General features: G+C 42.3%; 3 protein-coding genes across 4 annotated transcripts in view; all 3 read right to left on the bottom strand.

Annotated features, from left to right (window-relative positions):
• carmil2 (capping protein regulator and myosin 1 linker 2) overlaps window positions 1-10,934 on the bottom strand; it is a gene marked incomplete at its 5' end in the record, with an annotated part of 72,405 nt that extends 61,471 nt beyond the window's left edge. The window contains 5 exon segments of the mRNA XM_080002336.1: window positions 9,469-9,511; window positions 9,589-9,662; window positions 10,323-10,393; window positions 10,482-10,576; window positions 10,864-10,934. Of these exon segments, the coding sequence (XP_079858462.1) occupies window positions 9,469-9,511; window positions 9,589-9,662; window positions 10,323-10,393; window positions 10,482-10,576; window positions 10,864-10,934 (354 nt within the window).
• Window positions 10,935-16,508: 5,574 nt separating this feature from the next.
• ctcf (CCCTC-binding factor (zinc finger protein)) lies at window positions 16,509-25,698 on the bottom strand. Its single transcript, XM_080002477.1, has 16 exons — window positions 25,571-25,698; window positions 25,232-25,409; window positions 24,990-25,072; window positions 24,783-24,887; window positions 24,505-24,684; window positions 24,120-24,338; window positions 22,787-22,949; window positions 22,535-22,705; window positions 22,303-22,436; window positions 21,750-21,870; window positions 21,487-21,636; window positions 21,229-21,389; window positions 20,750-20,932; window positions 20,485-20,614; window positions 20,024-20,281; window positions 16,509-19,378 (listed from the first exon to the last, which is right to left on the bottom strand). The coding sequence occupies exons 1-16, from the start codon at window positions 25,601-25,603 to the stop codon at window positions 19,134-19,136; spliced, it is 2,514 nt and encodes an 837-aa protein (XP_079858603.1). The 5' UTR covers window positions 25,604-25,698; the 3' UTR covers window positions 16,509-19,133.
• Window positions 25,699-28,969: 3,271 nt separating this feature from the next.
• ripor1 (RHO family interacting cell polarization regulator 1) lies at window positions 28,970-91,127 on the bottom strand. Of its 2 annotated transcripts, none has more exons than XM_080003055.1 (24): window positions 90,827-91,127; window positions 76,171-76,294; window positions 74,860-75,012; window positions 74,365-74,443; window positions 73,012-73,035; window positions 71,931-71,984; window positions 67,929-68,078; window positions 67,334-67,397; window positions 66,752-66,795; window positions 65,873-65,998; window positions 64,543-64,691; window positions 63,686-63,818; window positions 54,509-54,634; window positions 54,100-54,266; window positions 52,813-53,473; window positions 50,591-50,730; window positions 49,040-49,148; window positions 48,588-48,723; window positions 41,325-41,483; window positions 39,405-39,563; window positions 38,790-38,986; window positions 35,039-35,122; window positions 32,307-32,397; window positions 28,970-31,826 (listed from the first exon to the last, which is right to left on the bottom strand). In XM_080003055.1, the coding sequence occupies exons 1-24, from the start codon at window positions 90,843-90,845 to the stop codon at window positions 31,729-31,731; spliced, it is 3,246 nt and encodes a 1,081-aa protein (XP_079859181.1). In that variant the 5' UTR covers window positions 90,846-91,127; the 3' UTR covers window positions 28,970-31,728. The 2 variants fall into 2 exon arrangements, with proteins under 2 accessions (XP_079859181.1, XP_079859182.1); XM_080003056.1 differs by having other exon boundaries at window positions 65,933-65,998.
• Between the last annotated feature and the right edge of the window lie 53,052 nt (window positions 91,128-144,179).

The following is a 144,179-nucleotide window of genomic DNA, read 5'->3' as shown; positions in this document are numbered from 1 at the left end:
CACTGTGCTAAGGAATATGACTGGGCTGGTTGCCTGGGTTTAGGTTCATATTCTGCAGGCAGCTTGCTGCATTCTAAAACTAGCACTGAGCAATCTGAGGAAAATATTGAACCACAGAAGTTTATTAGCGGCAGATAAAATATGACACATATTTTGAACAATCTGTGTTGCTTGTTTGTGTGGGGTGTTTGTGTATATATGTGTGTGTGTGTGTGTGTGTGTGTGTGTGTGTGTGTGTGTGTGTGTGTGTGCGCGCGTGTACCTCTCAAAGACATAGACACTCTGGACAGAGACAGGCATCTTAAACCCACAGCCCGACTTCTTAACACTTGGCTTAGAGCTATCACACCTGATTGGAACACACAAACATAATATATAAGATCCATAGATCCACAGATAATATATTGGCTTCATAATTTTTCTTCTGAAGTGGCTAAAAATTCTTCTAGTGGAGATAAACTCAGAATTTCCAGTGAAAATGCTTCAGATTATGAAGGGAACGAATGATAAAAATTCTGTATATACAGTATATTTATTGGAATGGATTATGGATCGATTATTGGTTTGAATCGATTTGTTCCCTTTGGTCAACCAATGGGTATCATTTAACCTTCAGAGAGCGCATTTTCTCAACTGTTCATTGTGTACTGACACTACCCAGATGCATAATGGTTAAGAACAAAACAAAAACAACACCTTTGTCCTCAATGTGATTGGCAGAGAGGTTGATTACATTTCATTACATTTAGCAGACGCTTTTATCCAAAGCGACTTACAAATATTCAAACACCGATGGACGCAGCCATCAGGAGCAATTAGGGGTTGCGGTTAAGGGGGGTTAAGTGGTTTTCTCAAGGAGACTACAGCATGCTAGCAGGAGGAGCCTGGGATCGAACCAGCAAAGTTTAGATTACTAGATGACCAGCTCTACCTCCTGAGCGACCATCCCCGCAGTGCAGTGATGGAGTGCAGAGGAGAGAAAACATGTTCTCCAAGGGCGGCCGCAATTTTGACTGTAAAATCCCTACAGTGGGATTGTAAAGCAAGAACATATTAACACCGCGTTCAGCAAAGTAAAATAATACTGAATTAGATTCTAAGGCTTTTGGATGCTTGATTTGCTCATTTTAATTATATGAAGTCCAAATCAGTTCCTTTAGGAGGTCTTTCCCCCCAATTTGCATGCAAAGTGGTCAGAAAAAAATGGCCAAATCAAAACCCTTATGTCACTATACATACAGATGCCAAAACACACACACACACACACACACACACACACACACACACACACACACACACACACACACACACACACACACACACACACACACACACACACACACACACACACACACACACACACACACACACACACACACACACACACACACACACACATTCTGAGTCCGCCAGCCTCCAGTGTGAGTTCCTCTAGACCAGATGATCTGGAGAACAGGAAGATCAGATGTTGTTGAACCTCTAGTGGCTGGACACAGAGGGGGGGGGGGGGGGTGTTAAGTTTCTCAATCATAAAGTCTTTAGCAAGATTCCACTATGAGCAGTTATAAATGAAGGGAAAAAACACTTTGATAATTGGATTCTGTCTGTATTTGTTAACTACTGGAATTGTTTCCATTGCTCCAATACAGATCCGTGTAGCCGTTTCGCCCACCACACACCACCCAAGTGCCGTTTTCAGGGAACTCCGGCACAGATACACAGACGACAGGGTTTCAAAAACATAGGTTATTGTAGAGAGTGGGCTAGGTGGAATAAGCCCCGGAGCAGATGGACATGTGTCGTGACAAGGGCTCCTATCCTGATTGTGTGTGGGGATGGGCATTTTACCTGTTGCTCATTAGACCAACCAACGAGCAACAGGTATGCAGCCACTCTGATCATGGGCCCCAATTACCTTGACCATGGACAGATGTGTCCCAGCACCGTAGAGCATTGAAAAAAGCTTGATGTCTCCAGTGATTCTACAGTATAAGCTCGATATGCACAGCATGTACGCTTAGGCATGTGAAGTGCACTGCCCACCTTCTATTGTTCGCTGGGACCTCCTCAGGTAGGGTGAGTGGAGATGTTCCAGTGGCCGAACATATCCAGACCCATGTTTGGGGTTCGTTGCTGAGATGATCAGATGGAAGATCTGTCATCTTCTGATCCGCTGTCTGTTCAATGTGACACACTTACGCAGATTGCTGGAGATGCATTTATTTGCCCCCACGATCCAGATGCTCTCTTTGCAGATATCTCCCTCAATGACACCTCTGCCTTGATGTTTAACTCTCTCATGGTAGTGGTTTATGAGTAGATTAGCAACATGGCTGCAGCCAGACATGATGAGAGGGTGTTTCTCCTCTATCTCAAGCGGAGCATGTTGGAGTCGATCACCTATTCTTAGGAGTCGATTGCCATCAAGGATAGGGTTGAGCTTCCTCGGGGAACTGCCTTTTGGAATGACTTCCCATTTCTTCACACAGGACATCTCAGCTTGGTATGCTTCCTTTTGTACACATCTGATGATGATAGCCTTGTGCTTGTGACAGCATATCAGCTGTGTGAGCCTTTGAACAGTGATGCCAACCATTGCAATCTTGTTTGTTGCTGTCCTTCTCAGACCTAAAGGACTGAACAATGTGAATGAGGCCATAGCTCTGACAAAGGATTGCCATGTGGAAAACCTTTCAAAGCTGTGTCTGTCTCAACAGAATGTGCCAGGAAATCTGGACCGGTAAGCCAGTTGGTGTCTGAGTGTCGAGCTGCAGGCACTAGCTTGGTGGAAACATCTACACTGTTCTGATTGGTGTGGACATAATGCCACTGTTCAGGATGTGTGGATTTCCTTATCCGTTCACCCTGTTGCTGACGTACACATAAAACCTCCTGGTTTCATTATGAATGTACCCCAGCATCACCTTGCTGCCGGTATAGAACTTCAGACTGTTGGGGTTGAAGTCCAGCTCACTCACAACCAGTTCAGCAATTTCCACTGCAAGGACAGCAGTACCTCAATCAAGTCCGGGAACAGTATGTGCCGACACGGGGGCTAACTAGGCTTTCCCAATGATGAAACCAACATGGCATTTTCCTTCAACATCCATTACCTTGAGGGATGCCACAGCTGCAATGGCCTTTATGGAAGTGTCTGAAAAGATGTGGATCTCTGTATGTTGGGCAGTGGAGAGGGAGGCTGCGATGTAGGCTTGAGGGTTTTCGAACTGTTCTAGATATCGAGGCGAACCTCAATTGCCAAATACATGGACTTTTATCCTGTATTCCACAACTTCCTTGGTGGTCATTGTCTTTGAACCACAGGAAAATAAGGAAGTTCCTCTGTTCCTCGCTGACAATGAAGCTATGGAACATTTGTTCAAATTCTGCTGTGATGGCTACCTGCTCACCTAAACCGCATCAGTACTTCCAGCAAGCTGTTGTTTAAGTCTGGTGCTGTCAGCAGCACATCGTCAATGAGGTGCTGAGATGTAAAATGCTGGAGTAAAACACAAGTCGAATTTCACCAGGCTTCAGGCTTTCTTTCGAGAGTACGGCAGAGGCTGGTGAAGTGGGTCAGATCTTGTCACCTGTTGTCTGGGATTGTCGCTTTAGCATGCAAAACGGAAGGGAGGCCACCCATCTGTCACATCATCAATGAACATCTTCTTGTCCATCAACTGAATAGACCGTCTGTCCTCAATGGACGGGCGACCTTGTTGTCATCCTCTGTTCTTTCGCATATCTAAATTCCCATTGAACGATCACCAGCATTATGAAGTGGGCTGTCAGAGAAATGAGAGCACTGCAGGTTTTGAGAGCTGAGAGGCTTTGTGCCTGTTCTTATTGTGAGCTTCTCTTTAAAGACACGGTGGTTGGGACATGGGCTGCCAAGAGTGGCAGCCATTCTCCAGAACATTAGTCTGGTATGCGTTGAGTCCGGTATGCTGGGTGCAGCTTGTGAGCTGCACGCAGACAGACTTCTCCAACTACAACCCAATCAAGGTCAAGTCTTTGGGCATAGGGAGCATTGCTTGGCCTATAACGCTGGTCTCTTATCTTATAGACTTGTAAGATATGCCAGCTTAGGAGAAGGAGAATCTGTGCATCAGGGTCAAGTTCAGGAATGAGGTGAACAATATACTTAAGTTGAGAGTGGCGCTTGCCAGCCTCAGAAGTAGGTATTTCTAACCTATCATCCAGCATCGGCTGCACTCTATGAGTGTGGGAAGAAGCACACCGGACTTCCATCTAAGGGCTGAGCGATGAAGCAGGTTCCTCTTCTCCCAGACCAGATCTTTGTGACTCTAGCACATGTGCGCAGAGTGTAGTGAGAATCTGCACCCTTGAGGTCGAACAAGCCAAGGAACTCGGACCAAGCGAGTACCTATTAATTTGGTCCGTTTTTTTAGAGCATATTTTAGAGAGGGCAGATTTTACAGCAGGAACAGGAGCGATTGGCTTCACCAAACACTTCTGTGAATTTGGAGATTGTCAGGAGAAGCCTCTTCCCTTTCCTCCCCGCCTTGCTCTAAGTCAGGGTCTTTGATGGTCCATGGAGCTGGTCCTGGATGAAAAACTGTGACATGTGTATTGCTGTCACACTCTTTGCACTGAATGGCCATTTTGCAGTCTGTAGCTACATGATCAGTTGAAGAGCAGCTCTGAAACAAGTCCCACTCTTCTTGAGAAATGCTTTTGTAACCTAGGTAAATACAACCTTAACCAAATAAAAGGTTAAATAATATTAATAATTAATAATTATTAATTCACTTTCTGTTTACCTCACTGGATTGTGTTTTTGTTGACTTTTGAACACGGATTTGGTGAGTTAAAAACTATATTTCAATGTTTCAGTTGGCACGCTATTTCCTTGTTTTTCAAGCTGAATGTGCAGCCGAAACTGCCAGTAACTAAGCTAAGACAGTGTGAGTACGTTTATGTTGTGCATCTTGTGTTTTTTTCTATGTGTAAAGCGACTTGAGAAGATACATGCAACAGGCCTGGTCAAGTTGGTTAGTAAAGTGAGGTGAAGGGCGCTGCCATTTTAGAGTGCAGTTCAGGTTCAATTAACAATTACCTGTGTTAGTTGCTAGTCTTCCTCAAGTACTAAATTTTGTAAAAAAAAAACATAATAAAATATTTTGATGTATATTGCACTGTTGTACAACAGGCCAGGTGTGCACACTGAAGCTGGGGAATAAAGATGGCGAGCCACCCATAGGAGAAATCACGTTGGATGGGCATCTGCTTCTGCACGACCAACCTACATTCCCAATGATGAAGACACTGATTCATACACCTGAATTGTGGTTGGACTAAACCTTTAGTATTCTTGTTGCAACATGCGGTGGGACTCACTTGGATTCGTGAAGGACTTTTCAAAAGGACTGATTACCCACAAGTTGTAAAAATTGAGTTTATTAATCTTATGGTCACTTTTGAGTTTTATGTTTTGATTTTGAGTTTGATTGTATTTTATTTTACGGTTAATTTCTGCCGAATTGGTAATACAAAAAGGGTTGTGCTACTGTAAATTCTAAACCTATGTACTGGTGAAGTAAATTAATAAGAAGACAAAAACTAACCTCTTAAATAGAACTAACATAAAACTAGAACATATAACGGAGTCAGAAAGAAACTAGAAAACTAACAATTTGAAGGAGCTTAAGTTTAAATTATCTCTTGAACTAAAATAGGTTTAAATCAAACCAAAGTGAAGTAAAATAGGGAGGAAAACTCATTTATCTCAGGTTTGGAACTTATTTTGGATGGTTTCAAGGGACTTCAATGCAGAATCTCTCAGTGTGTGATTTTGTACCCATGTATGTGTATGTCTATTACTAATTGTTTTATATATATAAGCCGGCAATTAAAACATATCCTCTGATCTGTGGTCTATTATTCCTTGAGTTCTAGTTATAAACTGCTCCTCCGAACCTAGACTCTGAATTTGCTTGAGGCTCAGGAACGTTAGCGCTCCCTACGATCAGCTCTAAATTACTCTAAGGGGGTGAAAGTACATGTAAGTCATGCAGGCAGAATTGAAGGCAATGCTGGACATGGGTATGATAGAGGAGTCTACAAGGGACTGGTGTAGTCCCATTGTGCTGGTACGTAAGTCTGATGGGTTGGTCCGCTTCTGTGTAGACTACAGAAAGATGAACGCGGTCTTGAAATTTGATGCGTATTCGATGCCACGGGTCTACAAACTCTGTGACCGGTTAGGTACAGCTCGGTTTTTTACAACACTAGATTTAACCAAGGTGCTACTGGAGAATTCCCAGGTCACCAGAGTCCAAGAAAACTCATCTCTCTCAACTCCGCAGGGCTTGTACCAATTTGTAAGACTTCTGTTCGGGCTGTTCGGGGCCACATCTAATTTTCAGAGACTCATGAACCAGTTCCTGCGTCCGCACATGGCATACGCATGGTGGAGGGGTTTGTGTGCCCCATTGAACCTGGGGGCTAGGCTGACTTACCTCTGCAACTGATAGGGCCACCCATGGCAGATTGGCCCTAGGTCAGTGGCCAGACAAATAATGATTCAGAAGACCCTTATGAAACAATTGGAAACAGCTAGAAGAACCTCGCCTGGGCTTGGGGGACCAGGGCCCACTCCTCAAGCAAGTTCTGGGAGTGGAAACCACAGCGCCTGGTGACGCACAGTATCGGCTCTGGAATCGAACTTCTCAATTGGGGTTGGACTCTCTCCTACTCTTGAGTCACACAGGGGGAGAGGCGCTGGGTGGGGGTGCCGACACTCACCAGCCCTCGGCTCGGAGCCACTCAGTTGGAGCTTGTTCCAGTGGACGAGGGTGGCTGCAGTTTGACTTTGGGTCACAGGGAGGAGTTGGGTGCTCATTCACGCCCAACAGCAGTTCAGAGTACACCACCTTCTTGGAGTCAGTGGGAGGTTGCTGGAAAACAATCCACCTGGTGACTCCATAGTTCTACTGGGGGACTTCAACACCCATGTTGGTAATGATGGAAAAACCTTTAAGGGTGTGGTTGGGAGACATGGCCTGCCCGATCTGAACCTGGCTGGTGTTATTTTTTTTTCTATTGGACTTCTGTGCTAGTCATGGACTGTCCATAACAAACACCATGTTCGACACAAGGAGGCTCATTAGTGTACCTGGTACAGGAGAATCTTGGGCCGAAGGTCAATGATCGACTTTGTAGTCATATCATCGGAGCTGATGCTGTATGTTCTGGACACTTGGTAAAGAATCGAGCATAGCTGTCTATTGATCACCACATGGTGATGAAATGATTAGATGGCGGGGAAGACCACCAGACAGACCTGGGAAGTCTAAACAGGTAGTAAGGATTTTCTGAAAACGACTGGTAGAGGATCCTGTCCAGAGTGATTTCAAGTCCCACATGGAGTAGCTTCTGCCACATCCCAAGGGAGGCTGATGACGTGGCGTCCGAATTGACCCTGTTCAAAGCCACCATCGTGGAAGCAGCTGCTAAGAGCTGTGACCAGAAGGTGTTTATACCAGTTATGACGGAAACCCAAGAACCAGGTAGACACCAGCGGGTGATGGTGATCCTCAGTCGTTATCGACTGAGGATTTTGTTGGGAGGTAGAAGGAACACCTAAACCCGGGGTGAGAGTGTTCTGGGAGATCAGTACCCAACTCCTTGCAGGGAGTCACCGAGGTAGTCAGGTAACTATGCAGTGGCAAAGTGGCGGGAGTGGACGACATCCGCCCAGAAATACTGAAGGCCCGGGATGTTTTGGGTTGTCCTGGCTGACGCGCCTTTTCAACATAGTGTGGATATCGGAAACAGTAGAAGGGGATTGGGAGACAAGGGTGGTAGCCCCCCTTTTTAAAAAGGGGGACCGGAGGGTGTGTTCCAACTATCGAGGGATCACACTGCTCAGCCTCCCTGGTAAAGCCTATGCTAGAGTACTGGAATGGAGGATCATCCAGCTAATAGTCAAATCTCGGATACGGGAAGAACAATGCAAATTGTGTCCTGGCCGTGGAACAACGGCCCAACTCTTTACCCTCTCATGGATCCTCAAGGGGTCATGGGAATTAACCACATCAGTCTACATGTGTTTTGTAGCCTTCGAAAAAGCCTTTGACTGAGTGCCCACAAGGGGTTCTCTGGGAGGTACTACGGGAGTATGTGCTACTGGGGCCGCTGCTGCCCGACATTCAGTCCCTATACAACCAGAGTGAGAGTTGTGTTAGATTCTTCTGCATTCATTCAAATCCATTCCTGAGGGTGTTGGGCTCTGGCAGGGGTGCACCTTGTCTCTTATTTATTCTCTTTGTGATTTTCATGGACAGGATATCAAGGCATAGCCGAGGGCTGGAGTGTATCCTGTTTGGGGGGGATAAGAGTGGCATCTCTGATTTTTGCAGATTATGTTGTCCTGTTTGCCTCATCAGACTGATCTCCAGCACTTACTAGAACGATTGGGGATGGGAATAAGAGTCAGCACCTTCAAATCTGAGGCCATGGCTCTCTCCTGGAAAAAGGTGGCTTGTACCTTCTGGGTGGAGAGAGAGCAGCTGACCCAAGTGGAGGAATTTAGGTATCTGGGGGTCTTATTCACAAGTCAAGATAAGAGGGAGTGTGAGATTGACAGATGGGTGGATGCAGCGTCTTTACGAATGCAGGCACTGTAACAGACCATTGTGATGAAGAGAGCTTGTTCCAATGCTCACCTATGGTCATGAGCTCTGGCTCAGTTTTAGAGATAGGCGGAAAAGGATGTCTTATTAAGTTTCCTGCCTTTGCGACCTGGACCCGGATAAGCGGCCTGAAAACTGATGGATGGATGGATGGATAGGATGTAACTATGGAGCCCCTGGTTTCCCTCCAAGAAAATAAATTGCATTTCCCTGAGAAAACATTTCCAAAACCAGAGATTGATTTTATAATTACAGTATTGATGTTCAAAACCTGTTTGAGTATGTTCTTCGTATGTATACTCTATTGATTTAAAATAGAGGGACAAAATCAAATCAATAAAACAAAAACTGGAAAAAAGTGATTAATTTCCTGATTGTTCCTTTAGGGGCTCCACAGCAGGGGCGTTGCTAGGATGCAAAGACATCAGGGGCATAGCCCAAGCAGGCTCTAGTCATTTTTCCGCTTTAGGCAAACTGTTGACAGGGGAAGAGAGAGAGTAAGAGAGTGATGGAGAAAGTGCCTCCATTACGCATGGTGCTTGTTTCGTTCCATAGGGAAACAGAATAAAATAGAATAAACTGCATCTAAAATAAAAACAGTTTTGGCACACAGATCATGGGCCCAATGGCCACCTTTGTACTGCCAAAGAAGGAGTGATCTAAGTGCAGAGCCGGCCCTGTGGGACTATTTTATATCGGGGGCTATTGATACCCCTGAAGATGCCACTGCTCCACAGTAAACGCTGCGCTTGGAAAGCACGATATAGAGAAGGTTTACCAATTTGAGTTCCTGGCTGTAGATCTAGGTAAACCACCGGTTGAATGATAGAGCTGCCACTGCCAATGCCAAGTCCCTGAAAAAGATGAGAGGCGAGAGGTGAGAGGAGTGGAGAAATTCAGCAAGCTTTAAAGGAAGAATGTCAAAACTCACCTGCTGTCCAAGTGACTGAAGTGCAGGAGATTGAACTCTTGACATTTGTGGACATGATAAATGTTGTCGACGTCCTGCTAGACCAAAGAAAAGGTGCTTTATTTGACTTACCTATATATATTTTTAAAAATAACTCCTCGCTGTAGGCTACAAAGCTTGTGGTGACAACTTTTCTAATGTGTTCTTAAAATTGAATATGCAAATGGATGTGGTCAGAATAGGGGGCTGGCCATTTGCACAAAGTTAATCAGTACTACTCCCAGCTTCCACGTCCTAATTAGTTTGTTTGTGAACAATTTCCTCTGCAAGGTTAAAGTAGATTGAATGTGGAAGAAAACCTGTTTAGTCATAAGTGAACATCTTAACATGTTAATTACACATTCATTTGAAAGGAGAATGTGTTAAAATACTAAGCATTATGTGGTAATTAACTGGTCATCACATAGTAATATTTTTATATTGAGTATTTGTTAGGGGGTGAAATGCTGTGTTAATTTAACGCAGATATGATCAATTACATAGTAATGTATCGCTAAATCAGATCAGTTATATCTGATTTCACAGTTACAAACCCCTACAAATACTTAATGATTAGGTAATAAGAACACATAGGTCAAATTCTGGGTGATGACCCCTTAATTACTACACAATATAAAGTAGAAATAGTGAGTGGTTTTCTCGCTAATATCTGGTGTTATATTGTATATTGGTGTATTAATGTAATATGTACAAACCCATTGAATTTCCTCTTTGCAGGGAATGTCATTAAAGACGCACAGAGCTGAATATGCATCAGAAAACCCACCTAGGGAATGCACATACATTGTTATTACATGTTCTTATAGAATAGCTTTTCAAGCATATCTGAGGGTGGATGCGTGAAGCAGCGACACAGTAGCAGGGCTGTGATTCTAGTGTCCCTTCTACCATACTCCCAAGAGAGAAGAGCCTTTCCTTGAGGTCTGGGGGAATCCTCTTTAAAAGCTTCCTGGGGACACAAAGAACAAGTCACATATAAGTCATAAGTAGACATCTATGTATGCTCACCAGGGGGGAATGCATGCCTGCATTGAGAAATAATCATAGTGGTATGATAGTGATTATATTGTGTATGTTGAAGGAACAGAAGAATCACCTGTAATGAGAGGAAGATTCTTATTGTGTATATATGGGTCTGGTTTTGGCAAAATCCTAGAAACTACAGCAACAGTGTTTCATAGAGAAGAGTTATGTTTAACAAAGGTGATGTGACTGACCTGGGTATTTTCCACTCACCTGAGTGATGAATCAGGGAAGATCTTCTTGAGTGAAGAGGTCACATGATTGACTATTGCCTCAAGATCCATGACTTCTGTTAGGCCGAAAGAAAAAGTCTGTCTATCGGTCTCGAGCACCACCTAGCATTCAAACACACAGACCCACACAGACCCACACACACACGTCATACATACGATCACAAATCCCTGTCACACATACAATAACTTTCATTGCAACTAAAGGTAACTCTATCAATTTTTTCTTGCGTATAGAAAATTCTAATACCATACCTGGCTGTGCCCCCGGAGGAAGAACAAGCCAGGATGGGTTAAATGCAGAGGCCTCATTTCACTGGCCACCATCCAAAGCATGTGCATGTGTGTGTGTGCGTGCATGTGTTGTAGTGTGGTGTGTTGCGTGATAATTAAAGATTCTTCTTCTTCTTCTTCATTATTCTTCTGCATAAATAGAGGACAAGATCATATATGACCTTGAGGAACGTGCAAACCAACGTATGTTGGTCCCAGCAGGGAGAAAAATGTATGCCAAAAACAGCTCTCAATGTAGCTGCATTTAAAAAAAGTCTTATTTTTACAAGTCGCAAAAAACACAAGTTGTATCGAACTCAGCTTTGGACATGCCGGAAGGTGTCTTTCCCTAATTTCACAGGAGCAAGGCTAGTTGATTCCCTCTGCAGTTAGCATGCAGCCTGTCGCTATCTCAGTACTGGACACACAGGGAGGAAATTGGTCTTGACCTCGTCTGAATCCATTTCACTCATTTAGGTAATGGGATCCTGAAGGAACTATCTCCGATGATGAAAAATAAATTATAATAAAGCAAAATAAATGCACAAAAGAAATACTACAGGAAAATGCGTTTTAATCTGATTACATATCCCATTATTTTAGGTTGCTTGATTATTGTCTCTTCCTCTTGTTTTTTTTTTTGCCTTTATTGACGTTGCCAGAGGTCTTAAATTGCCGGAGCGCAATAAGACAAGCATATGACAATTGTATTACACATAACATATACTAAAGTAACGACAATAAAATGATAATGAAATAAATAAATAAATAAATAAGCAAACAAACAAACAAACAAACAAATAAATAAATAAATGAAAAACAATAATAATATCAGAGGCATTGAAATCCGTATATATGGAATCACCACCCCGCAGGCTGAAAAAATGACCACCTTTTGTTAAAAATGTTCACTTAAAAATGATCAAAATTCATCCAAATATTTACTTTTCATATCTTCGTCGTCTTTGATAAAGACTACAAACTTGGAAGAAGGAATTTTGTGAGTGTAAGATTCCTCTGAAAGAAGGAAGATCATCGGAATAGAGCCCCAAGCAGCGACAGTGATAAAAACTGATAAAGATGATGAACGAGGGATTCTCTCACCTTCCAGCTGTGTCAGGTCAATGGGCGGAAGGACGAAGAACGACGCAGCTGTTTAACAGAGGCGGCAAAATGGAGCCACGTATGTGGTCGTGTGCCTGTGTAGCTCTGCGAGACTGCAAATGTTAATGGAGCAAATCTCAAGGTAGCTTAACAACCTCTCCGCTTGGAACTGTGTAAATACCCACACAGCGCAGACACAGGCACAGTCAACAATGTTGCACTTGCACACACACAATGTCAAACAACATCCAACCACACTGACAGGTAAAAAGGAAGCAGAACAAACGAACGAATGAAGGAAAACACTATTGAATGAAAGAAAGAACTCCTACAAAATTGTGAGAACAAAATAGAGTAAGAGATTAAGAGGAAAAAAGGCAAGGAGGGAGGGAAAAGGAGAAAGGAAATTTACATTGTGTGTGGGGCAGGGTTATTGCTACTGAAAAAAAACAAAACAGGTCATGCCATGCTACACACACACACACACACACACACACACACATCCTATTTGTTTGTCTGGAGCACTAGTTTTAGCCTGACTCTTTACAGCATGATGCACACCGCAACCTGTTTGAAATTTTTTTTAATTTATAATTTTATTATTAATATTTTTTTTATTTATAATTAATTTTCTCTTTTTTCAAGTCATTCCTCGTTTCACTATGTTTTAAACCTCAACCTCATAATAAAGGCTCAATTTGGAGTCCCTTAGTGAATTTGGAGTCAGTTTTCTCACTGATGCGTGTATTCACATCAGGAGAAGCCATATAGCTACATATAGCTATATAACTAGATATAGCTTGACAGGACCCTTGGTATTTGGCTTTTGAATTGTGGACGGATGCAGTGATATTGGCGCATACCTAGTTTCGGTGTCATGTCATTTCACTGCATATATGTATGACCGTATGTATGTGTATGTGACAAATAATCTCTTGAACTTGAACTTGATTAAGCTTGGCAGGTGATCGGCTAACCATAGACTCTCCGGCGCCTGTAAGGAATGTGAAGCTGACGTCACATTGCTGGAGCAAGCCGCCATATTTGGGGGATGGCACTGATTGTGAATGTTGGTCGGTATCTTTCAATCAAAAGATGGCTTGGAAGACTTGTCAGGTGAAAAATTGCCACAGAAAATCTTGCAACCATCTTGTGTGAAACCCTGACCCTTCTTTTTCCTCCCTTCCTCCACTTTTTCTATTTCGTAGATTTTGTATACAGTGGGGCAAAAAAGTATTTAGTCAGCCACCAGTTGTGCAAGTTCTCCCACTTAAAAAGATGAGAGGCCTGTTATTTTCATCATAGGTTCACCTCAACTATGAGAGACAAAATGAGAAAAAAAAAAATCCAGAAAATCACATTGTCTGATTTTTAAAGAATTTATTTACAAATTATGGTGGAAAATAAGTATTTGGTCAATAACAAACGTTCATCTCAATACTTTGTTATATACCCTTTGTTTGCAATGACAGAGGTCAAACGTTTTCTGTAAGTCTTCACAAGGTTTTCACACACTGTTGCTGGTATTTTGGCCCATTCCTCCATGCAGATCTCCTCTAGAGCAGTGATGTTTTGGGGCTGTCGCTGGGCAACACGGACTTTCAACTCCCTCCAAAGATTTTCTATGGGGTTGAGATCTGGGGACTGGCTAGGCCACTCCAGGACCTTGAAATGCTTCTTACGAAGCCACTCCCTCGTTGCCCGGGCGGGGTGTTTGGGATCATTGTCATGCTGAAAGACCCAGTCACGTTTCATCTTCAATGCCCTTGCTGATGGAAGGAGGTTTTCACTCAAAATCTCACGATACATGGCCCCATTCATTCTTTCCTTTACACAGATCAGTCGTCCTGGTCCCTTTGCAGAAAAACAGCCCCAAAGCATGATGTTTCCACCCCCATGCTTCACAGTAGGTATGGTGTTCTTTGGATGCAACTCAGCTTTCTTTCTCCTCCAAACACGACAATTTGAGTTTTTACCAAAAAGTTCTATTTTGGTTTCATCTGACTATATGACATTCTCCCAATCCTCTTCTGGATCATCCAAATGCTCTCTAGCAAACTTCAGACGGGCCTGGACATGTACTGGCTTAAGCAGGGGGACACGTCTGGCACTGCAGGATTTGAGTCCCTGGCAGCGTAGTGTGTTACTGATGGTAGCCTTTGTTACTTTGGTCCCAGCTCTCTGCAGGTCATTCACTAGGTCCCCCCGTGTGATTCTAGGATGTTTGCTCACCGTTCTTGTGATCATTTTGACCCCACGGGTGAGATCTTGCGTGGAGCCCCAGATCGAGGGAGATTATCAGTGGTCTTGTATGTCTTCCATTTTCTAATAATTGCTCCCACAGTTGATTTCTTCACAACAAGCTGCTTACCTATTGCAGATTCAGTCTTCCCAGCCTGGTGCAGGTCTACAATTTTGTTTCTGGTGTCCTTTGACAGCTCTTTGGTCTTGGCCATAGTGGAGTTTGGAGTGTGACTGTTTGAGGTTGTGGACAGGTGTCTTTTACACTGATAAGGAGTTCAAACAGGTGCCATTAATACAGGTAATGAGTGGAGGACAGAGGAGCCTCTTAAAGAAAAAGTTACAGGTCTGTGAAAGCCAGAAATCTTGCTTGTTTGTAGGTGACAAAATACTTATTTTACCGAGGAATTTACCAATTAATTCATAAAAAATCCTACAATGTGATTTCCTGGATTCTTTCCCCCCATTCTGTCTCTCATAGTCGAAGTGATGAAAATTACAGGCCTCTCATCTTTTTAAGTGGGACAATTGGTGGCTGACTAAATACTTTTTTGCCCCACTGTATTTCTCCAATTGAGTGGAAGTGATCCTTCAAAAATGGCAACCGGAGTTCATAGCAACCGTCAAACTTCCCTAACCCTATAAGAGCGGGGTGTTGACATGCATTAAGAGCCAGAGCGCCCCCTAGAGGGTGTGACTAACTCTATTCAATTCTATTTAAGAGGGCTTTATCGACATGGGAAACATACGTTTACGTTCCAAGAAAAATCTAACATAAAACTAAAACAGAAAAATTTAAATATTGCAGTCAAAATATGTATATACAAAAAAGAGACAAAAAAAAAAAAGACTATTTTAAGCGTTGCTGTTAGAAAAAAAAATATATATGGAGACAATGGATTTGGACACGAGCGCAGCATAAAAATGTTTAGTGCTAGAGCTCCCCCTACATATGACATTGAGAAGAGGAGAAAATATTCAATCACAAAAAATCACAACATACTTTTCTAGGCTGTGTTCGTGGAATTCAAACCTCTTTTTTTGCCAGATCTTTTTTTACAGCAGGCATGTTGACATCCCATGGGAGAGTAAAACGACAGTTAAGAACGTCAGCTGTGTTTTCAACCCTGTACTGAATTCCCTGTCCCTCCCCTTGAACTGCACACTCTATACATTATAATCTATAAAGATCTGAAAATGACCAACAAGTGTTAGATAGGCCTGTAGATTAGATAGGCCTGTTTTAAATCACAACACAATAACCTCAAAGTGTATTATTTGTTTCAGTTTTATTTAACGCTGTATGCCATGAGCTATACAAATAAGCGTGAAAAATGCTCACCTTGTTATTCTTTCAGTTCCATTCCATACTTTTTCCATAGCAGAATTGTGTTGCATCTTAATTAGAACGTTGGCGGAGAACAGTCATCCCGGAAACGCATGAAAAACATTAGCGGAATTCCCCCGGTAGCTGCAGCAACTGGGGGTGCAGTCATTGTGACGTCACAAAGCAACGTGTTTGGAGGAAATGCTATCAGTTTGCACCATTATTTTCTATACAGTAGTCTTTCGATGCAGACAGTGGTTAGATTGTACAGACAAAATGTACTTGTGTGGTTGCGTTGGAGTCTGCTAAATTACGCAATGTAATGAAAGGCACCCCTCCATACGGGTCCAAATGCATCCATGGGTACTCACTGCAGAGACGGCAACGAGTCGTGTAAGCGATTACACCTCATTCTTCATCACAAGTAAAAATGTATTGAATATAAACAGTTACACTATCATGTTAAATTATCTTCAATGTTTGTGTAAATAAAATTAACGTTCAATAGATAATTGATCAGGTAGTTGCCTAAAATTGTATATTCCTTATTCTCTAATATACAAATGTTTCTTGAGATTGGTGGACATCACCCTTTGACTGCAATTCATTTAGTACTTGCTTATAAAAACCTCTAGTGTGTGTGGATGTAAAACAAACTGAAAGAAAGGGCACAGCAGCAGACATAGGTCTGTAGGCATGTTTATTTATTATTTTTTTTTTTACGGTTTACTCATCAGCTGTACAGTGTTACATTCTCATGATTACTCCTGCAACATGTTTGACCTCAAGGCAGACATCACCAGGACCCTTCCTTTCCTTTGGGTGTGTTAAAATCACCTTAAACGCCACGCTGTCAATTCTCTCCATGCAAAAAAAAAAAGTGGACATGGAGCTGAGGTGGAGGGAGGAGAGAGGGTTGGCTTTAAGTCAGACACAACAGTGGACCAAACTTCCCTGTCACTCGCATTCAGTCCACTTAAAAATGTCTGTCTGGGTATAGTCCAAATTCCATGTGGCTCTTCCTGAATACGCTGCATGACAATGATTTGTTTGTTTGTTTGTTTGTTTGTTTTGGAGGAGGGAAACCAATCTGAGTGAAGGGGGAGACCGGGATCTGGGATTCGCCCAGGCGGCACAATAGGAAGACAGCTTTCCAATGAAAGTTACTTCCTGTGTGTGCTTAAACCCTGAAATTGCTGTGAAAACAGACATTGAGAAGGAAACAATCGTGCATACGCTCAAGTTTACTTTTCGGAGAGCTGGTCCCAAACCTGCCCGATTCCCATCAAACTTGCACTGTGCGGCTGCCGGGACATACAAAACACCTGCCCACCCTACAGCACTGCATTAAGAGCTCAAACAACACCAAAAATTGAATATAAAGTCATTTCAAATGGAATAATTTCTTGCGAACGAAGAACGGGTCGAGACGTCGGCCGAGTAGCTGGGATCGGTCTATGTACTCAAAAACACAAATATCCTTTCCTCTAGCTGGAAATAATCGATGGGAGCGTAGCAGGCCTCATCCTTCCCCTTGGGTGTCTGTGATGAAAAAATAAAAAAGATATACAAAAAAAAAACAAAAAAAAAAAAAAAAAAACCTAGAGACATATGCTACTGAACTGACCCCGGGCCATGCTGAGACACCAGAAGAATACAGCAGTCTACAAAAATATAGAATGCCAAGAGCGAGTGAGCGTCATTCCAACGAGTTCAGTTAGTTCGATTAAAAAAAAAAAAAAAAAATCAAGAAACAGCAGTAGATAAAAACTAGTCTGTCGCAAAGCATTCTGTGGTAATGAAAATCTGTCATTTACAGCTAAAAAAATAAGGACGTTATCCACGAGCCAGATATACCAGGTGACGACTGCGCAACAAAAGCATGCAGAGTTTTCCCTGCAAAACAACACCGCGACAGGTCGCTTAAGGTGTCATAAGTGGGACTTTACTCGCAACACCACCTGGAATAGTGCGGCACTGGGTTTCCTGGCGTTAATCCATAATTCCCGCCCTGCGGCCAATCGGCCAGTAGGGTCAGCACATTGGCGGCATTGACTTGGGAGGAAGGAATCCGACGGCAGGGTCACCTTAAACCCAGACAAAAAACGGGAATGGAATTCAGACTTCATATCCACAATTAAAACAAGGTTAAAATGTTCACAATTTAATAAAGAAAAAAAAAAAACAGAAGATATTTAAAACAACGTTGTCAGAAACTTTGCCAAAGGGCTTGAAACGGTAGCGCCGTACCAATCAGAATCAGCTTTATAATATTACTATTTCAAAACTTGCAGACATCTGTCGAAGGGGAGAAAGAAGAAACAAAATATAAAAAAATAAACTGACGTCCATAAAACTCTCTTAAGCACTCCCTTTTTTTAAAGCCAATTTCAACTTTAGAGGTTAGAACTGGCTCCGGATGATTGATTTCCACACTGAGCAGACTTAAGAGAACAAGGCAAAGGCTTGGCACAGAGACTAAAGTACAAGTTAGACAATGATGAAAGAGAAAAAATAAAAATAAAATGTGTTTGTCTGCACCCACCTGGCCCAGAAAAACGACTGACAATGGACGGCAAACTTTGATCTCAAGTCTGACACAGTCTTAACCGATTTTCATCAGGATTATCTCACTCCAACTATACAGAATACACAATAAAGGGCTATGTTAACAAAGAAAAAACCTAACCTGTAATACACTATATATTTTAGGAAAGAACATAATAACATGAGGAATTCAAAACCTTCTTAAAAAAAATAATAATAATTGCCTTTGAATCCAAGGATTACAAGATTTAAATAAGTGACCTTAAATCAAAACAAAAACAAAGGACTTCGGAGCCGAGAAGGACTTTTTGCCCGTTGAGTGTCTGTGGGTCGAGATTCAGAACAAGAAGTGGCGTGCGGTGAAGGAAAGGCGAAAAGGATGTGATAGATGCAAGCTGTATGAAGAAAGTTGGCGTACACTAATGGATGCACCTAGTGGGGGACTTAATCTGGTCGGTCGCGCCCCCCCCCCCCCAACCGTTGGGGAAGGGTGTTATAGACAAAAAAAAAAAAAAAAAAAATAGTATGCATGTTAGGTATGTTACTAAGTATTTACAAGTTTGTCAGTATCTAGCTTCTATGTGTAGTTGTTTTTAAAAGCCGTTTTCGCCCAGAAAAGTTTGAGGGTCAACTTGAAGGGAAACAAAAATGTCCCTGTTAAAATGTCCACAAGTGGGAGCTTTGACGCCCCCCACCCCCTCGAACGGCATGGGTGTGTGTATGTGTGTGTATGTGCCCAATGTACACCCGGTGGCACTTGTTCACCGGTCCATCATGCTGAGGATCATCTCTGGGGTTAGATCTCCATTGGCGGCAGCAGCCGCCGCCTCGCTCACAGGGAGCTCCACGGTCTCCACAGCCTCACCGTCCAGCCCCACGCCCTCCACCGTCAGCTCAACTCCTTGCTGGATGGCGGTGGCCCCGCCCGCGTCGGCATCCTCCTTCTTCACGATGATGTTCTCCACCGCGCCGGTGCTCTCATCCTCCACCTGGATGATGGCCGCCGCTACAGGGGGGTGGGAATAAGCAGTCATTTTTTGTTCTCATCTGATGGACAGTTGACTTGAGGGATAATAATAATAATAATAATTATTATTATTAAATAATAATCATAATAATATATTCACCATTAGGAAACCCAATCCAGGGCTCAACACTAACTTTAAAAGGTGGTTGCCAGACATCAGCTTTTGGTTGCCATACACTAGGAACCTTAGGTAGGTTCCTAGTACCTCAGGAAATGTACCTCAGTGAACCCGTGCCCGTAACAGTGTATGTATATTTTTGTCTGTTTAACAAGTATACAATATAGCCAGCCAATATAACCCAGTTTGGACGAAGTCACTCAAATTGCCATAACAAAAGCGACATTCCCTGAAAAGTGAGTTGTCTGCATCCCTGACTATAATAACCTTGCTTTATTGCTGGCAGGAGGGATGCCCCGCAGTGTGCTGAACTATGAGCAGGACTCACACTTTCTGTCTATGTGGAAATCTGATGTTTTCACATTCACAAACGTTAACTCCTGCATGCCTGATCCGCCCTGTAGCTTGTCAGTCGCACAAAATCCGATTGGCTTCACAGACTTCACAAATTTGTTTTTCGTTCAGGTTCATCTTCAGCAAACAAACCAAACAGCAGGGAGTCTTACCGGAGGCGGCGGCCTTTGCAGCCACCCGCGGGGACTTGCTGGGGGTTGGCGGCGGCTTGGGCGCATTCTTGGGCGGACGTCCTCGTTTCCTCTTGACGGGCGGCTCCTCGGGGGCCGGCATGGGGACGGTTGGCGGAGCCTGGTCAAGCTCTAGGGCCTCCACCTCCTCTTCCTCCTGCAGCAGAGCGTCCTCCTCCGCGTCAGCCTCCTCATCGTCATCATCATCATCGTCCAAGTCGGGATCTGCATGATCGTCGTCTAGAAAAAGAGGGAACTTTCAGGGATATGCAGTGGTTTTCTATCTGAAAGCACAGAAAATCGTATGGCTCAATTTAATGTACATCAACTTTGTAATGGATGGGTGGCACAAACATCCACTTATAAAAAACAAACAAACTGAAGGCATACAACAGGAGGAATCGAAAGGCGGAGGGAGAGCATCCACCAGAAACCCAACTCACCACTGTCTTCGTCTCTCCTGCTGCGCATCTTCCTCTTCCTCCCCCTCCTGCCCTTCTTGGGCGTGGGTGTTCCGTTCTCAGCATCCTCCACCTCGCCGTTACAGTTCTCGGCATGGCGGGCCATGGTGTTCTAGGACAGAAAGGAGGGCGGTGGCGGATGGTTTCATTTCTCAAAAGACAACAGGAATAACTGAGAATGGTCCTGTGTATGTGTATGTGTCTGCGCAGACTGGGCAGCAAACGGGACCACCAGGGAGGCACTTACTCGGCGAGTGAAAGTCTTGCTACATTTCGGGCAGACGAAGGCAGTGGGCACAAAGTTGGGGTCGTGGTAGCGCTTAAAGTGCATGTCCAGGAGCTGCTTCTGCCGGAAGGTCTTCTCACACTGGCTGCAGGCATATGGCTTCTCCCCCGTGTGCGTGCGACGGTGCATCACCATGTGGCGCTCCTGCACGCAGACGCCCAATCAACTCGACAATGCATCCTCAACCACCAATTAGGTGTTCAAGCTCTTAAGCCATTCTCCTACACTTTACGACATCTTCAGTAGTGCAGTAGTTTCCGACACACACACACACACACACACACACACACACACACACACACACACACACACACACACACACACACACACACACACACACACACACACACACACACACACACACACACACACACACACACACACACGTTTCTGTTCTCGTGGCGTCCGTTTTTTAGCCTCGGTGCGTTTCCTTCCCTCACCTGTCGGCAGCAGTAGTCGCACATGTCGCACTTGAAGCGCTTCTCGTTCTTGTGGGACTTCTGATGTTGGATTAGGGCGTAACGCTCGTGGAACACGGCATCGCAGTATCGACACTTCTTCCCTGTCTCGATGAAGGAGTGCTGCTTACGCAGGTGAACACCTGGAGCAGAAGACAGAACAAAAAACAAGAAACAGACAGATCAGAGGGGGGCCACAGGGACTCGCTAGTATAGTGCGGATGCAGTGTGTGGTCGTACCCAGGTCACTCTTGCGGGCGATGACGGTGTCACAGTGAGGGCAGTGGAACTTGGCCACATTCTCTGTGTGCTTCTGCAGAATGTGCATCTTCATGGTCCCACTCTGTGTGAAGCGAGCATGGCAGATGTAGCACTCGTACGGTTTCTCTCCTGAGAGGAGAAATAAGATAGTTAGCCGCCACAAAGGAATATGGTTTAAAACCCATCATAGATCAGAGATCGTTCACAGAAAACTGAGCTGCAAATGTTAACACTATACACACCAGAGTGTGTCCTCATGTGTCTCTTCAGTTTGTAGGTGTCCCTGCTGGCGTAGCTGCACAGGCTGCACTGGAACGGACGCTCGCCAGTGTGGGAACGGATGTGACGCTTTAGCTTGCTCACCTGAGGGGGGATGAGGGAGTGAGTGTAAAATAACCCTGATAAAAATAGAACCCTAATAAAAAGTAGGGATGTACCCATCCACTTTTTCCCCAGGAACGTTGTATAGTGTAGTTTTTCATCCTCATCCAGTGAGTCCTTTCAGTGTGGCACTGCACCAATAGAACTACAACTCCCACTAGCTGGCGCGCGTATTATATATTCCGGAATCGTGACGTCGTATTTTGAGAACCAACACAGCTGAATGGCTGCTTCAATCAGTGACTGTTTGCCCAACTGCCATCAGCACATGGATCGGTGACGTCAGCCCAATATCCAATGAGTAAATTACGTCATATCAGCACCTGATACAGATATTGGATTGGAACCATGTCTAATAAAAACGTGAGATTTAAAGCTTAACAACCACAGAATTGAAATAAAATCCATTTTTACCTCCACGCTGGCATAGTCGCACATGGAGCATTTGAAGGGCTTCTCGTGCGTGTGTTTGTAGCGGCGATGGCGAACCAGCTCACCGCTGGTCACAAAGGCCATGTCGCAGTCTGTACACTTGTGGGGGCGGGTTCCTGCACAAGATTCAACAGTTAAACTTAATTTGTTTGTTCAGTTGTTTGTCCGTTCCTGCTAAACCTCGAACATGGAAACTTGAGCCCCCATACCATACCGGTGTGTGTGTTGAGGTGGTTCCGCAACAGTGTGACCGTTCTAAAAGCCCTCCCGCACAGGTGGCATTTGTGTGGCCGTTCATCTGTGTGGCTCTTCATGTGTCGGTCCAGGTTGGAGCGCCGGGGGCAGGTGTAGCTGCACAGCTCGCACTGGAAGGTCTTCTTCACACCTGCAGGAGGAGACAGATGTTGGGTACCTCGTCCCCTTACCCATGAACAACCACCCCTCATAACTTAGCATAGCCTCCCACCTTTCTTCTTAATTTTGGTGGGTTTGGGCGGCTTCATGTTGCCCACCACCTTCTCTGCGTTGACCTCAGAGAGAAGTCCTTCCTGCTGCTCCTCCTCAAAGTCATAGACACTGACGTCCATGTCCTTGTCCCCCTCTGCATAGCGCAGGCGGCTCTTCTTACCCTGCACAGACAACACTAGAGGTGTCACAATTCTCCAAATCCACAATTCGATTTGTTAAGAAAAACACCCGTTTCTCAATAAGTAACTTATTTAAATAAAAACGATAACAAAAATATGAGAATATTTAAACAACAAACCTAAACTTTATCAACGCTATACTTTAGATTAAAAACAAGTTACTTATTACTAGGGCTGCCCGCGACTAATGAATTTCCTCAAAGACTATTAGTCATCAGTTCAAGCCATTTGCCGACTAAACTTTGCACGTTCATGATATTAATTTAATTATTTATATATATGTGTTTTTTGGGGCATCCAGTAGTTTGAGTTCCAGGACTGAGAAAGAATGTTATAACTAACATTGTTAACATTACAGACAAACACAAAACCTAAGAACCAGCCGGTAAAATATAAATGTCATTTAGAAGTGCTTCAGGATGTGTATGCATGAAACAAGCTGCCCATTAATTACAGCGGTAACATTACATTAGTTAGAATTATTAGGCCCTTTTATTAACGAATTCATTTAAATTATATATATAATTATATATATTATCATCTGCACTGAAATGTGTTTTACAGGAAGGCTGGTTTATAGGCGCCGCACCTTAGTGTGGTTTAGTGCATGCAGCTTTTATTTTAGTGCATGCAGCTTTTATTTATTTTTTAATAGGCCTTAATTTTCGATTTTGGAGAAGTAACTTGCCCAATAGCCATATTTAAACATCTTGGCCACTTGCCAAAGGCTTAAAAAGGCTAATGTCAATCCCTGCGTACGGCTTGAATGCGGCGACAATATTGGAGTGGTCGAGATCTGCCCATGGGCGGGTGCAGCGCGCGTTGAGGGATTAGGCACAGCGGACCCCCTCGGAGTCAACCACAGCTTGCTCAACTCTGAACCATTTCATGAAAGAAGGTTTGGAGCTGGGTGAGCCACAGTCGACTTCGTGGAGAGGACACCCCCCAGCTCACACTGCATTTGTTTACCGGCGGATCTTGAATTCACCAATATTGCGACATTATTACCCACAAAATAAGGGGAGAATCATGAACGTGCTTGTGAAATCACAAAATTTGATTGGAATCGTGACACTCCGTGCCAACACGTTAGTCAGTGCCTCTGCAGATAAGAGTTGACTGCGGGGTGAGTGCTTGAGCACAGTCAGTCACCTTCTTGCTTTTCTTGATCGCGCCGGAGGGTGGCTGGTAGTCTGGATCTTTAGACCAAGATGGGTCTTCGTTCTGGATCTGAGCGGGTTCGTCGTCTGCCTCCAGGGGCTGACTTTCCTCCACTTCCTCTTCTTCCTCCTGGTGAAGATGATGGGGCTCAATACCCTCTTCCTCCTGCTCCACAGTCTCCACCTCACCATTTGCCCCCACTTTTACCACCTAGGAGAAAACACACAGAAAAACAGCCCACAAAAAAAAAAAAAAAAAAAAAAATTTTCCCCTGACATTAGACAAAACATACAGCATTTCTTGCGAACCACCACCAGAAGAAAAGATCACGGCGTGCAAGCTACAGTTAAATGTCCAAGCATTAAGCGCCAAGTACCTGAAAGCCCTCGGGAAGCGGCAGGGTGTGGCAGATGACAGGGTCTCCATCCTTGGGCATAGCGGTGGCATCCACATAAGTCCCTTGCTGGAGGGCTTCTACAGTGGTGGCAGACACTGGCACCTGGACCAGCTGGAGCTCCCCAAGGCCCAGAGCCGCCTGCTCCTCCATGTTCACCACCTGTTGGACCAGAGCACGTGCATGTTTCTTATGCAAGTCCCAACCTCTGCTTGCTCTGGGGTCGCATATGAAAACACTTTACGTAAAATGCAACTGACCTGCAGTGTTATGATCTGAGTCTGGTCCACGGTGGTGACAGTAGCCTGGTGGGCAGCACCGGCGACACCCCCCACTGTGGCACCTCCGACCGTTGCCTCCATTACCTGAAGGCAAGGCGTGGTAGTGTAATAGACTTATTAATAATATATAAGCAATGGATATATTTGGCAGAGGTCAACGTGAAGAGCAAGTGCATGGGACTTTACCTCTGTCTTCATCTGCAACAGGGTCGGGTCCAACGAGTCCATCACCATCATCTCAACGCCCCCGCTTCCCTCCACTCCGCCATCTACCATTCCCCCCCCGGACCGCCCCAAAATAAGAGTGAATATAAAAAAAATCAAAATGAAAACTTCGATTTACTTTGATACTGTTACATGACAATGCAAATTAACACGCAACAATGCAAATTAACACACAACAGTGAATTCATCCAAAAACCAGGCACCTTGCTCCAGAACGATTCCAGCTTGTCCGTCCACTACGCCGCCGGCCTCCGCCGCCTGTTGGAGGAGGTCGGCCACCATGGCGTCCTGGCTGTGCACCGCCTGGATGGAAGGGAAGTCTTTAGTGGGGTCCTCCACCCCGATGCCCTCTGTCTGCCCACCGTCCATGCTGGGTGGGATCTGAGATCAAGAGATTTGAAAGCATTACGATAAATATTCCTCCGAGGTTCACAGTGAGTGGGTAGCTGTGACATCCTAACAAACGTTGCAAATCCAGTTGACATTGGCTTGGAATGGAATTGTGCCAGAAAGTGTTCGTCATTAACTCTACAGCTTGTTACCTGGATCGTCACGGAAAACCTGATTGCTTTCATGACTGTCTATCTTTTGACAGAAGCGGGGGGAGAGGGGTCTCTGTAGGCTCTCGTTGCGGCAATCCCTTTATTGCCGTTCAAAAACCTGTGCTTTGCTTACTCAACTGCCTGCTACCTGACTCTGCCTTCCCTCTCTCCCTGTGTCAGCCTGCCAGAGGGAAGGAAGTAAAAGTCAAAACACTTAATGAAACACATTCACGAGGATAAACCTGTACTGTAGTGGGGGGGGGGGGGATCCACTTCTTGTTACAAATGCATACCAACCAATCAGCAGGCTTTCAGGGATATTAAAAAAAATGGAAAATAAAGTATAAAACTTTACTAAAAATGTTTCAAAAACCGTTGGGCTCATTTTATTCCAATTACAATTGTAGTACAATAGTAGTACAATTGCCACCAAGACAAATTCATGGTATATGAAAAGGTAATCGGTTGAATGGACAAATTCGGATGCAGGCGCTAGAGCTTGACATCAAGACCCAGATGCCAAAGTGAGCAATAACTATAGATCCGGCACTTTACAGCCAGCGTATCTTCATATAGCAATAGGGTTGTAGCTGGGGCGGGGGGCACTGGCCTTGGGTGAGCAGTTTAAAATATTGTGGCCAACGATGCAATTTCAAACGCATCCGCTCATCCTTTACGCTGCACTTATGGCAGATATTTTTGTAGCTCTCCTAGCCGAGTTGTAGAGGGAGCTCTCCGCTGTTCCATCTCGGTTCTGGGTGGCTTTAGAACAAGAGGACAAGCGGGCAAACGGTGCAACAACAACCTCGGACCCAACCACGGCGCGACGAAGAAGAGAGCGCGCCGCGACGACCGAGGAGCGTGCGATCGGAGCTCCAACCGAAACGTCGAGGAGGAGAAAAGCGGCGGTTTGGACGCTTTGTTTGCTGCTTCGTCATCCTCATCCGTCTTGGCCCGTTTTTAGGGGGTGGGGGTGGGGCGATACGCTAATCGTCTAGCAAATTTAAAATCTACGCAGTTCCGCCGTCGGAGGTCACGGATGCCAGTTGAAACGGTACGACATTCGGTGGTTAAAACGTGTGGTTGGCTGGCGGGAAACGAGTATGAAACTACAGGATTGTGTCGTCTTCATAAAATGGGCGTGAGGGCCGCGCCGCGGCGGCCGCTTGCTCAAGCTAGCAGGAGAAGCGCTGTTTATTTTTTTGTCGTTTTGTTTTGTTTTTCTTTTTAAACTTGGAAACGTCTCTCTGTTTGGTTTCATTTATCGTCGTACGCAGGCAATTTGGGCTATTATGTTTGAGACTGCTTATCGGGAGACTTTGTTCACTTTCGACTCGCATCGCTACCGCGCGGCCGTGCTAACGGTAGCCGGGCCCGCCACTTTCAACCCGGTCTCGGCGGTTAAAAAGACAGGAAACAAAGAAGAGGGGGGAAAATGGACGCCTCGGCCTAAAACACCGCCAGATCCAACTCGTGGAAAGTATCCGCGGTCCCGTTTTTGACCATACCCCCCCAACCGATCCGCCTCGGAACAACACAATTGGTGGAACTTGTGCGATTTAAACCGTATTTCGACGGCTTTTTCAATAACGATAGAGGGAGACAAACACCCCCCGACCAAGCCGCCTAGACACCCGGAGCCCCATCGTGACACCTAGAGGCCGATTAAAGATCCTGCAAAACTCCCCCCTGCTCTGGGAAAAAGTAGTGTTACTTTACCTCTTTTCAATCCGTTTCTCCTCCCGTGGAACGCGGCGGAAGGCGCAGGGGCCGTGCTACAAAGTTACCGAGGCGGTTGGAGAGATCCAGCCTTCTGCGCCGCTTCTTTTAATCCCTCTCCCGCTTTTGCGGAGTAGGCTCTGCCACAAAATGGCAGTTACGACACTCAGTGCGCCTGTGCGGCCGCTGGGGGGTGGTGTCGAATCTGCTGCAGCCACGCTGATTGGCCAGGAGGGGCGCCCCGTTGGAACGCGTTCAAACCCCCCTTTATGACTGTGTTTACAGTGATGGGGTTCGACTCCATCTTTCAGACGCGCTTCTTGGCGAGTCACCCCCCAAGTGAAAGACTCGTTCGTTCCCGCAACGCACGGCGAATGGCAAAATGCAATGGCTTATTTCTGCCCTAGAGTTGACTCATTCGGGTGATTCGGCGTCGGAGATGCATTCGCTTGCTCGCCGGAGTGACTCCCGACTGCCGTGGCCTTTCGAAGATTCGTTCGCTGCGACGGAGTCGTTTATGAGTCTTGCGTCACTGTTTTTTTTCTCCAGTGTTTTCTCTGCTTACATGATATACAAAAGCACAGCGTCGTGTGTTTGGATCCGAGTTGACGCCTAGTTTTGGATGGAAATAGACCTTGGTTCACCGTTAACACTATGTGGCGTCATGTGGTTGTGACGTCGGGTCTGTTATCGTCGTAAAGTCGGACTCGATCGACCAGTCTTACTTTGCTCCCCAGAACGATTCACGGGGATCTAATCTAAAAAATATACATTATTAAACACAGTCAGCGCACTTTGAAGTTAGTGTTATTCACAGTTATTAAATTAAACACGGTTTTCTGGGAGGATAACGATTTCATGTATCGCCAAATAAAGGGAAAATCCTAACTTTTAGAAACCATTCAATGCGTCGACCGGTTGATTGCCTGACTTGTCTTTATTTTGCTGCATTTGTTGTGTTATTCTTAGTATCTCGACTGCACTACAACGTGGAACAATAATGTTTGAATGTCTGTCGGAGGTCCAACTTCCCCTTATTGGATTAAGAAGTGAAAACGTTTTAATATACTGTATATACTGATGGGTGTATTTGATGTGCCCGTTTTCCCTTTTATTTGAAGATCTCAAATTCATTGTAATAAAGCAATGCTTACACAAAAACAAAGTCGCTTCGAGCCTACTACACTTGTTTTTTTCTGGAATGTGTGAAATGCGAAGACCACATCGAAAGAACAAATCTTCAATATATTAAGCAGCACATTTATTTTTAAATTCATTTTTTATTAATACTAGGGCAATGTGTGCTGCAGAAAATAAAAGTAAACATTAAAACTGATCACATGACTTAAACAACACTAACAACACCAAGGCAAACTATAGTTTAAATAATGTGATGATAGAAATATATTTATATAATATACATATGTGTATATATGTGTGTATATATGATTTTATGTATATATATAATTAGATATATTTATATGTATATACATATATACACACACACACACACACATATATATGTGTTTGTGTGTTTTATTATCCATCCAGCTTGATTGATAATACGCTTCGGAATATTTTCTTTTTAATGTTTCGAGTTAGAAAATCAGTCATAATTGAAAAAACATACCACAGCCTCAATGAAAGACATAAGAACAACACAGCAGTCAATCTGTTCAGAGATATTTTTATTATCTGTATACATTTGACAGGCAATACGACTGCCAGGCAATATATTTTATAGAAATAAATTGTTTTCAATGTGGCACTATCTTCCAACCATATTGATGAGAAAAATATGTTGCACTTTTCTTCCACTCGTTCACTTTCTCTTCATCTTTTTTCTTTTTAAATAAAGTATTAACTCCCACAATATCCCAGAGCATCGCTTTCAACATCACACACCGAGGCACTTGTATACTATAAGCTCATTGATCTAGAGGTAGCTGAACATACTTCCGACCTATATGGCAAGCCATTTTAAAATGTAATATGTAGGACAAACTAGTCACTTTTTAAAGGTCAGCTAGTCACTGTTACTGTAATTGAGTACTAGTACTTATTCATTAGTGCCTTTTCTTAAAATATTTTGTTTTACCAGTAATAATGTAATTTTTACCTGTCAAGAGGAATGACTAGTCACAACAGCTTGTTGATTGTTTAATTTAAAAGTTACTAGTAAAAATATATTTTACAGTACTAGTCACTACAGGAAAACGCACTAGCTCCTATTGAATAAAAATATCAACAATTGTCCAAATTGTTACTAGTAACGTCGCAATAGTTACTAGTATCTAATAAATAAGTAAAAGTAAGTTTTAAACATGATTGAAAAGTAAAAAGGAAGCTTCTTATGGATTTAATGTTTAACGGCTTTCCATAGTTCTATGCATACTAATAAAAGTTGACAGAATTGGTAGCCATTGAAGAAGCCCCCCCCCTAGATTTAATCGACCCTTTACTTTACTTTACCAGTGCAGTCAATCTCCCTTCTCAATTGTTACAAAACTCAAAACGACATCCTGCAGACTTGCCCACAATAAACATGTCACCCCTCCAACATTTTGAAAATAAATAAATAAATCTCTTCCTGGATAAAACAAGAACACAGCAATCCATTAAATTTTTTTCTCGCAATAGACTAGGAGATGACTTCAGCAATGGCTACGATATTCTTAGAAATACGATAGTTTCTCGAATCTGACGTATTTCATATATAGGTCCTTTCTTGTTAATAAATACCGGCTTAATCTGTGGGAAATAGAAAGGTGTTGGCAACTTATCTCAACACAGAGAAAGAAATATATTTTCCCAGTTAACCCTAACCCTTTTAACCTGTTCAAATTGGGAAAAATAAAATAAATCACTTGGAGGGAAAACAATTGAGAAAGAAAATAAATAAAGTCGATAGTAATTATAAGGTTTGTTTTACTACGTGCACATCTATCTTGGGCTTGTTTTATTTTGAAACCTGTGAACGGATCCGAAGCCACCACTGGAGAATTGACCCAGTCTCATTTTCAGAGTTTCAGTCCCGTCCCAGTATTTTTAGTAGTTTTATGATAAGTGGCTTTGGGTCAGTCAGCCGAGCGAGAGCCCTTAAATCTACACCAAAACAGGGGAAAGTCCTTATTTCAGCTCTGTAACAATAATACAAAAAAGGTATATTTATACTCATAATAATAATAATAATAGTAATAATTGGTGAAGTACTTCAAAATATAACTCAATAAGCTTTACAGTGGATATACAGTTGGTACATTGTCCCGTCAGTGGCAAACGACCAGAGGGAGCGGATGTCGTTAGTCGCTGTTATTGAGTGAACAGGTCGGTTGTGAAGGAAAACTAAACAAAACTAAACATGGTGTCAGAATTTACACATTTTGATTGCTCTAAAAATAAAGACAAAATTTACAACACACTCACCTAGCATGTACAATTCCAGTGGAATATAGTATATATATATATATATATATATATATTTCAATACACAATAGGCTACATATAGTACAGAACAATGGCACTGAATTCAATCCAACCACTGATTCATCCGTCCATCCATCCATCCAACCATCCATCCATCTAGCATCCACCCATGCACTTATTGCCATACTTTTTGGAGTTGTTCAACCCAAATCACTCGAATAAGCTTGTGGGTACTTCGATTTCAAATTGACTGAGCGGGGAACTTTCAATGCTGCGCAGGCAAAAGCCAAAGTATTTGCGTGGTGAGCTGAAACGGGTCAATGCAGCCGTTGCCATGGTTTAAACATTGTTGATCAAGGTCATCTGCAAAAAGGTAAAGAGGATTTTCTTCTGCCTCGTATTCCCCACTTGGAGTGTGACGCAAAGTAACAGTATGAAGGCAGGGACGCATATCATCTCAAATTCTGAATTATTTTTTACATTTTTATTTAAAATGTACGTTGTATTGTACGTCCATTAGTCAGTCTGTCCATTTCACCTGTCCATTAGCCCAAACACTGAAACCCCACCCGCTCACTTATTAAAAGTAGCTCAAGATTTCTGCACCACGGTTGAGGGCAGAGAGGAGGACTTACTGCCATCTAGTGGCTAGTTTAATCTGCCCCTTAAAGTTTTATATCCCACACAAACAAGCCTCTCACAGTAAATATATATATATATATATATATATATTTAGATTTTTTTTCTGTTTTCTGTCCACCACCCCTGGCTTTTGTTTTTCGTTAACCCCCCGCCACCTCTCTCAATCGTTCCAGATAAGGCAGCTCGAATTCTAGAACCTTCCCCTAATGTTTGTCGACCTCTGTCCATTCCAACGGGTATGACAATGTATATTTTGCTTCACCCCCGCACGTCATAGCTATTGACATATCGATCTTTTTCTGGCATTTTTTTTCAGTATAAGCAGCATTTTGGGTGTTGGCGTTGGGGTGTTGCATATTTTAAGGCGTGTTTCAGAAGGCAGTGCTGGCCATGCTGCCAGGAGCAAACAGGCTGGGGATTCCATCCTGAGATGTCTCCACGTGCCTCAAGGCCATCTTCCCCTCCTCCCCTGCACCGTGTCCAGGTGTGTGTGGATGAAGCACAAACAAAGAAAACAACAAAAAAAGAGTGAATGAAACCCAGCGGATAAAGAAATTAATGGAGGGGCTTTCAGTCTAAGGGGGAGATCAGTCACCCCCCCCACACACACACCTGCCCGGTCTGGCAGACAATTATTTAGTTAATGTCCTTCTAATGACAACAAAATTAATAATAAATAAATTAGCCAACAAAAGGATGAAAATGTGAAAGAAAGAAAAATGAAAGAAAGAAAAAGAAAGAAAGAAAGAAAGAAAGAAATAATTTGTCATAAATTAGATCATTTTTTTTGTCCTACAGCCCATGGTATTGAATTTCCACCTTTCCATTATTTTTAAATTCTTCTCAATATAAATTATTATTATGGTTATGATTATGATTATGATTATTATTATGATTATGATTATTATTATTATTATTATTAATATTATAGTAGTAGTAGTACAATTACCCAGCACCAGCAGGGCTTGTTTGGCAGCGTCTCTGACTTCTTCCTTGTCTGTTCGACACAAATACACCAGCTGATGGATGCTTTCTTTGGCCTAGAAACACAAACAAGGACAAAGACAAAGCAAATCAATTCTGGCTGTTATGCCATGATAGGCGAAGAGTCACATGGCAAAAAATAAATGCAAATAAACAGATAAAATAAAAAAAATTGTAATTCGTACATACGTTGCTGTGCTTCTTACAGCTTTGTGATAAGGTAGTTACCACATCTATGGCATTGGGCCGCTAATGACAAATGCCGGTGTAGAGTTTTAGGAACTCGAAAGTAAATGTTCTATTTCGATTGGATTTTCCCATCTCCCACTGTGTCACTCTGAAAAGGTCAACCTAATTTTGTCATGAGTGGGCAGGAAGTCCATGGAGGTGCATAAAAATAGGTCAACATTATTTATTTATAGACATGCATATTTCAATATGTAATTGAAAAAAAAACCGTTGATTAAAATAAAGTTAAAATATATTTTTTATCAAAACATTTAAGGAATATTTAAAGTTGGTGTTTTCAGCCTAATTTGCTTTGCCTGTATACAGGCCTGATGACTGTTGCTATAAAACATGAGGCTCATACTGGGTTTTTATTTTCATAATAAGTCTTGTTTTTTCCTTTAATGTCAGAAACAACTTGTTTCTGCTACTTTTATGCATGTTTGATTAGAGATTAAGTAATTTTTACACTTTTTTTCACAAGGCCATGTTAGATTGACTCCCAAACTACCTACAGTATGTACTGTAGCTATTTTGTCCAATGATCACAGGACAACATCGACTGCCTATGGTCAGATAGCTGCATTTTGTTGGAAGTCACCCAAGGTAAGAACAGAGATTGTAAAAAAAAAGAAGCTTTTCAGTTCTCTGGCCCGTTAACTTCAGGAGTCTGTCTCCCTGAACAAGTGTCTTCTTCCTTGTTTTGGCTGCTCCCATTAGGGGTCGCCACAGCGGATCATCTGCCTCCAATACCTTCTGTTCTGTGCATCTTCCTCACTTACACCAACCGCCTGCATGTCCTCCCTCACCACATCCATAAACCTTCTCTTTGGCCTTCCTCTTTTTTTACATTATATTTAGCAGACACTTTTATCCAAAGCGACTTACAATTATTCAAACACTGACTGACGCAGCCATCAGGAGCAAATAGGGGTTAAGTGTCTTTCTCAAGGACACTACAGCATGCTAGCAGGAGGAGCCTGGGATCGATCGAATTTCCTCTTGCCTGGCAGCTCCATCCGCACCATACTTCTCCCAATGTAACTCTCAACTCTTTACCAAACTGTCCAACCTGAGCCGTTCCTCTAATGCACTCATTCTTAATCCTGTCCATCCTTGTCACTCCCAGTGAAAATCTCAACATCCTCAACTCTGCCACCTCCAGTTCAGCCACCTGCCTTTTTGTCAGTGCTACAGCCTCTAAACCGTACAACATAGCTGGTCTCACTACCGTCCTGTAGACCTTCCCCTTCACTCTTGCTGGAACCTTTCTGTCACAGATCACTCCGGACATTCTTCTCCACCCACTCCACCCTGCCTGTACTCTCTTCTTCACCTCTCTCCCGCACTCTCCACTGCTATGGATGGTCGACCCCAAGTACTTAAACTCATCCGCCTTCTCCACCTCCACTCCTTGCATTGTCAGCTTTTTGCCGCCCTCCCTCGCATTCAGGCACATGTACTGTATTCTGTCTTACTCCTGCTGATTTTCATTCCTCTTCTCTCTAATGCATGCCTCCACTTCTCCAGGCTCTCCTCAACCTGCTCCCTACTCTCACAATAGATCACAATGTCATTCGCGAATATCATAGTCAACGGAGACTCCTGCCTGATTTCATCTGTTAACCTGTCCATCACCACTGCAAACAAGGAAGGGCTCAGAGCTGATCCTTGATGCAATCCCACCTCCACTTTGAATGCCTTCGTCACGCCTACTGCACACCTTACTACTATCTGACTGCCCTCATACATATTCTGAACCACTCTTACGTACTTCTCTGCCACCACAAAGACGCAGTGCAACTCCCTCTGGCCTTCCCTGTACTTTTATATCAGCATTCTTAAAGCAAACATTGCATCTGTAGTACTCTTTCCTGGCATAAAATAATACTGCTGCTCGCTGATCCCCACCTCTCCCCTTAACCTAGCCTCCACTACCCTTTCCCATAGCTTCATGGAGTGGCTGATAAACTTTATTCCCCTGTAGTTACTACAGCTCTGTACGTCTCCCTTATTCTTGAAAATGGTACCAGTACACTTCTTCTCCACTCCTCCGGAATCCTCTCCCTTTCCAGGATGGTGTTAAACAGTCTCGGTTAGGAACGCCACTGCCATCTCACCAAAACATTTCCATGCTCTCTGAACAAGTGTAAAGAGAGGATTTCCACTCCTTTCAAGGTGTAAATAGTTTTATATCGTATCGCCCTGCCTTTTATGTGCTTATGTTTTTAGTATACTCTGTAACGTTGTCTGCTCCGTAAAAGAGATCTTGAATCTGCAACGAGACTAACTTGGTAAAACAAAGGGAAAGAAAATCAAACATTCAGCAGTTAAGCTTTCCAACAATAGCAGCACTACCTTGGTTGGAAGGAAGCGTTGACTCTTACATATGCACGTAGAGCCTATTCTCCTACAATCCCCCAGCAAAGACAGATGCACTGATGCATCGCTTGCTGGGGCGTGTCATACCTTGAGGCAGGCCAGGGCCTTGCAGCCACACACCCTGGTCATCACGTCCTCATCCTCCAGCAGCTCCAGGCAGGTCACCAACGCCTAAGGAAGTACAAGCCGTACCAGGTTGATACCATACTAGGCTCTTGCACCATCTGCAAGGTGATGCCAGGTTACACACCAATAAAAAGTCTCTTTTCCCATTGTTGGTTTTTAAGTTTTTTTAAATTGTTTTATTTTACTAAACATTGAACCAAGAAGCTATAAACTGTTGGTCCAGGGACTGTTATTGTTGTGGGACACATTGAATCCCACATATTTTTGTCTTTCCTGGTTTCGCATGACTTTGGTTGTATACATTTTGCAGCATGCTTTTAGGGTTAGGGTTATAAGGTAAACATAGTGTAAGGTAAATAGGGCATCATAGGGTAAACCTCATGCATGAAATAACACGAAATTGAAGATTAAAGATAAAAGTTAATACTAAATTTAAGTAAGACTACTTCCGGTGCGCCATAGTATGGACGCACCGGCAATGGCTCCACATTCAACTCGTAGTTTTGTGTTTATTATTATTTGTATTGTTCTTATTTTTGCATGCAGTGCACTGTCGCTCTAACAACATGAACGACAAGCACTCCAGGACGTCCATTCGACACTTAATACAGACTTTTTCGCAACTTACCGGAGTACATGCTGCGATCCCTTTGCCGCCTCTGTGTTTACCAATACGCCGGCGGAGGAGAAAGAGAAGAGGCAAACGTGACGGAATTCTATGCAGATCTCGGACGAGATACTGCAACCCGCTGCTACCGAGCATTTTACTGGCAAATGTTCAATCCCTGGACAATAAAATAGACGAATTACACGCAGTTCAGACCCCAGACGCATGTGGTGTGGACTGCGCACCATCACAGACTACAAAGGGAGAAACAGGAGTGATGCCCAGCCAGCCGCCTCTCTTCCCGATGAGCTTAACACCTTCTACGCACCGTTTGAGGCGAGCAACACCATCCCGGCTGCAAGGCTAGCGGAGGACCAGGATGACTGCACTCTGTTCCTGTCTACGGCTGACGTGAGGAGAGCTCTTAAAAGAGTAAACCCTCGGAAGTCTCCAGGGCCTGATGGCATTCCAGGCCATGTCCTCAGAGCGTGCGCTGACCAGCTGGCGGAGGTATTCACCTCCATATTCAACCTCTCCCTGATCCAGTCTACAGTCCCCACCTGCTTCAAACAGACAACCATTGTCCCGGTACCAAAGAAACAACCCATCACCTGCCTGAATGACTATCGCCTCGTAGCACTGACCTCTAACATCATGAAGTGCTTCGAGCGGCTAGTCAGAACCCACATCTGCTCCTCCCTTCCTGACACCCTGGACCCCCTTCAATTTGCATATCACCCGAACAGATCTATGGACGACACCATCGCCCTGGCAGTGCACACCACCATCTCCCACCTGGACAAGAGCAACACATAAGTGAGGATGCTGTTTGTAGATTACAGCTCAGCATTCAACACAATTGTGTCCGCTAAGCTTGTTCCCAAGCTCAGGATCCTGGGTCTTATCACCTCCCTCTGTAACTGGATCCTGGACTTCCTGACGGGCAGACCCCAGGTGGTGAGAATGGGAAATCTCTCCTTCTCTGCACTGACCCTGAGCACCGGAGCCCCGCAGGGCTGCGTACTCAGTCCCCTCCCGTATACCCTGTTCACACATGACTGTGTGGCCACGTGCAGCACCAACACCATCCTTAAGTTTGTGGACAAAACCACCATCCTAGGTCTCATCTCCAACAATGATGAGTCCTCCTACAGAGAGGAGGTCAGCGTCTTGGCAACATGGTGCCAGGATAACAACCTCTCTCAACGTCTGCAAGACTAAAGAGATGATCGTGGACTACAAGAAACGACAGTGGGGGGGGCACGCCCCCATCCACATCGACGGAGCTGAAGTGGAGAGAGTCTCTTGCTTCAAGTTCCTCAGTGTGTCCATCAGTGATGACCTCTCCTGGTCCAGACAATCGGACGCGGCAATATAAACTGCCCAAAAAGCGCCTATTCTTCCTGAGGAGACTCAAGAAGTTTGGCATGTCAGCACTCTCACCAGCTTCACCGCCTGGTACGGCAGCTGCTCCGCTGCTGATCGCAAGGCGCTCCAGAGGGTGGTGAAGACAGCGGAGCGCATCATTGGCTGCCACCTCCCCTCCGTGCAAGGCATCTACCGCACACGATGCCTTAGGAAAGCACGGAAAATCAGAAAGGACTGCAGCCACCCAGGCTACGGACTGTTCACGCTGCTGCCGTCTGGTAAATGTTACCGGAGCATCCGTGCACGGACTACCAGACTCACAAACAGTTTTTACCCTCAGGCCATCAGGCTTCTCAACCTGCAACATCTGTAGTCACCTATGTAAATTCAATGTACATCACCACAACTACATGTATATATCCACCGGCACTCCTTCACTTTATATTTATATCCATATCTTGTGCAATAGACTGACCAATTGCTGTTGGAACCGCTACAATGTTCCAATTATTTTAGCTTCCTTTATAGGATTATTTTTCTTATTTTCATTTTATGTACATACACTGTGACCTCTTGCCCGTATTTGTAACATCGACTCTTACTCTTTTTAAATTTTTTTTTATCTTTAAAAAAAAATATATATATATATATATATTTATCTTTTTATGCCCACTGCACAGTTGTTGCCTGTCATGCCCCAAAAATTTCATTGTACTGAATGACCTTGTGTTGTACTGTACACTTGACAAATAAAACACTTTGAAATTTGAACTTTGAACTTTAATATGAAATAAATAAGAAGTTTTAATTTAATAGCCTGGTAATAAGCAGACCAATGAGGTATGTTTCTGCATGTTAAATGTTATGCTATTGTCATGTGTGGTGGATAAACTTATTAGAAAATGTGGAATATTGTTTCCATTGAGTAAATATCTGTGGACATTTCTTAAATCTATTTAACAAATGTCCGAAATGACAGAATGTTTGATATGATCAATTAAATTTCATTGTTGAACTTCAGCCTTTCAGCATATTCCTACATTTTACTGTGTGTACTCTAAACTTTAAGTCATAACAAGGTTATGTTAAGAGTTATAACAAGACATGACAAGAAACAGTTGGCTCCCGTCATTTATAACCGTTCGTGGCACAACCTTGCTGAACACTTTATTGTTGAGAAACCTATCACTCTGCTGCAGCTTCTCACTGCACTTAAATACAATCCAAATGGGGGAAAACATTTCACTCTTGGATTTGAAAGATAGCGAACCCATCCCATGAATAATCACAATCAAATAAGACAAAAGTAGAGCATTATCCCCTTTTCTTATCCTGACGCCAGAGGAAAAAGCAAAAAAAAAAAAAACACCTAGCCTGCAGAAGTCCAGCAGGTAAAAACATACAATGCAAGTAAGTGATGAGACGGACTTGAGATTGTGAAGAAAGACCAGTTGAACGATTGGACATTGGGCAATGATAATTTCCGCTGTATGAAAATATCTCTACATTAATCGTTTCACAACGCCTAGTATACACCAAAGGACTTTGACTAGGAGACTGAAGTCTCTGCCATTCATTTTTGGTATCCAAACAGGCTTAACAGACTCCTAACCTATTTTGACTGGTCGTTACAACTTCTGAAACTCAAACATGGTGAGTATCAACATTTCACATGGCATTTCCAACACACACACTGATTTCCACAGGACAACAAAAACAAAAACACTGCCTTCTCACCCTCTCCCGGTCTGCAGGTTGCTCCGACAGGCCACGCAGCAGGGAGCTGGCGGAGGCAGACACTTTGCCTCGTGGGTCCCTCAGCAGCTTTGCCACGGCGCGGAGCCCGTCTTGCTTCAGGCTGCATTCGGGGGGGCGCCGCAGCACGCGCACCAACACATCCTGGTCACGTGACTCAAGGCTATGGACCAACCAGACTGGGAGAAGGAGAGAAAATAAGAAAACAAGACCTTTATTTGGTGGTAACTTTGTTCACTGAGCATACGATAAAGTATGATTAAATAATTGTTTTTTTCGGTGCATGGTGTGTTATTGATGTGTGTAGCACAGTAAATGTATTTATTCATTTGTTAGTTAAAAGTAAGTACAAATGTATTTGCCTGATAATATGGCTTGTGAATATGTTTTTCATTTTTTAACTTTAGTGTGTTGCTCTTCACATGTACAGTACTTTGTTTTTGTCCCTGTGTGTGTGTGTGTGTGTGTGTGTGTGTGTGTGTGTGTGTGTGTGTGTGTGTGTGTGTGTGTGTGTGTGTGTGTGTGTGTGTGTGTGTGTGTGTGTGTGTGTGTGTGTGTGTGTGTGTGCGTGCGTGCGTGCGTGTGTGTGTGGCCTACCCTCTTCTGCTAGTTCAGCGATGTGTGCATCCATGTCACTGATGCCTCCCACCTCCAGGTAAATCCAGAACTGGAATATCGTTACTGTGGCCATGTCCTTGTTTCCGCTTCTTCTGGGTAACCGTCTTTCCAGTATCCGCTCCATGAGACTCAGGAAGACTAGAGGAGGAAAGGCATTTGTAGATATAAGCAGGTGCACACACACTGTACCCTTGACAGATACAAAATCCAGGTATGCATCAGAATTCACATGCTTGTACAAAATCAAATTGTACCATTCAATTTTTTGCGGTCTTGTGAGAATATCGTGTAATATTCAAAGCTATTGAAACAAAATACTGTACTGTGAGACTGCCGCACCTTCAAGGTCCAGTGTAACCTCATTTTGGTTTTGAATGTGTCAAAATTGTAATCAATAAATGAAATATTGGATTCTGATAATGCTAAATAATTATAGTTAAAGTGACACCTCATTGAAGAAGAGATTATCTTTCACATGAAGTGAAAGATAAGAGTGAGATAAAGTGAAATCCACTAAAGGTTTATTTAGCAATCACTCCTTGACCCCAGATGAATCAATACTGTTGGCCACAGCGTTATTAAGTAATGTCTTTGTGTGAATTTATCAAGCTGGCCATTGGTCGGAGAAAATTTGTTTTAAATTTAGGAGATTTGTAAAATATTGGACGTTGCTTGTACTATCAACAAAGTGTAGCCTGATTGGCAGAAGATATTCCTAGTATGTGATTAAACACGATGATTCAGGGATTATCAATAGATCTTCCAACACATCCCTTAAGTCGTCGCTTTGAGACGACTTAAGCCTTCAGTGTGAAGGTTGAGGTATTAAACCTATTAAACGAAGAGCTGCCCAATAAGTGCTTGTTGTGTGCCAACATGTTGGTCATTGTCAGATGCTAAACAACAGCTAGGAACACACTGCTTACTGTCAAAGGGGTTACAGCCAATTCCTCTTTTGAGAAAGTTATTATTTTATTCTATGTTCAACTAACTGCCTTCAACCAGCCTTGATAGTTTCAATACCCTATTTTATAGCTGACACACACACACACACACACACACACACACACACACACACACACACACACACACACACACACACACACACACACACACACACACACACACACACGCACACACACACACACACACACACCAAGTTACTAATACTTATATTGTAGTTACTAGTTGCTATTCCAACAGTTACTAGCAATTATTTTAATTTTATTAGTCAAAATGTATTAGGTACTAGTACTAATTTATTAGATACTAGTAACTATTCCAATTGTTACTAGTAACTATTGCAATGTTACTAGTAACAATTTGGATGTTTGAAACATTAAATATTTGCCCCAGACTTGTATCGATATCATTAATATTTATCTAATTAAATATTAATAGTCACTATTAGTTGAGTACTAGTACTTATTCATTAGACTAGCAAGACAGCAAGAAAAGACACTAGATTGACTCATAGCTTTTCTTGCTGTTACTAGTAACATTTTTAGTTTTACCATTAACAATATATTTGACAAGAAATTACTAGACAAAACAAGCTTGTTGATAGTTTAATTTAAAATGTTACCAGTATAAAATTTCCAAATAAAAATGTTACTAGTAACAACAGGAAAATGTACTATCCCGAAAGAATAAGTACTCGTAAAATATTTTTAGACTAGTAACATTGAAATAGATGCTAGTAACTATCGGAATAGACACTAGTCGCAGGCAAATATTTGATATCTGAAACATGGAGCCCCATAGAATTCAATGACAAAATTGTCCAAATAGAAAGGAGCCAAGGAGCTGGAATTGATAGTGGAGATGCAAAAAGGCTGACATGTGTGTATGTAATATGTAGTACACCATTCCAGACACAGGGATTATTTTGCGGTGTACCTGCGTTAGCCATGTTGGCCGCCCTGTCAGGGAGTTGGGAATGGAACTTTGCTAGGCCTTCCTGGAGGGAGTCTGTGGAGACACTGTACAAGCTGCCCCTGCCAACACACTGCTCCCACAGTGGAACAGCCCCCCGGCACTGCTGCAGCTGCGGGATGACTGATAAGAGGGAACCAAATGACGGAGAGAAGGGGGAAGGTGAGAGAAATAGATGAAAAAAGAGGTTGGTGTTTTTTTTGACAAATAAAAGAAAAGATGTGCACGATGTCAAGAGACAAAATAAATATCTAACAACTTATTTGTAGAGCAGAACCTCGTTTATCCAAACTCTGAGAGAATGACGGGACTCGGGAGACTAAAATGTTCAAGTATTTATACATGACACCTGTTCCTCAATCAGTCCAAATGAAACAATGATACAAATAAGGTCATATTATGTACTCACAGTGTGATCCACGAATGAAACAAACAAATCTGGCCATGCCATAAAACGTAACATACGACATAAATTTGCCAAAGGACAATAGTTATTTTGCACATTGCACCTACACGATGACTGTGGTTCGGATAAACACGGTTCTACCATATCACATTCAGCACGGTTATATGCACTCCATATCCTGATTAAGCTCAATCGTCGGGTTAAGGTAATATGATTGTATGATTGCTTTTTTACACTCCTTGTAAAAAGAGTTTACATGGAGTGGCATACACTACTCACAAAAAGTTAGGGATATTCAGCTTTCGGGTGAAATTTCAGGATGAACCTAAAATGCACTATAATCTTTACAGGTGAACTTAATTTGACCTTCTCTAAACTTTTGAATGCACATGTCCAACTGTTCAATGTTTCAGTACTTTTTGCACAACTTGCTGTTCTCTAACAAGGAGCTGAACGACAAAATTCACAACAGGTGTTTGATCCATGAATCGACCAATACATTTCCTGGTTCAATAAGAATTGGTATTTAAACAGTCATCTTCATCATGCTGTTCACATTTTGACATCATGAGACCAAGACGACACCTAACAATTGATCGACAGTACCTCGCCATTGCGAGGCTTCAAACAGGATGTTCTCAGAGGGAAGTGGCCACTGAGCTTAGAGTGTCACAGAGTGTCATCAGCAGGTTGCAACAGAGATACAGAGACACTGGAAGAGTCACTGGATGTCCTTTGGCCACATCCCACACTGATGACCGCTTCATTGTGAACAGTGCCCTGAGGAACTGGATGATGAATGCCACTCAACTCCAGGCACATTTAAGGGAGGTGAGAGGCACCCAAGTGTCATGTCAGACCATTCGAAACCATTTACATCAGCGTGGTCTGTGTGCTAGACGACCTGCAAGGGTACCTGACCACACCACCAGGCACAGGCATCATCGTCTTGCACGGGCCAGGGAGCATTTACGCTGGAAGAGGGACCAGTGGGCCTCAGTGCTGTTCTCTGATGAAAGTCGATTCATCAGATGATGGCCTCCAACGATGTGGAGACGTCAAGGAGAGCGCTACACATCAGCCACTGTTGTCACCAGACGAGTCTTTGGTGGTGGTGGTGTTACAGTGTGGGCAGGTGTGTCTAGTCAATACAGAACTTCCCTACACTTTGTGAATGGTACAGTGACAAGCCCATACTACCTGAATAACATCATTAATCCAGTCATTGTGCCCCTGCATGAACAACACAGGCCTAAGTTCATCTTCATGGAAGACAATGCTCCAGCTCATCGAGGTCGCATCATTAGGGAACGGCTGCTGGAGACTGGGGTGCCTCAAATGGAGTGGCCTGCACTTTCTCCAGACCTGAATCCCATAGAAAACCTATGGGATCAGCTGAGTCGCCCTGTAGAGGCTCGTAACTCTGTACCCCAGAACCTCAATGACCTGAGGGCCACCCTTCAAGAAGAGTGGGGTGCCATGCCTCAGCAGACAATAAGTCGACTTGTGAACAGCATGAGACGTCGTTGTCAAGCTGTAATTGATGCTCAAGGGCACATGACAAGTTGAGACATTGACATTTTTTGTTGTGGTAAACCCACCACTGTTGTTGGCTTTTGTTTCAAAGTATTTGAGATGAGGAAATCACCATTGCATGCTTCTACTTAAATGCCCTACTTTCATGATATAATATCACTGTAGCGTGAACTTTTTACATTTTCCATAAATTTCACCCGAAAGTTGGGTTATTGACAGTGGAGTCCCACTTTGAGAGGCGTATTGGAACCCTGCAGGTGGCCGCCAGGCTCTCCTCCCGCTGATAAATTCACTCCAATCCGGCGCAACCCGGATTTTCTTGTTAAACAGACCAATAATCTCCAGGTCTTGTTTAAGACAAGTTATAACTCATCTGGCGCACATTTCTGAAAACAATTTGCTTATATCGGTATAATATTGGTGGTCACAGTTTCCTGCTATTCCTTCAATTACAGCAGTCTCTAAAAGTAAAAATCAAATCAACGACATACATACTTACATACTTACAACCACCTCCGATGATTGAACATCTTACTCATATAGGTCATTTATAATAATATAATATAATAATAATAATAATAAGATAATCTCACCATACCCCTATGGCTACATTTATTAATAGAATATATCTCAATGGAATAACTATTGGCAATATCCAAAAACAAGGTTGATAAATTTAATGAAATATGGGCTACTTTTATCACTGACATAACTCCATCAATTAATACTTGAGTCTTCTTAAGACTGAGCCTGTCCGGGTGTCCCCATGTGGTCTCCTTCGGTAGGGGGAGGACTCCTGTTGTTCCACCGGGCTGCCTGGGTACCTGTTCTCTGGCGCTCTCGGTGTGCGGGGTGCTTGTTGCTTGGGGCCCGTTGCCCTCTGTTCTGTGGTCTGCATGCACAACGGCCGGGGGCTGGTCATGGGCCTAAAGCTGCCCAGCATGGCAGAGACGCATGGCGGGCCGCTCTGCGCCATGGCTTGTCGCTGTGGGTTGGGGTCTCTGGGTATGGGGGTTGGGTGTGCTGAGGCACGGTCAGGTCCGGGAGTGGGGGTCCACATGGCCGCTGTCCGGCCTGCTGCACCCCTGCATTGATCTGGTTGTGCTTCGCCTATATCTCCCAGTGCCAAAACTCATACTCAGTTCATACACTGAACAATGGGTCTCGGGTTTGCGGGACAGGTGGGGTGCGAACTATGTGTGTAGGGATGTGGCGGAGGGCTGTGATCTTGCCCGTCACCCTCCTGCCCCGACATACTTCTCCTCCGTCCTGAAATTTTAATATCAATCAAATTAGCTTTGAACACATACACTCGCATACAAATCTTACTGCCTTCCGGGGCCCCTGGGGGGTCTGCTTGCTGTCATGGGTGTGGGTTGGGGTGCAGGGGGGGGTTGACATCTGGCCGGTTGTGAAGGGGCGGGCCTCGCCCTTGCGTGGGACGCACGTCGGTGTGGGGCTCGCACTGGCTCGCCTGCGGGGCAGGCAGTCTGGGCGGGGTGTCAGGCTGTTGCCGCGGGACCTGGCCTGCGGTCCGTGCCTGGCGTCCATGGCCCCGGTTCTGCGCCTGCGGCTGCGTCTTGTGGCCTGCACATGGGGGTGGGTTTTATGTGTGTGCCTCAGAGGTGCAGGCTCTCCTCGCATGCTGCGGCACTGGGTTTATGGGGCAGGCCTGGGTGTTGCACCGTGGGCTTCTGGCTTCTCTCGTGGCTGGAGGATCTTCTGTGGCTGCAGGGCAGGGTGCTCAGGGTTTTTCTGCAGCCATAGGGTGTCTGTAAGGACGCGGACCTAAGGGGTGGCTTCAGGGCCTTTTCTGCTGTTTGGAGCTGCTACGATATACATCGTGTTCCAAATTATTATGCAAATTATATTTTTCTCAGATTTTCCTAAATAGTTGATGCAAATGGCAGTCAGTATAATTTTCAAGTCATCAGCCGTTAGGGTATAATTCGAATGTTATTGAAAAAACCTCCCAATGATAACAGTATTTTTTTCAAAAATAAAAAACTCAAAATGCACTGTTCCAAATTATTATGCACAACAGAATTTCAAAACATTTTATAGGTTGTAATGAACTAAAAATGGTCATTTGTTGAATTTACAGCATTAGGTCACATTTACTGAAATCAAAAGCTATTTCAATCAAAAACATCTTAACAGGCCAAGTTACATGTTAACATAGGACCCTTCTTTGATAACACCTTCACAATTCTTCCATCCATTGAACTTGTGAGTTTTTGGAGAGATTCTGCTTGAATTTCTTTGCAGGATGTCAGAATAGCCTCCCAGAGCTGCTGTTTTGATGTGAACTGCCTCCCACCCTTATAGTTCCTTTGCTTTAGGATGCTCCACAGGTTCTCAATAGGGTTGAGGTCAGGGGAGGACGGGGGCCACACCATGAGCTTCTCTCCTTTTATGCCCATAGCAGCCAATGACACAGAGGTATTCTTTGCAGCATGAGATGGTGCATTGTTGTGCATGAAGATGATTTTGCTACCATGGAAGAAAGTGGTCAGTCAGAAACTCTATATACTTTGTCGAGGTCATTTTTTGTGTGTTATCACCGGGTGTGTTGCATTACATTTCACTGCATATATGTATCTATATGTATGTGATGAATAAACCTCTTGAATCTTGAATCTTTTCACACCTTCAGGGACCCTAAAGGGGCCTACCAGCTCTCTCCCCATGATTCCGGCCCAAAACATGACTCTGCCACCTCCTTGCTGATGTCGCAGCTTTGTTGGGACATGGTGGCCATCCACCAACCATCCACTACTCCATCCATCTGGACCATCCAGGTTTGCACTGCACTCATCAGTAAACAAGACTGTTTGAAAATTTGTCTTCATGTATTTTGCGTGCACGCATGCACACACACACACACACACACACACACACACACACACACACACACACACACACACACACACACACACACACACACACACACACACACACACACACACACACACACACACACACACACTTACAGACGGGCAGTCTCATCACAGGCACACACATCCCTCTCTTTTTTCTCCCTCATTTACTGCCATAACTATGACAGGAAGAGGCCACATGCCGAAGTGCTGTTCCACTTTTCCTGAACTCAATTAACTGTGTTGTCTATACATGTTGTCTTCTAATGTTTCTATGTTCATGTTTTTCCATGTACATGTTGTTTGGTTCTATGTTTATTTGTCTCACCCGTGGTGATTGTCCCCCTCTTGGAGTAGTGATTAGTTGTTTATAGACCGAAACATGGTAAGATAGTTCCCCAAGCAGGGGGATTGGTGGTGGTTCTGTGTAACAAAAAGCTGTGCCCTTGTCATCCTACAGGTCATCCACAGGACAGAGTTATTGCAACCTTTCCTGATGATTACAGAATGAATAAAGAGTTCCATTGCAGGTTGAGAAATTGAACTCTATTTGCAGATGAACTCTGTCCTATATGCAATGGCATACAAATACTCAGTGTAGTATGCCCAGCATGCTGACAGCACAGGTAAAACAAACAAAAAAAGATAATAATAATAATAATACTAATAAAAATAATAATAATACTAATAAAAATAATAATATAAATCGGGTTATTTTGATCATTCAATAATAATAAAGTAATTATAATAATATCTAACATATTGCAATTCTAATATTGTAATATAAAATATAATCTGATAGCTCTGAACATTGAGATATAGTGCCGGTTTCAGGCTGAAGAGTTTTAGAGAGAGATTTAGAGAGATTTATAGAAAGATTACAGAAGATTTTGATTTATTTTGTTTCCTTATTTAGGTACTTCTACGGAAAATGAAAAACACAAACATAACTAAAAGCATACTTGTACAAAGTCTGCGTAATGTCCAATTGAGTGGTACATGTGAACAGAGCAGATAATGGTCTGGATCATTCACAGAGAGTGAGTGGGCGTGTTTATGACGTCTCTATCATGCGGCAGTTATTTACCTTCGTGCGGATCTTCATGCACGGAGTGTAGCTGCTTCGTACATTTTTCTGCTTTCTTTATTATTCCTTTCCACTCTCTCACTTATGTTATGTCCAAATATGGAGTATCAACGGCGAAAAAAATAAATGTAGCCTCGTCCGCCCTCTTGGGTGTGCTGTAATACTCTGCAGCATCATTGCGTCATGTCCTGCCTCCTGCATGTTCTGCGCAGGCTCCGCCCCTCGTCTAAAGCCAACAGAATATTTCCAGGTTGTGTAAACGCATCTGACACAGACAATCTCCTGTTGTGTGCTACATGTGTGAAAGTTCTAGGACTTTATTCTGTAAAAACTGGAATTTTTGAGTAAATACTCTTTACTTCTAAATAATAAATCCTGCCCTTCTGTAAGAGGGTTGAAAAAATACACAGATCATATCCTGGTTAAGGTGTTTACATGCCACAAAAAATCAAATGATGAGCAGAAATCCAGGTTTGTTAATCGGGTCGTGTTTTCGCGTATTTTGAGTTTAACTTGATTAAGATAATCCGGGTAAGGTGTTCATATGGCTTTTCGGAATATTGCCATAACCTGATTGTGATCGGTTTATAAGTGCATGTAACGGCACTGAGTAACTAATCAATTATTAAAGGAGCAATAGACAACTCTTTTACTTATCATTATGAAGTTAATGTTGATTGCACAGTGTAATGGCTATAGAATAATGACCATCTGCATTTAGATTGGTTCCCTATAAGGCTCGATATCACTGCATTCATTTATGAACTCCTGGACAAATTATATATTTACGGCAGTGCGTCACAGGAAGTGCGTCAACCGATATGTAAGCCAATACCGGTGGAACAATCTATTCCAGGTAGATCATAAGCCCTTAAATATAAAAACAACTAATTGAAATTGGTTGAGAAATGTAAATGTTATAGTGCTTTTCATCCAGAAAAACTAAAAGCTATCCAGAAAAGCTCCCATGTTAACTTGTATTTGTTTACAGGCCAGTCTTGTCCGTTCCAATATGGCGGCAACGTTGACGTATCGCATCAAATAGCCAAAGTTGTCAATGCGGTGTCCATGTATATACAGTATGTCTATGATTGCCCAACCAACTAAACTAAACTTGCGAGAATTTCAATGCACCTCTTCAGTTAACAAGCTTCTTTCTTCTCACTTATTTCCAAACTGGTGTTGATCATTTCCACGGAGCGCTAAGAGGAAAATGTAAAGCGATCTAGTTGTCTTTGCCACAGCAACGACAAAAGTTGTCTATTGCACCTTTGATTTCAATGATTTTGTGCATGGCAAGTGAAGTCTCTTTAATCTACCTTGGGCAGGTTGCGTCAATGTCCCGGGGTTCTCCTTGGTGACACGGCGCACAATCTCCAGGACTCTTGCCTCTATAAGCAGTCTGTCTAAGGCGTACATCTCGCCACAACGCAGGGGACCAAATACTCCCAGTCGCTAGAGGGAGAAAAGATTCAGAACTAGACTGAATGAACAAGAATATAATGGGAAACTCCGGCCTTATTTAAGTAGAGTGTGTAATCAAATTTAAAGTTTAAGGTTTCTAAGAAATGCAAGTTACGCTCAGAGTAAACTCAATTGAACTCTAAGTCCCTTCTTTTAATTCTACAACTGACAGTTATCCCCAAACATTGTCAATATATAGCTATGAATGTTGATAAGGTAAAGCAGCTTGACTTTGAAAAACTAAAAAACATTTTATTTTATTGTTTTCATTTTTTTTTTTTTGCGCACACAAGTTCTGTTCCCTCACCAGGAGCTGTGAGCTGCAGTTTGTGAGATGGGCCACCAGGGCGCAGTCCAATATAGCACAGCCGGTGGTGAGAAAGGCAGGGGTGTCCCAGTCTCTTTCCTGCTGAGTTCTGGACACAAACGGAATGTTTCAGCAACAAACTGGAAGTTTTTTTATATTTTTATTAATTTAACCTTAATTGAACGAGCTGAGTCTCATTGAGATTAAAAACGCCCTTTTCAAAAGAGATTTGCCCAAGAAAGCAGCATAAAACAAGATTATGGAGACAACACAACACAAAAACGACAGTAAGCACTCATAAAAGCATACAGGAACCTCCAGTGAAAGCATTATACAACTACAACAAAATCAAACAAAGTCATAATTAAAAAAAAAACCCCAAAAAAACAATCAAACATCACGATGAGAGATTAACATAACACTCAAAAAAAAAAAAATAAAGTCCCCAAAAAAAAAAAAATATAAGCTTGACTTTACTGAAAGTAACTCGCACGTGACTCAATACGAACTATATTTAGTTATACTAAAATTATTTTTAATGTGAGTATAACTTTCCAGTACTCCTACCCACCCATGTCCTGACAGATATGTTACTAGTGCAGGTGATATAAGGGTGTGCAGTTTTCCGAGGCTATGCCGTGATGTGTTATGTCTTCTCAATGAACAAGATGACGAAATAAAGCACTTGTGTAAACAAAAAAACAGGTCACCTCCTTTCAAGTATTAGTTAAATGGTTCTGGTACAAACAGAACTTATGTGTTTTCACCAGTTGGTGGGAGCAAACAAAGTGCTGCTCATGGATTTGCCAAAATGACCGAGATGCACTGAAAAGCAAATCTGCCAGTTCCAGCCCTTGATTGGTCCTGAAGATTTTTCAGAGCTGACCATCAAATACATGCTAGTTACACTAGCCATCACCGTTTGAACATTGGCGGTGTTAGGAGGAAACGGATGGCGAGTGACTGTGGCCAAACAAAAGCTGATTTGCGAGGTGCAAATTCATAAAACTCTGAAACTTTTCACCCCATGTAATTTCAAACTCTGTTTCCTCGTCGAGATCTGTTTCCCACTTGTCTGTCAGGGCCCGTTCCCCCTGTTATAATGGGCAAGTTTAGGGATATCAGGCTGAAACTCACAGGGCTTACCAGTTGTGGGGAAACAAGTCTGCAGTAAGCATTTGACAGATGCGTTGTCAGATTGTAATTGAACACAGGGGGAACAGTATCTGACAGTAAAATTCCCTAGGGAGGTGGTTTTAAGATAAAGATAAATTAATCAGATATTTTTGTGAACACGCGCTTCCATCACCGTTTGAACATTGGCGGTGTTAGGAGGAAACGGATGGCGAGTGACTGTGGCCAAACAAAAGCTGATTTGCGAGGTGCAAATCCATAAAACTCTGAAACTTTTCACCCCATGTAATGTATCAAGATTGTCTGAGCTTTCTGTTTTTGAAAAGGAGACCTGTTTTTTAAAGACTTTTTAAGACAGTTAATGTTATTAACAACAATACATGGTTTCCTTTGGAATGTTATTTCTCCACTACTAACCTGCCATTCTTCATCTTCCTCAAACCATCTGCCTCTTCGTAATCCTCCTCTAAATCAGAAGTGTCGAGGAAGTCAAAGCTCCCCAGTGCTGTTTCCACGGTGAGGCTGACAACACTAGTGGAACGGCTGTGCCTACCGCCCTGCGCGCACATAGACATAACAATAGATCAGTAGTCAGACCACAAGCAGTCGGGAGTAATGCAGAAAGGCAGTCAGGTAGAAAGGCACAAATTTTCTCAGTACATACTAAAACAAAACTAAAAAACTAGTAACACTGATTTTCTTTATATTTTTGTGCATTTTAAACCAGAGAAAAAAAAATCAACCCAACCTGAAAATCAAACCAACTCAACCTTGGAGTGAGGGGCATCATGCCCATTCAAGCTGGGGGGGGCACGTGCCCCACCAGATTTTTGATATCTGGATTTTTTATTATTTTATTATATTTTATTACTATAATTTTTTTATAATATAAAGTCAAACGCATTGTTATAATTATGTAATAGATCATACCTCAAAAAGTCACATACCCCTTATAATAGTAATCAATAGCATATCCCTATGCTATTGATTTCTTCCAAAAGTTGCAGGATGAAATCGGTTGGCACACAGTTTGGAAAATTGCCAAGTTGCCTTACAAATACGTGACTTTAGGTTCTAAAAGTAGTTCAAAACCATGGTACATGTGATGAAATAAGTAATAATCTATACAAAAGGAATGTTGTTCACCGTTAATGGTACACACCACCATGTTGCAGACCGCTCAGACCCGTGGTCAACCAAACTTCTCCGTGCATAAAAGCTCAGTCAGATATGACAGAGAGGGAAAGTAGAATGTTTCCCCAGTTTCTAATTTGAAATACTGAAATGAAGAGAACTTATGGATTGAGAAATTGAGGAGACGTGCATCATGCTTGCACACGCTCCGGCTCCGCTGCCCATCGCTCCTAGTCACTCCCTCCCTCTGCAGAGCTTGGGTGTGCAAAATCGATGCACACTGAACTGTATTTTTTCCTGGTTCACTGTAGTTCAAAATCACATTATACGTGTTAAAATAAATAATAGTCTATACAAAGGGAAAGTTGTTCACTGTTAACGGTGTGCGCCACCATGTTGCCATGAAGTGGCAGAATTCGCATGACGCCCCTGCTCGGAGTCATACAGGGCTGAGTGACATTTCTATGACTGATATATTTATGTTTGATTTAAAAAAATGCAGTAAAATACATTTGAAATATATGTTCATTTCTATATAATACTTTTGGAGCTACATCCATGCTCTATGATATAATAAATGTAGCCAATATGGTACTCAATTTCACAGGAAAATGCGCCTGACATGTAATGTGGAATATCTGCACTTTGACCAATAATGCAGCCATCAGTTTTGAAATGACAGCAAGAAAGATTCTTTATTCTTCATTTAGTAGCTAAATGTGAAATATACTGTAAATTTGGTGGCTAAATTACTGGATCCACAATAATAATTAAAAGGAAAAAAAGGAAGAAGAGTTTGAACTTATGAAGAAGTTGTAGCCATCACATACAACTGAGCTACATTACTGGTTCTCAATCTTCTCATGATTTGGCTGGAAATAAAACTTTCTAACAAACAAACATTATCTTCAAAGGTGCAGCAGGACTCGTGGGCTTCCTCTTTGGTGCCACAGTTCCATAGCTCTCTGCATGATGCCGTTGACGAGAATAATTGTATTGTATGACGGCCAGGGTGGGACAGGAATGTCCGCACCCATCTCTGCCAAGAGGAAACAGCACGTTAAGATAAGAGGCCTCTGCGCATGCTGTTCCAGTAACTGTGATTGCGAGGGAGCCATCTTCACTGCATGTCAGTTTCATAAAAAGTTACGGGAAGGCCAGCTCATGCCACATCTGTGAGTTCACGTCATCTCGTTCAGTTTTCAATATTTGAAACTTAAAAATAAGAAAGCGCAGAAGTCATTCTTTCCAACAGACATGGAAGAGATAATACTAAATTCTAAAACGTTGCTCTAAAAAACAAACTTTGAGGAGGGGATATATTTTTGAAAAACCCCATAGATCACCATAGGAACTTTGCTCATCAATTTGCCAATATTTCCAAATGAAAATACAACAAATTCATTTGCGCACAAGAAATTAATTATTGGGGGTTTTGAAAACTTTTTGAGTGCCTACCGTGCAGCCAAGTACAACTCACTTGATACCCTCCTACAGTATCTCACCTTGAGTGTCACCTGCAGGAGCCTCAGCTCTTGCTCCAGGTGCTGCAGCTCAGGGAACTGCCCCCTGTAGTCATCCAACGAGGAGACCACTGCCTCCAGGGCCTCTTCCACACCTCTGTCCATGACCACAGGATGTTCTGCTCCCAACTCTGGCTTTTCCTCAACTTTCTCCTCTGGCTCCACCAGCACCCTGTGCGCCACGTAGGCCACGTCCTCTGTGCTTTGCGGGAGGGTGTCGGAATGCCACAACCCCAGCAGGTTGGGATCAACGGACATATCGGTGGAGTTACCGTCCATGGTCATACACTCATCCTCCTCTACGTGATTGGAGCTGTCACTCACTGTCGCGCGTTCTCCCTCGAAGACGGCAACCCCCCATGATGGTGCGGCGGTTTCCGGGGATGCAGCACTCAGGTGTGCTGGTTCAGGCGTCCTGACAGCGGGAAGCTCCATTAGAATGTCATTGACGGATATGCCCGACACCAAGGACATCACCTCTGCAGAGGTTACTCCGTCCGCGCTGCCCTCACTGATGTGGCTGAGGGAGCGCTCGTAGGAGCGAGAGCCCAGTCCGTTGGAGACCGAGTGCAGGGACTGTGCGCCGACCTCGTCTTCCTCACTTCCAACCGTAGATGTGATGGTTGGCCCGTCGTCTTCCTCCCTGTCAATAACCAACGATAAATGTAAAAAATAGGAATTAAAATGCGGACATTTTTCCTTCATTACACTTTTCCCTCGCTATTATTCAGAGAATAATAGCGAGGCAGATGAGCTGGTGGATTGTTCAGTCGCTCAGTGGACTTCAAAAGTCTTTCGAGAACGAGTCTGAAGAAATGGTTTTATTTCATTGTAGTGGACATGCCAGCTTGGACAGTCATATACCTCTCTTTTTTATAAATACCTGTTGAAAGGGACACTCTGGGAAATTCAGATTTGGAAAAGCTCAATATAAATTTCCTCCCAGTTCTTCGATAGCGACAGGCTGTATTCCACCAGTGTTAGCTAAATGCAAGGCTACAGAACAAAACAACTTATCTAGTGTTTAATACTTGTAAACGAGGGAGGTGTCCTTTGATCAACAGCGAAATTAATATTGCACATTTCACTTCAACACAAAAGGATTTCAAGAGCAAGACAGTAAACAAACAGCAAACAGTAAGCTGATGTAGAAGAACACATCTGGTTGCGTTTGCCTGACTATGGATCACAAGCAAGCACCCTATTGTATGTACAAAGACATGATGAAGAAATGAGAAACAAACAGACGGAAATAGAAAAGGAACTGACCTTTGGGCCTCTCCTTCATACTGTGTCATCGCTTCGTCGGTGGCAAGCGCATCGTGGGCGGATTTTGGAGTTGAAGAAGCGGAGCCTTTGGGGCAGAAGGTGACATCTATCTGTGGAGTACCACTTCCTGTCGCTACGGGGTGCTGCTCTGGAGTGACCACCGCTGGCTGGGGATAAAACCCAAGATGACACTGACTTACTAATTCAATTCACTCTCTATCTACTATATCCTTTTCAACACTAGATGTGGCTATGAGGCTAAGTTAATATATGATGAAACCTATGTGGATGGATTGAGGGATTTTGTGGTACTTTGGAAACCATTAACAGAACCAATGTTTGAGGGACAGAGAGAAAGAGGGAGCAGAGAGAGAGGGGAATCAATCTCAATCAGGGTCCACTAGGTCACCTTGTCGGATGTGGAGTTGCGTTGTCCTCCCACAGATAACTGAGGGCTGAAGGAATCATCCGACGATTCAGAGGAATTAGACCAAGCCGTTCCGTTTTCTAACTCGTCGTGGCGACGAAGCATGTTCTGTAAGATGGACATGAAAAGGAAGATTTACAAGCCTGGATTGAGGACATCTAAGTGATACCCATAGAACTCACAAGACAGGCAATCAAATGTGACATCAGCCTTGGCCAAATATGCCTTTAATGTTAAGTGTTTTCTGGACATTTCTAGAATTAATTTCCTTGAAATGAAAAAAGGCATTTCACATAATCAACGCTGTTACAATGCATGTTGATGTTTTTATCTTATTGGTTGCAAAATTAACACTTTACAGAAATGGATATACCAAGTTCCATTAAGGGAAAACATACGTAGGTAAAAACCTAGCTGAAAAAAAAAGCCTTTGACATTGATTATTTTATTAATATTCGGGAAATGACAACATCCAACTTACAAACTTGCAAAGAGTCAGGACACATTGAAAGTGAGGATTCAGGCTATACCACTTGGCAGAAGAGGAGGTCCAGTCTCTAATCCCCTAATCCCTTGATCTTTGTCTAATTGTCTAATGTTTATAATTTTGTTTTTTGGTAAATTTTTTGTAATACAGGTACTCCTCACTTAACAATCGAGTTCCGTTCCTAGGAGCAGGTCATTAAGCAAATTGGTCGATAAGTGAGGACCCGTGTTATTTCACAGAAAGGGGCCGTGGTGAATGCAAACACTAGTGTAGTGAATACTGACAGACTGCAGGAACGAGACTGAGACTGAGAATGGTGATGAGATGAGATGCTTGACGCTGAGATGCCGCGCATGCAGCACGCATGCCGCGGTATTCAAGATTCAAGATTAATTATTGTACGCAAGCGGTATTGTACAATACAGACTGGTCAGAGAGCTGATTCTAAGTCCGAATGGTCGTGAAACGGGTAGGTCGTTAAGTGAGGAGTACCTGTATATAGCTATGGGTTAAGTGCCAAAATAGGTTAGGTTAAAGAGGCATTCAATCAAAATGTAGCTAAAAATGCATTTTAAAAATCGAATTGGAAAAACTGAATTACTGAATTGACTTTTTGTACACTGATGAGTTGCTAGCGCCAGCTGCCAGGGCTGCAGCCCCCCCTAGTGCTGGCTGCAGCCCCTGCAACTTGTACTCTGCAATAATGCTTAAACTTAAAAAAAATTAAAAGAAAAATTAAAGATTTTCAACTGTTTTAGCATTAAGGGTAGAATGTGTTAAAATGGGCGTCCATGTGTGTAGGATCCAAAATCGGTGGATGAGTCCCTTGGATCTGATGCACGGACACATTCACAGATTATTGTTCTCCAAATAATGAAGATGAAAAGGGGGGAAAACAAGAAACTCCGCCATTGGAAAGAAAAGGGGAGGAGCGCTTTACATCCCACCGTCCCCTCTGTCCGAGACTTTGAATGTCCTGACTTGGTTCCTTGACAGGCTGTGAGGGATGCGATTGATGCAGAGATGCGGAGATGCATTGCACAGTGGATTTAAAACCTGTTGAGTTTGAAACGTGTGTTCGCCTTCCATCCAAACTGATGGGAATCTGGACCGGGGGATGGACAGCACTGGAGATCTGACTCCGGTCTGACTCTCTGCTGCCGCAAAGGTGCTGCATGTGAACACTAAAATGAGTAAAAAAAAAAAATTTCTTCTGCGTCTTGTACACCCGTTCACTAACGCTAACGTTAGCTAGCCAGAGTGCTTGGTGGATGAGTAGCTAGCTAAGCTACTAGAGACCATTTCATGGAATCCTGTTTGCCGCAACGAGAACACCGTCAAGTTAGTTAACGTTACCAACGGCGGTAGCTACATGGTAAAGAGATGAGATTTTTCTTTCAGTCCATAAGCTTGTGAGCTGTATGTAATATGTGGCATTCCCCTGCCAGGTGTGATGTACTGAATGTAGTCTGTAGAGATATGTCTGATGTAAATATCACATTTCCTTACACTTCATTAATTTGCTTTTACAGTATGAGAGCACCTCTACAAGCTGCCACAGAAAATCATCTTGCACCTAGCCCAGCAAGCAGGCCAGCAGACCGCATGCTCCTGCTCCTCTCTCTCTCTCTCTCTCTCTCTCTCTCTCTCTCTCTCTCTCTATATATATATATATTTATTTATTTATTTTTTGTTCATGAATTCAAATTTTAATTTGACTTATAACGTGATTGTTGGTTCTAGAGTTGCTCTTCTCACCAATCACCTAAAACCATTTTTTGGAGTTTTTGTATATAGTTTGTGTGACGTTTTCAATAAATCTTTCAAAACTAAAAACATTTCTGACATTTCTTGCATTGCTCACTGTCCCCACTCCCACTAGCCCACAGCCTCATTTCTCTGTCTGACAGTCTGACAGAGAGAGGGCCCAGCCTGCTGCAGATCGACACCTCTAATAGTCCCCACCAGAGGGTCATGAATTTTCAGATCATTAGCTAATGGCTCCTCTCACACCGTGGGTCAACTGAAACAAAGTTGTGAACAGTTTTTATAAAACCTTGTTTTTACCTATTCAGATTTGATAAACTATTTTGACTTCATTTTATACCCAAGACCTTGATGAACAACTTTTGGGTTGACAAAACAGTTTGTCAATATATTCTAGTGTGTGCTACGACAACATTTCTGGCATACATAAACATGCTCTTTATATCCTGTGTGTTTTAGATCTATCTAAAAGCTGCATAATGATACTGACCAACCTATTGATGGCATATCAATGTAGCTGTGATTTTCCTTCAAATAGATATATCAACCACTTTGGAGTAAGAGTGTGTTAAGTTGATTATATTTAGATAAATATCAGACTACACCAAAATCACAACGCTTCTCTGAATTCAGCTTGTACTTAAGAGGGTTAATATCAATACCCCAATACCTCCTTATCCATCACCACAAAGTGACGGGCTTCATAGAAATGCATCCATCAAGCGATGAAAGGCATCAACCAGTCTGGATCTCCTTGCCTAAATCTCCATTTGACAGTAATTGATGGATTGGTTGTGTAGCGGGTACAACCCGGTTTGTTTCTGAGCCACTAAGTGACTTTCCACAGACATTGGGATACCGCCAAACTGTCTCCAATTTGGCCCCTCTCCCTTGGAATCCCACAGGGGGTATGAACCCCTCACTGAGCTCACAGGATCTGTAACACTTTTCTGCATTACCAAACAATAAAGATGCCAATTGGGATGGAGCGAAGGCAGACGGATAGATGACCAAATGGCTCTGTTTTGTGTCTCAACCGAGAGTGAATAAACAAACCCCTTCTCTCTTCCCTTTCTTTCACATATAGCCTGCATAGCCCAGGTGAACCAATGTCAAATCAGTCAGTAATTGAAGTAACATTATCTCTACGGATGTTTCTATGAACAATGACCCAACTCCCATCGTTGTAAGATGCAAAACAACAAAGTTACAATACCATATAAATGTAATAATTCTCATATTGCCAGGCTGCCATCTAGTGGCCAACGGATAGAAATCACGGTAAGATAAGATAAGATAAGATAAGATAAACCTTTATTAGTCCCACACGGGGAAATTTACATCATTCCAGCAACAAAAGGGGGACAGCAGAAAATAAAGAGCATATCAAGTACACACTATAAACAATATAAAATATATGGATACATGCAAAAAAAATATCACCATAAATAGGAACCAGATAGTAATAAGTGTATTGCCCATATCTTGACACATTGCACATCAGGGATTGCACTTCCTTTTTTTTTAATATAAAAAAACTGCACTTGGATTCTTTCACAGTCTCCTCTCCACTTAGCCCTAGCCTGTGTCTTACAACCTTTTTGTCTTACTTATGGTAACAGTGACAAACACACCCCTGCTCGAAGTTGCCACACAACAGCCACGCAGTCTTCCTAGACAAAGGTATGTTTCCAATGAATTCCCATTATTGTATCGGCGGTGTGTGTGTGTGTGTGTGTGTGTGTGTGTGTGTGTGTGTGTGTGTGTGTGTGTGTGTGTGTGTGTGTGTGTGGATGTGTGTGTGTGTGTGGTCTACTGGCTGCACTGTTGGTTATACAGTCTGACAGCCGCAGGAAGGAAGGACCTGCGATAGCGCTCCTTCCCACACTTTGGGTGAAGTAGCCTATCGCTGAAGGAGCTCTCCAGTGCCTTCAGAGTCTCATGCATGGGGTGGGATTCATTCTCCATCATGGATGACAGCTTAGCCATCATCCTCCTTTCTACCACCACTGGGTCCAGGGGGCCCCCCAGGACAGAGCCGGCCTTCTTGATCAGGCCACCAAGATTACAATGTTCATTGTGTATTTTCAGGCTAGAGATGATGACTTTGTGCCATTTATTAGTAGGGTTGAAATTATGTTTTAATAGTGAGTAATTAGAAATCGTCTAAACAGTAAATTAGTCACAAATTTATGTTCCTGATGGAAAGGTTTTAAAAGATGACCAATGTCTGAATCATATGCTTTTTATTTCTTAATATTTTTGTATGTGAGACATTATCACAAGATTATATGTTTTAACACCATTAATTGGTTTGAGCCCAGCGATTTATGGAGTTATGTGACTTTTTTGTGTAAAGTTAAATTACATTTACTAGTCAGGGAATTATCAGCAGCCAGTTAAAAGAGGAAGCACACAAAAACTCAGCCTCCTCTGCCATTTTGAGAAGGGGAAGCAGGCAAACTCTTCCTCCCCTGTCGAGTGTTTAAAAGATGCCATCGGCCATGTAACCGCTAGGCTGGACCTCAGACCCAGAGCTTGAGGGAACTCTTATTTCTATTTTACATTTTTCCATGTCTTTTCTTTATGTCTTTGTTTTTCGTGAAAGTTTGTGGCAATTTAAATTTTAATTGAACAAGCCTGCTTAAGCTACCCAACTAAAGAATTGTGTTTTCTTATCTTCTTTTTTTTGTTTTGTATCACTTAACCTTACGCTTTTTGCAACATACATTTTTTTTTGCTTTCAACCTATCCAGCTACTCACGGGCGATACAGCCCCCTCGAAGTGAAGTCGCCACACCCCGCCGCAGGCTGCAGCCAGAACCTTGTCTGTGTGGTAACCATCCCGGTTCACCTGGGAAGCAACCACTGGACACACACACTGCGCAACCGGTAATTAGGCAAGCGGTTGCAGTGGACACAACGCTGCCTACACACTGTGTAGGCAGCGTTGTTTCAGTGGAAACTCTGTACCTCTGACTCGCCGAACAGTCAGACAAAGGCTTCCAACGTACTCCATGATAAGGGTTGATGTCAAATTGAATTAATTCCCCTTTTAGAGAAGTGAGAGAGAACTTTTAGAGAACTGCCCTTAGTGTGTGCCTCATTTTATTATTTTGATTTAAGAGTCACATAACTTCCTATCTCACTATTGTCGCTAAGTTTAATTTTTCATTTTAGTTTTAATTTTATTCAATTACTTAGCATGATAAAATAAATCTCATTTATTAGAAAGAAGTTTGTCTGTTCGTGTAGAAATTTAAGACAGAGGTCAATATATTGGACCAAGAACTCCAATCCTTAAGAGACTGATCAATTATAGTTCATTTGGTTTATTTACTGTTCTCCCAGCTGGGACTGGTGCCCCGTGAATAAAAGTCATTTAATATGATCATTTAATAGTTTAATAAATTATATAATGCCACATAAATTGATACCCTTTTTAACGAGTGCAATTTCAATTTCTAACGTAGCTAAACATGCTACAGTTGATTAGATTGATTGTCAGTCTTGTTGGTTTTGGGAAAACAAAAAACTTGAGTAACTTGAAACTCAAGTTGCTGAGTCAAAGACATTAAGCTTTTTTTATACAAATGATTTAGCGATGGATAATGCTTGGTTCCCATTTTCACCTTCGGTGCCAGATTGAACCCCTTTATTATCATATAAAAAGGGCCCCTTGAGTCATTCTTGGTTACTCACTCACACGATGAAAGACACAATTCTAGTAAAGAGCACACCAAGGATCAATGGGAGACGAGGGAAGGACAGGGGATTATCAGTAGAAATGGTCATGTTTCAACAATCTTGCATAATTGTTAGGCTTAAGCATAGGCTTAAATGTTTGCCCAGTCCCACTGGACTGCATTTAAAGATGATCTATTATGCTCCTTGAGTAATTAGCATTAAATGAACACAAGTTAATGTCGGTATTTTAGGTCCCTAAAACATGTTTGTTTGTTTTTTGCAAAAAAAAACAAAAAAACACTCAGATCACACATTCTAGTCATTCTAAAATGCCAGGGGAAAGATAAAATAAATCAAATAAATACATCTACCATAAAAACACAATTTTTATTGGTTTTGTTGGAGAAACGCACAGTGGATTGGGCGGCGCAGACTACAGTCAACCTACCACATACTTTTTTGGGGGGGAAAGAAACACACAACAGAATTGTTTTTTAAATACAGTGGTACCTTGAGTTACGAGTGCACTAACATACGAGTTTTCCGAGTTACGAGCCGTCGTTCCGTCGATTTTTTGTATTGATTTGCGAGCAAAAATTTCAGTTACGAGGAGTGAGCTCCAGGTGCTGCTGCTAGTTGGCGTGGCGAGCGAATGCGGCCAGCATCCCGCGTCTCACTCCTTCACTTCACTTGGTTACCTGAGCTTGGAACATCGCTTTTGTGTTTTGTGCTAGCGTTTTGTGCTTTTTGTGCAGTTATTTTGCCAATTTTTTGCCAAGTGCTGAGAAGAAGCGGATGATGTCCATTGACTTAAAGCACCAAATCATAGAAAAACATGAGCGAGGTGTGAGTGTGATGGAATTGGCGAGGCAGTACGAGCGTAGTACTTCTACGATAGGTACCATACTGAAGCAGAGGGAGATGATAAAGGGTATTACGCCAGCCAAGGGTGTTAAAATAATTTCTAAGCTGCGGACCGCTGTCCATGAAAAGATGGAGAATCTGCTGTTGGTGTGGTTGACAGAGAGCAGCTCGCAGGAGATAGCGTGACGGAGGGTATCATCTGCGAGAAGGCAAAAATGATCTACACATTCTCTTTTATTGTGTTTTATTATGTTTTTATACAATATTTGTTATTCATAATTACATTTTCCTTATTTAAAAACACGTAACAGAAAAAAAGTGGGGTGGTTTTTTGGGGGCTGGAACGGATTAATTGCATTTCAATTAATTTCAATGGGGAAAATTGATTTGCTATCCGAGCAGATTGAATTACGAGCTCTGTCACGGAACGAATTGAACTCGTAAGTCCAAGTACCACTGTACTTACATTTCCAAAGCCTGCAGTTTTTAGTCTTTCTTTTAAAAGATTTGTGCTGGTCTGTAAGCCAACAACAGAGCACTTTCCATGCTTAGTTCTTAGCTTTGACGCTAGCAGGCCCGATAGCGCTCCAGTCGTGGGTGTTGCTCAGATGGAGGGCGGTTCTAATTCTTCTGAAGCCCTGGATGATGTAAATCAGGGCTGCAAAGCTGAACGGCATGATTTATGATGTTTTCTGATGTTCACAAAAAACTCACTGGGTTGTCTTATTTTACAGTTTGTGTGTTAGTAGGCCCATCAGAGACCCAAATGTATGTGCACAAGCACTGAAAAAGTGACTTTTCATAATAGGTCCCCATTAAGCGCAGTGAGAAGTTGCAGCAGAGTCGTTTTTTTCTATGTTTCATTTCTGTGAAGCGAAGCGAAGTGAGGTTGTGCATGAACAGTTTGTGATGGTAACCAACATTTAAATTATGCTTGGGTTGAAGCTTGGTGATCCTGTTGTTAAATGCAACTTGTTCTTGAGAAAGGTTGAGAGACTGGCCAGACATTTTGTCATGAACATGAATTGCTTTAGGGATTTACTAGGGACACAGATGTGTATGGAAAAAATGTATTTTTCTTTGCAAAAACTAAAAACTCCAAATTATAAAGCAAACAATGTATGTGCATGTCTATTCAAGTGCACCTAAAAGTGATGGTTGGACAGATTGGACGGAAGGAAAAAGCACTTTCTGGTGGTTCTGACTGGCTGACTGGCTCGCACAAAGTTGCCCATTTATTTTGTGTCAATAATTGTCAGCACACATTAATAAACAATCTCTAGATTTGTGAGTCCACAGCTTTTGAACTTGACACCGATAGAGATATTCAATCTCACAGAATACCCACACAAGATTAAGTCTCTTAATGTGGCTTGCAGTTTTATTTTGTGCCATTCAAGTCAATTGACTGACCAGTCAATGTGAAGTACAAATTTCTCCAAGAATCACAAAATCACTATATTAGCTACTCGATAGTTGCCATGCAATAGTAGCTTTGACTGGATATGACTTTTCTAATGTTAGTTCTAAGTCATGTGACCTTAAGAGGTCTTGAGGGTTCTACTCAAACATACACTCTAACAGTAGGTGGTTCTAAGTAGGTTTTTGGAGTGTGCTCTATTGTTTCTAAGTGGTTCTATACAGTGGAGAGTTCCATACTACTACAACCTCTAGGGGAAAGGGTAGAGGGGATCTGTGTTCTGTTTTCCCTTTCCCTCATAACTTACTGCAGTGGATGGCCTCGCCGGGGAGTTGTCGCTACAGGAGCAACTATGGCCCAGAGTGTCTGTGAACACGTCCAGCAGAGCCCAGCGCTGCCTGCTAGGGAGGCTTCGCGGCAGGGACTGCTCATTAGCAGAGTCAGAGTGCATTAGGATGAAGGGGGCAAACACGACAGAGAAAGGAAGGGTTTGTGCTCGATAATAATGTCATTATGGTGTGCTTAATATCTATGCCATGTACAGGCCACTTCACCCCACTTACATGACAAACGGGGTCGATAACTGGTCATTTTACAGACAACCTAATACATAGTTTGCAAAAGCAATGCAAGTCTATGGATCCAGTCAAAAAACCAAAACGTCCTTATGGCTTTAAGAGGATTGAAGACGCATGTCTGCTTTTATCTACATGGTTTAGAAAGGAAGAAATATCAACAAAACTTCCAAAATGTAAGCAACAGGATGCTTGCTGAAAAAGATTATATCTCACTGCTCCTTCAAATGGCCTAGTATGATTTCATGGCATGTCTCAAAGCTACATCTAGACTGTTGGGTAGCTCTGCTGTAATAAAACGTATGTGCCGTATACTTTACATGTGGAAGGGCTTTTCTGTTGGTTGCACAAGGACTCACATAGAATGCCTGTTCCCGTAGTGATGGCGTGTCAGGCGGGCTCTGGTTGAAGACCGTGGAGAACCTCTTGTTGACAGTGGGGGCTTTGTTGACAGTACTTGCTGCAGAGGTCTGGTCGTCCTTATCAAATGGACTGTTGAAGGGACGTGATCAGAGGAGAGGACATTCAGAGAGGGAGCGGAGAATGGCGTTTAGTTCACAGTTAACTAAAAGGGTAGATGAGTAACTAAATATTAACTAATAGTTACTAGTAGTAACTCAATCAATCAACTGCATAAGCGAATAGCACGAGCAAAACAAGACCAACCTCTGTGTTGGCCTTGTAAAAACTATAAATCATTTTTGGTACATCAGATGTTAGATTCTCTTCACCAAAAAAGAACAAGATTCTCACACCCATGTAGAGTGACCCGTGCATAGAAGAACAAATGGAAGTTGTCAAAACATAAAAAAAACAACCTGAAATGAAGATATGCTTGTTTAATGAAGCAACTTTTCTGTCAAATGTCCTTTAATCGAATTGAATGTGTGCAGAAGTCTCTTCACCATCCACTCCTTTACTTACTCACAGGCTCTCCCCTATTTTGAGCTAAACGGGTAGCCGTACAATCTCAGTTAGCTCTGATGAACCGTCAAAACAGTTAGCCGAAAATCACGTCACAGTAGACTGAGGAGATTATTCTCGGGGCCATTGGCAGAATTTAGCAATCTTTCTCATTAGAGGAAGTCTTATGATTCAATTCACTAACAGAAATATTGCTTGATGCAGCTACAACACAGGAGATGTTCACCACTGTAGAAGGATATCATTTCAATGAAAGACCAACTGAACAAATGGCAGATGGGGCAGGACTCACCTCCATGTGACCTCGAGGCTGAGTTTGATCGTCCCCAGGTCGTTAATATCCACGGCCACGGTCTGGGGAAGTGCCGCAAACAAGTCTTTGGTCTCGCACGACACACTCCCTACCACCACATGATTGGCCAAGCTTTTCAGCTCTGTCACCTAGAGGACACCAGAAAAGCAGAACATTGAGAATGAGACCGTTTATCTGCGAATAAACTTCTATACTGTAAGTTGACACATTCTGCATTTAAAAAAGAGTCCCTGGGAGAACATATCCAAGTGCTCCCGCAAAGAAGTTCCTCAGTACGATTTGTACTGTTTAGATTTGCTCATTACCCTCTTACTGGGATTCCCCAAACCGTTTCAAACCAGTAACCGTAGAAACCCCCATCTCTCTCACCTCAACACACCTTAAACAACGTTTAAAAATGTAAAGCATGCAACCCTTCAAGTAAAGACCTGCATAATGAAATAGTAATTCCTTCAACTTCATGTAACAAGTTTAATATCGCCATTTAGGAAGGGAAACATCAAATTTGCTCTGATACTGATTCCTGTGTCCTAAACATCAAGTATTGTCCGATACAGAGCAGCAATCTGATGCTTTGTTGAATACGGAACAGTATAGATTTATAAATTTAGATTTAGACCCTCAAAAGAGCATGACTTGCATGTTATCCATGAAATCCATTTAATCCAAATAATAATATAGCGGTATCAGATTTTGTATTCGGGGTATTCTCTGATTTGGATACCCGGATTTAACCAGCTATCAGTACAAATACAAATTAAAGAAGTTTTAATCTGTACTGTTTGTGAATCTGAATTTTCCTTTTATTTTGAAACACCATTTCCAACTGCCGTGCATGGATATCATGACCTCATATCCCAAACGTCCCACACCATCCATCATACATCATGATGTACCCAGGTCAAATTTAATCAAAATATCAGATTGTCACTTCCTACATTCAACCTTTCTACATCTTAGCATATAACAAAATCATTGTGGACTACTTCACTACTAGTTTTGAGAAAAATGATTAGAATTAGAATAGTTAAAATCTCAAATTATGTTTGGGTCGTGACAAAGCTTAGACCAGTTGGGAACCACCATCGGCCCCCTGCCTTTTTGCAAATTTAACAGCGAATGAATTCTCCCAATAACCAGCCAATTGCAGGGGAGGGGAGAAGCTAAGGAACCCAAATTTCCTGTACCTTTGTCTAGAAACCCCTGCAGGCTCACAGCCATACCACGAGAACTCAAATTCTTTGTTTGGTGTAGAAAGTAGCCGAGCAGTCTTTGATAACAAAAAATGACACCAAAGAAAGAGAGTCACCTTAATAGAGAGGAACTCTGTAATGAGGGGTAAAAACACCATCTCTTCGCTGTCCCAGACCTGTTTGGCATTGATCTCCATCCTTCCCTTCAGTTTCCATCTCTGGCGACCGTACTTCATAAATATCTGAGAGAGACATGTGCACACGCAAACACATACACATGTTTCAAGGTCAAATTGCAAGGTAATGTATGTAATAATTCATCAGTTCCACACAGAATAGCAGCCCTTGTTCATCAGAAAAAGCTCACATTTCACCCTGAAAGTGAGAATTCAGTAAAGAGTTATTCAATATTCAGATTCTTGGTTTGTTTGATTCTGGTGTAATGCAGAACAATGGACTAGAGTCAGAAGAGTCAGTTGGCTCTGAGTTGTGAGGGGAATTCTCATTTGATTCTAATACATAATCATACATTTTGGTGAAATGCAAACTGTGAATCAGTTGCATTCAATATGAATTATGCCAAATCCCTTTGCCTATTTTGCCTTGGACTTTCATTTGGATCAAGCAGGCATAAGCGCCATCTAGTGGATTTGATTCCCTGCTGTTGGACAGGGACATCTTTTGCTGCAAATCAATGCAAAAACTTTAATGAAGAACAAAGACACAAAATAAATTAAAACAATAATTATTTTCATTTCAATACAATTTGATAACCTTTCAATGTGTTTCATTTCAACTTTAGTCCACAGAAAAGGTTTAGAAATCTCTAGAAAATGTTTTTTAGTAATATTCTATTCCTTGTATTTTCAGTTTTCCTTAACAAAAAGAACCTCAATGCACTCTTCACCAAAGAATATTATGGCCAAATTTTTGATGTGTGCATATAGATGTTTATATGTGAAATAGACAAACTGACTTGAGAAAGAGAGACCGACCTCATATTGGTCCCCTGCGCACAACCTGGCAAATCCTGCCAGACCTGCAAGACACAAAGTCAAAAATCAGTGTACGTTACAAAACACCATCATAAATCACAACAGTGCCAAGAGCAGAACGCAGGCCTCGCAATAAAGACACACTAGCATGTTACATCCATCATATACTGGGATGGCCTGTGGTGCAACATGTGCCAGTCATGCGATCACCAACACTGAACTGCGACCAAAACCAGGAAGATAATGTATCAAAATGTAACTTTTGTTTGTACGTTGTTTTAGAAGTGTACTAGAGCTGTGCTATGCTTCTGGAACATGAGCCAGGGAATTGTACCAAAAGCCGCCCCAAGCGGAACAACAAATGTGAAACTACACAAGAAGAGCAGAGGAATGTGGGAATGAAATGAAGGAAGATAGTCCCTTTGGTTGGCTTTTTGGGTGGGGACAAAGTTTAAGAAGAGAAAAAAAAGGGATTTTTATCGAAGAGCATAAGAAGAACTTAGTCACCCACCCTTCGTCTTGTTTTGTCTTAGGTTAAACTTATGAAGGAAAATTTCACATTTTTTTGCAGTGCATTCCCACCTTTCATCCTAACATGAAACTCTCCCAGCTGGTTCTCCAACTCGCTTTCCAGTACACACATGTTCTAAAGAAAGAAGAGAGGGGGAGAGAGAGAGAGAGAGAGAGAGAGAGAGAGAGAGAGAGAGAGAGAGAGAGAGAGAGAGAGAGACAGTTATGTAGAGAGGGGGAGATAGAGAATATGTTATGCATATATTCATATGTTGTCTGCAATGTATCCCCACCCAACACAAACACACACACACACACACACACACGCACATACACACACACAGACACACACACACACACACACACACACACACACACACACACACACACACACACACACACACACACACACACACACACACACACACACACACACACACATATACTGTATATATAAAAACATGTATGCTCTCTCACACGCAATGACTTTCATCAGTTATACCTGTCATACATCAAGCTCACTGAATTTGCTTGAGTTGAAAAGACCCTTATTCCATTTAAAAAGAAACAAGTTGGCGTAAATTGTCTCTCAACACTGACACTATTTGCTTTCTCCCCTCTTCCAACCCCATGCCCTGTATACACCACCCGCCCTAACCCTCCTCACCTCTGTGTACTCCTTGTATCCTTTGTTGGCTTCTGACAGGCTCTCCCTGGCCTCTTTGCTGCTGGGCGAGGCGTTAAAGGCCTTAACCATCTTGTTTGCCCCATCGCGGAGCCTCCGCTGCCGGCAGTAGGCCTCATACAGCTCCTCGATCTTTATGAGGGGAGACAGCGGACAAAACACAAAGCACACAAGAAGATGACTTATTTTGTGCATCGAGTATACAAAAACGTAGAGTGAACATCATAACGGGGACACACAAGTACCCTTTTTTTTGGGTACTAACTCTTGGGTCCATTCTGGAGTAGCAAAGATTGAATATTGGTCCAAAATGTCAGTTACAATAAGAGTGAGTTCACACATGTTGAAGGCCTTGTGTGTTTGTTGTTTTTAGTCATTGACTTATATACTTTGATTTTGAAATAAAAACACTCGATTTGGAGGGCCGAGTTTCTCACATACGTGCATGAATACATGCAGACACATACAAATCTGTACACGAAGCCCTACTTTTGCTTTGTTTTTACCGAATTGGGCCTCACTTCTAAGGGGCATTTTAGCAGTGGTTAGGGTGTGGGAGGTGTCCAAAACCAACCCAAAATCGTGTACTGCCATCCACAGGTCCTGCTGAAGTTGGATTTGAGAGCTTCTATTATGGCATAGTACATAGTACAGTATGGTATAGTACAGCAACATATGATACACTGATCAGCCACAACATTAAAACCACTGACAGGTGAAGTGAAAAACATCGATCTTCTCATTTCAGTGGCACCTGTTGAGGGATGGGATATATTAGGCAACAAGTGAATAGTCAGTTCTTGAAATTGATGTGTTGAAAGCAGGAAAAATTGGCAAGTGTAAGGACCTGAGCGACTCTGACAAGGGTCAAATTGTGATGGCTTGACGACTGGGTCAGAGCATCTCCAAAACTGCAGATCTTGTGGGGTGTTACCGATATGCAATGGTAAACAAAAGTGGTCCAAGGAAGGATAATCGGTAAACCAGTCAGGGGCGTTCACATTCATTGATGCGCGTGGGGAGCGAAGGCTAGCCGTCTGGTCCGATTTGTCAGAAGAGCTAGTGTAGCACAAATTGCTGAAAAAGTTAATGCGGGCTATGATATAAAGGTGTCAGAACACAGTGCATTGCAGCTCGCTGCGTATCACGTTTTCTCATGTGGATCATGTGGATGGCCGGGTCTGTGTGTGTGTCATTTACCTGGGGAAGAGATGGCACCAGGATGCACTGTGGGAAGAAGGCAAGCCGGCAGAGGCAGTGTGATGCTCTGGGCAATGTTCTGCTGGGAAACCTTTGGTCCTGGCATTCATGTGGATTCTACTTTGACACCGCCTACCTAAACATTGTTGCAGACCAAGTACACCCATTCATATCAATGGTATTCCCTGATGGATCTGCTGCTAACGTCTTGGTGCCAGACACCGCATGACACCTTCAGAGGTCTTAAGGAGTCAATGCCTCGATGGGTCAGAGCTGTTTTGGCGGCACGAGGGGGACCTGCACAATATTAGGCAAGTTGTTTCAATGATTTGGCTGATCGGTGTATAGTATTATAGTATTGTAGTATAGGACAGTACAGTATAATACAGGACCTCAGAGCAAGTTTAATCGACCAAGGGGGCCTTATAAAAAGTTTGGCAACCAGTGGTATAGTGAAGTAAAATAAACAGTACAACACTACAGTATCGTATAGAACAGTGGAGTGCAGCATAGTCCAGTATGGTGTATATATACAGCAAAATGGGCAAAAAATGTATCTGAAAGGGGAGGAAAATTCAAGCTAATCCATATAATGTAGAGATTGGTTGAATGTGTGTTAAATTTCAGATAAAGCATTTTATAATATGACTGGTTAATTTGCATTTTACCCAAGACAAGACATTACACTTCACTGAAATCTGAAATTCCCTTAATGTGTTAAACAACCATGCAAGGGACGCCACCACCGAGCCCCTTTGTGACGTCCTTTGCATGGTTCGTCTCATCTGTTCAAGCCTAAGATCTTGGATCGCCACTACCAAGCGTTGTTGAAGGAGCTAAAATGTATTGAGATAAAGAGACCAAAGGAAAAACCAGAGGAGGGTCATTTTGTATTCCCCCTGGATGCTTAAATGAGTATTAATGCACAAAGGAGAGCAGTAAACATGGCGTCATTTTCATGACAAGTATCTTGGTAAGTCTTTTAAGATCAGATATGATAACTATACTAATCAGTGAGCCGAGTATGGGCATGTACCACAACAAGCAACTCATCCTTTCAAGTGTTGCATCAAGAGTCCCTGAGAGACATCAGTAGTGAGTGATCTTGCTAGAATAACTACATTCAACAATCGTAGGAAGGGGTTGCATGGAAACCAAACCACATAAAAAAAACACAACTGTCCACACAGTCTGTGCACTACTACTGTCCACAACAATTGTGTGCAATGAATACAATGTCATGTCACTGCTGGCCTAGCTAGCTTAATCAAGCAGCAATGGTGACATGCCACAATATCATGATCCATATACCATCCCAACTGGGAAGTCAAGTCAAATGTCAGCACTTAATGCATCCTACAAATTCAGGAATTGATGCAAGGGGGGCTGATTAACAGTAAACCTAGCTATTTGTTAATAACCAGGATTCCAACGTTCTAAGCACACTTGTGCTGATCTGCGGGTTCGAATGAGGGTACAAGATGTTGTTGGCAGCATTTGCTCTATAATTGCACAGCAGCGCACAAAGGTATTTTTAGCCTTTGGTCCCACTTGTGTTGCCGGTTTCTCTCTCTCCAAGCTGTGGTTCTGTTGTGCAACGCTTAAAATGTTTCACCATCAGAGAAACTGCTTACATCACACACGCACACACACAGATCTTACGCAGTCAGAGAGTCCACTGTGCTCTGCACGTGGAAATGAAAGGAAATATAAATAAAGGGTAGAAATTAAACAGACTACAGACCATTGAAGGTTTTCATACGGCTCTCCCTGCTGCAATGTATGCAATCCAAAGTCATCATGTTAACCGATTCTAACACCTAAATTTCGACATTTCAAGCTCTTGTTAAAACGATCCTTTGCATAACAGGACCTCTGATTATCCAAGCTGGCAGGCCCACTCACCCAGGGGTGGAAATTATGGAAGGGACAGGGTCTGGACCCCCCCTTCCTGCGATAAAGAGAGAGAGATAAGTGTGACGTCTCAGCTCTGCCAATTTGCACCACTTCTCAAAATCTCCCACCCATTTCTCCAAACAAAATGAAAAAAACTGTGTGTTTCTATTTTAGATCATGTATTAAAATGGACCGTGTGATCCGTGCCACATTACCCATGGCATTTTAACCGCCCCCCCCCCCCGGCCATGGCGTCATCTTCACACTGTATGACTGCGCGACAATGGCCTTTTGGCTTGACTCATGTCTATTGAGTGATTCTACTACGTTCAGCTTCACTCTCCATTACTGACGCAAGCTAGTGTTGGTAAAATCTGGTGAAAAATGTTTATCGCTGGTTGCTGATTTTCCTAGCAAAAACAATCTATCTATTTACCAATCTTGGGGGTCCCTTGTAAATGGTGGTACATTTCCCATAGTTAATTTTTCTGGGTTATTTCTGTTTATACAAGCCAAGTCCAATCTAAAAAGTTAGAGATGATTGAGCCTCGATACTCCAGGCCTTCTCGCGAAAGGACGATGTGGTTTCAACTTGGCATGCACCAATACCATGGCAGCGCACCAGTGCAATGGCATAACTCAAAATAGTGGGTATGGGTATGGGAAATGCAACTCTAATGCTACATGACAGGAAGGAACACACAAAGGAACACAACATTTTTTACCATCATCCCATCAGACAAGCAAGTAATTTCCGTATGCTTTGCCATGAAATGTCTCTAAACATACATTATTTATTGAATACATTTTTCACAGCTCGAAAACGTCACCACCAATTACATTTAGCATAAATGTTATTTTACAAGGACCAGGATGTGAAGTGCTTACCTTGCTGAGGTGGAACTCTAGCCGTCTTATGAATCTCTCATTCACTTTGACTTGCTGTAAGGAGTTGGTGCACAGACAAATAGCAGTTCAGAATAAGTAACAATTTATTGAGAAAACACCTGACAGAACATTTGACTGTATATGTTGCCTACCTCTATAGATGTCCATATACTGAATCTTACTGTTATCAATAGCTTATGTGAATGCTGCGTGGAGATATTTCTCTCTCAATTGAGTTACTGTATATTGCTTTGGCATTCAGTCTCACAAACATACTTCTGGCTAAGATATGTAGCAGGTCGAAAAGTCTCTGTTGCTGAAAATCAACAAAGCAAGTTGGCTAGCTAGAAGCTACTTCATTATTGAAATGGCCTCTTTATTGATAATTGACACACTACATCAAACCAAGGAGTACTTTTTATATACTTGGATTGGTCGTTTTTAAGTGCTTCATAGTCAAGTCAGTATACTTTTGAGACTTGATTTCCAAAAGCAATGAAAGTTAAAGGATAGGTTCAATGTCTACCCAAGTCTTACTAAAACACTCCCATCTTAAAGTTCACCACCATTCATATCAGTTTGTAACATAATAACTTCTCATTACAACTTTTACTATTGAGAAATCTACTTCTCTGCTGCGGATTCTCACTGTGCTTAAATGCAGTCCAACAAGTTTTAAATAAACATATTAAATGTCCTTTTCGACAAACAGGAAACTTTATCTGTCACGTGTATTTTGAACATACTTTGAATACACGTTCAATTTAAAACTACATTTTGCATTTTCCGCAGGACATCCAAAGTTAACATTGGCTACAGTAGGAAGCGGGTTAAACTTCCTGTTTCTAGTCTTTACGTTTGCGCGGATATAGACAAAAGAGGTGATTTGCATGGTTACAACCATTTTTTTTTTTTTAGGTAAAACATATTAAGTCTGGCTGACTACATTATGATCTTACCGTTTTGCATGTGAAAGGAGATTTAAAGTGAGTTGCAGTACTGAACTGACTTTTTCTAAAAAGGTTCTGCATCTAGTCTATTACAGTCTTCTAACTCTCATCAGCACTAGTTCTTTACTCACCTTGTCCAGTTCATACAGGAAGCCCTGAAATAGAGAGGAAACCGCCAAGCCATCAAACATCTCTCATGCATGAAATTCGTCATAGAAATGCCAAGTTTGAACAACAGCTATGATGTGAAATGCTGTGTGAACCTGTGTAAATGGTGTCTATCACCGTTTACTGGACATTCACATCAGTTACTGCGAAAATTGCGACAGGAAGTCAGTCATCTCCATTGGCAGCTTGCAATGCGAGACCAACAACAATGATACAACGTGACGGGGACAGGGTTTGGGTGCATAAATTAAAAAATTGAGGGCACTGGTTGCTTCTCAAATTTCATTCCTAAAAAATGTGCCTACACTATGTTCATAATCATCATAGCTGAAAAAAAAAACTGTGAAAAGCATGAAATGAAAACACAAGAATTTATCTTGGCTGGTTGGAAGGTTAAGTTTTGGCAATGCTTTTCTAAATGCTAAACAATGAAAATAAATGCCCAATCCCCATGGTATATATAAATTGTAGTTTCAGTACAAATGTGGCTAAATATGTGTGGCATATGTGGCTAAATTATCCATTCAAACTGATAAAAAAAGGCTGGCTCTGTGCTGGGGACTGCTCTGGAGCCCCTAGAGCTGGTTGTGGAGAGAAGGATGTTGCATAAGCTGCTCAGCATAATGGACAACACTGCACACCCCCTACACAACTGTTCAGACAACAAAGTGTCTTCAGCCAGAGGCCCCTTCAGTGGACCTCCTCCCCTTCAGTGGACCTCCTCCTGTGAGGGTCCTGTAAGGACCATGTAAGGAGGCCATTCCTGCCCACTGCAATCGCCACCTACAATGACTCCCCTCTGTGCCAGGAGAGAAACCCCTCCTCTAAATGGCAATGCACAAGGCACATTTTTACTTTACATTTAACTTCCACTAAGTGTGTATGTGTATGCGTATGTGTGTGTATATATATATATATATATATACGTATATATATGTATATATGTATATATGTGTATATATGTATATATTGTATATACATAGTAATTGATTCAAAAATAACGTGTGATTTGTGAATTATGTGTGTTTTGTCATGTACAGTATGTCATTGCTGCTGCAACCTTGGAACTTCCCTTTGGGGATTCATAAAGTATTTTCGCTTATCTTTCCACAAACGACAGGCAACGGTGACATTTATAGTCTTGTAGTACGAGATGCGAACAACTAGATATGCCTTTTCCACAAGATTTTAAAGCATGCTAATGGTAACTAGCAATGGCAAAAAGGTCTACATAGACTGCATAGTTTTGCTGGTACTGTACATCATTGTGGACTTCACAAAACAAAATATATTGAGCAGACATGTCAACAACTCACCAGTCGAGAATTTCGCTTTGACTCTTTGATCTGTCTGCTGAGGCTATCTAACTCCATCTGGTGAACTTGGAGGTATGACCTGTATCCAATACAAAGTAAAGTCATTGGAAAATCACATATGAAAATTAAAATGGTAAAAGTATGCTATTAAATATGCATAATTTCCCATGGAGTCCAACTAGCAAAACATGGTTTTGCTAGTTAGCACAACTCAGTGATCCAAATAACTAGCTAAATCAGCTGGATCAGTGCATGACATGGTACACAAACCATGGCAGGACCTTCAGAGCCTGGAATGTTCTACCTCCTTCTATAATCTACACAAACATACACATCAATAGTTGGGCTTTTCTCATTTAAAAGAAATGACGAAAAAAACAAAAAACAAAACAAGAACAATATGGTTTCAGCCCTATGGGCTTAGATCCCTAATTACTGGTTTATACAAGGAGGTTCATGTTAAGATTTGTGTTGAGCCGTTTAAGAATGACTCACTGTAGCCCCTTCTTCAGAGCCTCGTACACTTCGTCCAGTCTTTCAGGCTGAGGTATTTTGGGCAGTGGGTTGGTCTTGGTCGAAATAGTGAACATTCTGCTGGCCCTGCTAGGCTTTCTGGTGAGACCCGGAGTGGTGAACACTGATAGGTTCCTGGAATAATGGCAGAACAATGCACCTTGATACAGTTGTCATGGCTCCTGTCATCCCAATCTTCATCACAATCAAATATTGACATTGTTAATGTTATACTCATCTACAGGATCATTTCACATGTCAATTACAGAACATTTCTCAGAAACGTGTGCCCGGACATCTTGTTTTGAAAGTAGTAGCCAGAAGGAGATCATTTGACATGTTTGGTATGACAGCCACTGGTTTACTTATTGTCCAATATACTCATATGTTTCAGCTTTGAAGACGGAGGGATTTAAATATGCATAACTAATCTCCAGCTGACAGAAGAGATGCAGCATGTCTGCAGGTTTTTTTTGGATTTCTCTCTACAGGTATTGCCTCAGACTAAACAACTTTTGCCCCGAGCTGGCTGCTGCAGATCGGCGACAATCATTGGAGACTCATCGTTGCGAGTGCTCACATCACCACTGACTGTTAAGTCTGAACGGGTCAGCGATGGGCTTTGAGCTGTTGCAGATGTCTAGATATTTTCAAGCTTTTTTTTAAAAAAAGGAGGGGAAAAGTAATGTAATGTGAAATAGATCAGCGATGAGCAACTGCCAACAAAACTACCCGGGCAAACAATGGGGAGGAGGAGTTTGAAAGGACTGTATATGGAATGCATGTAATGGACATCAAAATAAAGGAAAATGAGGTATTTTTGTTGCACTTGACTATTTAGAACTTGTAATTTACCTTTCAACTCTCTTAATATCAATATCCTCAATATTCTCTTAAAAAGCTAAATATTGTCACACCTGCTCGGAGATTGATGTGAATCCTTTACAACCTGTGTCTAAAGTGTGTCTAGAGTGTCTAAAGTTAACCAGTTGCAGGTACAAAGGTGTTAATTGATGGTCTTAGCATTTTGTGAGAGCCAACTACGCTCTCACAAATTATAATTGATCATTTTCTGACCTGAGGACTTGGTGATTTGTGCGTACGAAGTACAGAGTTCTAAATTTGTTCGCACAATTATACGTACAAAGGTAAGGTGGTATTGGTGAATTCCAGATTTTGACTTGGAAAAGGTGTACGCACAATTTAAGCACAGATCTGTACACTGTTTGTGATTAAGGCCCATTGCTTTTATGTCTGTGTGTGAGTCTACAGTATGTGTGTGTACGTGCATACCTGTATGGCTTATCGTAGGTGTTGACTCCAGCAAAGCTCTGGCTCCTAGTGATGGACCTGGAGACGACACGCCTGGACGGGCGAACCGACAGGGACATGGTGGACACAGCACGTGATGGACTCCCTAAAGAGGACAAAAGACACGTTAAGCAGGCCAAGAAAAAAACCCCACACTGGGTTTTATTTTTCAAGGGGATTGTAGCTGAATGTGGATGTTATGACATCCACTACACATCACACCACCATACAGGTCTTCTTAGCCATGTCAAAGTAAATCAAAGTGATTATGAGTACACTATGAAGTATGTGAAATGCAATGCGGAAGTACAGTGGTTTATGCATTAACACACAACAACACACACAGACACATGAACACACAGCTCTTTACAAAAAGCAAAGCTGAAAGATTTTGAGATGAAAACGACGTGTAGCAAAGTGTAACTGGATGTGTGTCTGTGTATGTGTTTGAGAGAGAGAGAGATAAATAAGAGAGTGCCAGATATAAAGAGGGGCAGTGAGAATGAAAGAGAAAGAGAGGGAGATACTGGATATAGAGATGCAAATTAGACAATTATAGGACTTTGCAGTAGATCTTGTTAAATCCATTGAAAATGCAAAATAGACAACAGAAACACACACACCCTGCTTTGATACGAGTATAAAGACTAGATTAAACACATCCTAGTTTCTGGGGATTGGGCCAAGAGTGACAACACTATCTGTTTTGGACAGTGGAGTCTTCTCTCACTGTTTATTTTACTGTACAAAGTAATCAGTAGGTCGCTGAATAAGGCCCTTGAATGATCCCGACCCCCTTCAAAAACACATTTACACACACACACACACACAAAGTGCAAAGTCTGGCCTTGTGATAAAATGACTTAATGGCTTTACCAGACAATTATGAGGTTATCTTGGTTATCTTCGTCTTGTTAATGACGATTAGGTCAACAGATCTCAAAAGTGTGAATCCCATTCATATTTTGAATATAGGATTTTGATTATTAGCCATAAAGTCGTAACCATCCAAGGTAGACCACGAGCTATGATTGGGAAACTATGTATATGGTCCCATAGAAGCCACAAGTCTGTATGATATCAACCTTGTTTTAAGAAAAACATGTTTTATTCGCAATGTCATGGGGTACTACACTATCCACAATCCTAAAGTGTAACAGCGACATATCTCATTGGTTGATCTCACTGTTACTATTGAAATGTTTATCGCACTCGTGACTGTCACTGTCGGCTAGTAAGTTACTACTACCACTGAACTGAAACATTCTACAGCGATCAGCCACAACATTAAAACAACTGACAGGTGAAGTGAATAATATTGCTCATCTCTTTCCAATAGCACCTGTCAAGGGGTAAGATATATTAGACAACAAGTGAACAGTCAGTTGTTAAAATGATGTGTTGGAAAAGGAAAAATGAGCAAACGAACGGGTCAGAGCAACTTTGACAAGGGCTTAATTGTTAGACGACTGGGTCAGAGCATCTCTAAGACGGCAGGTCTTATGGGGTGTTTCCAGTAAACAGTAGTTAGTAGCTACCAAAAGTGGTCCACAGAAGGACAACCTGTGAACCAGCGACAGGGTCATGGGTGTCTAGCCTGTCTGGTCCAATCCTACAGAAGAGCTACTGTAGCAGAAATAGTTGAAAAAGTTAATGCTGGCTAAAATAGAAAGGTGTCAAAACACACAGTGCATTGCAGCTTGGCGCTGAGGGAAGAAGGCAAGCCGCCGGAGGCAGTGTGAGGATCTGGGCAATGTTCTGCTGGGAAACCTTGGGTCCTGGCATTCATGTGGATGTTACTTTGACATGTACCACCTACCTAAACATTGTTGCAGACCAAGTATACCCCTTCATGGCAACAATATTCTCTGACGGCAGTAGCCTCTTTCAGCAGGATAATGCGCCCCGCCACACTGTTCAGGAATGGTTTGAGGAACATGACATAAAGTTCAAGGTGTTGACTTGGCCTCCAAATTCCTCAGATCTCAATCCGATCAAGCATCTGTGGGATGTGCTGGAAAAACAAGCCCGATCCAAGGGAGCCCCACCTCGCAACTTACAGGACTTAAATAATCTGCTGCTAACATCTTGGTGCAAGATACCAAGTCGTTGGAAAGGCATCATTCGCAATGGTTTATGGGGTGAGTAATTCCTTCACTCTAATGATTATGTACACAGTCTTTTGCCTTTTTTTCCAGTTTTCCCATTTTTTTTGCTCTGAATCAAATGTTTTTTGGTCACGATTCATCTCATAGTTGGTTGCTTGGTTCAAGGCTTAAAACTCTTTGTATAAGGATTTTGTGAAACGTCAAAGGAGTGAATGAATAGGAAATTCACTTCCGGAAAGGGAGCCATTCAAAGAGTGGGCGGTCACCAGACCTGCCAACCTTGGGGAAATATTTTGTGTACCACAAATGGTGTGATAGGGAGTCTCTGTGGCGTTTGAGTTACTACAACTAAAGGACTTAATCAGTTATTCACACCGTAGCTGTCTCATATCGATGCTAATCACATCATATGGATAATCACATCATTAGGATATAACCCTTGAAATGCATCATCTCACAAAGTTACCGAACATGGGTTAATTCTGATTTTCATTAAAATGTATGTCCATGATAAAACATTCACTATGAAATCACTTTTACATTGTAATCTTATCATTTGAAGTTTATATCCATGATTGGAGAAATCCAATTTCCTTATCATTTGGTCTCATTGGGTATATCTGCTGTACGTCACTGACAAATACATTGCATTGACAGCTGCACAAATGGACTACCGCTGCAATTTTCCGTTACCACAATAGTGAGATTGCTGATGTTGATACTGTGTGATTATTATTGTTCATTATTCACTATGGAAAAATAATGGAACATGAAACTGTCCCTGAGATCCAAAAACTTAAATACAACATGGAAGGGTCACTGAGTTCCAGTAAAATAGAATATGGGACTGTCACCAAGTTTCAGTATAATGAAACCTGTAACTCAAAAGTATTCAAGATTCAAGATGTTTATTTGTCACATATATATATATATATATATATATATATATATACATACAAGCATACATACAGTTTATGTAGTGACATTACATTGCAACGCAGATTATACACAATAAGTACTAACTGGTCAATAGCTAATCTGGCACAATAGCTAACTAATTTACTAACTAACTAAACTAACTGATTTCTAAAATGCAATTCAATTTGTAAATAGAATAAAATGAATATACAGTGCAGTATACAACATTACGGCACCAAACATATCAGAAATACAGCACAGTATCTTGTGAACCCAGTACAGTTATACAGTATGCAGTACAGTATGCTACATACAGTACAGTAAGGCAGTGGGGCCTATGTATGTGTCTCAGTGAGGGCCCCTGGTGAGTTCAGCATTGACAGTCCTTATGGCTTGCAGGAAAAAACTCTGTCTCAGTCTCTGTCTTCACTGCGTGACTGCGGAGGCGCTTGCCCGACAACAACAGCTGGAAATGTCCGTTGTTGGGGTGGTGAGGATCCTTCATCCTGCGGACTCTGCTACTACACCTCCTGGTGTATAAGTCCAGCAGGGAGGGGAGCGTAGTTCCAGAGGTATGTTTGGCTGAACGTACCAACCTCTGCAGGGCCTGTCTGTCTTGAGCAGTACAGTTCCCAAACCAGGCAGTGATGTTGCCTGTTAGGATGCTCTGCACTGCTCCAGAGTAGAAGGACTTAAGGATCCTCACCGAGATTCAGAATTTCTTCAGCTGCCTGAGGTGGTAAAGACGCTGCCTTGCCTTTCCCACCAGAGTGTCTGTATATATAGACCATGGTAAGTCCTCCGTGATGTGGACTGCCAGGTACTTGAAGCTGCTCACCCTGTCGATAAAAGTCCCATTAATCACCAATAGCATGTGCATCCTCGTTTGTAGTCCTCTCCCAAGTCCACAATCAGCTGCTTAGTTTTGCTAACGTTCAGGAGGAGGCTGTTGTCCTGACACCAGAGTGACAGGTCCATCAGCTCCTTACGGTAGGCCTTCTTGTCGTCGTCAGTGATCAGGCACATCACGATGGTGTCGTCAGCAAACTTGATGATGGTGTTGGAGCTGAACCTGGCCACACAGTCATGTGTGTACAGGGAGTACAGTAGGGGGCTGAGGACGCAGCCCTGGGGGGATCCTGTGTTCAGGGTGAGGGAGCTGGATGTGTGCCTCCCCACCCTTACCACCTGGGGTCTGGCTGTGAGAAAGTCCAGGATCCAGGCACACAGCGGAGTGTTCAGTCCTAGCTCCAGCAGCTTGACAGCCAGTCTGGTGGGGACCATGGTATTGAAGGCTGAACTGTAGCAAATAAACAGCAATCTCACATAGCCCCCCTTCTGGCCATCCAGGTGCATGAGCGAGGCGTTCAGAACCTGGAAGACCACCTCGTCCGTGGATCTGTTTGGCCGGTATGTGGACTGCAGTGGGTCAATGGTGCAGACGCAGATGTAGATATAGTGAGTGAAGGAGGACTTCCAGTGAACAAGAGTGGGAAGAATCAGTCATTTATTTATTTAGGTAGGACACAACATATAGCTAACATGAAAATGTCCAGTCCAATCTACAAATTAAAGTCTCTTTCATTTTTAAGTGCAAATATACCTTTCTATTATATGTATATGGTACTTGCCATTCCGAAATACATTGTAATCACTGGAAAACCTCCTTCGTTCACTGTGCATTAAACCGACTAAATTAAATCGAACGACTCCTTTTACAGAGTGACTCGTCAAGAACTGAGTCTCAAAAAAAGGGTCGAACCTTTCATCAGGAGCAGAGCTCGTGCTGTAGGAACAACCAGAGCAGACGCTCTGCTGTAGTGACAGCGATAGATACGCAGTCTGCAGTTTTCGAATTTTGTCAGGCAATAGATAAATAATGTATCTAATCTTATTAGTTTACCTTGAAGTACCTCCAAACAGCTGACATTTTATTTATTTTGCTCTCTTTTTTGAGCATCAACTGCAGTATGTGTGGTACGTGAGGAGAGTGGTTACAGAACCATAAGCAAAAGGTCGTAGCATCTGGTCCAATCCAAGGGATGTAGTTTAAATATAGAATACAGTTTTTTCAGTATTGTTTACCGTAAGGAAATTATGATTATATATATATATTTTTATTTTTATTTTTATTTTTTTCTTTGGCAAGTTTCAGCTGGCATTTTGTACCTGCGTATTTTGACCAAAAATTGCATGATTGGCACACAAAATGCGTGCAGGTTGGCAAGTCTGGGTCACTGTTGAGCTCTACTGCCTGGTCGGCAGTAAGCAGTAAGTCAGTTTGTCCAGCCTTCTTCTCACATGGATACAATACCTATAAGCTGTTGTGACATTTACATGAGTCAGCATTTCACACCATTGTCTGTTGGTGTATGACTTTCCTAGCCCAGAAAGATGCTGAAAAGCTGACTCTTGCATTCAGTACAAGACAATCGGACTACTGCAATTCCCTTATTCCTTGCCTTTCTAAAAAAAATCCATTGGGAGACTTCAACTTATTCACAATTTGGCTGCATAGACTGCATTGGCTCCCAGTTTCCCATAGAATAAAATTTCAAGTCCTCTTATTACTTGTATACAAATCTCTAAATGGCTTCAGTCCAGCCTACATTACAGGATCCCTGGTCTTCTATGCTCCATCTAGTGTCCTCAGGTCTTCCACTGCTGGCCTGTTAGAAGTACACCCTACTCAGAAGAAGATTGGGAGATGCAGCCTTTTTTAACTATGATTCCGTACTATAGAACAAGCTACAAAATAATATTAGAGGCAGACTATAGGTGTAGCTTTTCTTTTCAGCTTCAATTAGTCCTTCAATTAGTCTTCTTAGTTGTTTTAAATTGCAATTTTTTATATTTTATTTTATTTGCATTTTTTTTTCTTGATTTTTTTTATTTTAATGGTTGTATTATTGTACTCTGTCTGTATATTATACTCCCATTCCAACATGAGAACTGAATGATTGTGTTAAATGGTTTATCCCCATCGCCGTATCTAACAAGCTTGTTGTTAGATACAGCGATGCTACTTTAATAGTGAGCAGTGGCGTTGTCAGGGGTGGGCATCTGGTGCTTCAGCCCCGAATGTTTTATGAATATCGCACCAAAAACAGTGTTTTTTTTAGATGTAGGTTATTTTGTTTACTGGAATTTCTTTTTGAGCAAGACAAGCACCGTGCAAAATGAGGACACTTTCTCTGTCACTCTCTTACAACAAGTGTGTAGTTGGTCTCACTCCTCCTCCATTAAACAGAATTAAACTAGCTGAAGTGACTTCGCTTGACTTTGTGAATCCCGAAAACCACTCATTGCTGCTCAAGGCTTTCATTTGGGGTGATGGAGCTGCTTCCTTCTGTTGAGCGCAAAAATGTTTGAACCCGTAAATTGCTGTTTGTGGCGATATTTCTTCCTCTTGTTGTGGAAACAAAAAAACTGGACAAGCTTTAACCTGAGTCATGTCTCACCGTGATAAGAAACACATCACCAGCTCCCTGTCAGGGGCCCTGATAGCTTGACTCTGGACTTAACTGGACTTTGCTTGAATAAAAACGGCTGTGTTTCTACAGCTGAAATGCAACTTCAAACTGCACACCCCTTCCCCATAATCCCATTCGCCACCACAGGAAACGGCACAATCCACTAGGAAGTTAGAGGCTTCTAGCACTCCTGACAGGAAATTGAACAAAAGGAGATAGTTCAGGGGGGCTAAAACCATCTGGTTGAACACAGCAGATGTATACTACAGAGTTAAAAGGTCATTGGAATCTTTTTGTGTAACTGTAGGTTCAAGAAAAGTGTTTTAGGCATAAACTTGGATTATAGTGAGTGTATGTGTGTGTGTGTGTGTGTGTGTGTGTGTGTGTGTGTGTGTGTGTGTGTGTGTGTGTGTTTGTGTGTTTGTGTGTGTGTGTGTGTGTGTGTGTGTGTGTTTGTGTGTTTGTGTGTGCGTATACCATTTATAAGTTACCTATGATATACACAAAGAGAAAGAAAGAGAAAGAAAGAAAGATTCCCTGTCTATCTCCCCAACATCCCCATCTTTGTTAAATGTACCCATTTTAAAGTGCTAGATAGATACAGACTAAAGTGTGGGGATACTGTAAGCATTAGGGTTGAGCGATTCTTTCATGTTTTCATATCGTCCAATCGTGGCTACTCGAGATCGCCGATAGGCAATCCGATCGGCAGAGTAGGAAGGGTGGGAGGAGTTACATCACAGCCCGCCAGTGAAATGTGTTTCCCACACATAGACTTTACTTGGGAGGGCCGCCCAGGTATATTAACAAAGTATATTTGGTGACCCATTTTAGCATTTTTTATGAATTTTTTTTTATCCGTCCAAGAGTTTGTCATCGGTGATTGATTAACTAGCAGACTCGTTCTCTGGTATAACATTAGCAGACGCAGACAGCTCTCTTGTTCAGGTGGATTAGAAAGTGCTCCAAGTTTGTATCGGGTTGTGAGACAGCAGGAAGTGATGCAGTGTTCACAGGAATTCGGAAAATTGAAATTCGAGGGAGAAGTGATGCTGCATTCATGAGCACTCGGATAACTGTAATTTGCCTTAATAGTAGGAAAAAACAGACATTGATCATCCCTTCAACCATCAATATACGGCAATTGGCACAAGCCTAGTAAGTATGTAATAAGTTGGTGCTGCTCTGATCAACTGCTATATCAGGGTATCGGGCTGAGGCAGGAGAACATAATGTTGCGCTGATAAGCGTATCCCACAATAAATGTTAGAGTATGACGCCAGTAAAAGTTTCTATTGTTGTCATCAGCTTGCAATGCACTTAGGTTTTGGAAAAGGAGATTTAACATTTGTTAAGGTTTGAACGTCCGCTGGGCTGCATTCAAGCAGTGAGATGCTGGAGCAGAAAGGTATTTTTTTTTAAATGGTAAAGAGTTCAGCAAGGGTGTGCTATCAATATCATAAATTTATAAAAGATGGCAACATTTCTGAGGTTGCAAAATACCAAACATGTTTCTTAAGGGCCGTGTGCACATAAGCATAGTACAAAAGACACGACAAGAGAATATAATCGCTCTCAGAGAACATAATCTGCTCAGCCCCTGAATACGTACTCCCTCAACATGAAACGACTAGCCAAGCGCTCCAATAAAAGAAAGAACATTGTTGTTGTCAGGTTTGACAGGGCAGTCTTGGGCTCTTTATACATAATTATTAACCATTTTGAACAAAATATTTTTTATAAGTGGAAACCATATTAACATGTTTCCAAAAGGACATAACACATTTCCCTTGCCCAAGGCCTCCTCTTACAAACTTACTGTATAAGACGCCTTCACACAAATCCTTGTGAACATCTATGCGCACGTGCACACTAACCTGGATGGGCCTCCTCATCTGGAGATGCGTCAGTATCCCCCGAGAGGCAGGTAACCGGGAGTCGACACATCTCCTCCTGTCCCTTTCTCTCCCTCCGACTCACTTATTTCTACTTCTGAGGCCTGTCTGCCCTCTACTCTCTGGCCCGCCCATCTTGAAACGGTTGCAGCTACACCAGCCCCTCTCTTTGTTTGAGACAGTTTGTCAGTACAGACTTTAACGGGTGTGTGTTCTCTACCTGTACCACTGTCCAGTCCGTTGAATTTGGCTCACTAAGAAAAGGAATTTAACCACAACGTCACCCTCTGTTTTTGACATCCCTGTGTAAACACCTAGCTATGGTTTGTCTGCTAACTCGACCCACAACCCCAAAGCTTCCATGTACTTCTGTGCTGTGTGTGTGAGGGCATGTATGCGCGTATTCCCACCACACCTATTGTTCAATGCTCTCGAGCCTCTCCAGGACTATTCTAGAACACAAAGCCCTGCATAGAGCTTACCGCAACACACACGCGCGCACACACACACAAACACACACACACACACACACACACACACACACACACACACACACACACACACACACACACACACACACACACACACACACACACACACACACACACACACACACACACACACAATCTCAGTCGTCCACAACCACTTTTTGCATCAAACTACATCCCCCACTATGTCTATAAGAGGTGTAATGGTTCATAAAATACACAAGCCGGTTTTTATCATGGCTTTGGGGTCATAGTTTTGGCTAGGCATACAGTACCAGCCAAAAGGTTGAGTACACCAGCTTGAATCTAGGTTTTTTATGATTTTCTATGTTTTCAACTGTATAAACATGTCTATGCACAGTACATTGCACTGCTGCCTCACAACAAGGTCCTGGGTTCGATTTCCGCCTGGGGCGTTGTTGGCACCGTGCTCCGGTGGGTTATCCCCAAATAGGAGCCTTTCTGTGTGGAGTTTGCATGTTCTCCGCATGCTCACATGGGGTTTCCTCCGCCTACCATCATTAAGGACCCCCCCAAAAACATGCACACATCATCGTCACAGCCAGACCCCAGGTGGTTAGGGTGGGGAGGCACACATCCAGCTCCCTCACCCTGAACACAGGATCCCCCCAGGGCTGCGTCCTCAGCCCCCTACTGTACTCCCTGTACACACATGACTGTGTGGCCATCGTCTGACCAGCCATACTTGGTACCAGGTCCCCGGATGCTGCTCACTGCTCCTGGCTGCGCCCCCGGAGGAAGGACAAGCCAAGGATGGCTCAAATGCAGAGGCCACATTTCACTGGCCACCATCCAAAAGCATGTGCATGTGTGTATGTGTTGTAGTGTAGTGTGGTGTGTTGCGTGACAATTAAAGATTCTTCTTGAGCGATGAGTACGTTCTACATGGGTGGTTCCCACTCTCAAGCATGGAGGTAGTGTCACAAGGGCTGCCTAACTGGTGACTGGAGAGTTAGTGATCTTTACATAGTCCACGGTTATCACAACCAGCCTGACTATCTTAGCATACTTAAGAGGTACTGCCATTTGCTATACATATTGCTATTTGCTCTGTTGTTTTCTGTGCATTTTTTAAATCAGGAAATTACACTACTATGATAAGTAACAGAACCTACTGACCTAATCCTTAATGCTTTTTTATTTTTCTTTTGGGGCCCACCACCGCCCCCTTCTTTTAAAGACAACTATATTATGTTTTGATTTCTAATTAATTGGTAATGCCTATTAAAGAGAAGGATAATGACCATAAACAGGAGTTGAATTTGGATTTGGGATGTGAAGACCCAAACTTACATTTTTAGCAAACCTTTTAATTTTAAAAACTTATTAATTTTTTTTTGAAAGATGAAACATCTGTAAAAATCTTAATGTGTAATGAGGCATGTTGGCCTCAGTGGAATACAGTTTGATTATCAACAGACCTATTGAGAAAAGTTTACTATCTTTTTCCATCTAGCTATCTACAGTCACTATGTATATCGGCCGTACTGTAAAATCCCTAATGGTCACACAACAACAACTGAATAGCTACAGAGAGTTGTTGCCAACAGTTGCCAACAGCGGACACATCATATGCACTGTGTGATGACAGGTACAGTACTGCTCAAAGCTTTTTGTGAAAAACCCAAACAGACTACCTATGGGTACAATCAACCAATTGATACACAGATGGCATACCCATCACTATAAGACTAACACAAAGACTATATTATCAACTTTCAGCATGAGTTGTCAGTTTAGTTTGTGACTGTAGCAGACCAAGGGTGTCAAGCCGCAGACAGGCGGTGGAGGCTCCCCTCGCTCAGCTGCTCAGCTGCTGGGGATCAGGCGAATCAACGGATGGGCTCCGCTGATTCGTCCGATCCTGGACCAGGAAGTAATTTAGGTTCTGTTTTTCCCGCAGTAGAGGAGGTGCGTGGGTTTGAGACACAGGATCAGGCCCAGTAACATGGATGCTGAGCGCAGCAGACGCGCCGGACTCGCCCCCTGTTTGCCAGCGAGCATTTGATTTAGCCTTTGGTGCAATAGCCGCCCTTTTTTGTTTCATCTGTAATAAATACACGCCGACTGGCACTGTTTTTGCATTCACTGGGCCGGAGCACCCTTTCACAGTGACCTATCCCCCAAGTCCAGGACTGCTTGGGAATTACTTGTCACAGTTATTGATGACAAACCTTGGTAAAAATAAAACAATCAACACTAACAGCACTGGAGCTGCAGGGTATTGTAAAAAGCTTACAACAGACAAAACTTGCAACAGACATTTCAATATATATTTTTTTCAATAATATATATATTATTTATTCTTTCTATATATATTGCGATATGAAAACATACAGGAATTTTCACAAGATGACTTGAATAGCTCTACTTGAAAAGGATAATTCAAAGAATGATTGGGGTGATTTTGTAGGGGAGTTCCTCTGTATAGAAAATAAATAATAGTAACTTTATTCTTGGCACATTTAGGCTATAATCAGTAAACTGTCAACTGTGACAGGAAGGTTTCTTTTTCCTTTATTTATAAAAATAAATATTACTCTTTCCTATAAGGAATGATCAACGGAAACAATTATAAACCAAAACTATTTAAATAATGGAAAAATATTTGTAAAAAACATGTACATTTATTGAGGCTAAGCCAAACTTTCGTGAGTTTGCTGCGGTCAGCCATGGTCCAGGATGTTAAAGTGTGTGCACACCCCAATACGTTTCTATCGCTACGACGCCAATCAGCAGCAGAACTGCTTTACGGCAATATTTTACGCCACTGTGCCTCACGTAATCTGCACGTGGGAGCGATGTAAACAAACATTCGGAACTTGCCGCTTCATGGACTATTACAACATTTGCTGTCTGCTTCCGTGCTGTGACAAAATAAGGTGAGCGAGTTGGAGCGTGACTGAATATTTGCAAAAATTGGGAACCGATAAGCAGAATCGAAATGCATGTGTATCATTATCAAACTATAACGTTATCAAAACCACGGTTCTTGTAAATTTGGAACTGGTTCCAACTTCGAACCAGTTCTTGATACCCAACCCTACCAATACCCCTTAAATTTGAGTAAATCATGCAGCAAAAAAGTTGCCGAGACATGTTTAAGTAATTTTGCCTTACTTGACATTGCACGTCCTGTGATGACTATTGAGCATGCGCACATCACAATGGCAATGATGAAACAATATATTGTGCAGCCCTAAACAGCACCCTTGCTGTTCAAATCTAACTCTATAGACCAAGACTGAACAGTCCAGATAAGAACATTCTGATTTGGTTAAACAAACAGATGTAAGCACTGAGTTAGTTGATAACAGTTAAGAGAAAGAGAAAAACTATAAGAGAGAAGGGGAGAGGGAGAGAGAGAAAAACACAGAGAGAAGGAGAGAGAGAGAGAGAGAGCTAGGATTTGGGAATCCGGTGGAGAAGGACAGGTCCCACAGTTTCTCTTCATCTTGACCTCTTCATGGGAAGTAAAGAGCAACAGGAAATGCTTGAACAGACACAAGGCAGCTAAAAATGTTTCCCGCATTGGCTGGGCTACAAAACATTGTATTCCTTGGTGTATTTGAAGTGGAAATTGTGAACGCCTAATGTGCCTCTGATCACAAAGGACATTTAGTGTCAGATAGATTATATTTAACCTCGCATTTTTAACCTGATGTTATTTATCTGTACCCTGGATCCTGACTTCAGTGCTTTCAGATCAAATGACACTTCTCTGAGTTCAAAAAGGTTAAGAACACAACATGTAACTAATACTTTCCATTCCTGGCATTCAAGTCTGGCGGACAGTATATCCCCTATACGTTTTGCCGAGCGAGAACGAAAAAGATCTGGATTCTTCTTATTTTCCTATGTTAAACAACGTTTCTCTCTCCCCAAACTTTTTACATTTCATTTCAAGCTTTCATTTCATTCATTCATGGCCATTATGTATTTACTCCAAAGCCCCCAAGCACTCTTCCCAAATTCCTTCCCACCCTTCCCCAAGTTCTACGTCTCTAGGCGTAAGGAAACAAAGGAAGGAAGGGGTGGTATAATGTCCTAGGAAGTCTTGGGAAGAGCCCACTTCAGCTTATAGCCCATACTTCATAACAGAAATAACGAAGCCTATCGGGATACTATATTCCATAACCCAAAGAGGTAACTTGATCACAAAATAGATAACATTACAATCGATACCACTTATTACCAAATCAAACACTTTGCACTATATCAGATCAAACACATATCCTACACTCTTTTGTCTCATTCACTCACATTCGCAATTATCTGTTGTGTTGAGTTGTTACAATTCCTCCAAAGGCAAACGACTTCTTTACACAAAATCCTCTACCTAAAAACTTTGTGTGCTTCCTACATTTGCCTTCAGATTCCATATTGATGCTAAATTGGCTGATAGTATTGGTAACAAGCAGCTTTGTTTGTGTCAGCAATGAGCCGCTTCATCCATTTTCCATAGGGGAGGGCAGGAAGTAAATTGGCTGTAGGTGGATTATAAAAGGTACCACCAAGTTCTGTCACATATCTGAGTAAAAGTAAAATATAAGTCATTATATAACAAGAACTTAGAAGAACATCAGTCTTTATGGCAGTTCTTACTCTTATGAAACCATATTGTCATATAAACTCAACAATGCAGCCCAAACCCGTTTAGGAACCAGGCTAGCAATACATTTTTCAACAGCCAAACAATATTAAATCAATACAAACACCTAACAGTACAAGAGCCTTTGACATCCAGAGTTCCATCCATTCCTGAAATATCATGCCCATAAGCACTGACAATACTCATTACTAAACAACATAAATTATGTATATACTGACCTGTGCCTGTTTCACACAGGCGCACGCACACGCGCGGACACGCTCACACGCGCACACACACACACACACACACACACACACACACACACACACACACACAAATCTCAGTTGTCCAGAACCACTTTTGGCATCAAACTTCATCCCCCACTATGTCTATAATAAAATACACAAGCCGGTTTTTATCACGGTTTTGTCTAGGCATACAGTACCAGCCAAAAGGTTGGGTACACCGGCTTGAATCTAGGTTTGTTATGATTTTCTATGTTTTCAACTGTATAAACATGTCCATGCACAGTACATATTTAGTTATATGCTACATGTAGATATAAACACATAATCATAAGTGAATTGTGATTATCTACAGTACATTGTGCATTGTAGAAAGAACATTTTTGGAATGAATATGGAAATCACCTAAAGCAAGAGGATTTCACTCTGAAATGTTTATAACATAGTGTTAGAACACAAGTCTAAGTATAAAAGTGTCTTTGTTAGATGTTCTCTGAGTTAACTAGCCTGTTATTTAATCAAAATGTTGATGCCAATCATTGTTATCAGGGGAGGGTCTCTGATTCATGTAGATATCACCAGGTAGCAAGTAGAGAATGACAGAAGCAGAAAATGGCTAAATATGAAATGAAGAAAAAGACTTTGCAAGTGTCTGTGAATGAATATGTTAAATATTACTGTAAATATATAGAAAAATATATATATAAGGCCACACACACACACACACACACACACACACACACACACACACACACACACACACACACACACACACACACACACACACACACACACACACACACACACACACACACACACACACACACGCAATCTGAGCAAAAACAAATCCAATTTTAACTGTAGACAGGGCAGTGTTAGATAGCAGTGATAGATACCTCCATATCCAGTGTACATGGTCGTAGTCAATGCCGAACCTTCCTCTGTAAAACCTCAAAATACCAATACCAGGCTTCTGCCGGCTTTGGTTCGCGAACCTGCTTCCCGGGAAGGCGGGGGCGTAGGGAGGGGAGTTTCTCATGCGGGCAGAATGATTTGGGGAGTTGGTGCGTTCACTTTTCAATCTGTCGCCAATTCTCCAATCTCTTCACTGCCTTATCTGCCGCTTTTCCGCTATTCCTCCATCTGTCCTTGGAAGAATCCCCGTCACTGGGTATATCGCTCTATCCTCTGTTTGGCTCTCTTTGTCTTTGTTATTTCTGCTCTGTATTTAACTCTCTCTCCTTCTCAATTCCTTTTCTCTGAGTGCATTTGTTGATATGGGACCATTCTGCCTCTGTCTGTGTCTACGGGATGAAGGACAGGAAATGAGAAGAGAGAGGACAGGAGAGAGAGAGAGAGAGAGAGAGAGGGAGAGAGAGAGAGCGTGGACTGCCAGGAAAAAGTAAAGCCCTCCACCGCCTCCCCTCCTCTAGCCTTCCCTTCCTTGATGATCACAGCCTCTTCCTGCCCTTACTCCACACCCACCTCGCCCCAATGCTTCTCCAATGTATTGTTTCAGAATCTGCACACACAAACGCGCACACACAAACGCACACACACATACACACACATCTCAAATGCTTGAACCTACTATGCAAGCCCTGTACACAACAAAGTAAACCCTTCGTCAGTAGCTCCAAAGAGCAATCCCAAACAAGGTTCTCTGCTTTGACTTTCCCATCATTTTTTTCGAAATCAAATATCCCTCCAAATACCGCTACATACACACACAGATTTTATTGTTATGGTTAATACCGGGAATGAACGGTGACTCACTTTGAGGAACTACCCTTAATGAGAGAATACCCTTGGGACACTGACTACATAAACTGTAATAAACAATCTTGGCAAAGGCTGAGGGACTTTTCAAGCTTCTCAGTCGTATACATCACTTTCTGTTTTGTTTCTCATATATCTCATCTCATGTACAAGACTTTAACCTAGAAAACACTGTTGCAATCTCAAAGGGTAAAGGAATGCCTGACCTTTTTCACCCCAAGATAGAGGAAAATTATAGAACTGCAGACAGACGGTCTGTATACAGGTCAGTGCACAGCATGTTTTTAAATGTTGAGGGTGCCATCCATTCATTTACAAAAACAAAAATGACAAAAAACTTCAAAATGTACAAATGTTTCTTTCACATCATTAACATCTCTGAACACATATCTGTATTTTCTTTTTTGTTAACCACAGATTGTTAAAATGCAGTACACACGCGCGCACACACACACACACACACACACACACACACACACACACACACGCACACACACACGCACGCACGCACACACGCACGCACACACACACACACAAACAAACACTCCAGTCAAAGTGGCAAAAAACAGTGGCATAAATAACATTGATGGAATTCTTTAACTGCTTCCAGTGTGTGTAAATACCGTAGAAGGAACTAGGTCAACACCCTGAAAAAAACCCCATTGCATTACATAAATCACTCCAAATTTTTGAAAAACAACAGTAATTTTTCTCGATCAGACTTTCCTCGGCTATTCTTTGAACTCTAACTGTCTCACAAGATAGGATTGTGACACCACATTTAGAACTAGCTTTGTGTTTAGGGTTAGGGTTACACTAGGGTTAGGGTTAGGGTTTGTGTTTACAGGACAGAGTGTGAAAATCAGTCTCAGACTAGTTTCTCACCATCAAAAATCAATGAGTGCTCATGACAGGAACATGTTCGTCACGACACTGAAGACAAGAGATTTTGTCACAATTCTTATTATCTTGAACATTCATCTCAGACTTGAATATCCTTGCGAAAGTGCTTTCGTGTACGTGAGGCATTGCCCACACGGGCTACAGTTAAAGAGTTTCAATGTTCCTGTAATCAGATGTTTGTTTTCAAGTTTACTGCTTATGTTTTAATGCCATGCTTAGATCTTTAATGGCAATATTGAGAAAATATACTGTATTGATCTCATTTGTATGGACCACACTGTGATAAAATGTAAGTAAACGTATAGGATAGGAAATTACGTAGGATATTGAGATGTTTGCTTGTGGTGGAGTTTAAAAAAAGAGATTCAGGAACAGCACTATGAACCTCTGAATCGACACGTATCAACATGCAACCATATAACCAAGGTAAGACCTGGTGCTTTTATTTCACATGGCCAATTGAAGGTGAAATAAGTAATATTTGATCTGTTTAGCAAATTGAAGCTGATATAGCAACAGTTGTTGATTAATGCAAGTTAGTCCAGTAATCTCCTCTTAATCCCCGCCCCATGAACTATGCTGCTTACGTCCCCGAACTGCTGCTCACTCTAGTTTGAGCAAGCAAGGACACACATTCAACTACCAAACAACTGACTTTGTAAGACCTCTGCTCTGAAGGCTATGAAGCCTTGTGTGGGAGGAGCAGTAATGTTTGGCAATGTTGCCAGGTTTCTATGGCAATATTTGTATGAGAGAAAGAGAATAGATCCAGAACACTAGAGGACGACCTGGTGTCTCAGATAAGGGAGAGCTCTTACAGTATCTGACCAAAACACAGATGGTCACTTCAGCTGGCCCTGCATGCTTGTTGGTGCTTTCCCCGGATCCACTTTCACTTATATTCCTTTAGGGACTGATAAATAGCGTCAATATCACATTCACCCAATTAAAAATAATAATAATGAAAACTGTTAATCTAAGTGTCGATTATAGTACAATACACCATTCCTCGAGTTCACACATTACAGTATTTTAAGGGGTAAGAAAGGGTTGGAATGCAAGGGGAACTGTGGCAGACTCAGGGCGTGGTCGAGTGGGCTCCGGGAGGCGAGGGGAAGTCAGCGTGGTAGACGCTTCCCGCCTCGGTGCCAGCTCTGGCCATTTGAATGACTGGCCAATCACAGCAGTTGGGAAGATTTCTTATATATCTGTTTGTCTTGCAGTGGGAATGTGCAGGAGCACTCTGAAGGAATCCTGATCGTAGCCTGTCCTCAAAAGTTAGGTCTTCGTTGTACGACCTTCACTTGAGCGTTTTTCTGTTAAGATCTGACTGCAATAAAACCCGCCGTGCCGGCACTTCTGTCTCGCTAAACCCCGTGTTACACATCCTTGGGGAGAACCTGGGTAGCGAACGTGCTGCAGGAACATTGCCGCAGCCATAAAAAGGGAGACCATAAAAATTATTAAACAAATCAATGACACTGAAAACACACACAAACTAAAAAATGAAATACACGCAAATGTTTCATGAAACGTTCCTCAGCACGCAATGAACACGAATCCTTTTCAGTCACAAAGAACCGATGTTGTCAACTTGACCTGGTTAGCTTTTCAGCTTGGATGACCAACCTCGGACAAGGCTTAACGTCTCCTCACCCTGCACACTGGTAACCCTAAAGCCTAACTAAGGACATACAAAATGTCCTTTCTAACACTGGACTACTTAAGATGCTTTCACACATGAACTCCGGGCAATGTCCGGAAAATCAGGTCCGGAGTTGCCCTTTCACACATGTATCACATAACCGGAGAACCGTTTTAGATGTGTTTACACCTACTGGAAATACTTCCTTTTGTTTAGGCGAAGGGCAGAGCATGGGTAGAGCATGCAAGAGGAAGGATATGATGCAATGACGCATCTTAGACTACTTTACATGTATAACACATGATGGATGTTCAGACATTGCTGCTTTGCATTAAAGGACCTTGGTGGGAGAGAGTGAGCACAGCAACCTTTATGTGTATGTGTGTATATGTGTGTGTGTGTGTGTGTGTGTGTGTGTGTGTGTGTGTGTGTGTGTGTGTGGAACTCAGCTCCTGCTCCCACTATGCCACTCCTAGAGGCACAGGAAAGAGAAGTGAACAGTTACATGGTGTCAAGAGCAAGGGCAATCGTCTACAGTGGTGGAAAGATCATCATTTGATCACTGAGCAAACTTGCTTAGAAGTATCTCTGTGTCACAGGCAGAGTCTTTAGTAGAGGCAAAAATACTTGAAATCGATCATCTCTAAAACCAGAAAAAAGTGTCCCTGGCCAAGACACCTAATTAAAGCAATGTTGTGGGGCTGTTTGTAAATGGATGCTTTTTGTTAACTTTTACTATGTTCACTTTATAATTTAAATTTTGCTCGAACAATTTACTGTACTGCACATACAAACAATGAAAGCTAAATAAATCCATTTGAATAACTCTTTTTACATTATTTTAACTATGAGTTTTTTAAACTGCAAACAATAGTTGCAATATGGTCATTGAGGTATTAGGTCAAAAGAATCATGATTATTATTTTTTTGCCATATTGCCCAGCTCTGGTACACACCTACGGCCAAAATACATTTTCATATGTGCTGGATTTATGTGTAGAAGCATTAAGTTGAAGAAACATTTCTGTGACAACATTGTCCTTTGGAACAACATTTAAAACTGTGTTGTTTAGAAATCATTGGTTAATCTAACTTTGAAATGGAAAGGGTTATATGTGTGACAGAACTGAAGATATAGACGACTCCCCAGTCTTATCTTATTAGTCAACCCCAGGCCTTGTAGGAGGTTGTCATCATTTTTAACTGTTCATATCACAACCTATGCTTGGCCCTAGGTGCACCAGCACGTTAAAAGAAAACCAACAGATTAGGGAATATACATAGTCAAGGTGAAAAAAGCAAACCAATGGCATTAAAAATATATTGCATTCATGCATTATTAACTTTTTAACTTTGACAGCCCTATATCAAAGCCAAATGTTGGTCACAATAGGTTGAGTATAAAGTGACACGACTTCCTGTTTCTAGTCTCTTATGTTAGTGTGGATGGATCTAAAAGAGCTGATTTGCGGAAGTATGAAAGAGTCAATAAAGCCCTGAAAAACCTGATAAAATGCACGATTTGCAATCATTTTTTTCAGTATAACATATATGGACTGCCAATATTGTGGGCTTCCTGATATCAAAAAGGATATTTAACATGTTTTTTTTTAAGGATTATGACACTCCACTACATATATGCACAGTTAGAAGATGCAAAAATAATAATGTGTGGGTCGAAAAATAGCAGCCCTATCATTTAAATTGACTTATTTAAGCTTATGAGATTTTATCTCAAAAGGTAACTCAATTTGTGAAATTCCTGGAACATTTAGTTCAGGAAATATTAATAACGAGGCCTTAGTGAAAGCCCCCAACCCCACCACCACCACCACCACACACACACACACACACACACACACACACACACACACACACACACACACACACACACACACACACACACATCAATCAACATGTTATACACTCCCCTTTCTGCGGGACACATTCCTCCCATTCTAAAAATGCTGCACTACACAGGAATCATCATTTAGTTCTTATCTTGAAGGAGTTCTTGTTTTGAAAGCAGAAAAAAAAGGTTTGTGCAAAAAAAAGGTTTATGTTTAAGTATACTATGTTTTCGCACAAACAAAACACTCATTTGTTGTGCTAAATAGTAAGGTAGTATGGTAAGGTATAACGCATCGATTTTCTACATTCTTTGTTGACGCAACATTGTATTCTATTTTATTAATTTGTCAGAGCATTTCAATAAGGGAAAAACAATGCCTTTCTGTAACCACGCTGACCAAACCATCAAATGATGTGTGTGTTTATAAGCAGAACACAGCCTTTGGCTTTGCTACTGCTCTGAGCAGTATGACACAGTTTCTAAAGATCATCAGCAGTCGCTGCCACACTATGACATTATACACAAAGTTCAGAACAGAAAACTGTTGAAACTGTTGAAAACAAACTGTATTCACTGTTTGTTGGAACATTTCCAATATTGGTTTAAAATGTATTTTTTCGTGCAAAATGATCATGCAAACATCTACCCAGCTAAACATGTGGCAGCAAAAGCATGTCTTCATGTCTGCTTGGTGCCAGGTTGGGTGGTTTGTGTATCTCAGGAACAGCTAATCTCCTGGGATTTACACACACAACCTTCTCTAGAGTTTACAAAAAATCCAGTGAAGGGCAGTTCTTTGGGCCAAACTGCGTTCTTAATGAGAGAGATCAGAGAATGGTTTAAGTGGGACAGGAAAGCGAAAGTAACTGAACTAGTACAACCAGTACTAGAAAAGTGTACCTAATTGTGTTCCCACTGAGTGTAGAAACACAATGAACAGCAAAGCCTGCATGTGCACAGCCACAAGTGTCCAAAATGGGGATGTGCCAGAACTATGCTCTGCCTCAACATGCACCAAGTTAAACACAAATGATGGTGAGGCTTAAAGATGTTTATTTTTCACATACATATACATACGAGCATATATACAGTATATGTAGTGAAATGACATTGCAATGAACCCGGAGATTATGCACAATAAGTACGAACTGGTCAATAGATAACTGGCACAATAGCTAACTAACTAACTAACTAACTAACTAACTAACTAAAACCAGACATTGCAATGAACCCGGAGATTATGCACAATAAGTACGAACTGGTCAATAGATAACTGGCACAATAGCTAACTAACTAACTAACTAACTAACTAACTAACTAACTAACTAACTAACTAACCAACTAACTGATTCCTAAAATGCAAGTAATTTGTAAATAGAATAAAATATGAGTAAAAAAAAGGTATATACAAAGTAGAAATACAAAATAGAAAGAAAAGGAATAGACTACAATGTATATACAGATATGTGCAGGATATGAAGAACAATGATCAATTGGTGTCATCAAAAGGTGTCCAAAGCTATATGGCGCGAATACTTTAAGTCAAATTACAGTTTGGAGAAGTCTTGAGAAATCTGAGTGCTGTAAAACTGCATGTTTTTTCTCAGAGCACTTTTTGTCTCTCTCCCTCTCTCTCTCTCTCTCTCTCTCTCTCTCTCTCTCTCTCTCTCTCTCTCTCTCTGCAGCAGGGTCAAGTAGATAGATTTACAACTGTGGTGCACAGGCTACCTGGCCCAACCTGCCAGCTACCAAGCTGATGCACAATGCAGCACTTTGCAAGGCCTCCCTGCCATACAGCCTCTTTATTTACATGCTTCCTGGAGGGAAGTATTTGTTTAAACGTGTTATCGACAAAAGTTTATCCACATATGTATTTGTCATCCATCCACCTACTCCTGCCAGTTTCAGGGCGTTCACAAAACACTCTGTGCTGCTTGGTCACCTTAAAACTTCAAACTGCAGCTGGAAAACATGACTTTCTATTGAAGAATTCTCCTGACTTTGGAATTTATGTTTAATTGTAGCTTCAATGTTTCTGCAAAATAGGTTTATTATTGTTTTCTGTTTTTCATCCTGCTTTCTAGAGGCAGGTTTTACACGACATTCACCTGTTTTGGCAGCTAGAGTCGAAGAAGCATTCTTGCCTGAAAGCTACTGTACATACGTCAGTTCATTTATTTCTCCTCAGGTCTGTCAAACAGTTATGTGTCCAAGCAAGTTTATCTTGCGTGTGTGTTGACGTGCTTAGTAATGGCCAGTTGTGTTTGTCTGTGTGTGTGTGTGTGTGTGTGTGTGTGTGTTTGAAATTGTTGCCTCTTAGATTGGTGCATTAGTACTGAGCAAAAGAAAATGAATAATTTTTAAGAAATTATCCTCCCGCTCAGGTCTGCAGTGGTATGTACTACTTCAAACGAACCGCCCACTCCCAAAGTATGAAAAGCTCCCATGTAAGTATTGCAAGTCTAAGCAACAGTGTGACAAAACTTTTTTGTTTTCCATTGAGACTTGTGGATGTACTTAGATGTACTGAACAAATCCGTGATGTACTAGCAGTAACCTGTAAACTGACTACTACTCACTACTACTACTCAGACGGTCTTACCAGACAGCTCAGGCCGAGAAAAAAAACATATATATACCCCATCGCATTAGCAATGGTTGATTGCTGGTACAATGAACCAGCAGGTACACACCAAAATACCTTTGTGTGCATAGGTCTTTCCAATATGTCAGCGCTTATAACCTCTACTTCTATATCTAAGTGAAATTGATAATCTCATCCCTTTCAATGCAAATAATATTAATCAAAATGCTAAGGTGTAATTTAAGTTGTTGTTACTACATTTCATATTTAAAAAATGCTTAACACTTTTTTAGGAAGATGTATGTACATGTGTGATGTATGTTCAAGCCTCTCAGGGGTTGTCACTTAGCCACTGTCATTTGGTTTGAGTGACAGATGCACCATAGGTTACTGATGAAATGAAGCCGCCACCTGGAGCCACTATTTTTCCCTCCCCAATTGATGAACTCAAAGTGTGTGAACACTAAAAGGGACCGCTCCAGTGTGAAATTGTCCGCCCAAATATTCAGCCATTCAACCTTGGTTGATTCTTTGGCAACCTGCATAAAGATTCTGTTTGATCGCAACCACTTACAGAATCCCCAAATTTGCTTCGAGACGTTATTGCTGACACAAATTCAAACTGAAATGATGTTGACGTAAGGTAATGTAAGTACAACTGTTTATGCCTGCCCATGTGGAAATAAAATAATCTCAATGGTTAATATATTGTAAATGATAATGTATTTGAAAAATAAGATCACTAGCACAAGTGTCCACGCCTACTAGAAAATCCCAATCCCAATTGGTAAACATATACAGTACTTTAAGCGAAAGCGTTTGAAAGTTATTAAGCATTTAACTAAATGTATACTTGTTCATAGGTAACACATTGTTATATCAGCTGAAATACAATTATAGCAAGACTTTTTTTTCAGTGCAAAAGTAAATCGAGTCATTGTGAAATAAATATAACTTTGTATCACACTTTAAGATTAGAGATAATAAGAAAACAAAACCTACCAAATAACTTAATGACCGAAGTAGAAGCCACTCCCAACAAACTCCCAAAGACACAGTGATGCCATATTGGTTTCACTGGCGATTTAGTAGATTAAGTAAGAGCCCAGACATACGGAGGATTGCAGGCTATTGTGGGCTAGTCTACCATGTTGTGTGTTTCACTAAGCGGTGTAGGCAATTATAACTTAGTGCTGCCCAACTGATTAGAAGCCCCCCCGCCCCCCAACGGACAGTATGTGCTACATGGTATTGGGTTATACCGTATTGTCCACTTGACTGTCTTGGCTGGTAAATAACACAAGATCTAAAACAAACAGCAACGGGTTAGTGGCATGGTGACCAAAAATTTCTCTAATGGAGAGTTGACGGTCCGACGGCATAACTACTGTGTGAGTTTGCATGTGTCTGTGTGAGTGTTCGTGAGTGTGTGTGTGTGTGTGTGTGTGTGTGTGTGTGTGTGTGTATATTTACCTGTGCGTGTATGTGTGGACCCCTGTGAAGCAGAGCCTTCCCAGTTAATCTCCAGCTGGCCAATAAGAAGCTTAACTGTCACTGAAGCTCACCAGAGCACCACTACTGTAGCCTGCTAGCAGCCTGACGACCACTTTGAGGGCCAGTTACTATCACACTCTGTACAGTAAGCATCCAAGCAAAGTGTTGATGATCTGTTTGTACCAGCGAGAACTTCAAGCCACTTTGTCCACATTTTCCCCCTTATCATGACTTACAAAAAGGGGATTCACAGAGTGTATAAACTTCAGTATTTTGGAGGATAAAGGATGAAAGACAGGAGAAACCAGCAATCACTGTGGGAAAATGGTCATTGATTTCAACAGAACAATGCTTTTGATCCAGACGTTACTTCTTTAGTATCAATACTCAAATCCCAATCTAAATAATAACTATTTCTCTCGCATTACCTATCGTTTAATAGTAAATGCTTAGTTCAAGACAAACGGCAAAAAGATACTTTGTAATAGTAATTACAATTTGATAAATAATAATATTGTAGTGTTGTAGCGGTGCAGCGAGAGGAGATGCAGAATGACAAATTTCCTCTGGAGGACAATGAAGTATGAATCAGAATCAGAATCTAATCAAGCAAATTGTGAATGTAGTGCACTATTACTCCCGGAACGCTACAATATATAAATACATAATAAATACATAATTGTGTTAAGACATTTCAATACCATTGGTAAAAATGTTTACCTACTGCACTGCATAAAAATTTAAATATGGCCATTTCCTACCAATTCATCAATAAAGGGCAAATTGCATGAAATGTATCAAAGCACAATTGGTTTAATTCCCTCTACAGTAACATGTCTTGTGTGGCCCCCTTGGCAGGGCTGGTACTGTGAGAACTGTGAGTGAGTTAAAGTGAGAGGTTGCCGGTTTGTAATCACATCCTCGCCATGTCAAATGAGAATAAAGTCCCAGCATTTCAAACCACATCAGCGGTCTGGCAGGAGCTTACAGGGTGAACCGTCGCAGGGTACAGGGCTTACAGGGTAAACCTGCACATCACAAGTAGTGATGAAGCAGTGACGCAAACATGCAAGAGCCTTTATCAGTTCAAATACGGCAGGATCACCCCCAATTCACCCCAAAAGCGTCAAGTCAGCGCCACAGCATTTTCTGAATTCGTAAATCCACACCGACTCCTGTCTTTATTCCGTCTACGACGCACTACCGAAAGCAGCACTCTACCAACTTTCCGTCACCAAAACTACACATTGTGGAATGTATCAACCTTTAATGGGTTAAAGTGAATATTTAGTTTCATTTTAACCTTTTGCTTCTCATTTCATTCACATTTCAAGTCTGTTTATGGATCCTGGGTGTGATATTTGTTTTTCTACTGGAATGATAATATTTTCTTTACATAATTTAAGTTTAATTTGTTGTGGGGGAAAATGTATGTTTGATAATTGAACTCAGTAATCCACGTCAGGGCCGTCAAATAAGCTATTTTATATGAGGTTGATGCATACCAGGCTTTGTAATTAAATATTTGCACAAAATAAATCTTTTGAATGGACCTCTATGGTAATTTATGGGCCTGCAGCTCATAAAATCCGAGGCATGATAAACCGCGAGGGGTCTAGGAGCCTCTCGGCACAACACAAGGCACCTGATGCATAGTTGCGTAGTTGGATGATGTGCCATATTCTATCATAGCCGATTGTGTAATTTAGCAGTTAAATAAATAAGTTGGCTGTTATGAAATTTCCATTTTCATTAAGATACAATCTTCAAAAAGGCAAAAAAAATCATATAGGTTATATCAGTTCTAGGAAACTTCCAGCCCTTCATGTAATGAGAGATGGGACCCTATTGAATCCAATATTGGTATCTGGTGCTGCTACTGACGTCATTCACTCATCGGGTAATGGACTGATGTCGCAGATCCATGTGCCAATCCAAATTCCATTACATAGCTTACGCTGGAACATGAACCCATTATTTTATTTCGCCAGTTTAATGGTCTGCCTCCTCAAGAATTCAACTCGGCAAATAATTAACCTGTAAAGTGCAATGCATGAATAGGAACTGGAAACTGGAGTTGGGCAAACCATCACAGATGAAGCAGCTATTCAGCTGTGTTTGTCCTCAAAATAAGACGTCATGATTCCGATGCACAAATATATGCACCGCCATAGAGCTATTGGGAGTTGAACTTATATTCGTGCAGCACCACACTGAAAGAATCAGCGGACAAAAAAAAAAGGTGAAAAACTGCACAGATACGTCCTTTGGCTCGCTGGTTGCATGCAGTTTAAAACCAAAATAATCTTGCCTCAACGTCACCGCCATATTGGAGCAGGAAAGACTGGCCTGTAAAAAAATACAAGTAAACGGGGGAGCTGCACTTTTTCTGGATAAAAAGCCATATAACGTTTAAATTTCTCAACCGATTTCAATGAGCTGTTTTTATAGTCGAGGGTTTATGATCTACCTTGAGTAGAAAAAAGGTTTTGAAAAAAGCAGTATGGCGGCAACATTGATGTACGATCTAAAGGTCCAGATCCAGTTTTTGGATATTTTTTGTAATATTCACTAACTAACTTAACATACAGTTCAAATAAGTTGCTTTGGAATACATTTCAATTTGATGGATTTTTGTATATTTTTGCTCTTTTAATAAGAAGTGCTGTGTGGTTTACTACAGCCTTATGTAATAACAATAATAAGAAAAAAGAGCTCTGGTATCAGAAGCAGTATCGGTATCAGCACATATGTATCAGAATCGAATTGGAACTGAAAAACAGTGGATCAGTGCATCTTTGTATGCAATGTAGACTGGATAATATGTCCGCGGGTCGGAGGTTTCACCCGTGCTCTTTCAAGTCTTCAATAACCCCACTACTGTACATTCTGTGACCCTACTAAATAAGTTTCCGTCCACAGAGACGCCGCTCTTTTGCTATTTTTGCCTTGGATTCAAGAAGCGTGTTTAGTCTTCCGTTTTGGGACAAAGAAAAAATAAACCCATGGTGTCACGGAGAGAGGAAAAAAAAACATGGAGCCCATGACCCCATTTTAAGTGTTCTTCAAAAAGGAACAGACTTTAGAACCCAAGTAGATATTTTTCAGAAGTTTAAATGTTGCTGCCCTGCTCTGTAATCTGTTAAATGTCATCCGAGTTTTTCCTTTTTCTCTATAAAAATGTTTGTTGTGACCTTTGCATTGTGTTCAGTTGAATGGAAGAACTCGGTCAATTTGCTTGTTGCTGTGATATAGCGGCTTGGCCTGCGCTCACGAGGGCTATAAACAAAAAATGTCTGCAGACTAGTGTAGTGTAAAATACAAATTTTTCTATACTTATCGATTCGGAATATTTGAAACGGTTTCAATACTCATTTTCCACACTAACAATATACCAGTAGCAGCTGCGCTTCCTCCCACTCTCTTCTCTCTGACGGTGAGTTGGCACACACACCGCTGCAGCACCCACACAGACCCACATCCTCTCACTCATTTGCTGTCTTCACTTGTCTCATTTGCTCCGGGTTGTTATGGTGTTCGCTCATTAAAGTTGGCAAGTGCAGAGCCTCGGTGGCCGGTTTGGAAATACTTTGCATTTGAGGCAAAATGTAAGTCTAACTCAGAGAGTTATATTACCCACTTCAGACAGCACTGCACCATGTGTGCGTTCCCATGGTGAGTTTCCTGTATTTTTATTTCATAGTATTATTTATTTTTGTGTATTTCCTAAATTGTATAAAACAAAATTTTTTTTAGCATTGGTTCAATAAGGGAACAGAGTGGCACGGGGACAACAATCACGGGTGCCTTGATGCGCACCATCGCGGTCATCCCAATCACAGAATGGGATGGGATAGATGGGATAGGGTTCCATATCTGTTTTTTTCTAATTGTGGACTGCTCAGCAAACCTTAGGGCGCATATATTAACAGTCAATCCCATGTATAATCGTGCTTTGAGGCCTGCTGAATGAATGTATTAAGCCTGTTTACAACTGTAGTGAAGTGAACTGTGTTTCACACACAACGATACAGCTGGTTATTGTTTTTCTGCTAAAGTTAGCCCCATTCAACAGTAGCCAGAGTCCAATGAGTGTCGTGGAATGTGCTAGAGCTGAACGGGTTTAGTGTCTCTTGACTTTGTTCATATGTTTGGTAGTTGTATGTGTCTTTGTGTTATGTGTTGGTGTATGGACTCGCTGTGGAAACACATTTCCTCTGGAGGACAATGAAGTATGAATCAGAATGAGAATATAATCAAGCAAATTGTGATTCTCATTTTAGCCACAAGCATACAGCCCTAAATTTAACGTAATCAGTAGATCAAACAGGTTAGCCATTGTTGAATGAGATCAGCAGGACTGAGTCACTGCTTCTCATATACAGTATGAACACAAAATTCTGACCTTACATTATCAGCTATACTGACATTCCAAATTTCTTCCTACGCCATTAAAAAGTTTATTCGGCTTGTGCCCTTTTGTCGAATGAGACTTAATTACATTTAGAAAGAGGATCCTGATTCTGATGTGGAGCATCCATTTATTACAATCACAGAGTCCAAGCTTCCAATGTTTTTTGATTGATGGGCACTTACGGCGATCTCACTTTGATTTCCATCAACAACAGCCTAAAGAATGAAAGTAAGCCATTATGAGTGCTTTGGTGTATTGAAAATAAGCACCAGTAATCAAGCTATTTCTCAGTGACAGGGTTGTGATTTTCTGTCGATCGGCTTGAGCTGAGTTACAGGGGCTTCACCTCTCCTGCGTCCCTTCTTCCCCTTGCTGATGGTTTTAATAAGCATGGTGGTGACGAGAAGGCTGTGGTGAGCAGATGGCAGTAACAAGATAAATATCTCCAACAACGCATCAAGACACCTCCTCTTCAGTTGTTTGCCACACTTTCTCTTTTTCTCTCTTGAACCTGTTGCAGCAGGTCAGTCATGGACAAGCAGTCATCGATAATCCATGTACCGTCTCTGTCTCACCTGATTCGACGGAGGCAGAGAGGCCAGTGGGAGATGCAAAGATATTCTAAAACAGCTGGGGATCAACAACAAGAGCTTATTTTATGGAAATTCCAATTCTGTTCAGTTTCCTTGTGTGACAAATAGCTCAAATGCTATAGAGGCTCATGAGAAGACACTATACATAAGACATACTTATATGAGCTCAACAAAATGAGAGTCTGAGACAGTGCTGTACCAGTTTTTTGTGCATTTGATTTGTTTTTTTTGTTTGTTTGATTTCAAAAGCCAAGGCCTGATGGCTTTCCACTTTGAGCTTGAATAATGGGCATGAACAAAAACAAATTAAGTTTTATAGATCACATGTTCTGCTCTGTGGCGACTGGGAGTTGGATTGAACCTTTAGTTAGTCTGTGCTGCTATGTGTTTTGCACTTTTTCTGTTGGACATCATTCACCAGTGCACATACACACACACACACACACAAATACATACTGTAAATGCCAAGACTAACTCTTTCAGAGAGGTCAGGATTGGGGCAAGTGGCCATATTGTCTGCACTGATGGCGTGTGTATGTCAGACAGCGTACCTCCTGTTTGATTACTAGTCCTGTCTGTTATTAGTGTGAGCAGCTGCGCTGGATGATGCACTCTGCACTCTTTACTGCTGGGCAGAAGCACACATACATAGCACTTAATTGAATGCCACAGGGTCATCCACCACCTCTCCTCTGTTGCTAATAACAGTGATCCAACCTTACAGTCCAGCCCAGTCTTGGTTATCAGCAATGTTTCTCACAAGAGAAATGCTTCAGTGTTAATGAAGGCAGCAGTCTCCACTGAGGACACTAAAGTGGGGGAGACTCGCAACGGTGTGAATGCTATGATAGGCTGAAACTTATCAAAATATTGTATGGTTTTAAATATATTATATTTTGTTATCTTATGTCATATAATCATAAATAGTTATTTTTTTGTTTGAGGGTAACTGCCTAAATACAACCCACTTTTACATTAAAAGTTCTGCTAGACAGCTTTGCCAACACTGCAGAGAACAAAGTTATTTAAGTAATATGGTGCACAAAATGTAGCCGTTGGTGTGTTTCTTACCATTAATTTTTAGTAGTACTTATCCAATTAGTAGTAGTGCTAATTAATTACTATTAATATCAGTACTGTTTCAATCATGAAAAATCCAAGTTTGGCATCAGGACTCTATCTAATGATACAATAATTGTAAGCAAGTACTACGAGCAGTACCACCGGTACAAAACCTTGTAGGCAGCAACATGATGAGATCTCTGATGGTGTGGCAGACTGGTTGGTTGAGTGAAGTAAGCTCAGCTAATTGAAAACTTTAAAGATAAGTGACAATAAGAAGAAGTTTTCCTGTCTGAACTTTCACTATAGCTCGATTTCCCTGAAAATGTTGAAAACAATGTTTGAAAACAATAGTCAATTGGCTAGCTGACCCTCACCTATATTTGAAGTTTAATAAGGCTATAAACTACTTAGACTATAAACCCTATACAACGAATAGATACATATTTACGAGGGAAGCACAAAAATCAATAAGAGAATATTGAATTTGTCATTGTGGGCACTTCAATCGAGACGCAAAAAGACATTTTACATTACATTGTGCATGTATCATTAACATCAGCCACAACATCAAAACCACTGACAGGTGAAGTGTATAACATTGCTCATCTCGTTCCAATGGCACTTGTCAAGTGGTGGGCTAGATCAGGCAGCAATTGAACAGTCAGTTATGGAAGTTTATTGTTTTGGAAGCAGGAAAAATGGGCAAGCATAAGGATCTGAGCGACTTTGACAAAGGTCAGTTTGTAATGGCAAGACGACTGGATCAGAGCATCCAGTCGCACCACCCAAGTGGCGTTTTCAGGGACCTCCAGCACAGAGACACAGATGACGGGGTTGTAGACACCAGTTTATTGTAGTGAGAGGGCTAGTTGGAAAAAGCCCAGGGGCAGATGGACACAGGTCATGACAGGGCTTCTCTCTACTGAGTGTGTGTAGGGATTGGGTTTTACCTGTTGCTCGCTAGACCAACCAATGAGCAACGGTATGCAGCCACTCTGATCCTGGGTCCCCAATTACCTAGATCAAGGTCAGGTGTGGCTGCTGAAACCACACCATCCCTAAACCACATACCCGACACCAAACTGAGGCCCCGCAGCAGCCAAGTCCGGCCACACCGTCACCAGCCAGTGCAGCAGCCTGAGGCCCAACGCTCGGGAAGGGAGGAGGGGGAAGTCTGTCATTGCCCTGGGGGAAGGAGGCCGGTCGACCCTGCTGCTCCGGGGACCCAGGTCCTCTGGAAGGGGGCCTGATAATTTATTTTGGACATTTGTTTGGATAAGGTTTGGGAACCCTGTTTCAGAGTCCGGTGTTTTTATTATTTAAGGTGTGTCAGAGTCTGCTTTAAATATTTTTTTTCATTTTTCTGCTTGGTGGTGGGTGGAAGTTGGATTCGGCCAGGAATTCTTCCTGGCCTCAGTTTGGTGTTGGGGGTATGTGGTGTGGGGTGTGGATGGGATGGTTGGAGCAGCCACCCCAGACCTGGATCTAGGTGATGGGGTCAGGGTGGCTACATACCAGTTGCTCATTGGTTGGGATAACGATTTGCTGGTTAAAACCCCCATCCACACACACTCAGGATCGGAGCCCTGTCATGACATGTTCCATCTGCTCCTGGCTAATTCCACCTAGCCTCCTCTCTACAATAAACTGATGTCTACAACCTGTCGTCACCCACGATGCAACGGTACAATGGTACAACCTGCCTACCACATGCCACCCAATGTGGTAGGCAGAACTGCCACAGCCGTCTCTTTTCAAAACTACTGTCTGCAAGTGTCTCCTCCTTTCCTCCCAGCTGTGTCCACTCTGTATGTTGTTCTCTAAATTTAGTTTTTTTCCTAATTATAGTCATCATATCCCAGCATGTTCCGTTTAACATTATTATCTTATTGTCACAACCCAAATCATATCCATAACGTTAATTACTCTTATGGAGTGCATACTGGTGGCACTTCTCACAAGTTGCAGGTCTCTGTCCTGTCCTCTTAAGCGGATAAATAAAGTGGACATATTTTTAAATATATCATATTTTATTGAATCTGAGTGCAATTCCTCTTTAAATTATTAGAAGGCACAAGCTGTGCTCCAGATGAGCTCTGTCACCTGCGGCTTGGGCTTCGGTTCGCCCCCCCGGCGGTCAGGACCAGGCAGGCAAGGACACTGGGAAGGTGGGTGGAAGATACTAGACAATCAGACACTGCGACAGCGAACAGGACAAGTATATATTGATTGGCCTAAACAGATATGTTTTCAAAATGCTATGATGTCACAGTGCTGACTGGGGGGACGTCAATTGGGAGGGGCAGAACTCTAGGGAAGACTGAATCTAAAATGGCAGGAGAAATAAACAGGATAGGTGGCAACCTTAGTTGTGACAGATCAATATCCAAGTGTATCTGGTCATTTTATGCATTTTGGGCTTCATGAGAATTTGGATTGTGAAAACTATTAAGCGAGTTCCATGGAACACAAGTAGAGAGAGCTTCAGATATGGATAAATGGCCAGGAGGCCAGCATGGTTCCTGGACTATGAAGAGCTGAGTCAATTGTCACCACACAAGACAAGATCTTTTTAAACAGGGTATTTATTTTCTATATAGTCACAGTCACGGACGTGATATACAAAATTGGATTTCCAACTATAATTGGTTGTTAGCCTACCAGGAAAAATGTGGCAATGTGACCTTGTGCTCCTTGTGTTTGCAGACTTAGTGGTAGACAGCAGTGGTAAATGATTTTCTCCAAGCAAAAGTGCCTTCATATTTCGATGTTAATAAATAACATGCATTTCAAATACTGTAGTTAAAGACAGACAACGTTGGGAGAAGGGTGCAAACAACAACACGAATACCGTGATTCAACATTCATGTGCGTTACAAGTGTACATTTTATAAGCAGGATTAAAAAAAAAAGGTTTTCAACTGCTGCAGGGTCAAGAGGGCGCTCAACTGAACAGACTTTGAGGTGACCTGTTCAATCAAATGTTCATCACAGCCGTTCCATGGAGGAGTTGAGATACAAGATGCATTTATAACAGCTAAGATCTAGTTTTGGGGTTTTTATTTTCATTTATGGTAAAGATGCAGGAATTTCACAAGAACTAACCTAGGGGATTCCTTCTGTAGTCTTGTATTGAGCTAACACAGTTACAGTAGTATGCAGCCTGTCAATATCTCAGTGCTGGGCACACATGCATGACATGGGTTTTGCCCTTCTTGTCTGAATCTGTGTAAGATGGACAAAAAGTGCATTTTGATGAGCTCTGTCATCCATCTGGGCTGAACAGAGGGTTTCCAGCAACAATATCCACCAAGACACAAGCCAAGAACTTCTCATTAAGATAATCTGTTTTCCCCGACCACTAAAGTAGACCTTCAGCTCCGGGTCTAGGAAAACACCTTTCGGATAAAAGAAGTCTGCTTTGTGCCATGACAATCTTCAATCTGAACAAACACTGATTAAAAAGGCAATCCAGCAAGTTGGTACAAAAATCTGTAAAAGCTGTAAAAACTGTACAGCGCCAAAGTAAGTGGTAAAATGTGGGGTCTTTTTACTGAAGCAGTGCAAGTATTTTGGTGTATGTTGTTGGCCTCCAGCCACTGCCATTCTACAAGAGGCAAAGCCATTATCTCTCATTATGGCTTCTTTGAAGGCTGTATATGTGGGGTTACACATACACTGCATAAACCCTCAGTTACTCAAGGGGTATGCGCCTTTGAGTAACTAAGGGTGTGTGTGTATGGTGTGTGTGCATGCATGCATGCATGCATTTGCGTGTATGTTAGGGGTAAATCAGCCAGTATGTAGTGTATGTGTGTGTTAGCTGGCTGTTTGTCCACTTCTTAGAGGAAGTCCAGTCAGCGAGAGGAAGTGATTAACATCAGAGAGAGTAGTGTATGTAGGTCTCTGTATGTGTGTGTGTGTGTGGGCGTGTGTGAGGCATGTGCCTGTCTAAGGAATAGAGTTACAAGCTGGTAATAAAATGTCAGAGCACAGGACCCCAACTTTTAACCCAGGGAGCTGGTTTATGGTCTGGTAACACAAAAAAGCAGTGGCAGGTAAGCAACACACACAGACACACACACATGAAAATAAGGTGCAATCTTGAACTGAATCTTCGGTTCCACACAGAAACAGAAGGTTCTTTAAAGGACTTTTACTTTGCACTTATTTTGCTTAGATAACTGCATTCTGTCTTTGGATGATTACCCGTTTGCAACAATGTCCTTCAACGTTAGTAGTGGACACACACACACACACACACACACACACACACACACACACACACACACACACACACACACGCAAGTAAACACAAAATTCACAAATCCAGTTACCACATGGTGCCCTACTCATAATACACATAAGTACAAGCTTATGTCTCAATTGGGAAAGTTCTTCATATGGAGAGTTGAAAACACACATTCAAGCACAACTTTTTAACTTATCTCTACACCTGCCAGTAAATACAGAATGCATTACACTTCAATGCTCAGAAGGACGCGGCTGACAAAAATAACTGAATTATCGGACTCACTATCTGTTTAATTCAGCAAATTGCCATTGACTTGATCATTAGCTAAATTAGGTCTTCTGACAGAGAGCCCTGCGCCACTCTGTTTAGCCCTGAGCTGGCACAATGGATCTACTGTTCTGGATGTGAGTGTATTGTGTGTGTGTGTGTGTGTGTGTGTGTGTGTGTGTGTGTGTGTGTGTGTGTGTGTGTGTGTGTGTGTGTGTGTGCGTGCGTGCGTGCACATGTCTCCAGGCTTTGGGGAAAAGTCTTCCCACACTCAGATGCAGAGCAGGTGAAAGGGAACGAGTGTTGTCCAGTCACCTGCCAAAGAGTCAACATGATACGTTCATAACCGTCCTCATCCACTAGGGCTGCCATTGAGTCCCCCAAAATATGTGCTGTACTTCAAAGCTACACTGGGAATGCTATCAGCATATTAGAGCAAACAAAAAGAGAAACACTCATCAGAGGTCGCCACACTACAATGCAAGTACAATAAATGAGCAAACACACTGTACACAGACATCCGCTGAACTGAACTATTTATGGCGGCACAAAACATCAACATTGAGCATTGTATGTGTTGTTCTTTTCCCTAATTTAAACAGACTATTGTGTGATAATCTGGGCAGAGTAAACTAAGGTTTCAGACAAAACTTTGTTCTTGGCGTAAGGACCAGGACAGCCGAACGACACTTCTAAAATACGCTATGTCACAGGCTTTCTTTCTCAAGGGGCATCAGAATTTTTGACCGAAGAGGTGTTGTTTGGTGGCTGGATGGTTGGCTGGTTGGGAGAAGACTGAGTGTTTCCTTTTGCAGAAGGAGCCACATACTGTAACATGTACACTCTTATGGCAAACTGTTTTAACATTTAATTCATAGGGAAAAAAAATAATTTATTTGATTTATAGTCATTTAAAAGTTACTAGTGCTTATATTTCAGTTACTTGTTGCTATTCCAACAGTTAATAGTAACCATTTTAGTTTTACTAGTCAACATGAATTTAGTAATAGTACTTATAAGATTAGATAGATTAGATACTAGTGACTATTCCAATTGTTACAAGTAACTATTTCAAATTTCTATTCAGAATTTGGACACATTTATTATTGAATCCTATGGGGCGCGTGTTTGAGATATTAAATGTTTCTCTCTAACTAGTATTTATTCTGATTGTTACTAGTATCTATCTCAATTTTACTATTAACTATGAATTATAAGTAGTTTTAACGAGTAACTAGTGCCTTTTTTTATTTTGTTTATTTTGTATACATTATTAATCCATAGGGGAAATGAGTTCTCTGCATTTACCCATCCTAGTATCTGAAGTATCTACTGTAGGAGCAGTCGGCTGCGGGCCAGGTTTTTCTCGCTGTTACTAGTACCATTTCAAATTAAACTATCAACAAGCTGTTTCGTCTAGTAATTTCTCATGACGAATGAGATATTACGAGAAATTAAAAATACATTGTTACCGGTAAAACAAAAAAGTAAGAACTAGTAACAACAAGAAAAGGCACTAGTCACTTATAAGTACTAGCACTCAATTAATAGTGTCTTGTAACATTTGAAATAGATACTAATAGTAATCAAAATAGTAGAAGGCAAATAGTTGATATCTTAGACACAGAGTCCCATCGGATTAAATACAAAATTGTCGAAATTGTTACTGGAAACATCGCAATTGTGTGAGCATCTGGTGTCAATTACGCACATTTTAGTTTTTTTTAGAGCCTATAGCGCTTATTGTGCTTATTGTACTACATATATGTATGACCGTATGTATATGTACGTGAAAAATAATCTCTTGAACTTTAATTTTTAGTATTGTTAGTAACAATTTGAATAGTTACTAGTATCTAATACATAAGTACTAGTACCTAATACATTTTGACTGGTAAAACTAAAATAGTTACTAGTGTCTATTGGAATAGCAACTAGTAACTAAAATATAAGTACTAGTAACTTTCAAAAAGTAACTGCTGTAGTTCGTCCTATGAATTAAATGTTTAAAAGGCTTGCCATACATGCTGGAGATAAGCCTGTTTTTGTATCTCAGCCGAGTTGACAAACCAGAGGCTGAGAGGCAGACGTTTACTGCTCTGCTGCGGTGCTGCAGTGGTCAGGTCGTGCAGACCCGCTGATACAGGAGACCTTTCCGTTAGCAGGTACGTCATATGCATTGCAAAACTGAGACAATGAATGAAAAATACGTCGTCTCTGGAGAGTCAGACAAAGATAAATGAGTAAATTGACTTGCCCTGTACTGCACTGCACACACGCAGGCGTTTTCGATAAAATAAGATAAAACACGTGTACAGTTACACACGCACACGCACAAACAAGAACAGAAATGCTTCCCAGCTCATGCTTCGGAGAAGAATTGCACACGGAAATGTCCCCTGTGTTTCTTTCGGGTATAAATCTCGTCACTAATCTACCCAAATCGTGCGTGACGTGCAATTTGCCAACATGCAGCTCCACGACAGCTTGTCATTACGCAGCCATTGGCAGCAATGACACTCACACCTATAATTTCACAGAAATAGTCAGACGGATGGAAGTAAACCAACATACATGATTGCTGCATGCGGGAGGGATGGGGGTGGCCGGCTTTTCCTTCGGCGTGTCACTCGAGTGAACTCTCCCCCTTGATCCGAACGTTCATACTTTGAAGTCGCTACTTGTCCGGGTGAAGGCTTATCGATATTGCTCCATTGGTGCGGTTAGTTGACATGTCTTCGGGGGAATAGGTTTAAGATATAAGAAAAATGAAAATAAAAAATAATTCCCGCCCACAAAATGTGATTAGAAAGGTGCGTTCTATTGATCCGGCGGAAATCGTCGCGGACAGGAATCGGCGCCGCCAGGTGGCGGATAAGCTAAGGCGGCCGTCCAGGCGGCGCCAGGCGCTCGGACAGACGGGCGTGGATGGAAGCCGGGCAGGCGACACTTCCTTACCGGAGCTCCCCCGCGGAAACCCCCCGCGGCTGCTGCATACAAACTGGCGTACCGGGCAAAGCGAGTGAAAATATAGCTTCGAGAAAATAACGCCCCCCACCTCACCGCCTCTCTCTCCCTCTCTCTGTCTCTCAGAAGGAGGATGTAAGCATTGCGATGGGATGGGAAAGGGGGATGGGCAGGGGAGGAGAATTAGAGGGAGGTACGTGGGGTGGGGGGTTAATGTCACTAGACAATGAAGTGGAGAAATTTAATTCTCTCTATTCTTTGTACACGTCAGTTTTGAATTGGGGGTGTGGATTAGCAGATCATTCGCTGTTAATTCGACCCACTGTCTTGGCGATTTCACTAAGGAAGGGGTGAGGATGCTCACATTGGGTTTAATGGTGAGCCTGACCTTAACTGATCTACTAGGCGTTCTATGTCATACATAGAGGAGGTATTTTCCCCCAAAACACACACACACACACACACACACACACACACACACACACACACTCATCAGGGTAAGTGTGTGTGACAGTGACAATGCCGGCCACGCTGGGATGAATGGCTGGTTACCAAGACAACTCTCGCTGGGTGATGTCATGCATTGAAAAGGGGGAGGAAATTGTCTGACACTGGACTTTTCTGTGTGCATGTGACCATGATTATCAACTGTAAATATTATTTTCTTCATGTCAATGAATTATGTGAAAACAAACAGTTATTCAGCAGGGCATACAGCGAGTCGAGTGGAGATTTAGTTTCAGTCGCAATTTTGTCACAAACAAGGTGTTGAGAATTACCATTGCTTGCAACCAGTTGGAGAAATTGAACTCCGCCATGCCCTGCATTCTATAAACCTCTGTGGAGTTACTCAAAAGATAAAAAGAAACTACCACCTACCACCAAGAAACTACTATTACCTAAGGTGTTAGGTAGGACAAAAATACAAAAGTTGCGTGTATCAGGGTTTTTGGACCCTAACCCTAATTTTCCAATGTAGTGCATCATGGTCCCTCAAGTAACATTTGTTCTTAACCATATTGCTAGGTTTTCTGATAACAATGTACAAGAATGTCTGCATACAGAACTTCTCCGTAAAGGAGGCCAATGTATGAATGACTACCTACTGCCTTTGCCGGATATTCTTTATCCAGCTATGTAATGGATTCCATGTGGGAAAAGGACTATAATGCGGTTAATTGCCTTAGTGTGACAGACAGGTTTGGTGTACAAACAGCGCTGAGCCTGCTGCTAATCTGGCTTATGCAGACACTGACCCACTGCTGAGAGACCATATGGACCCGAGAGAGGGAGAAGACGAGAGAGTTGAGGACCAGAGTAACATCTATCTTGTAGTTCCATGTTAAGAAAGGAGCTTTACAGGTTCAGCTCACTACAATGATTGTTGTGATTGATTTAATGCTTTAAAAATTGGAGCACTTGCCTTTGCCATACATTAATTGATTTGCATGTGTAGCTTCTTGGTGTGTATTGTGCAATCACTCTGTTGGGTCGAGGCGAGCGCTGGTGTGCACGTTGCACGTGTTCGCCTGTCCATGTCTGTTGGTGGATCTTCAAAATAACTTTGCAGAAAATGGTCATTACTCGTTTCAACAAGACACAGCTACCATTATCCGTGCATTTGATGAAACACAAAAGACAGATTTCTACTATAAAATATTTTGTTTTCATATGCACATGTGCAAGCGCATTTATGCTGGACTAAACTCTATGTGAGTGCATCTGTGTGGAAACACCCGTTCATAATTATGTAATCCGTGGACTGGTGTCTGCATTTAGGAGCGAGTGAGTGAGTGTGGTTGTATTGAATGTGGGTCGATTGCTGCAATGATGACAAGAGAAGGTGAAAGTTCTAGTCAACCATCGGGTTTTGTGAGTTAGAACAGTCCAGAAGTGAAGCTAATGAATGAAATAAGCTGGCTCAGTGCATGATGCACTTTCTGAACCTGGAATTGTCCATCACTGATGCCCAATCCTGTAAGAAAAGGAAATTTAGAGAGAAAAAAATGAATCTCGCCAATGCTGCTGTTTAAATTGAAATGACATGAATGTGGAAGAGGGTGGCAGACGAGGAGTTCAAGGCTATATTCATGTCCAGTGGGCTCTGTGTTGCCCTTACCTCTGACCCATTCTGCGGTTCCTTATGCCGAATTCAGACTACATGATTGTAGCCTGTTTTTCCAGACAGTGTTTGGAGATCACCGACAAGTCCCAGATCAGAGCCAAATCCGTGAACAATCCGAGAGCTCGCTGAATCCTTGCAATGTGTCACAGACGCCTGAGAGATATCTAGCAGGCTAAATATATGGACCTGGCCTGGCCGAGGCTTCCAATGTCGAGCTACAGCCAACGAGAGCGCAAGATACGGTGTTAGGGAAACCAGGGAAAGTAATGTAGAAGCATATAGGGAATGCATGCAGAATCATGTAGTGTGAACACCCCATCTGCATTCACAGGGCAAAAATTAATTAAGAAAAAGGGGGTAGCTCCGGAGTTAGTGTGGGTCGTCTAGTAATGCAAAAGTTGCCACTTCAATCCCCGGCTGCACCTGCTAGCATGCTGAAGTGTCCTTGAGCAAGACACACTTGACACAGCTCCTGGTTTCTGCATCTATCTGTATATAGGAATAATTGAAGCTTTGAACACCCCAGCAATGGTGGGATGTTGAAAGTCATGTGTGACCATTGGATCAAAGAAACATACACTCGGTTTTCTTTTGGGGTCTGAGGTTAAGGGCTCTACTAGGCATTCCACGTGAAAGGAGGCTCTCTCTCTCTCTCTCTCTCTCTCTATGTCTCTCACTCTCTCTCTTTCTCTCTCTTTGTCTGTGATTTAGAGAAAGTGTGTGTTTGTGTATTAAAGTCAGCCAAAACAGAAAGACCCTATTGGTCCATTTGTAGATCCCATTCAAAGCTGCGACTAGTTTCCTGTCTTTGGTGGAGTCCATTTCCTGTGGTTTTCCAAATAGTACAAAAAGGCAGACAGTGGGTTAGTTAGTATATTGACTGTTTGTTTATCATTTTAAAAGCACCATACCTGAATGAGTGGTGGTCCCCAGCTGATGACCCGTTTAGGCCCACAGAGGTGTTCAGTGGGGTGTCACAGCACACCTGTTCAAAAGGCACTGGAGGAGGTGCGTCAGGCAGCAATGCCCAGCAGGAATACCAACACCTGTATCTTGAAATGTTCAATCTGGAGGCATCCAGTGACTACTGTGAAAGGGCAGTTGGCATCCAGGGAAGTCTGGCAGACATCCAGGAAAGACTGGATGACTGCAGGAAAGTCTGCACCGGGAGTGGAAGGCTAGTTACCTAACCCACTAGTCCCATAAAAGGGACACCCTAAACTTACTACGGAAACGAATAAGGAACAACCCGATGGCCCTCCGAGAGGCGGGGTGGAAGAAGGGCCAAAACAGACGGATTTCTTGGTAACGACTGGAACGGACACAGACAAAGATTCTAGGATTACGAGAAGATGCAGGTGTGGGTGGGAGAAGGTGACCACCTTCAGAGGTTTTCAGATCCACCAGGGAAGGAAGAAGTACGAAGAGGGAGGCCAGCAGCAACATTGCACTGCAACCGCCGGTCAGACAAGAGGAACCCAAAGCCAGGTTGCAAACCACAGCGCTGAGGGATCCACCGTTGCTGGAGAAAGGCAAGTGGAGGACACAGGAGGGCCCTTGGTGGACGCCAATGCCTCCGAGAGTGGCACTGATGAAGACACACACAGAACACACAGCAACCCCAACATCCACGAGCAAAGCCAGAGAACAGAGAGGAAAGAACCTGGAAGGAGGCAGATGGTCAAATGGCCTAAAGCCAACGAACTTGCGGTCTGGCAGAAGCTGGACAAGGACCTCAGCCTTATCCTGGAGCATTCACTGCGCTGCCAGGTGGAAGCCAAGCTGAACCGCATTGGAGACATCCTGTATGATGAATGCAGCGGCAGATTCGGAGTAACTGCTGAAAAGCGGAAAGCTTGCCCAGTGCAGAAGGGGAGGAGGGAGAGAGAGATCGAGCAGTTGGTGAAGAGGCGGCGTCAACTCCGAAAACAGTGGAGGAAGGCAAGCAGAGAGGAGAAGGAGGGCCTGAAGCCACTGTGGGAAGAGGTGAAAAAAGATCTTGCCGGCCTACGGAGGGCAGAGCGCATCCATAAGCGCAGAAGGCGGAAGGAGAAAGAGAGGAGTAACTTCTTCAAAAATCCCTTCAAGCATGCCAGACAGCTGCTAGAGGACAAGAAAAGCGGAAAGCTGGAGATTACCAAGTCTGAGGAGGAGAATTACATCAAGGAGCAGTACAGTGACCCAGTTAAGTCAACTCCACTGGGATCCCCTGGTTATGTTCCTCGCCCAGCTCCCCCAGCATTCCTCTTTGATGCTGCCCTCGCCAAACTCAGGGAGGTAGCAGAGGTGGTCCGGAAGGCAAGAGCAGCCTCAGCCGCAGGCCCTAACGGGATACCATACAAGCTGTACAAGTACTGCCCAGGGGTCCTGAGACACCTCTGGAATCTGCTGAGAGTGGCCTGGAAAAACCAAGTCATCCCTTCAGAATGGCAAAGAGCTGTCACAGTTTTCATCCCAAAGGAGCATAAATCCAGTACGATCAGCCAGTTTAGGAATATCGCCCTCCTGAATGTTGAAGGGAAGATCTTCTTCTCCATCCTGGCCAAGAGGTTGACCAGCTACCTCACAGGAAACGGGTACATTGACACCAGCTGCCAGAAGGCAGGTGTGCCAGGCTTCCCAGTGTGTGTGGAACACTCTGCAGTCATATGGGAGCAGATCCAAAAGGCGAAAAGAGAGAGAGGTGACCTGCATGTTGTGTGGCTCGACCTTGCCAACGCATATGGGTCGGTCCCCCACCAACTCATCGAGTTTGCCTTGGATTTCTTCCATGTCCCAGTCTGTATGAGAGCCCTGGTGGCCAAGTACTTTGGAGACCTCCAGATGTGCTGCACCCATCAGGACTTCACAACAGGCTGGCAACAGCTGGAAGTAGGCATTGCCATGGGATGCTCAATCTCGCCCATCCTGTTCGTCGCAGCCTTCGAGATCATCCTCATAGGGGCTAGGAAGATGGTCGGAGGAGTGAAACTGCCGTCAGGACAAAGGCTACCAGCAGTGAGAGGCTACATGGACGATATCACCACCATACTCCAGACAGCAGCATGCACAACAAGACTGCTGAAGAGGATAGACGAGCTTGTGAGCTGGGCGAGGATGAAGATCAAACCCCCCAAGTCACGCAGTCTGTCGATCAGGAAAGACGTCAGAAGCAACAACACCATCTTTGTCGCAGGCGGTGAGAATATTCCATTGCTGGCAGATCAACCTGTCCGTAGCCTGGGTCGCACCTACACAGCAGAGCTCTCTGACAGGCAGATGGGGGAGACGGTGAGGAAGCAGCTCGCAGATGGCCTGGCCAAGATCAATCAAAGCCAACTCCCCGGAAAGTACAAAGTATGGTGTTACCAGTTCATACTGTACCAAAGGGTGATGTGGCCACTGAAGATGAGCGAAATCCCCTCCTCAGTGGTAAGCAAGATGGACGGGCTGGCAAACTCGTACATCAGGAAGTGGCTGGGTCTACCAAAATGCCTCTCAGACGTAGGCCTCTTTGGTAGGAACACGCTACAACTACCACTGCAATCCATCAGCGTGGGTTACAAGCAAGAGAAGGCTCGGCTGGTGCTGGAGCTGAGGGAATCCACTGACCAGCTGGTAAGAGCAGCGGGCACCCAGATAAGAACGGGAAGAAAGTGGAAAGCCCAAGAAGAGGTCGACATGGCGATCGGCAGGCTGAAGCACCGCGAGGTGGTCGGCAGAGTCCAGGAGGGTCGAGCAGGCCTTGGGAGGGGCAATACTCCCTTGTTCTGGTCAAAGGCTTCCAAAGAAGACTGAAGAGCCATGGTGGTGGCAGAAGTGGCAAGAACTGAGCAGGAACGCCTTAACATCAAAACGGTGTCCCAGGGCCAGCAAGGACATTGGACATCATGGGAAGGTCTCATAGACAGGTCCATGTCATGGTCTGACCTATGGAAGATCCCCCAAGCTAGGCTCAGCTTCCTGATCAGAGCAACATATGACACCTTGCCTTGTCCCCGAAACATCCACCAATGGTTTGGTGCCAAAGAGACCTGTCCCCTTTGCAATACTATCAACGCAAGCCTCCAGCACATCCTGTCGGGCTGCACGACAACGCTGTCCCAAGGCCGCTACAGGTGGCGACACGACCAGTCATGCAGAAAGGAGGCAAACAGCAGACCTTCCGCTCCAGGACGACATCCCATCCTGTTTGCGAGGACAGGAGAGAGTTTCAGACCCTCCCACCAGAGAGATACAGCAAGACTCCTCTCACCAGGAAGTGAGTGGTCCATGAGGGTCGACCTGGGGAAGCAGCTCCAGTTCCCCAGGGAGATTGTGGAAACAGCCCTGCGGCCAGACCTCATCATGTGGTCAGAGGCTTGTAAGACAGTCCTCCTGGTGGAACTCACTGTACCATGGGAGGTATGGAGGCTGCTTATGAGCGGAAGCGCGCCAAGTACTCTGATCTGGCGGCAGAGTGCAGGGAGGCGGGCTGGAAAGCTGTTATCTGCCCTGTGGAAGTGGGGTGTAGGGGCTTCGTAGGTTCCTCAACTGCTCGTCTACTCCGCGACATGGGATGTACAGGAGCGGGGCATCGGAAAGCCATGAAAGAGCTGGCAGAGGAGGCGGCGAAAGGCAGCTTCTGGCTGTGGCTAAGGAGGAAGCAGAAGTGTTGGGGGACAAACACCTAGGGCATCAGCAGGGGGTGGCAGGGACAGATCCCTGCCATCGCACCGCCACCGCAAGACGTACTGGGGTTAAAGGTGCGAAACGTTGATGAGTGGTGGTCCCCAGCTGATGACCCGTTTAGGCCCACAGAGGTGTTCAGTGGGGTGTCACAGCACACCTGTTCAAAAGGCACTGGAGGAGGTGCGTCAGGCAGCAATGCCCAGCAGGAATACCAACACCTGTATCTTGAAAAGACCCAGCAAATGAAATTTACAGAAGCGCTTTCTACAGTGGATGGCCTCTACTCTCACAGTGAAACTGACACACAAGGAACTCGAGAGCAGGCCAGAGAACAGAAGCTACTAGCTATTTTTACACCGACCCAAATGTGTTGATTAGATCAGAATTAAATAATATGAATCATAAGGTTCTCCCGAGGGTGGAATTTGGGTCATTGCGGCAGTGAAGAGGAGCAAGCGTCAGGATAGCTTAACTGGAGAGGATTGCAGGAGCCAAGAGGAGTGCAACAGTGGTTTGATTAAAGATAGAGCATTTCAAAATGGGATATAGCAGAATTCCAGACTAAACCTCATACTACCTACTAAATACTATTTACAACCCATAAAGCCACAAGAATGCAGGTGGTTTAGTTTGGGCTCATCACAACGTATAGAGCCTGGTGCTAGCTCAAAGAATGACAACATTAATTTTTCAAAGCATACAGTATACTTTAGCACTCAAATGAAAACAGTTTCACACATAGGAATTAAAAAATGTATGAAGAAAAATAGCACCATGAGGCAAAAATGATTTATTAGGGGCTGTAATATAGAAGAAATTGGTAAAATTATTAAATAAAGTGGACAATATTATATAGCCTTTGGGCCATGCTTACATGAAGAGTTGCAATAAATGGGGTGGTTTCAGAGACCCAGTGCGCCTACTTTGTCCCTGTCATATACTGCCCTCTTTTGGAGAATAAGCAGCAGTGTTATCCAAAATTTGCAGTGGTATTTATTCCTTTTATACATGAAAGCGCCTTACATGAGCTTTAAAGAGGTATTACACAAAGTACACTAAAATATATAACTGTTCTCTAATGAAAAACATCAAGCCTTCCAAAAAAGCTTGACAGTCAACGTGGGTGCGCCGCCCCCTTCTTTCTTTTTATTATTTGCGATGTAGGCTAAAAGTACTAATCTACATCAGCGTTATCCCTGCACGCTTTGTGTTGATTTCATGCATTAGATGGTGTGGTGAGCCACACGTGCGATCTGTAATATAATGTCTGTAATGCGATTTAATCAAATTTGTATAGAAACTTAAACATTAAGACAAGGATTGATTTGTTATTGGATTCAGATTGGTTCAGTTTCAGGTTAGTTGAATATAAGAAGAAGTCTTTAATTGTCACACGACACTCCACAACACATGCTTGCACACACACACGCACATGCTTGATGGTGGCCGGTGAAATGGTTCCTCTGCTTTTGACCCATCCTGGCTTGTCCTTCCTCCGGGGGCACAGCCAGGAGCAGTGGGCAGCATACGTGGACGCGCCCGGGGACCAGGTGATAAGTGTCCATCGCTGGTCAGACGATGATGGGTGCATGTTTTTGGTGGGGGTCCTTACTGACGTTAGGTGGAGGAAACCCCATGTGAGCACGGGGAGAACATGCAAACTCCACACAGAAAGGCTCCTGTTTTGGAAGATAACCCGCCGGAGCACGGTGCCAACAGCGCCCCAGGTGGGAATCGAACCCAGGACCTTCTTGTTGTGAGGCAGCAGTGCAATGCACTGCGCCACCGTACGGAACATGTTTTCATTTTTATCGCAAAAACTGTTTTCTTGTGTGCGGTATCCCTTTAAATAAAGCTTATTTTCTGTAAAAGACAGTTACACAACCCTGATATTCTTTTGAACAAATAAACCCTGAAATGGGGGGAATTAAATTGATAACAATTAACAGCTGCAAATATGCCTAAGATACTGCAATATGGCTCGCTCCGTTTGTGGTTTAGGCCCAGTCTGTCTCTGTTTTAGATCAAATTGAACACTGTGTGCACGTTTGATAGAAGAGTTATAATTTACATAAAGGTAAATATAATGTCTTATATAATAAATGGAATTTCACAATTACACCAGTCCTTTTACGTAGACTGAATCTGGCTAAAAATTGTAGCTATAACTAAAATGTTTTGAGAAGTTCTACGGAGGTTGGATTCATTTGCATAGTATGTATGCCACTATAATGGTGAAATCCCAGAGTGCCTGATTAACGGAAAAATTAAATAAGGAACAAGAAAAAGGGATTAAAATTTCACAGAAATTGTAAAGGTGTGTTTACATCACCACTATTGTCCGCCACTCTAGCCCAGTTCTACCAGATTGGTCCCTCTAACTGTGAGAGGCATTACACAGCAAAAGGTTTTATACGTAGATGATAAGATGACACTTTATTCATCTTTATTAATAACTTCATTAAAAATAGATGAACTAAGTGTCCTGGTGAATAGTGTATAGGTGAATATAGTGTCCCTGGCCGTGTTACAGTTATAATTGAAATACTAGGTAGAAGGGCCGAGGTTGGACGGGATTCAAATATCACCACCTTTAAGACACACGCCTTTTCCATTTCCTGTTTACATGGTAAATTGTTGTCATTGGCCAGCTGATTTTTTATAAACGCAATGGTGAAAAAGGTCATCAATAAAATTGGAGGTGTAGTTAACATCATACAATTCTTGTACACTATAGGACTTTGGATTTTATTAGGATCATGCAGAACATCAGCTACTATCAGTTTTATAAACAAAGCGGCATATACATTTGAGGAAATTAGATGAAATGTTGATTTTAGCCAGATTACCAATGAAATGTATGCAACCAAAGATTTTCATGGATACTTTTTTTGCGTGGCTGCCAAAGACAAATCAGGGCGGCTAAAATGAGAAACATTGTGATAAATCGGCAATTAAAATCCTGTCCAAGTCGTGGTTTGAATTTTAGTCTAATGGGGCATTTTGCCAGAAGAGGATCCCAAACAGAACAAGCTCTTTCAGCTCCTTTGGGGGGGAAGGGAGTAAGAGTAGTTTAATGCACAAGACATAAAAAAGGCTAAATCTTTAATGGGAGCATGCTATATTTTTTTATTTGAGCTACTATTGAGTCAGAAATAATAAGCTTTCTACTTACCAAGATCAATTTAGCCTCAAGACACAATCAGTAACTTGGATAACTAACTTGGATAACTAACTAACTATAGTCATTGCATTAGCCAGGTAATTCTCTCATGAATTTGTACACTTGCTATAGCTAAAGGCATAATTTAAAAGATGCCAAATTAAGTATGATCATTAAGGAGGTATAGCTTGCTAAGCAGGAGGCGCCACGCACTTCCATGTCCTTATGGGCTGCCCAATTTAAGCAGCCAATCCCTCCTGCCCTACCGGCTTGGCTTGCTGCCTTGCTGCATCCAGCTGTTGGGCTCCACTCTTCTATCCAATGGGGGATTTAAGCTCATCACTTTATAGAAGTTTTTTTGTCTCTTTATTCAAATGGAAATACATTTTGCAATTGGCAATTCAATGTGCCAGCGAAACAGCTCCCTTAGTCTATTGCATTTACATTAAATTGTCAACACACTCTTTTGGTGTCAAAATTAAAATGGAAATGCAATTTGTCAGTCCTCATCATGGCGGACTGTCAGTTAGGAAGTCAATTCCTTGTTCAGTGACTAACAAATTGGGTAATTGGGTAGACTGCACTTCACTTCAACCACACTGACACTGTTCTTCTTGATTGGTAAGTTGCTTTCTACTGCTTTTTCACAGTATTAGGGAGCACTTTATACTTACTGGATATATATACACTCAATACATATGTAAAGAAAACAAAGAAAATTAGACAACTTCATACAAATTTATATCACATCAGTAACTGATGGCACTTGTCATACTTAGTTAAATATCAGCAGCAAAAGCTGTTGAAGATCACAACTAATGAAGTTCCATAACTTAAGTTGGGGAAGAAAGACCACACCTCATCTCCCAAGGCAATTTCCCGTCCGAGACTATATGTGTCTAACCCTTTCTCCTCTGTCTTTTTCTTCCTCTCACTCTCTCTCAGCACAAGAGCCACAGGGGGATTCAATGGAGCCAGAAGACTCCCTGCAATGAGACAGGACCCTCACCCTGCACCTTGAGTCTCAACACCCTGGGGTTTCAAGACATTCCCTGTTTGTTATTTGTAATAAACCAAACATTTAGGTTTCCAGTGGTGTGGTCTTTGTTTGTGAAAAAGTGCAAATGCAGTGTTTGAATATAATTACCTCACATATTTTTCTCTTATTGTAATCTCTAGTGATAGTTATATTGCTCCTGCTGACTTGGAGACTATATGCAAGGACAACATGGAGGAAAGGGCTTGACATGCTATTCATATTTCTGAATTTATTAGAGATGAATTTAATGAATCCATGCGATTAATAAGAACATAGTAAAAAAGATGAAAGATACATAAAATATACATGTTTATGTGTATAAACATGTAAAAAATGAATGTAATCTGAATTCTGAAACATTCCTTCTGCCTCCCTTAAAAATATCAAACATGTGATTGCTCTTGACTACCACACCATACAAACAGTGCTTAATTTGTAAATCAGGAGGTGTTGGGACACGAGAGGTTGCAGGTCGGGCGGAGAAAAAATGTCACGGAACATATGCATGGAACGCACTGGAAGGCTGCCATGCGTGATGGAGTACAGGACGCAGTTAGGAATTAGGAAACGTTAATAAAAAAATAATATGGGCTGCCCCCCAAAAGTCGATGAGTTGAATCATCAGTCAGAAACCAGTCAGTCGACTGAGATTCTACAAGTCATATTTTTTGTTTTGTTTTTTTGTCAGTCAGTGTGCATTATAGTAACTGGATAAAACAGATAGAATCTAACAAAATGCACAGGGATAACATTTTAATGAGGAATTATAAATAAGTGGAATCATAAATATATTTTTATTTGTGTGAATCATCCGCTTCCACCCCCTCGTCACCACTGCCAGCGAATAGGCAAATATATGTATTGAGCAGTCGAATCTGATAAAACTGACAAAATTCTGAGTCGGGTACAGCCCTTAAAAATAATAATCTAAAAACACATAATAACAGAACATAATCATAATCATCATAATCACTGTGCATGTCCTGTGTGCCAAATTTTGAAGTATTTTCACTGCACAGATTATACTATCATATTTTATTTTCGAACCATACATTTTAACGTTCTTTAAGAAGTAATTCTTACCCGATCTTTATATGACCATCGATCTTTCTTGTTTTTACCCTCGGCCGTCGCTAAGTTTGTTTTTAGCCTGGTAGCTAAGCGAGCTGGTGGAAGCAATTGTTTTTAGCCTGGTAGCTAAGCGAGCCGGTGGAAGCAATCTACTATGGCTACGTGTGGAGATTGCCAACCAGCCTACTCTCTCAAAGTTGAAGAAAGAGGACTCGTAATGGAACTTAAAAAGAAGGACAAGTTAATTTAGGGCTTCTCTAATGTTGCCTCAGTACAGGCTAAACGTCTCTCCGTCCTGAGCTCCACTGGTTGCTGCAACGGAGATGTCATTCTACTGTACCCCTCTCCCCCAGTTTTTTGGTGTCGGGACTGGATGATGATAATACCACTCTTCCATGGTCGGGCTCGATCGCTACCGGTGGTGTTCCGATTCACTGTGATGGCTTCCCCCCCTGAAGGAAGACATCTGGCCAAGCCTTGGAGCCAATCCCCCTTCATCCCAGGACGTGGGTCCTCGTGAAGAACAGAAAGCCTCGGGGAAACTGCAGCGCCCAGCTGGAAAACACATTCCAAGCACTGGAAGTTTTGGGCTATTTACCATCTCCCGTATATCAATTAACTTCCCCTGCTCCAGGTCTTTCAGGTTCTACCCACCGCGCTGTCTCAGACAGTGCTGCAGCACGTCAGCCTACCAACACCGGCGCCCAGGACTCCATCGCCCGTGCTCTCCGTCGCACTCCCTCCCAGGCGGCTCTCTCGGACCAAGCAAGGAAATTGTTGGCATTGCTCTCCTGTGGTGCTAGAGGTTGGATCCTCCATCGTCCGTCATGTAGCGGTTCCCAATGCCCGAACGTACTGCTATCCAGGTGCGCACGTCTAGGATATAACTGTAACTACTATGGGACTCCTGCAGCAACACCCTGCTAACCGTCAGTAAACAGTGCATAAAGTTCAGCCACCTGTGCCAACTTCGCAATTGGTTAAAAGCCTCCTGTAAATCCCAGAACATTGTTTTTGTGGATAATTCCATACTGGAATGGACCTGTCTGGACTGCGAATCACCTGGTGTGGACTGCGTTCCATCACAGACTACGATGCAGTGAAGCCCAGCCCTTAGCCCTCCTGTCGAGATCAAGGCCTTCTACGCACGGTTCAAGGTTAGCAAAACCATCCCTTCTGTGAGCCTAGCTGAGGAACAGGAGGACTGCACTCTGTCCCAAACTACTGCCGATGTGAGGAGAGCTTTTAAAAGGGTAAACCCTCAGAAGTCACCAGAGCCAGATGGCATTCCAGGCCGTGTCCTCAGAGCATGCACCAACCAATTAGCGGAGGTATTCACCTCTATATTCAACCTCTCCCTGAACCAGTCTGCAGTCCCAACCCGCTTCAAACAGATCACTATTGACCCCGTACCAAATAAACCTTCCATCACCTGTCTGAATGACTACCGCCCTGTAGCACTGACCTCCATCAACATCTGCTCCACCCTTCAAACCGCACCAACAGATCTATGGCCCTGACAGTGCACACTACCCTCTCCCACCTGGATAATAGAAACACATGCGTAAGGACGCTGTTTATAGACAACAGTTCAACATTCAACATGATTGTGCCTGCTAAGCTCCTTCCCAAGCTCAGGATCCTGGGTCTTAACACCTTACTCTGCAACTGTTGTTGCTTGCCATGTCTCAAGAATTTCAATGCGCCTTGTGCGCCTTGTTCAATGCGCCATGTGTAAATAAGAATATTCCCTCTCACACTTCAATGATCTCCCACCATGAGAAAGAAAAGACAGCCACCCGCTTAACTGTAAACCACTCTAACCTCAGCCTTGTAACCACTCTGTTCAATGTTGTTCTTGTACATACTAGTTCTGGAATGAAAATGGCATAATTTTAATATTCAATCTCTTAACAATAAGTCATTTAATGTAAATGATCTCATATCTGAACAAAGACTAGGCTGCATATTTCTAACAGAAACATGTTGCAATGACACTGGCCCAGCAGTCCTTATTAAAAGCTCTTCACTCTGCTATAGTTTCTCAAATTATATAAGACAGGGAAAATTGGTATCCTGAAATCGCTAGAGCAATTCGCAAATGTGCATTAGTCTGGAACCTCTCAGTTCATTATTGATTTCCAAGAGGCATTATCAACGGGCCAGACCCAAATGCCTCTGGACGCAATTGGGTAGATCTACAACAAATCAGAGCAACAAAACGTGTGATGTAGCGCTGCAAACCAGGAGGGGGGCCAGAGGTATCTGCCAGGGCAAATAAAACATGAGCTTGCAGATTCATCTGGTTCCCAGTCTAGACAATTGGTGGAGGGACATCTACAATCTATACTGAGACTCCTATCTGCAGAGACAATTCTTTCTGAGATTTTTAGGTATTTTTAGCATCAAACAATTGTTTTACGATATGGACTCCCTATATTTGCTAAACTGACAGCTACCATGGTCCACTTTTATAGACAACTTTTCAGAACTACTGTCAATCGTCTGTAAAAATTATGATTACATTATTATTGTTGGTGACTTAAATGCACACATTGATAATGCAGAGTTCATGCAGCTTCTTAACTCCATGAACTATAAGCAGCATGTAAATGAACCAACTCACAATAAGGGTCATACAGTACACTCTACTTAGTCATTAGTAAGGGTCTAACGGTTGATTAGCCTCTATTAATAACCTTGCTGTTTCTGACCATTACTGTCTTTTGTTCTCCTTAACGATGCCTAAGATTCATTGCATTACTGAGCAAGGTTGTTAAGAATTATTATATTGGGAGCCTCGTGAGCAGCAACATGTAAACACACGTGATTTGAGCTCTGCATGAAAAGAACAATTTTGTTCAGTTTCAGCCTTTAAACGTACTTTACGACTGCCCAAAGTACACCTTAAATACATTGTAATTACATAGAGACACAAAACAACTTTTTTCTTCACTCTCATCTTTATTTAACACACAATCAACGGTGACACAAATGGCTGGAAAACGTCAACGCTATAATGGAGGCTATCGAAGCCTCCGAGCAACTGGTTTTGACAAAAATAGAAAACAGGGCTGCTACACTATCGACAGACCTACACACGTGAAAACTGAAAGCCTCTCCGATGAACTTTGAAGGGAAATAGCCACACTCGCTCAGATTTTCATGAAGCCACGAACCAGGAGATAAAGCTACAGGCTACTTCGATACGAGGCCTTAGAGAAGGTGGCTAACCCCTAGTCTGACCGGGACGTGGAGCTAGAATCACAGCTGACGTCGCTAACTTCCAAAGTCAGACAACTGAAGGCCAAAGCAGAAGATCTGGAGTCTAGGCAACGCAGAGACAACTGTTGGATAATTGGAATGGAAGAAAACTTCGGAGATATTCGTATGGAACAGTCGGTGGCTAAATTACTCCAGGATTCCCTGGGCTTAAACTACACCCTGACGCTGGACCGAGCCCATAGAAGTCTACTGCCTAAAGTTTCACTATTTCCAGGAAAAAAATTGACATTCTGAGGAAGGCATTAAGCAAGCGCCCCGTCTAACATAATAACAAGCAGTTATTCATCTACCCAGACTTTATGGCTACAGAAAGGAAACGGCGGGCAGCTTTCAAGGAAATAAGAGGACTACTAAGCAACTGCCCAAACACCAGGTTTGGCCTCCTGTTCACAGCAACATTGAAAATCACATGCCCGAATGGAGAACAGAGATTATTATTATTCTTTTAATTATTTTCCTCTTATTTTATTCATTTATTTGTTTATTTTCCTCTCTCCTTGAATGTGTGATATTCTGCCTAATTTCATTGCTCTTTTCTTTTGAGTGAGCTCTTGGTCCAAGCAGAGGTAGGGAGGGATAAGGGGTGGGTATAATGTGGGGTAATGTCTATGTGAGTCCAGTATGTGTGTTCATGTGTGTATATGTGTATATAATGCAAAATTCCTTAAATAAAGATATATATATATAAAAAGGAAACTTTATACTACCTCTGAAATAACCAAGATCTTCATTAATCATTTTAATAGCATCCCTGCGCCTATTCTACCCGCCTCCTGTGGTGACTTAACTCTTCACAGTAAACCTGGGGCAACTATTGATGTCGTAGCACCAGCCAAGCTAAAAACTGTGACAACCATATGCAGACCACCCTGGATAAATGAGTATACAGTATCTTACACTAAAAAAATATTTTTAGACAGCTTTTTACAACCTTTTATTCCAGATGAGCTAATTTCTCTCAGATTTTTACTGTAAATCTGAAAATAATACAACATTTTTTTCCATAAACCCAGCCACTAAAATACACTCTGACCTCGTCACTACTCCAAAATGTGAGGAGTTTGCTGCCTATTTCAGAGATAAAACAACAACAACATCAATCAGGCTAGGTATAAGCCATGAAATCTCTTACTAATATATGTACCTGTATTATGAAAAGCTCTTTACTGCCTAGTGATAGAACCCTGAGCACCTTTGCTATGGTTTGATTGTGACATGCAGTAATGCACCTTAACCCATCTACCTGCACGCTTGATCCTATCCCCACCACCCTTTTTAAAACATAATTTTATGATATGATGACAGATTTGAGAAATGGGGTGGCCTTTCTGTTGATGTATCAATTCATTCAAAATGTATTTAGCCGGTGTGAGAATATTTTGTCTTTCTCTGTGACCACTCCTCGGCTGATGTTATGTGTGGGGTCCACCAAGGTTCCATTCTACACCAATCAGCCACAATATTAAAACCACTGACAGGTGAAGTGAATAACATTGCTCATCTCGTTACAATGGCACCTGTCAACGGGGGCATATATTAGGCTGCGAGTGAACAGTCAGTTTTGAAGTTGATGTATTGTAAGCAAAAATAAATGGGCCAGCGTAAGGATCTGAGCGACTTTGTCAAGGGCCAAATTGTGATGGCTAGACGACTGGGTCAGATTAGCTCCAAAATGGCAGGTCTTGTGTGGTGTTCCTGGTATGCAGAGGTTAGTACTTGTAAAAAGTGGTCCTGAGCACACATGGGCTCACTGATCCGCATGGGGAGCAAAGTCTAACTCTTCTGGTCTGATCCCACAGAAGAGCTACAGTAGCACAAATTGCTAGAAAAGTTAATGCTGGCTATGATAGAAAGGTGTCAGAATACACAGTGCATCGCAGCTGCAGCTGCTGACCGGTCAGAGTGCCCATGTTGTCCACCACCAAAAGTGCCTACAATGAGCGTCAGAACTAGACCATGGAGCAATGGAAGAAGGTGGCCTGGTCAGATAAATCACGTTTTCTTCTATATCATGTGGATGGCCGGGGTTAGGGTCCGATCCGATCGAGCATCTGTGGGTTGTGCTGGACAGCAAGCCTGTTCCATGCAGACCCCACCTCGCAACTTACAGGACTTAGTATCTGCTGCTTTCGTCTTGGTGCCAGATACCACAGGACACCTTCAGAGGTCTTGTAGAGTCCATGCCTCAATGGGTCAGTTATTTTGGCGGCATGAGGGGGAGAGTTACATAATACAAGTGGTTTTTATTGGCGGTTTTAATGTTGTTGCTGATTGGTGTAAGTCCTCTATTATTAAGCCTGTACATACTTCCTCCAGGCAATATTATTAGAGAACATAACCTTGACTTCCACTGTTATGCTTATGATATCCAGCTATATATTTATGTCTCACCATTGATTTAAGCCTCAATGATAGACTTTTTAAACACACTGAACATATTAACCTGTGGTCACAAAACCTTTTACAACTCTGCAAAGAAAAAATTAAAACAACTATGTGGCAGATGACGTAGCATGGTTAAGCCGGGGTCTGCGGGCTACAGGGTGGGCTTTGCCCTGTACCGGCGCAGCTGTTCTGACTCTGACCTGAATTCTCACAATGTATTTTGACTTTAATCTCGGTGGTACTAATACTGTTACATACTCTTAAGTGATTCAGAACTTGGTGGGCACAAAAAAGTTTTCTGATTCAGGAAATACTGTGATTCTCTTCGATCTTCTACATAGACAGGGTTGATTTTCAGACATCTACCGCTGCATTCAGCCTTTCATTCTATTATTTTATATAAAGGAAAGTGGCATAACATAGGTGGTCAGCTGCTGGTAAGATAAAAAAAGGGCTGGCAGGCTTACCAACCATAGGCAGTTTAATGCCACAGTAACATGAAGCTTTGTTCTGGTAATATCCACGTGGCTAAAGACACTGACTGACAGGCAGATGAGTCGTCAGGAAACCTGCAGCTCAGCACGATGGTGCCCTGGCCAAAGGAAGTGACCTATGAAAGCAAGGCAGGTTAAACAGGAAGTAGCCAACTCTCACTTCCGGTCTTTGTCATTAAATCATAACATGTGCCCACATCGGGGACTCAGATCTCTGTAGACTCCATATCAAATGGAAATTCCAGAAGCTCACTAGGCAAATTCTTTTGTTCAAAAAAAGACACACACAAACATACAAAACCACAAAAACACTTAATAGCTTAGTATTAGGGAGGCCTTGTGCAAACCGCTGTCCATCTCGGGAGTAAAACTGTACCCAATATTAAAATGGGACAAGATATTGAGGGTATTTAACCAATCCAGTCTATCCATCCATCCATTCATCCATCCATTGATTGGTCAATCATTTTGTTACCATCCATTGTACCATCTTGCGGTCAAGGCAACAGCCGTATATGCAGAGCAGCTTAGGTTGCTCACTCCAGCTCGGGGATCCCAGAACGTACTAAGCTGAGCTGACGGATGTAACATCCCAGCAGAATATTCCAGCTCTCATACTAAGGCAGCATTGCATTTCATGTTGACAGAGCATAACTTCTAATTTCATTGAAAAGTGGAAGCCTTTTCAGAGGCCTGAAATACCTCAACAGACTCAAATTTTGGTAGAAGCAGCTGGAATCCTTCGGGTGAGGGTTGAAATGAAGTTGTTCTACTTATATTGAGTTATTAATTTTACTTTATAGTTGGTTGAGCTCCCTAGTTAGCTTACCAACGATACACTTTGGAAGCAGTACTGCCTAATTTGCAAGGAATATTACACTGCTAATTTCTTGTTCGAACACAGTCTAACCCACTTTGTTTACGTCATTTTGACTACCTCAATTTTCTGTGATGAAATAAGCAATTCAAATATTATTTCAATCGGATCCCTTTTTGGATGTCTGGCCTTCAACAATAAAAAATGTTGGATGTATCATGACCCTTGTACATTTGTTATAGTTTCAAAAAATAATAGATTGAGAACTAGGGTTGTTGTTATGGACCTGGGTGAAAACACAGCCATATAAATGTGCATGTGTATACATGTAAAATGGTCTGTCTCATGCAGTATTTGCCATGGAACATAGGATGTGGATCTTCCCTCTGTGCCCCCCCCCTTACACCATCTGTACCAATATAAACTTCCTGGACTGTAGGATATCTGCTTGGACTGCCATCAATCACACAGTTACTGTAACAATAGATACTGCTCTGCTAATATTCCTTAAATGATTATTCCATGTTCTTCCCAGTGATATTTGGCCAAAGGAAGTTCAAAAGTTGAAATGTTCCGTTCCCTGAAAACTGCCAAGATTAAACTCAGAAGTTGCAGGAAATATTATATATATATAAATTCTTGTTATTCTTGTTGTTCTTGTTATTCTTCATGAGGATGACCTTGTTACAGTGTCAAATCAGTGACGTGTTTATACAGCACTGAAAAAATAATTGATGATTGAGTCTGGCGAGTAAGGTACGACAGACTGCTGTTAAAATGTTTCTAAAACCCCTGGTCTTAGTGTAACACTTCTAACCATCATTGAACAAATATCCAGTGATAAACAAAATTGAACAAAATATTTAATGCAAAAATTAAAATAACAACTGATCACAGAGCTACGTAGAACATTGGGAGCCAGGCCCAGAGAGCCAAAGGAAAATTTTGATTACTGTCAATTTCAACCCCTGCAAATCGCGTCACTCTTGCTTGCATCACCCCAGGTCTTTCAACAATTTGCAAAGTTTTGCTAAAGGCTGGCAAGCCATGTCTATAGGAACAAAGCCTGCCACCCAATAGCTAAATCATTAAATTATTCTCAGGAGAGATAATAGGAATCTACAGTTTCAGTGTAGCCATCCCCTTTTTCCTGTCCAAAGCCTTATTCCTCTTCTGTTTGCTTACCCTTAGTGGCTTCCTACCAGTGACCTCTCTCACACTAGTCATATCAGCAAAACACACCACTCTCCCTACTCACCACTCATACAGTATTACACATTTGGTTGTACAGTGTATCCACTGAATATTTTTGGTTGCATAAAAGTTGAAAAGCATGTCATTAAGACGCTGAAAAGGTCTATGTCTAGACACAGGTCTCGGCCAAAACCTGGCGAAAGTGAGCGTTTAGTAAACCTCTAGGTCGAGACAGGAATAGAGACACTTTTTTTTGACCGCTATTAATCATTTGATAGTGCAGGTAATGATACATTAAACTAAAAGTGGTTTATTTTCATTCTGGTGATTTAACAAAAATTATAGAAAGCTGTCTAAATGATGTCTACAGCTCACTGGTTAGTAATAGCTGTAGGGTATACTGTAGGGTATACTACAATGCAAACCATCTGGGTTAGCTGTGTAGAGAAATATTTAACCTTCTGCCAACAATAAAGCCAACTGCAACTACAGTACTCCACAAGAGCATTACAATATTAACTCCCTATAAATTTATGATAAATGGTTATACCAACATGTCAAAGTTAATAACTCCATTATCTGGACACATAAAGCCAGTGGACCATAATTAATGTGGGAAAACCTAATGGATATTCATTTCTGTACCTACCATCAATGATGTTTTCAGTCTCTTAGAAAAAAAGTTTTGTCTCGCTATTTATGTGTGTGAGAGAGTTAGAGTAAAGCAAACATTCCAGCACTGATCCACTGTACAATCCCAGATAATTGCTGTGTTTGTATAAGGTCAGCCACATTGCACCTGATTGTGTGTTTCAAACAAAGAAGCCGAGTAAACTAAGGATATCACCTGAACCGGTGGAGCTGAAAAGATCCACAACACCACATCTGGTTCAGACCTCTTTTCTTTACATGGGCGAACACCAGACAATTGACCAATGTGTAGGAAAGTTGTCGGGGATTTTTGCATTGATCCAAGCTTATGATTGACAGATCTTGCTTTGGGTGCTTGACCAGAAATACATGTGTGGCGGACCAAGGGGATGTGCTCAAGCTGCCGCTGCAGACAGGCGGTGCAGGCTTGCTCAGATGCTGGCGAATCAACGGAGAAACTCCGCTGATTCGTTCGATCCCAAAACAGGAAGTAATAAATGTTTGGTGTCCCCGCAGTGAAGATCAGCGTGCCTGTGGAACAAATGGGACTGGGGGAGTTAAGCCCAACAGGCAAGCTGCTGGACAGAGATAGTGGGAGATCACTAAAGCGTTGAACCGCATGGGCTGTTTGTAAATTGGCCTGCGAGCCCGAGTTTCCTTTTGGCCCACGAGCCACCATTTTTGTTTAAAAGACTGACCAATAAACACGCCAACCGGCGATGTTTCGCCTCCGCCTGCCTTTTGCTCCTCATTCCTTGGCCCTGTGCCAGTATGCACCTCCACAACATGTGATATTAATTTAATATGACATTTGCAAACCACCAATTCTCCTTTGGTTTACCTCTGTGCCACTTCGGGACGAATGAAAACATTAGAGACCCACCTGTACTGCCAGTTGGTAGCAGCAAGTGTAAAACATTGTCTTACAGTGTATGACTCAAACATACAATGGATGGTTCCAACAGACCACTTGGATGCCCTTTATTCATTAAATGAGCTTTTTGTACATCAGGGTGAACTGAGGTCTGTTGTGAGCTGGTAGACAGCAGATCTCAATCAACTGTCTGCCCAGGTCCTAACATGAAACTACTATACATAGTTTAAACATCTTGGCCTTGGACCAAACCCTAAGGGTAAGACATCATGCAACAAACATCTGTGGGCCACACTCAAAATGTTTGTGAGAATGAAAGAAATATAACAGATGTAAATCCCATCAATGCTTCCACAGTATGTATGTGTGTATGTATGTATGTATGGATGGATGGTTGGTTGGATAGATGGATGGATGGATGGATGAATCAATGGATGAATCAATGAATGAATCAATGAATCAATGAATTAATGGATGGATGGATAGATAGATAGATAGATAGATAGATAGATAGATAGATAGATAGATAGATAGATAGATAGATAGATAGATAGATAGATAGATAGATAGATAGATAGATAGATAGATAGATAGATAGATAGATAGATAGATAGATAGATAGATAGATAGATAGATAGATATGGTACAGTTATCATATGACATGTTTATTAAACCCTCCAAGAACATTAACCTCAGTATAAGTTCAGAATCTCCATGCAGAGCCCATGCCAAGAGGAGGATTAGAAGCAAGAGAGAGGAGTACGGGATGTCTCTGAATGGTGCGCAGAGAGGGGGGATGGGGGGTGGAATGTCTCTGTCAACAGTAACGAGTAGTGAAACTCCTGGTCCTGCATTACCTCAGTAACACAAAAAAATACAATATACAGTAATTATTAACCAGACAGGAAGGTCAGAAAACATAGAGGGTTCATAAAAACTGATAAGAAGTAGGTTTACAAATCTCCATATTATATTCAGTGATATAGATGATAGTTAATCCAACATTTTTTTTAACCATAATTGGATTCTAGGTGTTTTAGGTGTAAACGTAATACATTTCCCCCATCATTAAATTTCAAGATAAAAACATTTTCTCAGCCGCAACCCTGTACCCAAGACCTTATTTTAGGAGGAATTGGGAAACCATTTGAACCTAAAGAACGGGTCAGTCAGCGACATGGCCAACCAAACCAAAGATCATGCAGACAAGTGCGTGACCACTTATCTGAGAGAAAATTTATATTGATTAAGCTGGGAAACACCAGAAATATGCTCATGATGAGTTTTATGTCTCAACTTGTGAACAGGTTGAACATACTGGATGAACACAAACTCCTGGGGGGGGCACTTGCACTGCATTTGCATAAGACAAATGATACCATTTGAGTCCTTGTTGGTTCATACTGAGGCGATGACATGTATCAACAGGTCAAGCATGTGAGATATTATAGAATAAAATGGCTTTATTTGGGCCTATTTAAAAAAAAAAATGATATATTGAAGTTGGACATCGGTGATTGAGAAAAATGTCATTTGTTATATTTGGATGCTCAAAATAACAGTCTTAAACCAACGCTGTTCCATATAAAGCAGCCTAATGGAAATTGGAAGAGTAAAAACATCTAAAACGCTGTGTGTCTAGTACGGAATTTTGTTATCTGTAAGATTATTTTGTTAAGAAATCCCATATTTTATATTTACCCAATATTTATTTAGCAGGCATTTTACATGAACAGCCATTTATTGTATCGGTAATTTATGTCCACCTCTATATGCTGTTACACTGTTGGTGGCAACATCCACTTTTCCTGGCAAGCAAGCACAAATTGGGCAAGAGCAAGAAATGGAAAGCAGTCTTTGTGAAAAGCTACTTATGGACAGCAACCTGTCAATATGGTCAAACATTCCCAAAAAGAACAGCATCCTCGGATGAAAACCCGCCCCCACCAATTCAGTTGAACAAGAAAAACAAACAAATGAATCGATCAGAAGATGGCATACTTTTCAGAAAAGGAAGTGACTGTCTTAGGGCCGAAACACACCTTACATTAGTACGTGAATGCAAATGCAAACACCTGAGCTACGCACTGCAAACGCACGATCAGGTTGTTCATACTAAACCTGTGCTTCCATGTTCCCGTGGCAGTAATGAACCTGACTCTTCCAGGGGGCAGTAGAGGAGAAAATCAGATCTAGTTAATATAAGGAAATCTGCAATAATCACAAACAACTTGTCACATCTTGTACTTATTGTACCAGAGAAAAAGAGAATCATTAATAACGGGTGGCACGTGCGGCCATGGAATAGACCGGGAGCATGTCTCTAAAAAGGTGTGTAAACAAACATGTTATGCCACTCTGGTGAGTGGCGTAACTCTGGTGAGTTGAGTCATCAACTTCCACGAGCAAAAAAGGTTTTTGTCGAATATAAGGGATGAAATAAATACACAAATTAATAAATACATAAAAATATAAGGTATATAACAGATTTGGTGGCTCTCTTTGACAGTTTTTTTTGATGTTGCTTGCTACAGGGCCCTGCAATTGGAGCTTGCACTTTGTTAATAATTTCCAGGCGACACATTTCATAAAGCATCAATGGCTGCTGCATTTTTTTATGGAATTCTGGGACTAGTGTAGTCCACCCAACACGGGCGTACTTATGGATTACCACTTTAAAAGTACGACGCTAAAATGACGAGGAGGGATGAACAGCCAAATTTACCTTTATCATAAGCCGCTGTCGCCTCGTCGGGTCAGGCAATGGCAAAGTGGTAAAAAAAAATAAAAAATAAAAATAAAAATAAAACAAATGGAGAACGAAGTCGCAAAACTTCAAATTCCGTTTCCTTTCGCGCTTCTAGGCTGTGAGCCACGCGCGCGTCACGTGCCTCGTCTCGAGCGCAGATCCTCCCAATAAAACCGACGCAAACGCAGAAGTTATTGAGAAAAGTCAACACACTAATGTGACGTGACACGTCAATTGTTGTCAGCAAAAAAAGGAATACATCAGAAACATTTGTGAACGGCGGAACGGTTCGAAACACGACGGCAGGTCGACTCCACTGCACGAGGAGGAAGGAGGAAGGGTTTGATTAACAGCGCGAGGCACCGTTTGGTCACGTGATAAAAAAAGCTTCCTAAAAAGAAGGTGAAACTCGGATTATAAATAAATCAAAATCCGAAAAAATATAATCCACCACATGAATTTCGAAATACATTTGAAATTTATTGCATAAAACTGGAATAATAAAAAAAACTGGATTGCAATTGGACAGATAATCAACTTGTTTATAAAGTTACAATTGCTTGATCTGTGGTATCGTGTGGTGGTTTATGATCATAATTTATATCCATACCGATAACGTATCCTGTGCATAGGATCGCATTGTATATTCTGTGTACATTTGACTATTGACTATTCTTCTCTATTTGCACTTGTTTTGCTTGTTTCGGCTATTTGTGTATATTTGGCAAATCGTTTTTTATTTTGTATTTATTTTCATTATATATATTTATATATATATATATATATAACCAGTAGACCAGTAGACTCTCGATTGCCACCCCTCGGTCCAACCATAATTGTTTATCTATGGCTGACGCAGCTTCTTGCATCGAGATCACTTCTCTGAGTGTGATTTTATCTTCCAAGTCCACTTCATGGGTGACAAGAAAAACTTTTCCTGCTTTGCTTGCTCCTGTAACTGCTTTAGCAGCCTCCGCTGCTTTGTTACCTTGAGTAACCCTTGACGTGTCCATTTTGTGTGCTGAACACTTAGCTATAGCTATTTCCTTTGGCTTCATCATTGCATGCAACAATTTCCTTATCGGAGCATGATGCTTCTGTGTCCATGGGTTATTGTTTGACCCCAATTAGCAACTTTTTCTTGACAATACTGCAGCTTCTTCCATCATTTCTCCTATATGCTTCTGCTCAAATCCTTCAGCCACTATTAAAGTCACTTGTGGCACACTTTTCTCAATGTCGTGCTCCTCTCAAGATAATCATCAGTGTTTATCTTCATAGCTGCTCCTTTACTTCCTCATTCCACCACCAAGAATCCTCTTCTTTCGGCTGCTCCGTTAGGGGGCAGCATCTTCTAACATCTTTGGCCTTCTTATCCTCATTCTTCCAATCCACAAACTTTATTTGGTTGAGTTTTCTGAGAGTCTCCTGGTCCTGTTCCTTCCCTTGGTACTGTTGGAGCTCAGATACATCTTTATGGTTGTTGTAGCCCTGCCCAATTCTATTATTTGCTCATCCTCATCTTTGAAGATAGTTTCCCTCCGTTGTCATCACTGGGAGTTGGGGATAAACATCAGTGAACTTCACCTCCTTCTCATAAGGTGGGGGCTTCTTTACAAATGCTGAATGTGAGAATGGTGCGGTAATCTCCTCCATCAGATTTTCTGCTTCCTTTTCATTTTTCTTTATTTCTTGTCTACTTTGTTCTCTTTTTTCCTTTGCAGCTTCGAACCATGTTTGTCCCTCCTTTAAGAACAGCTGCAGAATGCCAAGTTCTGTTTGTCTTTTCTCCGTGCATCTCTTTCCTCTTTTTCCTTTCTTTTGATTTACTTTATATGTGGACACAAGCACCTGCATTGTTTTAATCACATCCAACCCCAAAGGAGACCAATAGCTCCCACTTATGAAAGTAACTTCACTTGTTCATGATCTGATACATCTGTCTCATACTCATTTATCTTAAATGATCAAAATGTACATCAATGTTCACTCTCAAAACAGCCTCAATCAAGGTAAACCATACTCAGATAATGAAACCAATATTCACTGCACTCAACTGTATTTAAATCAAATCAGTTTTTCCACATGTGATCAATCAAATCAACAATTAATTAGGCGAATGCTTTGATTAGTCAGTCCGTTGCCAAGTCTCTTACTAACTAATTGCAAACGCAATATAAGAAAAATAACTACTGTAATCCTATATGTGAGAACAAGCAATCATGTAGGTTATGTAGTTTAGTTTCTTGATGGGTGTGATGTGTTGAAGAATGAAGGAGTGACCGCTGACGCTGACTTGATTAAAATAATAGTTTTATTACACAAATCAGCATCAAACCAGACTTGCCATGGATGTCCTGGGAGAGACCCGAGCCGGATGGAATCTCTGCCAAGTGACGCTCTGCATTCGCTTTTAAAGCTGTACAGAGATAACATACCATCTCTGGTCCCAACCTATAGGTGCCCGCTCAGCCTCAGTCCGGTCATAAATCTAAACATTTCCTCCTCTTGTCGAGCTGGAGCAATCAACAAAATTCCTCTCCCATAGGACCTCTGAATAGACCCATTGTTGTCTTCATTCTTCATATTCCCCCCTTCAAGACTATACAAAGTCTCGACAGAAAGAACAGTAATTGAATACATACAATGTATCATTACATTGCATTTAGCAGACGCTTTTATCCAAAGCGACTTACAATTATTCAAACACCGACGGACGCAGCCATCAGGAGCAATTAGGGGTTAAGTGTCTTGCTCAAGGACACTACAGCATGCTAGCAGGAGGAGTCTGGGATTGAACCAGCAACCTTTAGATTACTAGACGACCAGCTCTATCTCCTGAGCTACCGTCCCCCCATGTTAATTGGCTTAATAGAAATCACTTAATAACAAACAGAATTGGTTATAATATACCCTTCTGACCATGCTTAGTCATAGCAATACAGCAAATTTGTGGAGTGTGAGAGCGAAAAACCCATCTGGCAGCTTCATTTCTTCGAACATCCATCAATCAATCAAGACAGGAAAATTCTGTCACGGTCCCTCTGCCCCAGGCAACAACCTAAGGTACTCCAAATCAATTAACAGAAAAAGACGAAGGGTTTAGAATACTGTATAGGATGTTACATATAAATGCATACATTTAGAGCCTCAGAAATAAATCAAAAATGTTGTCCAAAGTCAGGCTGGTCGACCCATCTGACCTTCCAGTGGACCTTTCCCTGCCTAGCACCAATGTCCCTCAAAAACCGCAATAAAAGAAAATACCTGAGGTCCCAATATATTCACTTCATCCTACTACAGACAACTCAAAGAAAACAATAGCAAATCAAAGTAATATGTCTTTCTAAAAATATCTAGTGTAGAATACAGGATATTCATCAATAATACAGGTTACATTGTAGTAAACAAACTCCAATATTATAAAAACATTCAGGACACATATATATGTATTGAACTGTTGCTTTTTTAACACCATCAACTTTTAATGATATTTCACTCGACACTCCAGCTCATGATGTTTTCATTCAGGGTCCGCCGGCCATTTCCATCCTCCATTTTCAAGTGTCCATGTTTGAGTGTTCAAGTCCATTAGGCTGTTAGGATCTCTGGACACAGCCATCCTCTGACTGGTCCTGAAAGAAAGAATCACTAGCCAGTATCTTGCACAAACATCAAATACAGTATAATAATTTCACTTTTGCATTATACTTTAACATTATTCCAATATATGATTAACATTTTCCTTTCCCCCCTTTGTCCATGCATTTTCCTTGTTAACAATAGTGTTGAGTAAATGATGGAATCAGATATTCAAAATGGGTATTTCTCTTCTAGTGTTAGCTCCTCCTTTATCACTATTTCCTCCCCATCTTCACTGACGTCCTTACCACCCAAGAGGGGCATCTGAACACTTTCTCCCGGCATTACAACTCCTACCCATCTCAATATCATGGCCTTAGCAAAGGTCAACAACACCGTACAAAAACAAAACATCACACACAGCGATAGAAGAGCAGCCCCTATAACCTGAACTACTATAGCTCCTAATGGTCCTAATTTGTATTGGCAGCCAAGTATTAGCTGACCACCCAGCTCCTTTTGATGGCCCAAACGCATCTCTTATAAGTTTCAACGCATCTATGACGTTAGTCATATTGTCGGAGACATCAGGAATCAACGTATAACAGGCATCTCCTTGTAGAGTATATGTGATATTATCAATATGATCAGCTAAGAATGTAACCCCGTACCATGGAAACAATCCTATAGCCCATTTTTCTCCTAAAGATATCCTCCAATGATAAGACTCCAAATTGTGAAATTGTGCCAACTCTCTTTTCTTCCTACTTTTGACAGTCTTCGCAGAATCACCCTCATCTGTCTTTTGTCCCTTCTGAAGGACAAAAACATCATAAGGAAGTTTCAACTGTGCCATATAGCAACATCCAGTCCATCCATACGGCAGAAATAAGTATGCTTTATCACCACATACCCACCAAATATCTTTGAATGTTCCTATAGTCACATTACCCGGTAAAGTTTGATTCTTTACGCTCAACGTTTTACTCTGACGACTATTTGGCGCATGAAAGGTCACTGTATATGTTTCACCAACCGTCCTTTTTATACTTTTTCCAAATTCCATCATGTAGATTTCACATTCTGATATCCCCATAAACATACCATCTCCTTCATGAGTATCATTAGAACTTCTTCTTCTTTCGTATATCATCAGATGGCCAACTCAGTGTCATATAGCCACGCCCTCGTCTCCAGTCCTAGGTCAAAAAGGCCAGCTTCTGAGGGTGGGCTGTATAGGGGGCAGCTGGTGATTATGTGCTCAGCAGTCTGTTCAGGTTCGCCACACTCGCATGACGCACTGTCGGATAGGCCCCACTTCTTTAGAGAGGACTTGAAGCGCCCGACGCCAGTACGCAGGCGGTTCAGCGAGGTCCATAGGTGGCGTGGCATGTCTTCTCCTTTTACACCTCCTCCTGGGTCCCGGATGTATTGTTGGTGCCGGGAGGGCGCAGCTGACTCCCACGATTGTCTCCAGGATGCTGCCAGCCAGGCGTCCTTGGACAAGTCGTCAGGGATCGACTGTAGCATCTCTTGTGCTGCCTTGTTGTAGGGATGGCGAGACTTGAGCCTGCATGGTTGTGCCGGTGTTGTTGTGGCTTTGTGTAGGATGTGCCAGTCGTTCTTCTGGGCTTTCCTTGCCAGGGCGAGGGTAGCTGCTTCCCGTCGGAGACTGGGTGGGGCGATACCAGCTAGGACTGGCAGGTAGGACACAGGGGTGGGTTTCAGACAACCAGTTACTATCCGGAGGGCGCTGTTGATGACAGTATCCACCTTGTTCGCATGTGGACTTCTGCTCCAGGCAGGGGCACAGTATTCCGCTACGGGTAGGACCAGGGCTTGCGTGGATATGCGTAGGGTCTTGGGGGAAGCTCCCCAAGTCGAGCCTGCAAGGCGGCGGATGAGCGAGACCCTTGCGGTTGTCTTGGCCTTCACTTCATCCAGGTGCTGCTTGTAGGACAGCGTCCGGTCCAAGCATACGCCGAGGTACTTGGGGGCTTGCTGGAACTCCAGGCGGATGTTGCCAACATGCACGTCCAGTTCCCTTCTTGCCTCCCGGTTGTAGAGGTGGTAAGCTGCAGACACTGTTTTGCCCATGCTGAGCTGAAGGTGCCACTTCTGGAGGTAGTCTGCCAGGATGCCCATGTCTCGGTTGAGGCCTTCTTCCATAGTGTTCCATGTTGGGCATCGAAGCATGATGGCCAGGTCGTCCGCATAGCCGTACTTCTTGGATGTTGTGTCTGGCAGGTCGTGAATATAGATGTTAAATAACATTGGTGAGAGGACAGAGCCTTGCGGGACACCGTTCTTCAGCCTTCTGAGCCTGCTGGTCTGGCCATCGCTGGTTTGTAG

This window comes from Zeus faber (genome assembly GCF_960531495.2).
Source record: "Zeus faber genome assembly, chromosome: 6".
Lineage (NCBI taxonomy): Eukaryota > Metazoa > Chordata > Actinopteri > Zeiformes > Zeidae > Zeus > Zeus faber.
Note: the sequence above shows the minus strand (reverse complement) of the source record. Positions and strands in the feature narration are given on the sequence as shown.

Coding starts and splice junctions, on each gene's coding strand:
- ctcf (XM_080002477.1), bottom strand. CDS start 25,603: ATGAAAGCAATCAGGTTTTCCGTGACGATCCAG. Junction 24,339..24,504: donor CGCTTCCCGAGGGCTTTCAG/GTACTTGGCGCT, acceptor GTTTTCTCCTAG/GTGGTAAAAGTGGGGGCAAA. Junction 21,390..21,486: donor CGCCCGCAAGAGTGACCTGG/GTACGACCACAC, acceptor CTTCTGCTCCAG/GTGTTCACCTGCGTAAGCAG.
- ripor1 (XM_080003055.1), bottom strand. Junction 71,985..73,011: donor TCCTGTATGAACTGGACAAG/GTGAGTAAAGAA, acceptor AACTCCTTACAG/CAAGTCAAAGTGAATGAGAG. Junction 39,564..41,324: donor GGCCAACATGGCTAACGCAG/GTACACCGCAAA, acceptor TTCCTCCTCTAG/TCTTCCTGAGTCTCATGGAG.